We start from the raw sequence: 144,179 nt of genomic DNA, 5'->3' as shown, positions 1-144,179 counted from the left end.
ATCAGCCTGAAAGTCATATTGTTGTGAATCTTTGTGCCTCTCCCATTCTCATCCATGTTACAGAGGGCCTCCTATGACATGCATATCTCTTTTCTATTTTACATTTTCGGCGTGTTATGTGCATTACTTTCATACTCTGATTTTCATAATTGAGGAGACTTTCTCAAATTTCACTCTTTTACTCATAGAGTCTGTACATTTTGCAAGTAGGACTCCATCTATGGTCAGAGAATCTATCATGACTTAAAGTTTTTTGCTATTTCACCTTCTAAGGGGTGGAAGAAGGTGACTTCCCTGGAGAAGTTCGCTGACTTTGAGAAGTAGTATATGGAGAAGTACAGTATACACTGAGGCAGCTATTGATCCCACACACAAAGAAGTGGACCTTCGTTTCTTTCTAAGGACATTCATGGCAAACCTTATATCTACTGAAAAACATCCAACACTCTGACATCAGCTTGTTGATAAGCATGTATTGGGGAATTCAGTTGGCCGACTCATGGAGCCTTTCGTGCCTATCAGAAGAGACAGAGCACCATACAAATGTGCATATTTTCTCTCCATGTACCTAAACTCCTTTGACACTACACAGCACGTAATGAGGACAATAAAGAACTCGATTCCCAAACTTGCTGAGTATGATAAGTGGTTCTTGTTGAAAATCAACAGCAAAGATTAGAAGACCCAGTCTGCTTCTCTCTGGAGCTCACATTCACCCGGAAACACTCATTGATGGGACATTTTTGGATCCAGTGAACACACCAACTTCATGTCAGTTCTTGCTCCTCTTTGAAGTGTCAAGGTGATTCCTGGCAAGTCATTGGGGATGGGCCAAAGGTCCTCTGTACAATGAGAAAGAAAGCTCTACAGAGCACAGAGAAAAGTGAAGTCATATTCAGGGTGGAAAGCAGAAGGACTGTCCTGGATAGCTCTCTGGGACCAAATAGTCCTAGGCTTCTCTGTGGCTGGGGTCTCCTGGAGATGGGATTATAATGTCACAATTGTCTTTTTGTGACACAGGAGACTCTGACATATGATTGGGCAGGTGGCTGCTGGGCACAGATTACAGGTCCAGTGTTCTGCAGACAACAGAGTATGAGTCTGGGAGGAGAGTGAATTCTGTGGCTCTGCTCAGGCTCTTCCTTCCTCCTGACACCCTCAGTGTCAGAGTTTGCAGAGCAGTTCCCTGTTGACAGACCCTCCTGAGAAAACAACCTTCTGGCACCTTCATCTTGGTCTTTCAGGACGGTGAGAAATACTTTCTGTTAGTGAAGCCACACAGTTATAACATTTTGCTATGATAATTGTACTTTTCATCAGTCAGTGAGGGAAAATTGAAAGCACAATGATACAATATGCTACTCCTTCAAGAATGCTGTGATCAAACAAAGAGAAAAGATCACATGTGCATTGACATTTCCATGTGGAAGAACCAGAATGCTCACATGTCTCTCCTGGATACATAGAATGATATAGCTACCATGGAGAACAGTTTGATATTTGTCCAGGATGTTGAGAATGAAAATATCATGGGACCATTCATATATGCACAATCATGTTTACAACATTTGCCCAGAATCTCCTAAACAGAATTCACAACTGTACTGTATATAATGGCAAAAATGTAGAGACACAATATCATGTCAACTGATGAATGTATTAGTGAGGTGGTATACATAAAATGAAACAAGATACAGTCCTAAAGGAGACAGAAGTCCTGGTACTGGACACAATAAGAAAGTGGCTTCAGAAATGGGAAAGAGATAGAAGCTGCATCCCAATGCCACATTCACTGTCTCTTTATTAAGATAACAGTCTGACAATATCATAATCATAGGGAAAGAAGACAGGTCAGTGTTTGCCAGGCTGAAAGTTATTGGGCAGCATGGATGGCAAGTGAAATTTCCATGCCTTGGGATTCTATTGATTGCTTCTAATCAGAAACATAGCATTAGACAGAAAGGAGTGAGGAAAGCACAATACAGTTGGCAGAATACAAAACTGAATTGTATCTTTTAAAGGTTCTAATGGCAAACTGGACTTGTGAATTTTACCAGAACAATGTAAGGCATATTCCTAGTAGGGCACCGCTCATAAACCACAAGTCCTATAATGGTGCAATAGCCCTACCTCTTGGACCCTTTTGGCTACAGGAGAAAGCATCTTAGTTCCAAAAGAAACATTGCTACTGAACTTTATGTCCATATTGAGGAAGTGCCCTTTCCAGAAATAAGTGTGGTGGTGAATATTTGCCTGATGAAGTAGCTTGCCCTTTCACAGAATAGCACTGATTTTGGAAAGGAGTTTTCACAGATTTCATTCATTGTGAATTTCAAGGGAAAGAATCATTACACATTAAAAGAAGTCCTTGATACAAAATATGATGGGCATCCTCTCCTTTGAGCTTAGATATTTCTTTCGAGTGGAAATGAAGGATTGGTTAGAGAGCCGGGGCAATGGCTGTAGTCTCTTGTGGCATTGAAACCAAGGCTATCCTGAAAGACGAGATTCTAAACCAGGCTAAAACTCGTATTGCTGTTGATGGCTTTGCATCTCCCATTCTCTTCCATGTTACTCAGGTTCTCCTACAGCATGACTGTGTTTCCTCTTTTACATTTCATGCATGTTGTCTGTGTTACTTTAATACTCTGATCTTCATAATTGATGAAACATTCCCAATTTTTACTCTTTTACTCATAGAGTCTGTACGTATTGCATGTGGGAATCCCTGTGATGTCAGTGTGTCTATCGTGACTTCCAATTGTTTGTTATGTCACCTGTAAAGGGGTGGCAGAGAGTTCTTCCCTGGAGAAATTCTGTGTCTTTCACAAGTACAATATGGAGAACTACAGTATATACTGAGTCAGCTACTGAGCCCACACACAGAGAAAGTGGACCTTCCTTTATTTCTTAGGTAATTCCTGCTGAACCTGACCTCTACTGAATTTCATCCAACACTATGAAAGCAACCAGTTGATCGGCACACATCTGGTGATTCAGAAGGCAGACCCATGGATCCCATCCTGCCTGTCAGAACTGAGAGAGCACCATATAAATGTGTATCCTTCTCCTCCATGTACCAACACTTCTTTGACACTTCTAACAAATGAGGAGGACAATCAAGAACCTGATGCTCTGACTTGCTAGTTATGATAAGTGTTTTTTTGTTGCAAATCACCATCAGAGAATAGAAGACCAGATCTGCTTCTATTTGGAGCTCACTTTCATCTGGAAGCACATATGATGGGACACATTTTGGATCCAGTGCTCACAACAACTTCGTATGAGTTCTTGTTCCACTTTGAAGTGGCAAAGTGATTCCTGGCAAGACATTTTGGCTGGCCCCCAGAGCCTGTGCAGTATGAAAAAGAAGGCAGTATGGAGCACAGAAAATGGTAAAGTCACACTCAGGGCTCAAAGTTGAAGGACTTTGCTGGATAATTCTCTGGGCAGCAAATGTTCCAAATCACCTCTAAGGCCGAGGACTCCTGGAAAGGGGATGATGATGTCATTCTTGTCTTTTTACACATGAAAATACTGATATGTCATTAGTATTTTGGCTGCTGGGCATGGATTACAGCTCCTGTGCTGAGCAGAAAACAGAGTGTGAGTCTGTGAGGAAAGTGACTTCTGTGGCTTTGCTCAGATTGTTCCTCTTGACGTCCACAGAGTCAGACCCTGCTGAGCAGTTTCCTGTTAACAGACCCTTCTGGGAAAGCAATGTTCTAGCACCTTCATCTTGGGAGAGAATCGTTACACATTAAAATAAGTCTCTGAAAAAAAATGTTATGGTCACAGTCAGTTGGGAGTGTAGATATTTCCTTCGAGTCGAAAAGATGGATTGGTCAGAGAGCCGTGGCAACCGCTGTGGTCTCTTGTAAGGTGCAATCCTGGGCTATTCTGCAGGACCTGGAGTCTAAATCAGAATAAAACTTAGATCTCTGGGGACCTGCTCTGCCTCTCCAATTCTCTTCCATGTTACTGATGGGCTCCTATGGCCTGCCTATCAATTCATCTTTTATATTTTGTGCATGTTGTGTGCGTTAGTTAAATACTGTGATCTTAATTATTGAGGAAACATTCCCAATTTTCACACTTTTACTCACAGAGTCTGTACAGTTTGCATGTGGGACTCCATGAGTAATCAGAGAATCTATCGTGACTTCCAGTTCTTTGTTACATCACCTGCTAAGGGGTGGCAGAGAGTGTTTTCCCCTTAAGAAATTCACTGTCTTTGACAAGTAGGACATGGAGAACTACGGTATATAGTGAGCAGCTACTAAAGCAACACACAAATAAAGTTGACCATCCTTTCTTTCTTAGGTAATGCCTTGTGAACCTGACCTCTACTGAATGACATCCAACCATCTGAAATCAGATGGTTGATAGGCACACATTGGGGGATTCAGACTGCAGAACCATGGAACTCACCCTGCCTGTCTGAACTGAGAGTGCACCATACAAATGTATATCCTTCCTCTCCGTGTACTAAATTCCCTTGAAAATACTTAGCAAATGATGAAGACAATCAAGAACATGATGCCCTGACATCCTAATGTGTAATAAGTGGTTCTTCTTGTAAATCACCATCAGAGACTAGAAGACTCGATCTGCATCTATCTAGAGCACATATTCATCTGGTAACCCTCTTTGATGATGCACTTTTTGGAGTCAGTGCTCACACCAACTTCATGTCTGTTCTGGCTCCTCTTTGAAGAGGCAAGGTAATTCCAGGCAAGTCATTATGGCTGGGCCCAAGGGCCTCTGTAGTATGAGAAAAAAGGCTCTACGGAGCACATAGAATGGTGAAGTCATACTCAGGGTACAAAGTGGAAGGACTGTCCTTGATAAGTCTGTGTGTAGCAAATGGTCCAAAACATCTCTGTGGCTGCAGCCTCCTGGATCGAGGATGATGATGACACAGTTGTCTTTTTTGTGACACAAGTGTATACTGATATGTGATTGGCCAGGTGGCTGGTGGGCACAGATTACAGCTCCAGTGCTGGGCAAACACCAGATAGTGATTCTATGAGGAGAGTGTATTCTGTGACTCTGCTCAGTCTGTTCCTTCCTCCTGATGCCTTCAGCTTCAGAAACCATCTAGCAGTTTCCTGCTGACAGACCCTCCTGAGAAAGTAACATTCTGGCCCCTTCATCTTGGACTTTCAGAATGGTGAGAAATAAATGTCTGTTATTGAGGCCAAACAGGCTATAATGTTTTGCTATGAATACTAGACACTTTATGAGTCAGGGAGGTAAAATAAAAAACACAATGTGACAATATGCTACTCCTTTAAGAATGCTGTTATCAACCAAAAAAGAAAAGATCACATGTTCATTGACAGTGCAATATAGAAGAACTCACATGTCTGGATGCATAGAATGATACAGCTACGTTGGAAAACAGTTCGCTAATTTTCCCGGATGTTGAGAATGAAAATGTCACATGACCATTGATATATACACAATAATGTTTAAAACAGATGCCCAGAAACTCCTAAACAGAATTGAGAACTGCTGTGTATATAATATCTCAAATGCAAAAAAGTATTATCTGTTCAACTGGTGAATGCATTAGCGAAAGTGGTGTATTTATAAAATAAAACAAGATAAAGTCATAAAGGTGACAGTAGTCCTTATGTATGACAGTGCAACAGTCACAGAGAAATTGGCAAGAGAAGAAGCTACATTCCAAGATATCATATGCTGTTTCTTGATTAAGATAGCAGACCGACAACGTCAAATTCATAGGGAAAGAAGGAAGGTCCGTGTTTTCCAGAGCACAAGTTTTGGGGCAGCGTGGAAGGGAAGTGAAAGTTGCATGGCTTGGGTTTCTATTGATTGCTTGTCATCAGAAAAATGTTACTAGACAGCAAGGATTCAGGAAAGCACAATGCTGTTGGCATATTACAAAACGGAATTATATTTATTAAAGGTTCCAATGGCAAACTGGTCGTGTGATTTTTACCTAAACAATGTAAGGGATATTCCCAGTATTGCAGATCTCCTAAACTACAAATCCTCTTATGTTGTGATGGCCCTGCCTTCTAGTCACTTTGGGCTACATGAGAAAGCTCCTCAGTTCTAAAACCAACACAGCCAGTGAAATTTAGGTCACAATGGGTGAATAGCCCATGGTAGAAATCAGTATGTTGGTGTATATTTGCCTGAATATACTCAAGTGTCACAGAAAGACAACTGTGATGTCATCAACCCCTCTCCAGGAGGCCACAGCCACAGAGGTGCCTTGGATCGCTACCTGCCAAGAGAGTTATCCTGGACAGTACTTCCACTTTCAGCCCTGAGTGTGACTACATCATTCTCCGTGCTCTGTAGAGCCATCATTCTCATACAGTAGAGGCCCTTGGGCCCAGCAAAAATGACTTGGCAGGAATCACCTTGGTACTTTAAAGAGGAGCAAGGACTTATATGCAGTTGTTTTGAGCGCTGTCTCCAAAAAGTGCCCAATCAAAGAGTGTCCTGGATGAATGTGAGCTCCATACTGAAGCATATCAGGTCTTCTTGTCTCTGATGGTGATTTTCAACAAGAATCACTTATCATACTTAGCAAGTTTGCTCATCAGGTTCTTGACTGTCCTCATCATTTGCTGAATAGTTTCAAAGGAGTGTTCGTACATGGAGAGGAAGGATACCCATAGGTATGGTGCTCTGTCAGTTTTTGCAGGCAAAACAGGCTCCATGGGATTGCCATCTGTATTCCACGATACATGCCTAAAAACAGCTGATTTTAGAGGTTTGGATGTAATTCAGTACAGGTCAGGTTTGCCAGGAATTACCTGAGGAAGAAAGTAAGGTCAACTTTCCTTGACTGTGGGCTTTGAATTAGGCTCAGTATATACCATAGTTTTCCATATTTTACTTGTCAAAGACATTGAATTTTTCTGTGGAACTCACTATCTGCCACCCCTTAGCAGGTGACATAATACAGAATTGGAATTTGCGATAGATTCTCTAACCACACATGGAGTACCATATGCAAAATGTACAGACACTATGAGTAAAATTATGAAAATTGGGATTTCTTAAATTGTGAAGATCAGAGCATTAAGGAAATGCACACAGCATGCGCAAAATGTAATGATGAAACAGAAAGTCATGCCATAGGAGACCCTCAGTAACATGGAATAGAATAGGAGAGGCATAGCAGATACACTGCAATCCAAGTTTTAGCCTGATTTAGACTCCAGGTCCTTCAGGATAGCCTTGTGTTGAGTGTGCAAGAGAACACAGATATTACAATGGCTCTCTGACCAATCCTTCCTTTGCACTTAATTGGAATCTCCATGCTCACAGGTGAGGAGGCCCATCACCATTTGTTTCAGAGACTTCTTTCAATGGGTAATGATTCTCTCCATTTCAATTCACAGTGAATGAACTCTGTGAAAACTCCTTTCCAAAATCAGTGCTCTCTCTATAAAATGGTAATCTACTCCATCAGGCAAATATCCAGACCACACTTATTTCTAGCAGGGCACTTCCCCATTAGAACCTAGATTTCAATGGCAGTGTTTGTTTTTAGACCTGAGTTTCTGTCTCATGTAGCACAAATTGTCTAGGAGGCAGGGTGATCACAACATTAGAAGACTTGTGGTTTAGGAGAGGTGGCCAACTGTGGATATCCCTTAAATTATTTTGGTAAAATTCAAATCCCCAGTTTGCCATTGAATCCTTGAAAAAATACAATTCAAATTTGCAATATGGTAACACAACTGTGCTTTCCTCAATCCTTGCTGTGTAATACAATTTTTCTGATTACAAGCAATCAATACATCCCAAGTCATGCAACTTTCAATGCCTATCCACACTGCCCCACACCTTGCACCATGGCAAAGACTGCCCTTCCTTCTTTCCCTATGTATTTGACACTGTCATTGTGTTATCTTAATGGAGAGAAAGTATGTGTTGCCTTGAGATGCTAGCTTTTTTCTCTTGCCAATTTATCAAGATTCTTTCTTGCTGTCATCAGTATCAGGACTTTTGTCAGCTTTATGACTGTACCTGGTTTCATTTTATACATATATCACCTTTGCTAATGCATTCTTCAGAAGACCTGATATTGTGTTTCTACATTTTAGCCATTATCTACACTGCAGTTCTGAATTCTGTTTAGCAGTTGCTGGGCATCTGTTTTAAACACTGTTGTGTATATATCAATGGTCACATGATTTTTTCATTATCAGCAATCTGGACAAATAGCAAACTGTTTTCCACGGTAGCTGTATCATTCTATGTATAAAGCAGAGACATCTGAGTTTTCCACTTCTTCCTTTTTGCATTGTGAATGAACATGAAATCTTTCTCTTTGGTTGTTCACAGCATTCTTGAAGGAGTAGCATATTGCGTCATTGTGCTTTCAATTTACCCTCCCTGAATGATAAAATGTCTGGATTCAGTAGTAAAATGTTATTAACTGTGTGGTTTAAATAACTGTGTATTTCTCACCTTCCTGAAAGTCAAAGATGAATGTGCCAGAATATTGTTTTTTCATGAGGGTCTATCAACAGGAAACTGCTCAGCAATGTCTGACACTGAGGGTGTCAGAAGGATGGAATACCACTAGCAGAACCACAGATATCACTCTCCTCACAGACTCACACTCTGTTGTCTGCCCAGCACTGTAGCTGTAATCCATGTCCAGCAGCTGCCTGGGCAATCACATATCAGTATCCTCAGGTGTCACAAAAAGATAACTCTGACATCATCATCCACTCTCCAAAAGGCCTCAGCCACAGAGGTGCCTTGGAACATTTGCTACCCAGAGACTTATCCAGGACAGTCCTTCCACTTAGAGCCCTGAGTTTCTCTTCACCGTTCTCTGTGCTCTGTAGTGCCTTCTTTCTCGTACGACAGTGGTTCTTGGGCCCGGACATAATGACTTGCCAGGAATCACCTTGTCATTTCAAAGAGTAGCAAATCCTGACATACAGTTGGTGAGAGCGCTGGCTCCAAAATGTGCTTCATCAAAGACTTTTACTAGATGAATGTGAGCTCCAGATAGAAGCTGATCATGTCTTCTAGTGACTGATGGTGATTTTCAACAAGAACCACTTATCATACATAGCAAGTTTGGGAATCAGGTTCTAGATTGTCCTCATCATATGACGAGTAGTGTCAAGGAAGTGTTGGTGCATGGAGAGGAAGGATACACAATTGTACAGTGCTCTGTCAGTTCTCACAGGCAGGAAGGGCTCCGTGGGTCTCTATCTAATTTCCTGATACATGCTTATCATCTGGCTGTTCTGAGGGTTGGATGTAATTCAGTAGAGGCCAGGTTCACCAGGAATTATCTAACAAAGAAAGGAAGTTCCACTTTCCTTTGTCTGTGGTCTCAGTTTCTGGCTCAGTATGTACTGTAGTTCTCCATATTCTACTTGTCAAAGACATTGAGTTTCTCCAGGGAAGACACTCTCTGCCACCCCTTAGCAGGTGACGTACCAAAGAATTGGAAGTCATGATAGATGATCTGAACATGCATGGAGACCCACATGAAAAATATAAGGAAAACTGAGAAAAAGGGTGAAAAATTGGAAGGTTTCCAAAATTATGGAGATCAGTGTAATGAAGAAACAAACATGATATGAGCAAAATGTAAAAGATGAAATAGATCGGCATGCTGTAGTAGGCCCTCAGTAACATGGAAGAGAATGGGAGAGGCACACCATATCTACAGCAATCCGAGTTTTAGCCTGATTTAGACTCCTGGTCCTTCAGAGAGCCCAGGCTTGAACCCCGCAAGAAACCACAGCTGTTTTCCCGGCTCTCTGCCCAATCCTTCCTTTCCACTTGAAGGCAATAGCTATGATCTCAGGTGAGAAGTCCCATCATGTTTTGTTTCAGAGACTTCTTTCAATGTGTAATGATTCTCTCCCTTACAATTCACAGTGAATGAAATCATGAAAACTCCTTTCCAAAATCAGGGCTCTCTCTGTTAAATTGTAATCTACTCTTTTAGATAAATATACACAACCAAACTTATTTCTATCAAGGGCAATTTTTCCTTGGGGACATAAATTGCACTGGCAGTTTTGTTTTAGAACTGAGGATATGTCTAATATAGCCCAACGCGTCTAGGAGGCAGTTTGGTCAGAACATTAGAGTACCCATGACTTAGGAGAGGTGCCCTACTGAGAATATCCCTTACATTGTTTTGGGAAAATTCACAACACCAGTTTCCCATTGGAACCTTTAAAAAATACAGTTCAGGTTTGTAATATGCCAATAGCATTCTGCTTTCCTCTATCCTTGTAATCTAATAGCATTTTTCTGATTATAGGAAACCCAAGTCACGCAACTTTTGTTTGCCATCCAAGATGCCTCACACCTTGCGTCCTGGCAAACACTGACTTTCCTTCTTGCCCTATGAATTTAACACTGTCAGTCTGTTATCATAATGCAGAGACAATGTATTTGGCCTTCGGACGCTAGCTTCATTCCCTTGACAGTATCTCAAGATACTTTCTTGCAGTGGACAGCTTCAGGATCTGTCACTTTTATGACTGAATCTTGTTTCATTTTACACATATACCACCTTCCCTAATGCATTCATCAGTTGACCTGATATTTGTTTCTACATTTTGCCATTATCTGCAGTTCAGTTCTGAATTATGCTCAGGAGTTTCTGGGCATCCGTTTTAAACACTATTGTGTATATATCAATAGTGTGGTAACATTTGCATTCTCAACATCCTAGACAAATAGCGTACTATTTTCTTTGGAGGCTATATCCTTCTATGTATTATTCAGCAGATACATGTGAGCATTCCAGTTCTTCCACATCGTATTGTGAACACACATGTGATTTTTTCTCTTTAGTTGATCACAGCATTCGTGAAGGACAAACATATTGAGTCATTGTGATTTCAATTATCCCTCCCTGACTAATAAAGTGTTTGATTTTCATAGCAGAATGTTATAGACTGTGTAGCTTCAATAACAGAAGTGTATTTCTCACCATCCTGAAATTCCAAGATGAAGGTACCAGAATATTGTTTTCTCAGGAGTGTCTGTCAACAGAAAACTGGTCAGCAGGGTTTTGCACTGAGGGCATCAAGAGGAAGGAACAGCACGAGCAGAGCCACAGAGTTTGCTCTCCTCAAAGACTAACACTCTGTTCTCTGCCAGCACCGGAGCTGTAATCCGTGCCCAGAAACCACATAGCCAATCACATATCAGTGTCCCCATGTGTCACAAAATACAACTATGACTTTATCATCCCTCTCCAGGAGCCTGCAGCCACAGAGCTTCTTGGAACATTTGCTGTCCTGGGACTTATCCAGGAAAGTCTTTCCACTTTGAGCACTGAGTTTGACTTCATCATTCTCTGTGCCCATGGACCTAGCCATAACGACCTGCTAGGAATCACCTTGCCACTTCAAACAGGAGCAAGAACTGACATGCGTTTTTTGTGAGTGTTGGCTCCAACAATTGCCCCATCAAAGAGTGTTATTTGAAGAATGTGAGTTCCAGATAGAAGCTGATCAGGTCTTCTAGTTTCTTATGGTGATTTTCAAAAAGAACCACTTATCATAGCTAGCAAGTTTGGGCTTCAAGTTATCAATTGTCCCCATCATTTGATGAGTAGTGTCACAGGAATTTTGGTACATGGAGAGGAAGGATACATATCTGTATGATACTGTCTGTTGTGACTGGAGGATGAGCTCCATGGGACTGCCATCTGAATTCCCCGAAGTGTGCCTATCAACTGGCTGATTTCAACGAGTTGGATGTAATCCAGTAGAGGTCAGGTTTACCATGAATTATCTAAGAAATAAAGGAGGATCCACTTTCTTTGTTTTCAGCTCAGTTGCTGGATAAGTATATACAGTAGTTCTCCATATTCTACTTGTCAAAGACACTGAATTTCTCTGGGAAGACAATCTCTGCCACCCCTTATCAGGAGATGTAACTAAGAATTGGTAGTAACAATAGAATCTCTGACCATATCTGGAATGCCAAATGTAAAATATACAGACTCTATGAGTAAAGGGTGAAAATTGGAAATGTTTCCTCAATTATGAAGGTCAGAGTATTAAAGAAACACACATCACATGCACTAAACTAGAAGATGAGGCAGGTAGACTTGCCGTAGGAGGCCCACTGTAACATGGAAGAAATGGGAAAGGCACAGCACATCCAATGAAATCTGATGTTTAGCCTGATTTAGACTCCAGATCCTTCATTATATCCCAGGCTTGAACTAGCAAGAGACCATACCTGTTGCCCTGGCTCTGACAAATCTTTCCTTTCCACTTGAAGGAAATATCTACACTCAAAGGTGAGGAAGCCCATCACATTTTGTTTCAGAGACTTCCTTCCATGTGTAATGATTATCTCACTTTCAATTCACCGTGAATGAAAATGTGAAATCTCCTTTCCAAAATCAGTGTGCTCTATGTAAAACAGCAAGCTACTCCATCAGGCAAATATACACAACCACACTGATTTCTAGCAAGGGCACTTCACATATTGGGACCTAAATTTCACTGGCAGTGTTTGTTTTTAGAACGGGGGAGCTGTCTCTTGTAGCCCAAAAGTTCTAGGAAGCAGGGCCATCACAACATTAGAGGAATTGTGGTTTATGAGAGGTGCCCTATGGGAAATATTTCTTACATTGTGTTGGTAAAATTAACACACCAACAGTTTGTCTTTGGAACAGTTAAAAAAAGAATTCAGGTTTATAATATGCCAAGAGCATTGTGGTTACCTCAATACTTGCCATGTAATACCGTTTTTCTGATTACAAGCAATCAATAGAAACCGAAGCCATGCAACTTTCACTTCCCTTCAACAATGCCCAACACCTTGCCTTCCGACAAACTCTGATTTGCCTTCTTTCCCTGTGGATTATACATTGCCACTCTGTTATCGGAAAGGAGAGACAGCGTATGTGGCATTTGGATGCTAGATTCTTTCTCTTCCCAATTTCTCAAGATACTTTCTTTTTTTTTTTTCTTTCTGTGGCTAGAATCAGGACTTCCATCACCTTTACGACTTTATCTTGTTTCTTTTTATACATATACCACCTTCCATTATGCATTCATCTGTTGACCTGATATTGTGTATCTACATTTTTGCCATTATCTACAGTGCCATACTGAATTCGGTTTAGGAGTTTCTGGGAATCTATTTAAACATTATTGTATACATATCCATGGTCACATGATATTTTCATTCTCAACATACTGGACAAATAGTGAAGTGTTTCCACGGTAGCTATATTATTCTCTGTATCCACCAGAGACATGTGAGTGTTTCAGTTCTTCCTAATTGAATTGTCAAGGAACATGTGATCTTTTCACTTTGGATGATCACAGCATTCTTGCCCGAGTAGCATAATGTCTCATTGTACTTTCAATTTTCCCTCCCTGACTGATAAAGTGTCTGATTTGCATAGCAAAACATTATAGAATGTGTGGCTTCAAAACAGTAGCGTATTTCTCACCATCCTGAAAGTCCAATATGAAGGTGCCAGAACATGCATTCTCAGGAGGATCTGTTAACAGGAAACTGCTCAGCAGGGTCTGACACTGATGGCATCAGGAAGAAGGAAGAGCCCGCCCGAGCAGAGCCACCTAAGTCGTTCTCACAGACTCAAACACTGTTGTCTGCCCAGCACAGGAGATGTATTCCATGCCCAGCAGCCGCCTAGGAAATCATATATTGGTTTCCTCAATTGTTACAAAAAGACTTCTGTGACATCATCATCCCCTCTCCAGGAGGCGGCAGCCACAGATGTGCCTTGGACCATTGGCTGCTCAGAGACTTATCCAAGACTGTCCTTCCACTTTGAGCCCTGACTTCATCATTCTCGGTGCTTCACAGAGCCATCTTCTCATATTACAGAGGCCATGGGACCAGTCAATATGACTTGCCTGGAATCACCTGCTACTTCAAAGAGGAGCAAGAACTGACATGCAGTTGGTGTGAGCACTGCTTCCAACAGTTCCCCATCAAGGAGTGTTCCTGGATGAATGTGAGCTCCAGATAGAAACAGATCAGATCTTCTAGACTCTGATAGTGATTTTCAAATAGAACCACTTATCATACCTAGCAAGTTTGAGTATCAGGTTCTTGATTGTCCTCATCATTTCCTGAGTAGTGTCAAGGGAGTGTTGATACACGGAGAGGAAGGATACACATTTGTATGTTGCTCTGTCAGTTCAGACAGACAGGATGGGCTCCATGATTCTGCCAAATGAATTCCAAAAATGTACCTATCAACTGGCTGATTTCAGAGGGTTGGATGTAATTCAGTTGAAGTCAGGTTCACCAGAAATTTCCTAAGAAAGAAAGAAGGTCCAATTTATTTGTGTATGGGCTAAGGAGCTGGCTCAGTATATACTGTAGTTTTCCTTATTCTACTTGTCAAAGACAATGAATTTCTCCAGGGAAGACACTCTGTGCCACCCCTTAGCAGATGATGTAACAAAGAATTGGAAGTCACAATAGATTATCTGACCTCTCTTGGAGTGCTACTGAAAATGTACAGACTCTGTGAGTAATATGTGAAAATTGGGATAGTTTCCTCAATTATGAATGTCAGAGTATTAAGGTAACAAACAGAATATGTACAAAATCTAAAAGATGAATCACACAGGAATGCCATAGAAGGCACTCAGTAACATGGAAGAAAAAGGGAGAGGCACACAGATGCACAGCAATCTGAATGTTAGCCTGATTTAGACTGCACGTCCCTCAGGATAGTCCAGGCTTGAACTGGCAAGAGATGCCAGCTGTTGCCCTGGTTCTCTGACTAACCTGTCCTTTCCACTCATGAGGAAATATGTATGTTCACAGGTAAGGAAATATGTAAGTTCTCAGGATAGCCCAGGCTTGACTGGCAAGAGATCCCAGCTGTTGCCCTGGCTCTCTGACCAATTTGTCCTTTCCATTCGAAGGAAATATGTAAGTTTACAGGTAAGTAGGCCCGTCACATTTTGTTTCAGAGAATTGTTTCAATGTGTAATGATTCTCTCCCTTTCAATTCACTGTAAATGAAATTGTGAAACTCCTTTCCAAAGACTGTGCTCTTTCTGTAAAATGAGAATCTACTCCATCAGGCAAATATTGACAACCACACTTATTTCTAGCAAGTACACTTCTCCCATTGGGACCCAAATTTCACTGGCAATGCTGTTTTTAGAACTGAGGTGCTTTCTCATGTAGTCCAACGTGTCTGGCAGACAAGGCCATTACAACATTAGAGGAATTGTGGTTTAGGAGAGGTGCCCTACTAGGAATAGCTCATACAGTGTTTTGGTGAAATTCACACAACCAGTTTGCCTTTCGAACATTTAGAAAATGCAATTCGCTTTTATAATATGCCAACAGCATTGTGCTTTCCTCAATGCTTGCTGTCCAATACCATTTTTCTGATTACAAGAAACACACACCATGCAACTTTCACTTCCGATCCAAGCTGCCCCAGACCTTGTGCCCTGGCAAATACTGACCTGCCTTCTTTCCCTATGAATTTGACACTGTCTTTCTGTTTCTTAATGGAGAGACAGCGTACATGGCCTTAGAATGCTAGCTCCCTTCTCTTGCTAATTTGTCAAAATACTTTCTTGCGGTGGCCAGTATGAGGACTTCTGTCACCTTAATGACTGTATCTTTTTCATTTATACATGTACCACCTTAGCTAATGGATTCATCAGTTGACCTGATATTGTGTTTCTACATTTTTGCCTTTATCTCCAGTGCTTTGTGATTTCTGCTTTGGAGTTTCTGGGCATCCATTTTAAACACTATTGTGTGTACATAAATGGGCACATGACATTTTCATTCTCAACATCCTGGACAAAGAGAGCACTGTTTTCCACAGTAGCTATATCATTCTATGTATCCAGGAAAGATATGTGAGTGTTACATTTCTTCCACATCACATTGTCAATGCACGTGTGATCTTTTCTCTTTGGTTGATAACAGCATTCTTTTTTTTTTTAAATTTTTTTTAATTTATTGGAGTGACAATCGTTAGTAAATTTACATAGATTTCAGGTGTACAATTCTGTATTACATCATCTACAAATCCCTTATGTGTTCACCACCCAGAGTCAGTTCTCCTTCCATCACCATATATTTGATCCCCCTTACCCTCACTCCCACCCCTCACCCCCTTACTCTCTGGTAACCATTAAACTATTGTCGATCACTTCCGGAAAAATGGCAGTGAGAGGTGAGCCTCTGTAAAACTCCCCTGGAATTTACAACGAATCAAACAACAAAAACTCCACAAAGGACTCCCTGCACAGCAGACAGGCAAGACGAGGAGGCCCACTACCGACTGAAGTCACCTACAGGAGTAAACAGAACTGCTGAAACATACGGGCTCTGAATCAGGAGCTGGAAGAGCTTTGGAATATCAAAAGCTCTCCGCATACCCACCGGGACACTGCGCCCTGTGACCTAGACGAACTATTAACAGAAGAGAAGCACATCTCCCAGGGAATCCCCCAATTGTGTGAGAAGCTGGAATAGTGCAGAGTAAACATAGCACTACCGTGTGGGAGAAGAAAAATAAGCTGTAGTTGGAGAAAAAAATAAAACATTCTACCAACAAGTACTGGAAAACAAAAGAAAGGCCACTTCATATCAACCTGTTGCAGAAGTTACTCCTGTAGATGTCTAGGAAGAGAAATAGTAAACCAGTAATCGCCAAGAATAACCAAGGCAACAAGATAGCTCAGAAAGAAAGTGAAAAGTCTCCAGAGAAGGCACTTAAAGATACAGAAATATGTGACTTAAGTGACAGAGAATTCAAGATTGCAGTTCTGAAAAAACTCAACGAGATACAAGAAAACACATATAGGCAGTTAAATGAACTCAGAAACTCAATCAAAGAACAGCATGAGCATTTTACGAAAGAGATTGAAATTTTAAAAAAGAACCAAATAGAATTTCTGGAGATTAAGAACTCAATGGAAGAGAGACTTCCGGAAAAATGGCGGTGTGAGGTGAGCCTCTGTAAAACTCCCTTGGAATTTACAACGAATCAAACAACAAAAACTCCACAAAGGACTCCCTGCACAGCAGACAGGCAAGACGAAGAGGCCCACTACCGACTAAAATCACCTACAGGTGGGAGATTCGCGCAAGTGGAGGGAGGAGGAAAGGGAGAAGTGCGTGGAGACGGAGCCGGGGGGGCGCAGGATGCAGACCTAGCTCAGTGCGCTGAGCTTGCTGCTTCCCGGAACTACCGCAGCTGCGAATGAGGGAAGAACTCGGACTGCTAGGTCTCCACTTGTGGCCCACAGGGCTGAGGGGACAGCATATACCACGGCTGAACCCTACGCTCACGGCAGAGACCTCGGAGAAAAGACTGAGGGAAAAAGGCTGAAAACGGTGGTTTAAGCCCACACTGCCGAGCAGAGAATGGAACCTTAGGCACTGAGATTAGCCGCCCCCTCCCTCCCCTCCCAGAGCTCACCCCGTCCCCACCTGCCCGGTGCTAGAAGCGAAACAGTAGCAGTGTCAGATCAAAACAACAGAAAATCTGCTGTTTTGAGAACTGTGGGCCGCAGACACAAATTCACAGCCCAACTAGTTCCGGCAAATGGGAGGGAGCCGTGGAAGCAGGACCGGCTGTGGTGGTGGTTGCCGCCATTTCTCTGGGCCACCTCTCACAACTTACCCCGCTCCTGGCCCCACCTATCTGGGCGGATCCCTGCAGGAGTAAACAGAACTGCTGAAACATATGGGATCTGAATCAGGAGCTGGAAGAGCTTTGAAACATCAAAAGCTCTCCACATACCCACCGGGACACTGCGCCCTGTGACCTAGACGAACTATTAACAGAGAAGAAACCCGTCTCCCAGGGAATCCCCCCATTGTGTGAGAAGCAGGAATAGTTCAGAGAAAACAGCACTACCGTGTGGGAGAAGAAAAATAAATTGCAGTTGGAGAAATAATAAGACATTCTACCAACAAGTACTGGAAAACTAAAGAATGACCTCTTCCTATCAACCTGTTGCAGAATTCACTCCTGTAGATGTCTAGGAAGAGAAATAGTAAACCAGTAATCGCCATGAATAACCAAGGCAACGAGATAGCTCAGAAAGAGAGTGAAAAGTCTCCAGAGAGGGCACTTAAAGATACAGAAATATGTGATTTAATGACAGAGATTTCTAGATTGCAGTTCAGAAAAAATTCAACAAGATACAAGAAAACACATATAGGCAGTTAAATGAACTCAGAAACTCAATCAAAGAACAGCATGAGCATTTTACGAAAGAGATTGAAATTTTAAAAAAAGAACCAAAGAGAATTTCTGGATATTAAGAACTCAATAGAAGAAATTAAGAATGAAATAACCAGTTTAGGTAGTCGAGTTGACCAGATGGAGGAAAGAATCAGTGACATCGAAGATAGAAACCTGGAAATGACACAGATAGAAGAAGAAAGAGACTTGAGACTTAAAAGAAATGAAAGAACTCTACAAGAACTTTCTGACTCCATCAGAAAGAGCAACATAAGAATAATGGGCATACCAGAAGGAGAAGAAAGAGAGAAGGGAAAAGAGAATATATTCAAACAAATTGTCGATGAGAACTTCCCAAATTTGTGGACAGAACTGGACCCTCGAATCCAAGAAGCAAATAAAACACCTAGTTACCTCAATCCCAACAGGCCTTCTCCAAGGCACATTGTATTGAAGCTGTCTAAAATCAACGACAAAGAAAGAATCCTCAAGGCAGCCAGGGAAAAGAAGACGGTAACTTACAAAGGAAAGCCCATTAGATTATCATCAGGTTTTTCAGCAGAAACTCTACAAGCCAGAAGGGAGTGGAACCAAATATTCAAACTATTTAAAGAGAGAAATCATGAGCCAAGAATAATATATCCAGCAAAGATATGAAGGAGGAATAAAGACCTTTCCAGACATACAGAAGCTGAGGGAATTTTCTAATACACGACCTGCACTACAAGAAATACTAAAGTAGGCTATTCGACCACCATCAACAGGGACAATTTGTGGTAACCAAAACTCAAAAAGGGGGAGAGTAAAGGCCTGAACCGGAATATGGGAATGGAGAAAGTAAGCGTGCTGAAGAAAATGGAATACTCTAATTATCAAACTTTCTTTTACATAAAATTAAGGGTAACCACTCAAAATAAATCCAGAATTGAAATATATACTGAAATAAAAGAAGAAACAGAGGGAAACATCATAGAATACCACCACACACAAAAAACAGACAACAACAAAAAGGCAAAGAAACAATGGAGACACAGCCTTACCAGAAAACTAAAGATAGAATGACAGGAAATCCTCACATATCAATAATCACCCTAAATGTAAATGGACTGAAGTCACCAATAAAAAGGCACAGAGTAGCAGATTGGATAAAAAAACTAAACCCAACCATATGTTGTCTCCAAGAGATACATCTCAGGTACAAGGACAAGCATAAGCTCAAAGTGAAAGGGTGGAAATTGACACTCCAAGCAAATTGTACCCAGAGAAAATCAGGTGTAGCCATAATGATATAAGATGAAACAGACTTCAAGGTGAAAAAGATAACAAGAGATAAAGATGGACATTTCATAATGGTGAAGGGGACTGTAATACAAGAAGACATAACAGTCATCAATATTTATGCCCCCAATCAGGGAGCACCGAAATACACCAAGCAACTACTAACAGAACTAAAGGGAGAAATTGACCAAAACACAATTATACTAGGGGACATAAATACCTCATTGACAGCTATGGATAGATCATCCAAATAGAAAATAAATAACGAAATAGTAGCCCTAAAATACACATTAGATGAAATGGACATAATTGACATTTACAGAGCACTTCATCCTAAAACATCAGACTATACATTCTTTTCTAGTGTACACAGAACATTCTCAAGGATAGACCATATATTGGGACATAAAATCAGTCTCAACAAATTTAAGAAGATTGAAATCATACCATGCATATTTTCTGATCACAAGGTTTTGAAATTGGATATCAACTGTAAAAAGAAAGCTGGAAAAAACACAAATACATGCACATTAAACAACATACTTTTAAAGAAGGACTGGGTCAAAGAAGAAATTAGAGGAGAGATCAAAAGATACATAGAAACAAATGACAATGAAAATATATCCTACCAAAATTTTTGGGATGCAGAGAAAGCAGTTTTAAGAGGGAAATTTATCTCATTACAGGCCTATCTCAAGAAACAAGAAAACTCCCAAATAAATAACCTCATGTTACACCTTAAAGAACTAGAAAAAGAAGAACAAGTAAAACCCAAGGTCAGCAGAAGAAAGGAAATAATAAAAATTAGAGCAGAACTAAATGAAATAGAGAACAAAAAGACAATAGAAAAAATTAATGTGACAAAGAGCTGGTTCTTTGAGAAGATTATCGAAATTGACAAACCTTTGGCTAGACTTACTAAGATAAGAAGAGAGAAGACACTGATTAACAAAATCAGAAACGTAAAAGGGGAAGTTATCACGGACATCACAGAAATACAAAGGATCATCCAAGAATACTATGAAGGACTATATGCCACTAAATTCAACAACCTAGAAGAAATGGACAAGTTCTTAGAAACATATAGCCTACCAAGGCTGAACCATGAGAACTGGAAAATCTAAACAGTCCGATCACCAGTAACGAAATTGAATCAGTCATCCAAAACATTCCCAAAAGCAAAAGTCCGGGACCAGAAGGCTTCACTAGTGAATTCTACCAAACCTTTAAAGAGGAACTAATACCAATCCTGCACAAACTCTTCCAAAAAATTGAAGAAGAGACAGTACTCCCTAACTAATTTTATGAGGCCAACATTACCCTGATACCAAAACCTGGTAAGGACAGCACAAAATAAGAAAACTACAGACCAATATCTGTAATGAATACCAATGCAAAAATCCTAAATAAAATTCTAGCAAATCGAACACAACAATGCATTAAAAAGATTATTCATCACGACTAAGTGTGGTTCATCCCCGGGGCACAAGGATGGTTCAACATACGAAAATCCATCAATGTGATACATCACATAAACAAAATAAAGGACAAAAATCATATGATTATATCAATTGATGCAGAAAAAGCATTTGACAAGATACAACATCCATTTATGATTAAAACACTTAATAAAATGGGTATAGAAGGAAAATACCTTAAAATAATAAAGGCCATATATGAGAAGCCCTCTGCTAATCTCATAATTAATGGAGAAAAACTGAAGCCCTTTGTTCTATGTTCAGGAACACGACATGGATGTCCCCTATCACCTCTGCATTTCAACATAGTGTTGCAAGTCCTTGCCAGAGCAATCAGGCAAGAGAAAGAAATAAAAGGCATCAAATTGGGAATGAAGAAGTTAAATTATCACTCTTTGCAGATGACATGATGCTATATATAGAAAACCCTAAAGACTCCACCAAAAAGCTATTAGAAACAATCAACGAATACAGTAAAGTTGCCGGCTACAAAATCAACGCACAAAAGTCCATTGCCTTCCTATATACTAACAGTGAAATCTCAGAAAAAGAAATACAAAATACAATTCCTTCTGCAATTGCAGCAAAAAGAATAAAATACCTAAATAAACTTAACCAAGGATGTGAAAGACCTATATGCTGAAAACTATAAGACATTTTTTAAAGAAATTGAAGAAGACACAAAGAAATGGAAATACATTCCGTGCTCATGGATTGGAAGAATCAACATAGTTAAAATGGCCATATTACCCAAAGCAATATACAGATTCAATGCAATCCCCATCAAAATCCCAATGGCATATTTTAAAGAAATAGAACAAAAAATCATCAGATTTGTTTGGAACCACAAAAGACCCCGAATAGCCAAAGCAATCTTAAGAAAAAAGAACAATAATGGAGGTATTACACTTCCTGACTTTGGCTTGTACTACAGGGCTACAATAATCAAAACAGCATGGTATTGGCAGAAAAACAGACACATAGACCTGTGGAATAGAATTGAGAACCCAGAAATAAAACCACATAAATATGGACAGATAATTTTTGACAAAGAAGCTAAAAACATACAATGGAGCAAAGACAGCCTCTTCAATAAATGGTGCTGGGAGAATTGGATAGCCACGTTCAAAAGAATGAAACTGGAATGCTACTTGTCACCATGTACCAAAGTTAATTCAAAATGGATCAAAGACTTAAGCATAAGACCTGACACAATAAACTGCATAGAAGAAAACATAGGTACTAAACTTATGGACCTTGGGTTCAAAGAGCATTTTATGAACTTGACTCCAAAGGCAATGGAAGTAAAAGCTAAAATAAACGAATGGGACTATATGAAACTTAAAAGCTTCTGCACAGCAAAAGAAACCATTGACAAAATAAAGAGGCCACCACCTGAATGGGAGAAGATTTTTGCAAACAGTGCCTCCGATAAGGGGCTAGTATCCAGAATATACAAGGAACTCATGCAACTCAACAGCAAAAAAACAAACAACCCAATTGAAAAATGGGCAGAGGACTTGAAGAGACATTTCTGCAAAGAGGACATACAAATGGCAAATAGACATATGAAAAAATGCTCAACATCACTAATCATCAGAGAAATGCAAATCAAAACCACAATGAGATATCACCTCACCCCAGTCAGAATGGCTATCATCAACAAGACAAATAATAACAAATGTTGGAGAGGCTGCGGAGAAAAAGGAACCCTCATACACTGTTGGTGGGAATGCAGACTGGTGCAGCCGTTATGGAAGGCAGTGTGGAGGTTCCTCAAAGAATTACTAATAGAATTGCCATATGACCCAGCAATCCCTCTCCTGGGTATCTACCAAAAAAATCTGAAAACATTTAGAGATAAAGACACGTGTGCTCCAATGTTCATTGCAGCTTTGTTTATGGTGGCCAAGACATGGAAACAACCAAAATGTCTTCGATAGATGAATGGATAAAGAAGTTGTGGCATATATACACAATGGAATACTATTCGGCAGTAAGAAAAGATGATATAGGAACATTGTGACAACATGGATGGATCTTGAGAGAGTAATGCTGAGCGAAACAAGTCAGACAGAAAAAGCAGAGAACCATGTGATTTCCCTGATATGTGGTATATAAACCAAAAACAACAAAAGAACAAGACAAACAAATGAGAATCAGAAACTCATAGACACAGACAATAGTTTAGTGGTTGCCAGAGGGTAAGCGGGGCGGGTGGTGTGGGGTGGGAGATGAGGGTCAGGGGGATCGAATATATGGTGATGGTAGGAGAACTGACTCTGGTTGATGAACACACAATTGGATTTATAGATGATGTAATACAGAATTGTACACTTGAAATCTATGTAATTTTACTAACAATTGTTACCCCAATAAATTTAATAAAATAAAATTAAAAAACAAAACAAAAACAGAAACAAAACTATTGTCGATCACAGCATTCTTGTAGGAGTAGCATAGTGTCCCATTGTCGTTTTGATTTTCCCTCCCTGACTGTTAAAGTGTCCGGTTGTCATTGCAAAATGTTATACACTGTGGGTCTTCAATAACAGAAGTGTATTCCTCCCGCCCTCAAAGTCCAAGATGAAGGTGACAGAACATTGCTTTCTCAGGAGGATCTGTCAGCATGAAACTGCTCAGCAGCGTCTAACCGTGAGGGCGTCAGGAGAAAGGAACAGTCCGAGCACAGCCACACATGTCGCTCTTCACAGACTTACTCTCTGTTATCTGCCAGGGACTGGAACTATAATCCAATACCAGCAGCAGCCAGGCCAATCTCATATCAGTACCCACATGTGTCACAAAAAGGCAACAGTGACATTATGAAATCCTGTCCAGGAGCCCACAAGCACGGAGGTGCCTTGGAACAATTGCAACCCAGAAACTTATCCTATCAGTCCTTCCACTTTGAGCCTTGAGTGTGAATTCACCATTCTCTGTGCTCCATAGAGCCATCTTTCTCATACCATAGAGGACCTTGGGCCAACCCATAATGACTTCCCAGGAATCAGCTTGGACTTCAAGAGGAGCAAGAACTGACATGCCATTGGTGTGAGCATTGGCTCCAAAAGTCCCCCATCAAATAGTGTACTGGATGAATGTGAGCTCCACAAGAAGCACATCAGGTCTTCTAGTCTCTGATAGTGATTTTCAACAAGAACAACTTATCATACCTAGCAAGGTAGGGCATCAGTTTTTTTTGTCCTCATCATTTGTTGAGTAGTGTCAAGGCAGTTTTGGCACATGGAGAGGAAGGATACATATTTGTATGGTGCTCTTTCAGTTCTGACAGTCATGATGGTATCCATCATTTGACCATCTGAATCACCGATGCACCTAGGCATGAAATCATGCCACCGTCTGATTTCAGAGGGTTGGATGTAATTCAGAAGTCAGGTTCTCCAGGAATTACCTAAGAAAGAATGGAAGCTCCACTTTCTTTGTGTGTGGGTTCAGTACCCGGCTCAGTATATGCTGTAGTTCTCCATATTCTACTTGTCAAAGACACTGGATTTGTCCGGGGAAGACACTCCCGGCCACCCTTTAGAAGCTGACATAACAAAGAAGTGGCAATCACGATAGATTCATTGACCGCACATGGAGTCCCACATGCAAAGTGCACAAGGTGTAAATTGTGAATGTTTCCTCAATTATGAATATCAAAGTATTAAAGTAACGCACACATCATGACAAAATGAAACAGATAGGCATGCTGCAGGAAGCCGTCAGTTACATGGAGGAGAATGGGAGAAGCAGAGTTGATCATCAGGATGCTAGTTTTAGCCTAATTTAGACTATAGGCCCTTCACGATAGCCCCGGCTTGAAGCCTACAAGAGACCACAGCCATTGCCCCGGCTCTCTGACCAATCTTTCCAATCCACTAGACAGAAATATCTATGCTTACAGGTGAGGAGGCCCATCATTTATTGTTTCAGAGACTTCTTTCAATGTGTAATGATTCTCTTTCTTTCATTTCAGTGAATTAATTCTGTGAAAACTTCTTGCAAAAGCAGTGCTCTCTCTTTAAAATGGTAATCTACTCCATCAGGCAAATATTCATTGCCACACTTAATTCTAGCAAGGGCACTTTTCCTATTGGGAATTAATATTCACTGCCAGTGTTTGTTTTTAGAAAAGAGGAGTTTTCTCATGTAGCCCCAAAAGTTCTGGGAGGCAGGCCAACACAACGATAGAGGACCTGTGGTTTCTAAGAGGTGTCTGTCAGGGAATAGCCCTTACATTGTTTTGGTAAAATTCACTCCACAAGTTTGCCATTGGAACATTTAAAAAATACAAATAAGTTTTGTAATATAAAAACAGCACTGTGCTTTCCTCAAACCTGCTTGTAATGTCATTTGTCTGATTACAAGCAATGAACAGAAACCAAAGCCATGCAACTTTCACTTGCCATCCATGCTGCCCCACATTTGAGCCCTGGCGAACACTGACCTGCCATCTTTCCCTATGAATTTGACATTTTGATTCTGTTATGTAATGGAGAAACAGAGTATGTGCACTTTAGATCCTACCTGCTTTCTCTTCCCAATTTCTCAAGATACTTTCTTTTTTTTTTTTTTTTTTTTTTTTTTTTTTTTTTTTTTAATTAGTTTCAGGTGCACAAGACAAAGCAAAACTTAGACATTTATCATTTATATCCCTCACACTGTGTGAACCCCCCTCCCCCCATCCACTATCCCTCTGTACGTTCCCAAAACCTCTCACCTTCCCCTTATCCCCACCCCCCCGCCCCTCTAGCAACCCTCTGTTTTTCCTCCATGTTTCCAAAACTGTTTCTGATTAGTTCATTCACTTATTCTTTTCTTTAGATTCCGCATATAAGTGAGATCATATGGTATTTGTCTTTCTCTTTCTGACTTATTTCACTTAACATAATGTTTTCTAGGTCCATCCATGTTGTTGCAAATGGTAAGATTTCTTTCTTCTTTATGGCTGCGTAATACTCCATTGTATAAATGTACCACAGTTTCTTAATCCAGTCATCTACTGATGGGCATTTCGGTTGTTTCCAGGTCTTGGCTATTGTATATAGTGCTGCAATAAACATAGGAGTGCATAAAGATTTTTGAATTGGTGTTTTGGATTTCTCCGGATAGATACCTAGGAGTGGGATTGCTGGATCATAAGGTAGTTCCATTTTCAGATTTTTGAGATATCGCTGGTGCACTGTTGGTGGGAATGCAGATTGGTGCAGCCACTATGGAAAACAGTTTGAAGATACTTTCTTGTGTTTCCCTGTATCAGGACTTCTTTCACCTTTGTGATTGAAACTTGTTTCATTTTTTTACATATATCACCTTTGCTAATGCAATCAACAGGTGACCTCATATTGTGTTTGTCCATTTTTGGCATTACCTACAGTGCCATTCTGAGTTCTGTTTAGGAGTTTCTGGGCATCCGTTTTAAACACTTTTGTGTACATATCCATTGCCACGTCATATTTTCATTCTCAACATACTGGACAGATAGCAAAGTGTTTTCCACAGTAGCTATATAATTTTATGTGTCTGCCAGAGACATGTAGGGTTCCAGTTCTTCCACATCGCATTGTCAATGCACATGTGATCTTTTCTCTTTGGTTGATCACAGCATTCTTGGAGGAGTTTCAGGTTGTGTCTTTGTGCTCTCAAATTTCCCGCCATGACCAATAAAGTGTCCGATTTCGATAGCAAATGTTATAGAATGTGTGGCTTCAATAACAGAACTGTATTTCTCACCGTCCTAAAAGTCCAAGATGAAGGTGCCAGAATGTTGCTTTCTCAGGAGGGTCTGTCGACAGGACACTGCTCAGCAGGGACTGATGATGAGGGCATCAGGAGAAAAGATCAGTTAAGCAGAGACACAGAACTCGTTCTCCTCACAAACTCACACTCTATTGTCTGCCCAGCACTGGAGCTCTATTCTGTGCCCAGTAGCCACTTGGCCAAACACATATCAGTATTCTCATGTGTCACTAAAAGACAACTGTGACATCATCATGCCTTCTCCAGGACGCCACAGCCACAGAGGTGCCGTGGTCCATTTGCTTCCCTAACATTTATCCAGTACAGTCCTTCCACCTTGAACCCTTAATGCGACTTCAGCAGTCTCTGTGCTCCGTAGAGCCTTCTTTCTCATACTGCGCCCAGAGTCCCTTGGGCCCAGCCATAATGACTGGCTTGGAATCACCTTGCCACTTCAAAGAGGAGCAGGAACTGACATGGAGTTGGTGTGAGCTCTGACTCCAAAAAGTGCCATATTAACGAGTGTTGCAGTATGAATGTGAGCTCCAGATAGGAATAGATTGACTCTTCTAGTCTCTGGTGGTGATTTTCAAAAAGAACCACTAATCATACCTAGCAAGTTGGAGCATCAGGTTCTTGATTGTCCTTATCATGTGCTGAGTAATATCAAGGGCGTGTTCGTATATGGAGATGAAGGATACACATTTACATGGTGCTCTGTCAGTTCTGACAGGGAGGATGGTCTTCATGGTTCTGCCATCTGAATTCCCCAAAGCAGGCCTATCAACTGGCTTATTTCAGAGAGTTGGATGTAATACAGTGGAGGTCAGGTTAGCTAGGATTTACCTAAGAAAGAAAGGAAAGTCCACTTTATTTGTGTGCGAGCTCTCTAGCTGGATCAGTATATACTGTGGTTCTCCATATTCTACGTGTCAAAGACACTGAATTTCTACACGGAAGTCACTCTCTGCCACCCATCAGCAGGTGACATAACACAGACTTGGAAATCATGATAGATTCTCTGACGACACATGGAGTCCCACATGCAAAATGTACACACTATTTGAGTAAAAGTGTGAAAATTCAGAATTTTTACTCAATTATCAATATGAGAATATCAAAGAAAAGCACATAACATATGAATATGTAAAAGATGAAACAGATAGGCATATAGGAGGCCCTCAGTAAAACGGAAGAAAATAGGGGGTAGAGCAGATCCAGAGCAATCGAGGCTTAGCCTGATTTAGACTCCAGGTCCATCAGGATAGCCAAAACTTGAACACCGCAAGACATCACAGCCATTGTCCTGGCTTTCTAACCAATACTGCCTTTCCACTCAAAGAAAATATTTACGCTCACAGGTGAGGAGGCCCTTCAAGTTTTGTTTCAGAGTCTTCTTTCAATGTGAAAGGAATTTCTGCCTTTCCATTCACAGTGAATTAAATCTGTGGAAACTCCTTTCCAAAATCAATGCTTTCTCTCTATAACATCAAGCTAATCCATCAAGGAAATATCCACCAACAGACATCATTCTAGCAAGGGAACTTCTCTCATTGGGACCTACATTTCACTGGCAGTGTTTGATTTTAGAACTGAGAAGCTTTCTCATGAAGCCCAAAGTGTCTAGGAGGCAGCGCTATCACAAGATTAGAGGACTTCTGTGTTATGAGAGGTGACGTACTCCCTTACATTGTTTGGGTAAAATTCACACAACCTATTTTCCACTGGAACGTTTAAAATATATAATTCAGTTTTGTAATATACCAACACATTGTACTTTCTCAATCCTTGCTGTCGTATACTATTTTTCTGATTACTAGCAATTAATAGAAACCCAACCCATGCTGCTTTCATTTCCCATCAACTCTGCACCACACCTTGCACTCTGGAAAACAGTGACCTGCCTTTTTCCCTATCAATTTGATATTGTCAGTCTGTTATCTGAATGGATAGACAGCATATTGGGATTTGGGGTGGTAGTTTCTTTCTCTTGCCAATTTATCAAGATACTTTCTAGTGGAATTGGGGCTTCTGTCACCTTAATGACTGTACCTTGTTTCATTTTATACATATACCAACTTCCCTAATGCATTCATCAGTTGACTTGACATTGTGTTTCTACATTTTTCCCATTAACTACAGTGCATTCCTGGATTCTGTTTAGGAGTTTCTGGTCTTCCGTTTTAAACACTATTGGGTATATATCAATGTTCAAGTTTTATTTTCATTCTCAGCATCCTGAACAAATACCAAACTGTTCTCCATTGTCGCTATATCAGTCTATGTATCCAGAAGAGACATGTGAGTGTTCCAGTTCTTCTGCATCACATTGTCAACGCAAGTGTGATCTTCTTTCTTTATTTGGTCACTGCATTCTTCAAGAAGTAGCATATTGTCTCATTGAGCTTTTGATTTTCCCTCCCTGACCAATAAATTGTCCAATTTTTATAGCAAATTATTACATACAGCATGGCTTCAATAACAGAAGTGTATTTCTAACCATCCTGAAAGTCCAAAATGAAGGGGCCAGAATATGACATTCTTAGGAGGGTCTGTCAACAGGAAGCTGCTAAGCAGGGTCTGACACTGATTGCATAAGGAGGAAGGTATAGCCCAAGTAGAGCCACATAAATCGCTCTGCTCATTGACACACACTCTGATGTCTGTCCAGCACTGGAGCTGAAATCCATTATCATCAGACAATTGGCAAATCACATATCAGTATGCTTATGTGTCACAAAAAGACAACTGTGACATCACCATCCCCTTTCTAAGAGGCCAAAACCACAGAGGTCCCTTGGAACTTTTGCTGCCAAGAGACTTATCCAGGACAGTCCTTCCAATGTGAACTCTGTGTATGACTTCACAATTTTCTGTGCTCTGTAGGGCCATCGTTGTCATACTATATTGGCCGTTTGGCCCAGCCATAACCACTTGCCAGGAATCACCTTTCCAATTCAAAGAGGAGCAAGAACTGACATGCAGTTAATATGAATGCTGGCTCTAAAAAGAGCCCCATCAAAAGTGTTACCGGATGAATGTGAGCCCAGATAGAAGCAGATCGAGTTTACTAGTCTCTGCTGGTGATTTTCAACATGAATCACTTATCATACCTAGCAAGTTTGGGCATCAGGTTCTTGAAAGTCCTCATCATTTGCTGAGTATTGTAAAGGGCATATTGGTACAAGGAAAGGAAGGCTATACATTTGTATTGTGCTCCGTCAGTTCTGACATGCAGGATGGGCTCCATGGACCTGCCATCTTAATTGCCCAATCCATGCCTATCAACTGGCTGATTTCAGAGATTTGGATGTAATAAAATAGGGGTCAAGTTCACCAGGAATTACCTAAGAAAGAAAGGAAGTTCCATTTTCTTTTTGTGTGGGCTCAGTAGCTGGCTCAGTATATACTATAGTTCTCCATATTCTACTTGTCAAAGACACTGAATTTATCCGTGGAAAACAATCTCTGCCATCCTTTAGCAGGTGACGTAAAAAAAGATTTGGAATTAATGATAGATTCACTGACCACATAACGAGAACCTCATGCAAAATATACAGACTCTATCAGTAAATGGTGAAAATTGGGAATGTCTCCTCTATTATGAATATCAGAGTATTAAAGTAACACACACAGCATGGGCAAATGTAAAAGATGAAACAGATAGGCATGCCATAGGACACCCTCAGTAATATGGAAGAGAGTGGGAGATGCACAGCAGATCCACAGCAATTTGAGCTTTAGCCTGATTTATACTCCAGGTCCTTCAGGATAGCCAAAGCTTGAAACCAACAAGAGACCACAACCATTGCCCTGGCTCTCTGACCGATCCTTCCTTTCGACTCGAAGGAAACATCTATGCTCACAGGTGAGGAGGCCACCACATTTTGTTTCAGAGAGTTCTTTCAATGTAATGATTTTCTCTCTTTTAATTCACAGAGAATGAAATCTGTGAAAAGTACTCTTCACAACCAGCGCTCTCTCTGTAAATCAATAATGTTCTCCATCAGGCAAATATTCATCTCCACACATTTCTTCTAGCAAGGGCACTTCTTCCATTTGGACATAAATTTCACAGGCAGTGTTTGTTTTTTGAATTGAGGAGCTTTCTCATGTAGGCCAAAGGATCTAGGAGGCATGGCCATCAAAACATTAGAGGATTTGTGGTTTATGAGAGGTCCCCTACTGGGTATATCGCTTACATTGTTTTGGTGAAATTCACATCACCAGTTTGCCATTAGAACCTTTAAAAGATACAATTCAGTTTTGTAATATGACAATAGCATTTTGCTTTCCTCAATCCTTGCTGTCTAATACCATTTTTCTGATTACCAGCAATCAATAGAAACCAAGCCATGCAACTTTCACGTCCCCATTCAAGCTGCCCTAAAACTTGTGCCTTAACAAACACTGACATGCCTTTTTTCTGTATGAATTTGACATTGTCGGTCTTTTATCTTAATAGAGAGACAGCATATGTGGCCTTGGGATGCCAGCTTCCTTCTCTTGCCAATTTCTCAAGGTATTTTCTTGCTAAGGACTGCATCATGATTTCTGTCACATTCATGACAGTATCTTATTTCATTTTATACATATACCACTGTCATTTTATACATATACCACTGCTAATGTATTCATCAGTTGACATGATATTGTGTTTCTACATTTACCCACTGTCTACAGTGCAGTTTTGAATTCTGTTTAGGAGTTTCTGGTCATTTGTTTTATACACTATTGTGTATATATGAATGGTCATGTGGAATTTTCATTCTCAACATCCTGGACAAATACCAAACAGTTTTCCATGGTAGCTATATCATTTTATGTTTCTATCAGAGATATGTGAGCATTCCAGTTCTTCCACATCACATGTCAACACACACGTGATCCTTTCTGTTTGGTTTATCACAGCATTCTTGAAGTAGTAACAAGCAAACAGACATATGAAGAAATATTCAACCTCACTAACCATCAGAGAAATGCAAATAAAAACCACAATGAGATACCACCTCACCCCAGTCAGGATGGCTATCATCAATAAATCAACAAACAACAAGTGCTGGAGTACAAGGAAGGAAATAATAAAGATCAGAGTGGAAATAAATGAAATAGAAACCAGAAAAACAATACAAAAGATCAATGAATCCAAGAGTTGGTTCTTAGAGAAGATAAACAAAATTGACAAACCTTTAGCCAGACTCATTAAAAAAAAAAAAGAGAGGACCCAAATTAATAAAATCAGTAATGAAAGAGGAGAAGTGACAACAGACACCGCAGAGATACAAAAAATTTTAAGAAATTACTATGAGCAACTGTATGCCAACAAATTTGACAACCTGGAAGAAATGAACAATTTCATAGATGCATACAACCTTCCAAGGCTAACTCAAGAAGAGACAGAAAACCTGAATTGACTGATTACCACCAAGGAAATTAAATCAGTAGTCAACAATCTCCCAACAAACGAAAGCCCTGGACCAGATGGCTTTACAGGTGAATTTTACAGAACGTTCAAAAAAGAATTGTCACCTATTCTCCTCAAACTCTTCCAAAAAATCCAGAGGGAAGGAAGACTCCCAAACACTTCTTACGAAGCCCCTATCACCCTGACCCCAAAATCAGACAAAGACACCACAAAAAAGAAAACTACAGGCCGATATCGCTAATGAACATAGATGCAAAAATCCTCAACAAAATACTAGCGAACAGAATTCAGCAATACATTAAAAAGATCATACAACATGATCAAGTGGGATTCATTCCTGGTATGCAAGGGTGGTTCAACATCCGCAAATCAATTAATGTGATACAACACATTAACAAAATGAAAAATAAAAATCATATGATCATATCAATTGACGCAGAAAAAGCATTTAATAAAATTCATCAGCCATTCTTGATTTATTTTTATTTATATACCACCTTTGCTAGTGCGTTCAACAGTTTGCCTGTCATTGTGTTTCTACATTTTTTGCATTATCTGCAGTGCAGTTATGAATTCTGTTTAGGAGTTTTGGGGCATCCTTTTTAAATACTACTGTGTATATATCAATGGTCATGTGATATTTTCATTATCAACATACTGGACAAATAGTGAACTGTTTTCTATCGTAGATATATCATTCTATGTATCCAGCAGATTTACATGAGCGTTCCAATTTTTCCACATCACATTTCAACACACATGTGATCTTTTATCTTTGGTTGATAACAGCATTCTTGAAAGAGTACCCTAAAGTCACATTGTGCTTGTGATTTTCCCTCCTTGAATGATAAAGTGTCCCATTTTCACAGCAAAATGTTATAGGCTGTGTGGCTTCAATAACAGAAGTGAATTTCTCAATGTCCTGAAAGTCCGAAATAAAGGTGCCAGAACTTTACTTTCCCAATGAGAAACTGCTCATCAAGGTCTTAGGCTGAGGGTGTCAGGAGGAAGGAACAGCCCGAGCAGAGCCACGGAAAAAGCTCTCCTCTTAAACTCACAATCTGTTGTCTATCCAGCACTGGAGATGTAATCTGTGCCCAGCAGCCATATGGCCAATCACATATCAGTGTCATCATGTGTCACAAAAAGACAACTGTGAAATCATTATCCCCTCTCCAGGAGGCCACAGCCACAGAAGTGCCTTGGACCATTTGCTACCAACAGACTTATCCAGGACAGTCTTTCCACTTTGAGACCTGAATGTGACTTCACCATATTCTGTGCTCTATAGATACTTATTTCTCATACTACAGAGGACGTTGGGCCTAACCTTAATAACTTGCCAGGAATCACCTTGCCACTTCAAAGAGGAACAGGAACTGCCATATATTTGTTATGAGTGTTGGCTGCAACAATTGCCCCATCAAAGAGTGTTACCAGAAGAATGTGAGCTCCAGATAGAAGCAGATCAGGTTTTCTAGTCTCTGATGGTGATTTTCAACAAGAAACATTTATCATAGCTAGCAATTTTGGGGTTCAGTTTCTCGATCGACATCATCATTTGATGAGTAGTGTCAAGGGAGTGTTGGTACATGGAGATGAAGAATACACATTTGTATGGTGCTCTGTCTGTTCTGACAGGCATGTTTTGCACCATGGGTCTGCCATCTGAATTCCTGATGCATGCCTATCAACTGCCTGATTTCAGAGGGTTAAATGTAATTCAGGAGAGGTCAGGAATTACCTAAGAAAGAAAGGACGGTACACTTTATTTGTGTTTGAGCTCAGTTTTTAGATAAGTATATAAGGTAGTCTCCATATTCTACTAGTGAAAGACACTGAATTTCTCTGGGGAAGACACCCTCTGCCACGCCTTAGCAAGTGACGTAACAAATAACTTTAAGTCACCATAGATTCTCTGACCATACATGGAGTCCCACTTGCAAAATGTACAGACTCTATGAGTAAAATTGTGAAAATTGGGAATGTTTCCTCAAATATGAAGACAGGAGTATTAAAGTAACACACAAAATATTCGTGAAATGTAAAAGATGAAAGAGATATGCATGCTGTAGAAGGCCTTCAGTAACATGGAAGATAACGTGAGAGGCACAGCAGATATGCAGCAATGTGAATTTTAGTCTGATGTAGATTCCAGGTCCATCAGGATGCCTGGGCTTGAACCCCACAAGTGACCACAGTCATTGGCCTGGCTCTCTGAACAATCCATCCTTTCTTCTTGATGTCATTATCTATGCTCGCAAGTGAGGAGTCACATCAAGTTTTAATTCAGAGACTTGTTTCAATGAGTAATGATTCTCTCACTTTCAATTCATAGTGAAAGAAATCTGTGAAAACTCCTTTCAAAAATCAGTGTTCTCTCTGTAAAATGGTAAACTACTCCATCAGGCAAATATCCATCTCCACACTTACTTCTAAAAGGGGCACTACTACCATTGGGACCTAAATTTCACTGGCAGTGTTTGATTTCAGAACTGAGGAACTAGACCCAAAGGGTCCAGAAGGCAGGTCCACCACAACATTAGAGGACTTGTGGTTCAGAATAGGTGCCCTACTGGGAATATCCTGTACAATGGTTTCGTAAAATTCACAAAACCAGTTTGCCATTGGATCCTTTAAAAAATACATAAGTGGGGTGGGGGTGGAGGTGAGGGTAAGGGGGATCGAATATATGGTGATGGAAGAAGTGACTCTGGGTGATGAACACACAATGGGATTTATAGATGATGTAATACAGAATTGTACACCTGAAATCTATGTAATTTTACTAACAATTGTCACCCCAATAAATTTAATTTAAAAAAAAAAAAAAAAAGTAAACTACTGACCAATATCTCTGATGAATACCGATGCAAAAATCCTAAACAAATTTCTAGCACATCGATTACAAAAAAGCTTCAAAAAATTATTCATCACGACAAAGTGGAACTCATCCCCAGGGCACAAGTATGGTTCAACATTCCCAAATCCATCAATGTGATACATCACGTAAATAAAATAAAGACAAAAATCATATGATTATATCATTTGATGCAGAAAAAGTATTTGACAAGATACAACATCAATTTATGTTGAAAACACTTAATAAAATGGTTATAGAAGGAAAATAACAACATAGTAAAGCCCATATAAGACAAACCTTCAGCTAATCTCATAATTAATGGTGAAAACCTGAAGCCCTTTGCTCTATGTTCAGAAACATGACAGGTCTCTCCCTTATCACTTCTGATTTTTCAACATATTGCTGGAAGTCCTGGCCACAGCAACCAGGCAAGATATAGAAATAAAAGGCAACCAGATTGGGAATGAAGAAGTTAAATTGTCACTCTTTGCAGATGGCATGATGCTATATAGAAAACCTAAAATTCTCCACCAAAAAGCTATTAGAAACAATCAACAAATACAATGAATTTGCCGCTACAGAATCAATGTACAAAAGCTCATTGCATCCCTATATACTAACAGTGAAACCTCAGAAAAAGAAATAAAAAAAAATAATAATTCATTTTGCAATTGTATAAGAAAGAATAAAATACCTCGGAATAAACTTGACCAAGAGGGTGAAAGAACTATATGCTGAAAACTATAGACATTTTTATTTTTATTTATTTTATTTATTTAAATTTATTGAGGTGACAATTGTTAGTAAAATTACATAGATTTCAGGTGTACAATTCTGTATTACATCATCTATAAATCCCATTGTGTGTTCATTACCCAGAGTCAGTTCTCCTTCCATCACCATATATTCGATCCCCCTTACCCTCATCTCCCACACCCCACCCCCACCCCCCTTACCCTCTGGCAACCACCAAACCATTGTCTGTGTCTATGCATTCCTATACACTAACAATGAAACCTCAGAGAAAAAAAATACAAAAAATATTCATTTTGCAATTGTATAAGAAAGAATAAAATACCTCGGAATAAACTTGACCAAGGAGGTGAAAGACCTATATGCTGAAAACTATAGACATTTTTAAAAGAAACTTAAGATGGCACAAAGAAATGGAAAGACATTCCATGCTCATGGATTGGAAGAATCAACATAGTTAGCATGGCCATATTACCCAAAGCAATGTACAGATTTAATGCAATCCGCATCAAAATCCCAATGACATTTTTTAAAGAAATAGAACAAGTAATCATAAAATTTGTTTGGAACCACAAAAGACCCCAAACAGCCCAAGCAATCTTAAGAAAAAGAACAGTAATGGAGGTATCACATTTCCTGACTTTAGCTTTTACTACAGAGCTACAAATAATCAAAACAGCATGGTATTGGCAGAAAAACAGACCACTGGAATAGAATTGAGAACCCAGTTTTGTAATATGCCAACAGCATTGTGCTATCCTCAATCCTTGCTCTCTAATACCATTTTGGTGATTAGAAGCAATCAATAGAAACCCAAGTCATGCAACATTCAATTCTCATCCACGCTGCCCCACACCTCGCGACCTGGCAAACACTGACCTGCCTTCTTACCATATGAATTTGACATTGTCATTGTGTTGTATTAATGGAGAGACAGCCTATGTGGTCTGGGGATGGTGGCTTCTTTCCCTTGGCAATTTCTCAACATACTTTCTTGTAGTGGCCAGTATCAGGACTTCTGTCACCTTCATGACAGTATCTTGTTTCATTATATACATATACCACCTTCACTAATGCATTCACCAGTTGACCTGAAATTGCATTTCTACATGTTTGCCATTACCTACAGTGCAGTTCTGAATTTTTTAGGAGTTTCTGGTCATCTGTTTTAAACACTATTGTGTATAGATTAAAAGTTCACGTGATATTTTAATTCTCTACATATTGGACAAATAGAGAAGTGTTTTCCAAGGTAGCTATATCATTCTTTGTATCCAGAGAGACATGTGAGTATTCCAGTTCTTCCACATTGCATTATCAATGCACATGTGATCTTTTCTTGTTCGTTGATCACAGCATTCTTGCGGAGAAGCATTCTGTCTCATTGTGCTTTTGAGTTTCCCTCCATGACTGATTAATTGTCCAATTTTCACAACAAGATGTTATAGAAAGTGTGGCTTCAATAACAGAATTGTATTTTTCACCATCCTGAAATTCCAAGATGAAGGTGCCAGAATATTGCTTTCTAAGAAGAGTCTCTCAACAGGAAACTGCTCATCTGGGTCTGACTCTGAGGGTGTCATGAGGAAGGAACTGCCCAAACAGAGACAAAGAAGTCGCTCTCCTCACAGACTCACACCTGGTTTTCTGCCAAGCCCTGGAACTGTACTCCAAGCCCAGCAGACACAAGCCAATCACATATCAGTATTATCATGTGTCACAAAAAGATAATTGTGACATCATCATCCCATATCAACGAGGTGCAACCAGAGTTGTGCTTTGGACAATTTGCTGCACAGAGACGTATCCCGGACAGCCCTTCCACTTTGATGCCTGAGTATGACTTTATCTTTCTCTGTGCTCAGTACAGCCTTCTTTCTCATACTATAGAGGCCCATGAGCCCAGCCATAATGACATTCCAGGAGTCACCTTGCCTTTCAAAGAGGAGGAATAAATGACATGCAGTGGGTGTTAGCACCTGCTCCAAAAAGTGCCCCATCAAAGAGTGATACCAGATAAATGTAACTCCAGAAAGAAGCAGATCGGGTCTTCTAGTCCCTGATGGTGATTTTCAAAAAGAACCACTTATCAAACCTAGCAAGTTGGGGCATCAGATTCTTTATTGTCCTCATCATTTGCTGAGTAGTGTCAAGGGTGTGTTGGTACAATGAGAGGAAGGATTCACATTTGTATGGTGCTCTGTCACTTTTGACAGGCAGTATGGCCTACATGGTTCTGATCTGAATTCCCCGATATGTGCCTATCAACTGGCTGATTTCAGAGGGTTGGATGTAATTCAGTATAGGTCAGGTTCACCAGGAATTACCTAAGAAAGAATTGAAGGTCCACTTACATTGTGTTTTGGCTCAGTGCCTGGCTCAGTATATACTGTAGTTCTCCATAGTCTACTTGTCAAAGACACTGATTTCTCTGGGGGAAGACACTCTCTGACACCCCTTAGCAGGATACATAACAAACATAACTTAACAAAGAACAGGAAGTCACGATAGATTCTCTGACCACACATGGAGTGCCACATGCAAAATATACAGACTCTCTGAGTAAAAGGGTGAAAATTGGGAATGTTTCCACAATTATGAAGATCAGAGTATTAATGCAATGCACAAAACATGTTCAAAATGTAAAAGATGGAACAGAGAGGTATGCCATAGGAGTACCTCAGTAACATGGAAGAGAATGGGACAGGCACAGGAGATCTGCAGCAATCTGAGTTTTAGCCTGATTTAGATTCCACGATGTTCAGGATAGCCCAGGCTTGATTCCCGCAGGAGACCACAGCTGTTGCACCAGCTCTCTGACCAATTTATCCTTTCTACTTGATGGAAATATCTATGCTCATAAGTGAGGAGGCCCATCACGTGTTTATTAAGAAACTTTTTTTGATGTGTAATGCTTCTCTCCCTTTCAATTCACAGTGAATGAAATATGTGAAAACTCCTTTCCAAAATCATTGCTGTCTCTGTAAAACTTCAAGGTATTCCATCAGGCAAATATCCACAACCACACTTATTTCTAGCAAGGGAACATTTCCCTTTGGGATTCAAAAGTGTTTGTTTTTAGATCTGAGGACCTTTCTCATGTAGCCTAAATGTTTAGGAGGAAGGGACATCACAACATTAGAGGACTTGTGGTGAATGAGAGGTGCCCTACTGGGAATATCCCTTACATTGTTCTGGTAAATTTCACACCACCACATTGCCATTGGAACCTTTAAAAAATACAATTCAGTTTTTTGTAATAGGCCACCAGCATTGTGCTTTCCTATATCCTTGCAGTAATATCATTTTTCTGATTACAAGCAATCAATAGAAACCCAAGCCATGCAACTGTCACCTCCTATCCATGCTACCCCACACCTGGTGCCCTGGTAACCACCGACCTTCCTTCTTTCCCTATGAATTTGACAATGTCGTTCTGTTATCTTAATGGAGACACAACACATGTGTCCTAGGGATGCTAGCTTCTTTCTCTTGACAATTTATCTAGCTACTTTCTTGTGGCTTCGGGACTTCTGTAACCTTTATGAATGTATCTTGTTTTATTTTATACATATACCACCATTGATAAAGCACTCATTAGTTTACCTGATATTGTGTTTCTACATGTTTGCCATTATCTACAGTGAAGTTCTGAATTCGATTTAGGAGTTCGTGGCATGCTCTTAAAACACTGTTATATATATATATATATATATATATATATATATATATATATATATATATATATATATATATATATCAATATATATATATCTATATATCTATATATATATATATATATATATATATATATATATATATATATCAATGGTCACGAGTTATTTTCATTCTCAGTATACTGGACAAATAGCAAAGTGTTTTCCATGGTAGCTATATCATTCTATGTATCCAGCAGAGACATTTGAGCTTTCCATTTCTTCCACAGCGCATTGTCAATACACAAGTGATCTTTTCTATTTGGTTGATCACAGCATTCTTGAAGGAGTAGCATATTGTCTTATTGTGCTTTTGATTTGCCCTCCATGACTGATGAAATGTCCTTTTTTTTTATAGCAAAATGTTATAGACTGTGTGGCTTCAAACAAAAACTGTATCTCTCACCATCCTGAAAGTCCAAGATAAGGTGCCAGAACGTTACTTTCTCAGGAGAGTCTGTCAACAAGAGACTGCTGAACAGAGTCTGATGCTGAGAACATCAGAAGGAAGGCACTGCCTGAGCTGAGCCACAGAAGTCGCTCTCCTCACAGCCTCACACTCTATTGTTTGCCCAGCACTGGAGCTGTAATCCATGCCCAGGTGCCGCCTGGTCAATCACGTATCAGTATCCTCATGTGTCAAAAAAAGATAACTCTGACATCATCATCCCCTCTCCACGAGGCCACAGCTGCAGAGGTGCCTTGGAACATTTGCTACCCAGAGACTTATCCAGATCAATCCTTCAACTTTGAGCCCTGAGTGTTACATCACGTTTCTCTGTGTTCTGTAGAGCCTTCTTTCTTATACTACAGAATTCCTGGGGCACAGACATAATGACTTGCCAGGAATCACCTTGGACTTCAAAGAGGAGCAAGAACTGACATGAAATTGGTGTGAGTGCCGGCTCAAAAAGTCCCCCATCAAAGAGTGTCCAGGATGAATATGAATTCTACATAGAATCTGATTGGGTCTTCAAGTCTCTGATGGTGGTTTTCTACAAGAACCACTTATCATTCTTAGCAAGTCGAGGCATCAGGATTTTGATTGTCCTCATCATTTGCTCAGTAGTGTCAAGTAATTGTTGGTACATGGAGAGGAAGTATACACATTTTATGGTACTCTCTCAATTCTGACAGGTAGGATGGGCTCATGTGTCTGCCATCTGCATTCCCGATACGTGCCTATGAACCGGCTGATTTCAAAGGGTAGGATGTAATTCATTGGATGTCACGTTCGCCAGGATTAAATAAGAAAAAAAGAAGGTCCAATTTCTTTGAGTGCGGGCTCAGTAGCTGGCTCACTATATACTGTAGAGCTCGATATTCCACTTGCCAAAGACACTGAATTTCTCTGGGGAAGACACTCTCTGACACCCCTTAGCAGGGGATTTAACAAAGAATTGGAAGGCAAAATAGTTTCTCTCACCACACATGGAGTGCCACATGCAACATATACAGACTCTATGAGTGAAAGGGTGAAAATTGGGAATGTTTACTCAATTATGAAGGTTAGAGTATTAAAGTAATGCACACAACATGTGCAAAATGTAAAAGATGAAACAGAGAGGCATGCTGTATTAGGTCCTCAGTAACATGAAAGAGAATGGGAGAGGCACAGCAGATCCACAGCAATCCGATTTTTAGCCTGATTTAGACTCCATGTCCTTCAGGATTGCCCAGGCTTGAACCTCACGAGAGACCACAGCTTTAGCCCCGGCTCTCTGTGCCATCCTTCCTTTCCACTAGAAGGAAATATCTATGCTCCCAGGTGAGGAGGCCAATCATACTTTGTTTCAGAGACTTCTTTCAATGTGTAATGATCCTCTCCCTTTAAATTCACAGTGAATAAAATCTGTAAAAACTACTTTCCAAAATTAGTCCTGTCTCTGTAAACAAGAAATCTACTCCATCATGCAAATTTCCACCACCACACTTAATTCTAGCATGGGCATTTCTCTCATTGGGAACGAATTTCACTGGCAGTGTTTGTTTTTAGAAATGAGGGGTTTGTCATGTAGCACAAGGATTAGGATGCAGGGCCTACACAACATTACAGGACTTCTGGTTTAGGAGAGGGGCCATACTAGGAATATACCTTACATTGTTTTGGTAAAGTTCACTCCTCCGTTTTGCCTTAGGAACCTTTAAAAAATACAATTCAGTTTTGTTACATGCCAACAGCATTGTGCTTTCCTCAATCCTTCCTGTCTAATCTCATTTTTCTGTTTAAAAGCTTTCAATAGAATCCCAAGCCACGCAACTTTCAATTCCCATTCACACTGCCCCACACATTGCGCTATGGCAAACACTGACCTGCCTTATTTCCCTATGAATTTGGCATTGTCGATCTGTTATCATAATGGAGAAATAGTGTATGTGACCTCGAGATGCTAGCTTCATTCTCTTGCTAATTTCTCAAGATATTTTATTACTTTAGCCAGTATAAGGACTTCTGTCACCTTTATGACTGTATCTTTTTTCATTTTATACATATTCCACCTTCACGAATGCATTCATCAATTGACCTGATGTTGTGTTTCTACATTTTTGCCATTGTCTACATGCAGTTATGAATTCTGTTAGGAATTTCTGGGCATCTGATATTAACACTGTTGTGTGTATATCAATGGTCACGTGATATTTTCATTCGCACCATCTTGGTCAATTATCAAACTCATTTTCACGGTAGCTATATCATTCTATGTAACCACCAGAGACATGTGAGTGATCCAGTTCTTCCAAATCGCATTGTCAACTCACATGTGATCTTTTATCTTTGACTGACCACAGCATTCTTGAAGGATTAACATAATGTCTCATTGTGCTTTGAATTTTCCTTCCCTGAATGATAGTGTCCGATTCTCATAACAAAATGTTATATACTGTGTGGATAACAGAAGTGTATTTCTCACTGTCCAGGAGTCTAAGATTAAGGTGCCAGAATGTTGCTTTCACAGGAGAGTCTGCCCAAAGGACACAGCTCAGCATGGTCTGACGATGAGGCCGTCATGAAGAAGGAACAGCTCGAGCAGAGCAACGGAATTTGCTCTTCTCACAGATTCACACTGTGATGTCTAACCAGCACTGGAGTGGGAATTGTGCTGATCAGCTACCTGGCAAGTCACATATCAGTACCCTCATGTGCCACAGAAAGACCTCTGTGACATCATCATTCCCATTCCAGGAGGCGGCAACCACGGAGAAGTCTTAGACCATTTGCTGCCTAGAGACTTATCCAGGACATACCTACCAGTTTGAGCCCTGAGTATGATTTCAACATTCTCTGTGTTTCATAGAGCCATCTTTCAGATACTACAGAGGCCCTTGGGCCTAGCAAAAATGATTTGCCAGGAATAACCTTGGCACTTCAAAGAGGAACAAAATTTATATGCAGTTGATGTGAGAGCTGGTTCCAAAAATTGCCCACCAAAGAGTGTTACCAGATGAATGTGAGCTCCAGATAGAAGCATATCGGGTCTTCTAGTCCCTGCTGCTTATTTTCCACAAGAACCACTTATCATACCTCACAAGTCAGGTTGTGAGGTTCTTGATTGTTCTCATCATTTGCTGAGTTGTGTCAAGGGAGTGTTGTTACAAAGAGGAAGGATATACATTTGTATGGTGCTCTGTCACTTCTGACAGAAAGGATGGGTTACCTGGGTCTGCTATCTGAATTCCCCAATACGTGCCTATGAACTGGCTGATTTCAGAGTGTTGGATGTAATTCAGTAGAGTTCACATCTGCCAGGAATTACCTAATAAAGATAAGAATCTCCACTTTTTTGTTTGTGGGTTCAACAGTGGCTCAGTATATACTGTAGTTCTCCACATTCTACTTATCAAAAACACTGAATTTTTCCAGGGAAGACACTCTCTGCCACACTTAGCAGGTGACATAACAAAGATTTGGAAGTCATGACCAATTCTCTGACCACACATGAAGTCCAACATGTAAAATCTACACACTCTATGAGTAAAGGGTGAAAACTGGGAAAGTTTCTCAATTATGAAGATCAGAGTATTAAAGTAACACACACAACATGAGCAAAAAGTAAATGGTGAAACAGATTGGCATGCTACTGAGGAGCCCCTGAGTAACATGGAACAGAATAGGAGAGGCACAGCAGATCCACAGCAATCAGAGATTTAGCCTGCTTAAGACCCCAGGTCCTTCAGGATAGTAGAATTTTGAACTCCTCAAGAGACATTAGCCAGTGCCCTGATCTCTGACCACTCCTTCCTTTCCACTCCAAGGAAATATCTACGCTCACAGGTGAGGATTCCGATCACGTTTTATTTCAGAGTCTTCTTTCAATGTGTAATCGTTCTCTCCCTTTCAATTCTCAGTGAATGAAATCTGTGAAAACTCCTTTACAAAATCTATGCTTTCTCTGTAAAACAGTTATCTACTCCATGAGGCAAATATCCACCACTTCACTTATTTCTAGCAAGGGCTCTTCTCCAAGTTGGATATAAATTTCACTGGTAGTGTTTGATTTCAGAACTGAGGAGCTTTCTCATGAACCCAAAAGTGTCTAGGAGGCAGGTCCAACACAACATTAGAGGACTTGAGTTTTATGAGATGTGACCTACAGTGAATATCCCTAACATTTAATTGGTAAATTTCACAACACCAATTTGCCATTGTAAACTTTAAAAAATACAATTTAGTTTGGTAATATGCCAAAAGCATTGTGCTTTCCTCAATCCTTGCTGTCTAATACCATTTTTCTGATTACAAGCAACCAATAGAAAAACAAGCCGTGAAACTTTCACTTCCAATGCACTCTGCCCCACACCTTGTGCCCTGGCAAACACTGACCCGCCTTCTTTCCCTATGAATTTGACATTTTCTGTCTGTTGTCTCAATGGAGAGACAGCACATGTAACCTAGGGATGCTAGATTTGCTCTCTTGCCCATTACACAAGATGCTTTCTTGCTGTGGGCAGTATCAAAACTTCTGACACCTCTATGGCTGTGTCTAATTTCATTTTATACATATATCACCTTCACTAATGCATTCATCATTTGACCTGATATCTGTCTCTACATTTTTGCCATTATCTACAGTGCAGTTCTGACTTCTCTGTGGGAGTTTCTGGGCATCTGTTTTAAACACTATTGTGTATATATCAAGGGTCATGTGATGTTTTCATTTTCAATATCCTGGACAAATAGCAAACTTTCTCCAAGGGAACTATATCATTCTATATATCCAGCAGAGACAAGTGAGCATTCAGGTTCTTCTACATCACATTTTCAATGCACATATGATCTTTTCTCTTTGTTTGATCACAGCATTCTTGAAAGGTTAGCATATTGCATCATTGTGCTTTCAATTTTCCCTCCCTGACAGAAAATGTATCCTACTTTCTTAGCAAATTGTTTTAGACTGTGTGGCTTCAATAACAGAATTGCATTTCTCACTGTCTGATAGTCCAAGATGAAGGTGCCAGAAAGTTGCTTTCTCAGGATGGTCTGTCAATAGGAAACTGTTCAGCAGGTTGTGAAGATGAGGGCTTCAAGAGGAAGGAACGCCCCAATCAGAGCCACAGAAATTGCTCTCCTCACAGACTCACACTCTGTTGTCTGCTGAACAATGGAACTGTTATCCATGCCCAACAGCTGTATGGCCAATCACATGAATATATCTTCATGTGTCAGAAAAAGACAACTGTGACATCATCTTCCCTTCTACAGGAGGCCACAACGTCAGATGTGCCCTGGGCCTTTTGCTTTACAGAGACTTATCCAGGATTGTCCTCCTTCTTTGAGCTCAAGTGTGACTTCACCATTCTTTGTGCTCTGTAAAGCCATCTTTCTCATAATAGACAGGCCCTTTGGACCAGCAAAAATGACATGCCAGGAATCACGATGCCACTTCAAATAGGAGCAATAACTTATATGAAGTTGTTGTGAGCACAGGCTCCAAAAAGTGCCCCATCAAAGAGTGTTCCAAGATGAATGTGAACTCCAGATAGAAGCAGATCGGGTCTTCTAGTCTCTGATGGTAATTTTCAACCTGAACCACTTATCAACATAGCAAGTTTGGGCATCAGGTTCTTGATTATCCTTATCATGTGATGATAGGGGTTAATGATTGTAGGTACATGGAGAGGAACAATACACAATTGAGAGGTGCTCTGTCAGTTGTGACAGGCAAGATTGGCTTCATGGTTCTGCCTCTGAATACTCCGATATATGCCTATCAACCTCCTGGTTTCAGAAAGTTGGATGTAATTCAGTAGAGGTCTGGTTTGCCAGGAAATGCCTGAGAAAGAAAGGAAGGTCCAGTATTTTTGTGTGTGGGCTGAATTCCTGGGTCAGTATATACTGTAGTTCCCCATATTCTACTTGTCAAAGACCCTCAATTTTTCCATGGAAGTCACTCTCTGCCACCCCTTAGCAGGTGACAACATAGAATTGGAAGTTACGATAGATTCCCTGACAACACATAGAGGCCCACATGCATAATGTACACACTCTCAGAGTAAAAGGGTGAAAATTGGGAATGTTTACTCAATTATCAAAACCAGAGTGTTAAAGAAAAGCACATAACATACACAAAATGTAAAAGATGAAACAGAAAGTCATGCCACATGGAAGAGAATGGGAGAGGCACAGCAGATCCGCAGCAATCCGAGGCTTAGCCTGATTTAGACTCCAGGTCCTTCAGGATAGCCCAGGATTGAACAACTCAAGATATCACAGTGTTACCCTGGCTGTCAGACCAATCCTTCCTTTCCACTTGAAGGAAATATCTATGCTCACAGGTGAAAAGGCCCATCACATTTTTATTCAAAGACTTCTTTCAATGTGTAATGATTCTCCCATTTTGAATTCAAAGTGAATGAAATCTGTGAAAACTCCTTTCCAAAACCATTTATCTCTCTGTAAAATAGAATACTTCTGCTTGTGGCAAATATCCACCACATTTATTTCTAGCGAGGGCATTTCTCCCATTGGGACCTAAATTTCACTGCAGTGTTTTTGTGTAGAACTGAGGTGCTTTCTAATGTAGGCCAAATAGTCTAAGAGGCAGGGCTATCACAACATTAGAGGACTTCTTGTTTAGGATTGGTTCCGTAGTGGGACTATCCTTTACATTGTTTTGGTCAAATTCACACCACCAGTTTGCTTTTGGAAACTTTAAAAAATACAAATCAGTTTTGAAAGATTTGTACTTTCCTCAATCCTACCTGTCAAATACCATTTTTCTTATTACATGCAATCAATAGAAACAGGAGCCATGCAACTTTCACTTACCATCCATGCTGCTCCACACATTGAGTCCTGGCAAACACTGACTTGCCTGCTTGCCCTATAAATTTAACATTGGCAGTCTGCTATTTTAATTTAGAGGCAGTGTATGTGGCCTTGAGATGCTATCTTGTTTCATGCCAGCTTCTCAAGATAGTTTCTTGTGGTGGCCAGCATCAGGACTTCAGTCGCCTTTATGACTGTATCTTGTTTGATTTTATACATATACCACCATCGGTAATGCATTCATCAGTTGACGTGATATTGTGTTTCTACATAGTTTCCGTTATCTGCAGTGTAGTTGTGAATTCTGTTTAGGAGTTTCTGGGCATCCGATTTATTGGGTATGCATCAATGGCTACATGATATTTCATTCTCAACACATTGGACATATAGCAAACTATTTTCAATGGTAGCTATATCATTCTATGTATCCAGCATACACATGAGAGTATTTCATTTCTTGCACATCACATGGTCAATGCACATGTGATCTTTTCTCTTCCGTTGATCAAAGCATTCTTGAAGGAGTAGCATATTTTCTTATTGTGCTTTCGATATTCCCTCCCTGACTGATAAAGTGTCCGATTTTCTTACCAAATTATTATAATCTGTGTGGCTTCAATAACAAAAGTTCATTTCTCACTGTCTAAAAAGCCCAAGATGCAGGTGCCAGAATGTTGCATTCTCAGGAGGGTCTGTCATCAGGAAACTGCTCAACAGGGTCTGATGCTGCAGGCATCAAGAGTCACTCTCCGTACAGACTCACAGTCTGTTTTCTTCCCAGCACTGGAGCTTTAATCTGTGCGCATCAGCAGGCTGGCCAGTCACATACCAGTATCCTCTCATGCCACAAAATGTGAACTGTGACATCATCGTCGCCTTCCTGGACTCTGCGACCTCAGAGGTGCCTTGGACCATTTGCTGCCCAGAGACTTGTGCTTGACAGTCCTTCCAGTTTGAGCCCTGTGTGTGACTTCCCCATTCTCTGTGCTCCGTAGAGACATATTTCTCATGCTACATTGGTCCGTAGGCCCAGCCATAATGTCTTGCCTGGACTCACCTTGTAACTTCAAAGAGGAGCAAGAACTTCTATGCAGTAGGTGTGTGTGAAGTGTGGCTTCAAAAATTGCCCCATCAAAGTGTGTTCCCGGATGAATGTGAGCTCCAGATAGAAGAAGATCGGGACTTCTAGTCTCTAATGGTGATTTTCAACCAGAACCACTAATCATACCTAGAAAGTTTGGACATCACATTCTTGATTGAAAACACAAGGATCCAACTTTCACCTCTCATGTATGCTGCCCCAAACCTTGCACCCAGGGCAACACTGAACTGACTTCTTTCCATGTGAATTTGACATTGTCCATCTTTTAACTTAATGGAGAGACAGCCTATGTGGCCTTGGGATGCTTGGTACTTCCTTGACAATTTCTCAAGATACTTTCTTGCGGTGGCAAGCATCAGGACTTCAGTCACCTGTACGACTGTATCTTGTTTCGTTTTATATATATACCACCTTTGCTAATGCATTCATTTGTTGACTTGATATTGTGTTTCTACATTATTTCCGTTATCTGCAGTGCAGTTCTGAATTCTATGTAGGAGTATCTGGGTATCCGTTTTAAGCACTATTGTGTATATATCAATGGTCACGTGATATTTTCATTCTAACACCCTGAAAAAACAGTGGATGCTTTTCCTTGGTAGGTATATCATTCTAGGTATCCAGCACAGTCATGTGAGGGTTCCGTTTCTTCCATATTGCATTGTCAATGCAAATGTGATCTTTTATCTTTGGTTGATCATAGCGTTCTTGAAGGAGTAGCATATGGATACCTACTCCATCAGGCAAATATACTACACCATACTTAATCCTAGCAAGGGCATTTCTCCCATTGAGTCATAGATTTCACTGTCAGTGACTGTTTTAGAACTGAGAATTTTTGTCAAGTAGCCCTAAGGTTATAGGAGGCAGCACCATCACAACATTAGAAGAGTTGTGGTTTAGGAGAAGTATCCTACAGGGAATATCCCTGACATTGGTTTGGTTAAATTCACACCACAAGTTTGCCATTGGAACCTTTAAAAAATACAATTCAGTTTTGTAATATGCTAACAGCATTGCAGTTTCCTCAATCCTTGCTGTGTTATACAATTTTTCTGATTAGAAGCAATCAATTGAAACCCAAGCCATGCAACATTCACTTCCCATTCATACTGCCACACACCTTGGGCTCTGGCATACAATGACCTGCCTTTTTTCATATGAATTTGTCACGATTGTCCTGCTATCTTTTTTTTTTTTTAATTAAATTTATTGGGGTGATAATTTTAGTAAAATTACACAGATTTCAGGTGTACAATTCTGTATTACATCATCTATAATCCCATTGTGTGTTCATCACCCAGAGTCAGTTCTCCTTCCAACACCATATATTCGATACCCCACACCCCCCACCCCTCTTAACCTCTGGCACCACCAAACCATTGGCTGTGTCTATGAGTTTCTGTTTCTCATTTGTTTGTCTTGGTCTTTTGTTGCTTATGGTTTATATACCACATATCAGTGAAATCACATGGTTCTCTGCTTTTTCTGTCTGACTTGTTTCGCTCAGCATTACTCTCTCAAGATCCATCCATGTTGTCACAAATGTTCCTATATCATCTTTTCTTACTGCCGAATAGTATTCCATTGTGTATATATACCACAACTTCTTTATCCATTCATCTATCGAAGGACATTTTGGTTGTTTCCAAGTCTTGGCCAGAGTAAACAAAGCTGCAATGAACATTGGAGCACACGTGTCTTTATCTCTAAATGTTTTTAGATTTTACCGGTAGATACCCAGGAGAGGGATTGCTGGGTCATATGGCAATTCTATTCGTAATTTTTTGAGGAACCTCCACACTGCCTTCCATAACGACTGTACCAGTCTGCATTCCCACCAACAGTGTATGAGGGTTCCTTTTTCTACACAGCCTCTCCAACATTTGTTACTATTTGTCTTGTTGATGATCGCCATTCTGACTGGGGTGAGGTGATATCTCATTGTGGTTTTGATTTGCATTTCTCTGATGATTAGTGATGTTGAGCATTTTTTCATATGTCTATTTGCCATTTGTATGTCCTCTTTGGAGAAATGTCTCTTCAAGGCCTCTGTCCATTTTTCAATTGGTTTGTTTGTTTTTTTGTTGTTGAGTTGCATGAGTTCCTTTTATATTCTGGAAGCTAGCCCCTTATCGGAGGTACTGTTTGCAAAAATCTTCTCCCATTCAGTTGGTGGCCTCTTTATTTTGTCAATGGTTTTCTTTTGCTGTGCAGAAGCTTTTAAGTTTCATATAGTCCCATTCATTTATTTTAGCTTTTACTTCCATTGTCTTTGAGGTCAAGTTCATAAAATGCTCTTTGAACCCAAGGTCCATAAGTTTAGCACGCATGTTTCCCTCTATGCAGTTTATTGTGTCAGGTCTTATGCTTAAGTCTTTGATCCATTTTGAATTAACTTTGGTACATGGTGACAAATAGCAGTGCAGTTTCATTCTTTTGCACGTGGCTATCCAATTCTCCCAGTACCATTTATTGAAGAGGCTGTCTTTGCTCCATTGATGTTTTTAGCTTCTTTGTCAAAAATTATCTTTCCTTATTTATGTGGTTTTATTACTGGGTTCTCAATTCTATTCCATTGGTCTAGGTGTCTGTTTTTCTGCCAATACCATGCTGTTTGATTATTGCAGCCCTGTAGTGCAAGTCAAAGTCAGGAAGTGTGATACCTCCATTATTGTTCTTTTTTCTTAAGATTGCTTTGGCTATTCAGGGTCTTCTGTGGTTCGAAACAAATCTGATGATTTTTTGTTCTACTTCTTTAAAATATGCCATTTTGAAGGGGATTGCATTGAATCTGTATATTGCTTTGGTAATATGGTCATTTTAAGTATGTTGATTCTTCCAATCCATGAACACGGAGTGTCTTTCCATTTCTTTGTATCTTCTTCAATTTCTTTCAAAAATGTCTTATAGTTTTCAGCATATAGGTCTTTCACATCCTTGGTTAAGTTTATTCCTAGGTATTTTATTCTTTTTGTTGCAATTACAAAAGGAATTGTTTTTTGTAATTCTTTTTCTGAGATTTCATTGTTGGTATATAGGAAGGCAATGGACTTTTGTGCGTTGATTTGGTAGCCGGCAACTTTACTGTATTCATTGATTGTTTCTAACAGCTTTTTGGTGGAGTCTTTAGGGTTTTCTATATATAGCATCATGTCATCTGCAAAGAGTGATAATTTAACTTCTTCATTCCCAATTTGGATGCCTTTTATTTCTTTCTCTTGCCTGATTGCTTTGGCAAGGACTTCCAAAAATATGTTGAAAAGCAGAGGTGATAGGGGACATCCCTGTCGTGTTCCTGAACGTAGAGCAAAGGGCTTCAGGTTTTCTCCATTAATTATGAGATTAGCAGAGGGCTTGTCATATATGGCCTTTATTATGTTAAGGTATTTTCCTTCTATACCCGTTTTATTAAGTATTTTAATCATAAATGGATGTTGTATCTTGTCAAATGCTTTTTCTGCATTAATTGATATAATCATATGATTTTTGTACTTTATTTTGTTTATGTGATGTATCACATTGATGGATTTGCATATGTTGAACCATGCTTGTGAATCTGGGATGAACCCCACTTGGTCGTGATGAATTATCTTTTTAATGCATTGTTGTATTCGATTTGCTAGAATTTTATTTAGGATTTTTGCATCGGTATTCATCAGAGATATTGTTCTGTAGTTTTCTTTTTTTGTGCTTTCCATACCAGGTTTTGGTATCAGGGTGATGTTGGCCTCATAGAATGAGTTAGGGAGTACTGTCTCTTCTTCAATTTTTTGGAAGAGTTTGTGCAGGATTGGTATTAGATCCTCTTTGAAGGTTTGGTAGAATTCACTAGTGAAGCCATCTGGTCCCGGACTTTTGCTTTTGGGAAGGTTTTGGATGACTGATTCAATTTCGTTACTGGTGATAGGTCTGTTTAGACTTTCCAGTTCTTCATGGTTCAGCCTTGGAAGGCTATATGTTTCTAAGAACTTGTCCATTTCTTCTAGGTTGTTGAAATTGGTGGCTTATAGTCCTTCATAGTATTCTTGGATGATCCTTTGTGTTTCTGTGGTGTCCGTGATAACTTACCAATTTACATTTCTGATTTTGTTAATTAGTGTCTTCTCTCTTTTATCTTGGTAAGTCTAGCAAAGGGTTTGTCAATTTTGTTAATCTTTTAAAAGAACCGGCTCTTTGTCACATTAATTTTTTCTATTGTCTTTTTGTTCTCTGTTTCATTCAGTTCTGCTCTAATTTTTGTTATTTTCCTTTCTTCTGCTGACCTTGGGTTTTACTTGTTCTTCTTTTTCTAGTTCTTTGATGTGTAACATGAGGTTAATTATTTTGGAGTTTTCTTGTTTCTTGAGATAGGCCTGTAATGAGATAAATTTCCCTTTAAAGCTGCTTTTGCTGCATTCCAAAAATTTTGGTAGCATGTATTTTCATTGTCATTTGTTTCTATGTATCTTTTGATCTCTCCTCTAACTTCTTCTTTGACCAGTCCTTCTTCAAAAGTATGTTGTTTAGTCTCCATGTATTTGTGTTTTTTCCCGCTTTCTTTTTACAGTTGATATCCAATTTCAAAGCCTTGTGATCAGAGAATATGCATGGTATGATTTCAATCTTCTTAATTTTGTTGAGACTGATTTTATGTCCCAATATATGGTCTATCCTTGAGAATGTTCCCTGCACACTAGAAAAGAATGTGTAGTGTGATGTTTTAGGATGAAGTGCTCTATAAATGTCAATTATGTCCATTTCATCTAATGTGTCTTTTAGGGCTACTATTTCGTTATTTATTTTCTGTTTGGATGATCTATCCAAAGCTGTCAATGGTGTATTTAAGTCCCCTAGTATAATTGTGTTTTGGTCAATTTCTCCCTTTAGTTCTGTTAGTAGTTGCTTGGTGTATTTCGGTGCTCCCTGATTGGGGGCATAATTATTGATGACTGTTATGTCTTCTTGTTGTACAGTCCCCTTCACCATTATGAAATGTCCATCTTTGTCTCTTGTTATCTTTTTCACCTTGAAGTCTGCTTCATCTGATATCATTATTGCTACACCTGATTTTCCCTTGGTACCATTTGCTTGGAGTGTCAATTTCCACCCTTTCACTTTGAGTCTATGCTTGTCCTTGTAGCTGAGATGTGTCTCTTGGAGACAGCATATGGTTGAGTTTAGTTTTTGATCCAATCTGCTACTCTGTGCCTTTTTATTGGTGAGTTCAGTCCATTTACATTTAGGGAGATTATAGATATGTGAGGATTTCCTCTCATTCTATCTTTAGTTTTCTGGTAAGGCTGTGTCTCCATTGTTTCTTTGCCTTTTTGTTGTTGTCTATTATTTCTGTGTGGTGGTATTCTATGAAGTTTACCTCTGTTTCTTCTTTTATTTCAGTATATATTTCAGTTCTGGATTTATTTTGAGTGGTTACCCTTAAATTTATGTAAAAGAAAGTTTGATATTTAGAGTATTCCATTATTTTCAGCACGCTTTCTTTCTCCATTCCCATATTCCGGTTCAGGCTTTTACACTCCCCCTTTTTGAGTTTTGGTTACCACAAATTGTCCCTTTTAATGGTGGTCATATAGCCTCCTTTAGTATTTCTTGTAGTGCAGGTCGTGTATTAGAAAATTCCCTCAGCTTCTGTATGTCTGGAAAGGTCTTTATTCCTCCTTCATATCTAAAGGATATCTTTGCTGGATATATTATTCTTGGCTCATGATTTCTCTCTTTCAATAATTTGAATATTTGATTCCACTACCTCCTGGCTTGTAGAGTTTCTGCTGCAAAATCTGATGACATTCTAATGGGCTTTCCTTTGTAAGTTACCGTCTTCTTTCCCTGGCTGCCTTGAGGATTCTTTCTTTGTCGTTGATTTTAGACAGTTTCAATACAATATGCCTTGGAGAAGGCCTGTTGGGTTTGAGGTAACTAGGTGTTCTATTTGCTTCTTGAATTCGAGGGCCCAGTTCTGTTCACAAATTTGGGAAATTCTCATCGACAATTTGTTTGAATATATTCTCTGTTCCCTTCTCTCTTTCTTCGCCTTCTGGTATGCCCATTATTCTTATATTGCTCTTTCTGATGGAGTCAGAAAGTTCTTGTAGAGTTCTTTCATTTCTTTTAAGTCTCAAGTCTCTTTCTTCTTCTATCTGTGTCATTTCCAGGTTTTTATCTTCGATGTCACTGATTCTTTCCTCCATCTGGTCAACTCTACTACCTAAGCTGGTTGTTTCATTCTTAATTTCTTCTATTAAGTACTTAATCTCCAGAAATTCTATTTGGTTCTTTGTTAAAATTTCAATCTCTTTCGTAAAATGCTCATGCTGTTCTTTGATTGAGTTTCTGAGTTCATTTAACTGCCTATCCGTGTTTTCTTGTATCTCGTTGAGTTTTTTCAGAACTGCAATCTTGAATTCTCTGTCATTTAAGTCACATATTTTGTATCTTTAAGTGCCTTCTCTGGAGATTTTTCACTTTCTTTCTGAGCTATCTTGTTGCCTTGGTTATTCATGGCGATTACTGGTTTACTATTTCTCCTCCTAGACATCTATAGGAGTGACTTCTTCAACAGGTTGATAGAAAGCAGTCTTTCTTTTTTTTGTCAGTACTTGTTGGTAGAATGTTTTATTATTTCTCCAACTGCAACTTATTTTTCTTCTCCCACACGGTAGTGCTATGTTTTGTCTGCACTATTTCAACTTCTCACACAATGGGGGGATTCCCTGGGAGATGGGCTTCTCCTCTGTTAATAGTTCGTCTAGGTCACAGTGCTCAGTGTCCCAGTGGGTATGCGGAGAGCTTTTGCTGTTCCAAAGCTCTTCCAGCTCCTGATTCAGAGACCATATGCTTCAGCAGTTCTGTTTACTCCTGCGGGATCCGCCCAGATAGGTGGGGTCAGGGGTGGGGTGAGTTGTGAGAGGTGGCCCAGAGCAATGGTGGCGACCACCACCACAGCCGGTCCTGCTTCCACAGCTCTCTCCCCTTTGCCGAAACTAGTTGGGCTGTGAATTTGTGTCTGTGGTCCACAGTTCTCAAAATAGCAAATTTTCTGTTGTTTTCATCTGACACTGCTACTGTTTCGCTTCTAGCACCGGGCAGGTGGGGGCTGGGCGAGCTCTGGGAGGGGAGGCAGGGTCGGCTAGTCTCAGTACCTAAGGCTCCGTTCTCTGCTTGGCAGTGAGGGCTTAAACCACCATTTTCAACCTTTTTCCCTCAGTCTTTACTCCGAGGTCTCTGCCGTGATCGTTGGGTTCAGCTGTGTTATATGCTGTCTCCTCAGCCCTGTGGAGCCCAGGCGGAGCCCTAGCAGTCGAGTTCTTCCCTCACTTGCAACTGTGGTAGTTTCGGGAAGCAGCGAGCTTGGTGCACTGAGCGAGGTCTGTGTCCTGTGCCCACGCGTCTCCATCTCCGCGCACTTCTCCCTTTCCTCCTCCCTCCACTCGCGCGAATCTCCCACCTTTAGGTGATTTTAGTCGGTAGTGGGCCTCTTCGTCTTGCCTGTCTGCTGTGCAGGGAGTCCTTTGTGGAGTTTTGTTGTTCGATTCTTTGTAAATTCCAGGGGAGTTTTACAGAGGCTCACCTCACTCCGCCATTTTTCCGGAAGTCCTGTTCTGTTATCTTAATGGAGAGGCAGCGTATGTGGCCTTGGGATTCTACGTTTTTCTGTGCTAATTTCTCAAGTAACTTTATTGCTGTGGCAAGTATCAGCTCTTCTGTCACCTTTATGACTTTATCATGGTTTCATTTTATCCATATACCGCCTTAGCTATTCCATTCATCAGTTGACCAGAATTTGTGTCTACATATTTGCCATTATCTACAGTGCCTTGCAGATTTTGTTGAGTAGTTTCTGGGTATCCATTTTAAACACTATTGTGTATATATCCATTGTCATGTGACATTCTCATTCTCAATATATTGGACAAATAGCAAAGTGTTTTCCATGGTAGCTATATCATTCTATTTATCCACCAGAGACATGCGAGAATTCCAGTTCTTCGACATTGCATTGTCAACGCACATGTGATCTTTTCTCTTTGGTTGATCACAGCCTTCTCGCAGGAGTAGCATATTGAGTCATTGTGCTTTCAATTTAACCTCCGTGACTGATAAATTTTCCGATTGCATAACACAATTTTATAGACTATGTGGCATCAATACCAGACATGTATTTCTCACCATCCTGAAAGTCCAAGATGAAGGTGCCAGAACATTGCTTTTTCAGGAGGGTCTATCAACAGGAAACTGCTAAGCAGGCTCTGACGCTGAGGACATAAGGAAGAAGATACAGTCTGAGCAGAGCCACAAGTAACTCTCCTCACAGACTCACACACTGTTGTCTGCCGAGCACTGGAGCTGTAATCCGTGCCCTGCAGCTTCCTCACAAATCACATATCACTATCCTCATGTGTCACAAAGAGACAACTGTGACACCATCATCCCCTCTCCAGGAGTCCGCAGCCACAGAAGTGCCTTGGACCATTTGCTGCCCAGAGACTTATGCAGGACTGTCCATCCACTTTGAGCACTGAGTTTGACTTCATCATTCTCTGTGCTCCGTAGAGCCATCTTCTCATATTACAGAGGCCCTTGGAACCAGACAAAATGAATTGCCAGGTTACACTTCAAAGGAACTAGAACTGACATGCAGTTGTAGTGAGCACTGCTTCTGAGAAATGAGAAGTTTGAGCATCAGGTTCCTGATTGTCTTCATCATGTGCTGAGTAGTGTCAAGGGATTGTTGGTACACGGAGAGGAAGGATACACATTTGTATTGTTTTCTGTCAGTTCTGACAGGCTGGATGGTCTCCACAGTTCCGCCAACTGAATTCACCAATACATTCCTATCAAGAGACTGATTTCAGAGGATTGGATATTATTCAGTAGAAGTCAGGTTCACCAGAAATTACCTAAGAAAGAAAGGATGGTCCACTTTCTTTGTTGTGAGCTCAGTAGCTGTCTCAGTGTATTCTGTAGTTCTCCATATTCTACTCATCAAAGACACTGAATTTCTCTGGGGAAGTCACTATCTGACACCCCTTAGCAGGTGACATAACAAAGAACCGGAGGTCACAATAGATTCTCTAACCACACATGGAGTTACCATTTGCAAAATGTACATACACTATGAGGAAAAGGATAACAATTGGGAATATTTCCTCAATTATGTATCTCAGTATTATAATAAAATAATGCACAAAACATTCACAAAATGTAAAATATGAAACAGATAGACAAACTGTAGCAGGCCTCAGAAACATGGAAGAGAAAGGGACAGGCACAGCAGATCTGCAGCAATCCGAGTTTTAGCCTGATTTAGACCCCAAGTGCCTTAGGATAGCCCTAGCTGAAACCCACAAGAGACCATAGCCGTTGCTCTGCCTCTCTGACCATTCCTTCCTTTCTACTCGATGGAAATATCTATGCTCACAGTTGAGGAGGCACATCACATTTTGTTTCAGAGACTTCTTTAAATGGGTAATGATTCTCTCCTTTTCAATTCACAGTGAACGATATCTGTGAAAATTTCTTTTGAAAATCGGTGTTCTTGAGAGAGTAATGCTGAGCGAAACAAGTCAGACAGAAAAAGCAGAGAACCATGTGATTTCACTGATATGTGGTATATAAACCAAGAACAACAAAAGAACAAGACAAACAAATGAGAAACAGAAACTCATAGACACAGACAATAGTTTAGTGGTTGCCAGAGGGTAACGGGGGCGGGGGGTGGGGGGTGGGAGATGAGGGTAAGGGGGATCGAATATATGGTGATGGAAAGAGAACTGACACTGGGTGGTGAACACACAATGGGATTTATAGATGATGTAATACAGAATTGTACACCTGAAATCTATGTAATTTTACTAACAATTGTCACCCCAATAAATTTAATTAAAAAAAAAAAAAAAGAAAATCGGTGTTCTCTCTGTATAACTGTGATCTACTCCATCAGGCAATTATCCACCACCACATTTATTTCTAGCAAGGGAACTTCCCCAATTGGGACTTAGTTTTCACTGGCAGTGTTTGTCTTTAGAACTGAGGAGCTTTCTCAGGTAGCCCAAGGGCCTAGTACACAAGGCCATCACAACATTTGAAGACTTGTGGTTTAGGAGAAATGCCCTACATGGAATATCCATTACATTGTTTTGGTGAAATTCATAACACCAGGTTGCCATTGGAACCTTTAAAATATACAATTCAGTTTTGTAGTATGCCAAAAGCATTGTGCTTTCCTCAATGCTTGCTTTCTAATACCATTTTCTGATGACAAGCAATCTATAGAATCCAAGATATATAACTTTCATTTTGCATCCAAGCTACCCCACACCTCACGCCATGGCAAATATTGACCTTCCTTTTTTCCCTATGAATTTGAAATTGTTGGTCTGTTATCTTAATGGAGAGACAACATATGTGACCTTGGGATGCCATCTTCTATCTCTTGCCAATTTCACAAGATATTTTCTTGATGTGGCAAGTATCAGGACTTCTGTCACCTTTATGACTGTATCTTGTTTCCTTTTATACATCTATCACCTTCACTAATGCATTAATCAGTTGACCTGATATTGTGGCTCTACATTTTTGCCATTAACTACAGTGCTGTTCACAATTCTGTTTTGAATTTTCTGGGCATTCATTTTAAACACTACTTTGTATATATCAATGGTCACATGATATTTTCATTCTCAACATAGTGGGCAAATATCGAACTCTTTTCCACGGTATCTATATCATTATATATATCCTCCAGAGACATGTGAGTGTTCCAGTTCTTACACATCGTATTTTCAACAAATGTGTGTCTTTTCTCTTTGGTTGATCACAGCATTCTTGAAGGAGTAGCATACTGTCTCACTGTGCTTTTGATTTTTCCTCCCGGACCGATAGTGACCAATTTCATAGGAAAATGATATAGACTGTGTAGCTTCAACAACATAAATGTATTTCTGATCACTCTGGAAGTCCAGATGAAGGTGTCAGAATGTAGCTTTTGCAGGAGGACACTGCTCAGCAGGGTCTGATACTGAGGGCATCATGAGGAAGGAACTGTCTGAGTAGAGCGACAGTAATCATTCTCCTCAAAGACCCACACACTGTTGCCTGACCAGCACTAAAACTTTAATCAATGCCAAGCAGCCGCCTGGCCAATCACATATCAATACCCTCATGTGTCACAAAAATACATTTGTGACATCATCATCCACTCTTCAGGAGGCCGCAGCACTGTGGTGCCTTGGACTATTTGCTGCTCAGAGAGTTGTCCGGGAAAGTCCTTCCACTTTGAGCCCTGAGTGTTACTTCCCATTCTCTGTGCTCCTCAGAGCCTTCTTTCTCATAGTACAGAGGCCCTTGGGCCCAGCCATAATGACTTCGCAGGGATCACCTTGCCATTTCAAGAAGAGCAAGAACTTCCATGCAGTTGGTGTGATGCTGGCTCCAAAGGAGCCCAGGTCCTTCAGGATAGCCCAGTCTTGATCCATGCAAGAAACCTCATTCATTTACCTGGCACTCAAACCTATCCTTCCTTTCCACTCAAAGGAAATATCAACACTCACGTGTGTGGAGGCTCATGATGCTTTTTTTCAGAGACTTCTTTCAATGTGTAATGATTCTCTCCCTTTAAATTCACAGTGAATGAAATCTGTGAAAACTTCTTTCAAAAATCAGTGCTATTTCTGTAAAATGGCCAGCTACTCCATCAGGAAAATATCCACTGACACACTTATATTTAGCGAGGGCAATTCTCACTTTGGGACACAAATTTCACTTGCAGTGCTTGTTTTTAGAGCTGAGGAGTTTTCTCGTGTAGCCCAAAAAGTCTATGAGGCAGGGACATCACAAAATTAGAGGACTTGTGGTTTATGAAAGGTGCCCTACTGGGAATATCCCTTACATTGTTTTGGTAAAATTCACAATACTAGGTTGCCTTTCGAACTTTAAAAAATTCAATTCAGTTGGTAATATGCCAGCAGCATTGTGCTTTCCTCAATCCTTGCTGTCTAATACCATTTTTCTGATTACAAGCAATCAATAGAAACCCAAGCCATGCAACTTTCACTTTCATCCAGTCTGCCCCACACCTTGCAACCTGACAAACACTGACGTGCCTTCCTTCCCTATGAATTTGACTTTCTGAATCTGTTATCTTAATGGAGAAACAGCATGTGTGGCATTGGGATGCTAGCTTCTTTCTCTTGCCATTTTCCAAGGTATTTTCTTGTGGAATCAAGACTTCTGTCACCTCTATGACTGTATCTTGTTCTATTTTATACATATACCATTTTCACTAATACATTTATCAGTTAGCCATTATTGTGTTTCTACATTTTTGCCCTTAACTATATTGCGGTTCAGAATTGTGTTCAGGAGTTTCTGGGCATCCATTTTAAAACCCTATTGTGTATATATCAATCAGGTGATATTTTTGTTCTCAACATCCTGGAAAAATAGTGAACTCATTTCCATGGTATCTATACCATTCTATGTATCCAGCAGAGCCAATTGAGTGTTCCAGTTCTTCCACATTGCATTGTCAACACACATGTTATCTTTTCTCTTTAACTGATCACAGATTTCTTGAAGCAATAGCATATTGTCTCATTGCGCTTTTGATTTTCCCTCCCTGACTGATAAATTGTCCGATTTTCATTGCAGAATATCTTAGACTGTGTGGCTTCAATAACAGAAGTGTATTTTTCACCATTCTAAAAGTACAAACTGAAGGTTACAGAACATTGCTTTCTCAGGCAGTTCTGTCTACAATAAACTACAAACCAAGGTCTGATGCTGAGGGCTTCAGGAGGAAAGAACAGCCTGAGTAGAGCCCCAGAATTCGGTCTCCTCACAGACTCAATCTCTTCTCTGCCAAGCACTGGAGCTTTAATCTATGCCCAGCATCTGCCTGGCCAATCACATATCAGTATCCTCATATGACACAAAAAGACAACAGTTACATTATATCCCCTCTCCAGGATGCCACAGCCACAGAGGTGCCTTCAACTATTTGCAGCCAAAATACTTATCCAGGACAGTTTTTCCATTTGGAGCCCTGAGTGTGAGTTCATCATTAATTGTGCTCCATAGAGCCATCTTTCTCATACTAGAGAGGCCCTAGGCCCAGCAAAAATGACTTGCCAGGAAAACCTTGCCACTTCAAAGAGGAGCAATAATTTCTATTCATTTGGTGTGAACATTGGCTCAAAAAACTACCCATCAAAGAGTCTTCCCAGATGAATGTGAGCTCCAGATAGAAGAATTTTGCGTCTTCTAGTCTGTGATGGTGATTTTCAACTGGAACCACTTATCAACATAGCAAGTTGGGGCATCAGGTTCTGAATTGTCCTCATTATTTGCTGAGTAGTGTCAAATGGGTGTTGGTACTCGGAGAGAAAGAATACATATTTGTATGGTGCTCTGTCAGTTCTGACTGGCAGCATGAGCTCCATGGTCTGTCATCTGATTCCCCCATGCATGCCTATCAAGTGGCTGATTTCAGAGGGTTTTATGTAATTCAATAGAGTTCACGTTCGACAGGAATTAACTAAGAAAAAAAGGAATTTACACTTTAATTGTGTGTTGGCTCAGTAGCTGGCTCAGTATATACTGTAGTTCCCCATAATCTCCTTTTCAAAGAAATTGAATTTCTCTGGTGGAAGACACTCTCAGCCACCCCTTAGCAGGTGATGTAACAAAGAATTGGAAGTCACAATAGATTCATTACCGCACATGGAGTCCCGCATGCAAAATATACAGAATCTATGAGTAAAAGGGTGAAAACTGGGAATGTTTTCTCAATTAAGAGGTTCAGAGAATTAAAGTAACACACACAAAATGTGCAAAATATAAAAGATGAAACTGAAAGGCATGCCACACGAGGCCCTCAGCAACATAGAAAAGAATGGGAGAGGCACAGCAGATCCACTGCAATCTGAGTTTTAGCCTGACACAGATTCCAGATCCTTCAGGATAGTCGAGCTTGAATCCCACAAGAGACGACAGCCGTTACACCAGCTCTCTGACCAATTCTTCCTTTTGACTCGAAGGGAATATCTATGCTCACAGGTCAAGAATCCCATCACGTTTTGTTTCAGAGACTTCTTCCAATGGGTAATGATTCCCTCCCTTTCAATTCACAGTGAAAGAAATCTGTGAAAACTCCTTTCTAAAATCATTGCTTTCTCTGTAAAATGGTAATGTTCTCCATCAGGCAAATATCTGTCAACTTTCTTACTTCTAACATGAGAACTTCTACCATTGGGACTTAAATTTCACCTGCAGTGTTTATTTTTAGAAATGAGAAGCTTTGTCATTATGCCCAATGGGTCTAGGTTTCAGCGCCATCACAACAATAGAGGACTTTCGGTTTAGGAGAGAAGACCTACAGGGACTATCCCTTACATTGTTTTGGTAAAATTCACACCACCAGTTTGCCATTTTATCTTTAAATAATATAATTCAGTTCTGTAATATGCCAACAGCATTGTGTTTTCCTCAATCCTTTCTATCTAATACAATATTCAGATAACATGCAAATCAATAGAAACCCAGGCCGTGCAACTTTCACTTCCCATCAAAGCTGCGCCACACTTTGCACTCTGGGAAACACTGACCTACCTTATTTCTCTATGAATTTGAAACTGTTGTTCTGTTATCTTAATGCAGAGATAGCATATGTGGCTTTGGATTGCTAGCTTCTTTCTCTTGCAAATTTCTGAAGAAACTTTCTTGCTGTGTTCAGCATCAGGACTTTGTTCACCTTTAGACTATATCTTGTTTTATTTTATACATATACCACATCGCTAATGCAGTCAACAGTTTACCTGATATCGTGTCTCTACATTTTTACCAATACCCACAGTGCAGATCTGAATTCTGTTTAGTAGTTTCTGGGCCTCCATTTTAAACACTATTGAGTAGATATGAAAGGTCACGTGACATTTTCATTCTCCACATCCTGGATAAATAGTGAACTTTTCCCACAGGAACTATTTCATTCTATGTATCCACCAGAGACATGTAAATGTTCCAGTTCTTCCACACCTCATCGTCAACACACATGTGATATTATCTCTTTGGATGATCATAGCATTCTTGAAGGAGTAGCATATTGTCTCATTGTGCTTTTGATTTTCCTTCACTGACCAATAAAATGTCTGATATTCATTGCGAAATGTTATAGACTGTGTGACTTTGTAACAGAAATGTATTCCTCACCGTCTGGAAATTCCAAGGTGAAGGTGTCAGAACTTTGTTTCTCAGGAGGCTCTGTCAACAAGAAACTGCAAAACAAGGTCTGATGTTGAGGGCATCAGGAGGAAGGAGCAGCCTGAGAAGAGCCATAGAAGTCGCTCTCCTCACAGACCCACACTCTGTTGTCATCCCTGTATTGGAGCTGTAATCCATGTCCAGCACATGCCTGGCCAAACATATATCAGTATCCTCACATGTCACAAAAAAACAACTGTGACATCATTATCCCCTCTCCAGAAGGCTGCATCCACAGAGGTGCCTTAGACCATTTGCTGCCCAGAGACTACCCAAGACAGTCTTTCCATTTAATTCCTGTGTCTGACTTCACTATTCTCTGTGCTCCATACAGCATTCATTTTCATACTACATTGGCAGTTGGGGCCCACCTTAATGACTTCCCAGGAATCACCTTGCCATTTAAAAGAAGAGCAATAGCTGATATGCAGTTGGTGTGAGCTTTGTCTCCAAAAAGTACCACATCAAGGAGTGTCCTGAATGAATGTGAGCTCCACATAGAAGAAGATCGGGTCTTCTAGTCTCTGATGCTGATTTTGAACGAGAACCACTTATCTAGCAAGACGGGGCTCAGGTTTTTGAGTCTCCTCATCATTTGCTGAGTAGTGTCAAGGGAGTGTGGGTACTCAGAGAAGAAGGATGCACATCTCAATGGTGATCTGTCAGTTTTGACAGGCATTATGGGCTACATGGGTCTGCCATCTGAATTCCTTGATACATGGCTATGAAACAACTGATTTCAGAGGGTTCGTTGTAATTCAGTAGACGTCAGGTATGCCAGGAATTACCTAAGAAAGAAAAGAAGGCCCATTTTCTTTGTGTGTGGGTTCAGTAGCTTGATTAGTATACACTGTAGTTCTCCATATTCTACTTGTCAAAGACACTGAATTTCTCCTGGGAAAACACCCTCTGCCACACCTTGTCAGGAGACATAACAAAAAATTGAAAGTCCCACATGTGAAATGTACAGACTCTAAGAGTAAAAGTGTGAAAATTTGGATGTTTCCTCAATCATGAAGATCAGAGTATTAAAGTAATGCACAGAACATGTGCAAAATGTAAAAGATGAAACAGATAGCCGTGCCATAGGAGGCGCTCAGTAACATGGAAGAGTATGGAGAGGCACAGCAGATCCGTAGCAAATCGAGTTTTAGCATGATTTACACTTCATTTATAGCCCAGGCTTGAACACCTCAATATACCACAGCCTTCATGATAGCCCAGGCTTGAACACCGCAATATACTACAACCATTGCCCCTACTCTCTAACTAATCCTTCCTTTCCACTGAAAGGAAATATTTATGCTCAAAGATGAGGAGTTCCATCGCATTTTCATTCAGAGACTTATTTCAATGTGTAATGATTCTGTGCATTTCAGATTACAGTGAATGAAATCTGTGAAAACTCCTTTCCAAATCAGTGCCTTCTCTGTAGAACAGCAAGCGACTCACTCAGGCAAATATCCACCAACATACTTATTTTTGCAAGGGCACTTTTCCTATTGGACCTAAATTTCCATGACAGTGTTTGGTTTTAGAACTGAAACCTTTCTCATGTAGCCAAAAATGTCTAGGAGTCAGGGCGATCACAACATTAGAGGACTTGTGGTTTATGAGAGGTGCCCTACGGGGAATATCCCTTGCATTGTATTGGTAAAATTCACACACCAGTTTTCCATTGGAAATGTTAAAAAATACAATTCATTTTTAATATGCCAACAGCATTGTGCTTTCCTCAATCCTTGCTCTATTATAACATTTTTCTGATTACAAACATTCAATAAAAACCCAAGCAATACAATTTCCACTTCCCATTCACGCTGCCCCACACCTTGCACCCTGCAAACACTGACCTGCCTTATTTCTCTATTAATTTGACACTAACATTCTGTTATCGTAATGCAGAGAGAGCATATGTGGCCTTGGGATGCTAGCTTCTTTCACTTGCCAATTCCAGAAGACACTTTCTTGCTGTGTCCAGTATCAGGACATCATTCACAATTATATCTGTATCTTGTTTCATTTTATACATATACCACCTTTGTTAATGCATTCATCAGGTGACCTGATATTGTGTCTCTACATTTTGCCATTATCTACAGTGCAGTCCTGAATTTTGTTTAGGAGTTTCTGGGCATCCATTTTAAACATATTGTGTATATATCTAAGGTCACGTGAAATTTTCATTCAGTTTTATAATATTTTATAAGTGTCTCAATCCTTGCTGTCTAATACCATTTTTTTGATTTCAAGCAATCAAGAGAAACTCAAGCCATGTAACTTCCACTTCCATTCCATGCTGCTCTGTCCCTTGCATCCTGGCGAACACTGACCTGCCTTCTCTCCCTATGAATTTGACATTATCATTCTGTTATATAAAGAAGAAAGAGCATATATGACCTTAGGATGCTAGCTTCTTTCTCTTGCTAATTTCTCGAGATACTTTCTTGTGGTGTCCAGTATCAGGACTTCTGTCACCTTTATGACTGTATCTTGTTTAATTGTATACATATACCATCTTCGCTAATTCATTCATCAGTTGACCTGATATTGTGTTTCTACATATTTGTGATTATCTACAGTGCAGTTCTGAATCTGTTTAGGAGTTTCTGGACATGTGTTTAAACACTATTTTGTATATAACAATGGTCATGTGATATTCTCATTCTCAACATCCTGGACAAATAGTGAACTGTTTTCCTAGTAGCTATATCATTCTATGTATCCAGCAGAGACATGTGACCATTCCAGTTCTTCCAGATCACATTGTCAATACAGGTGTGATCTGTTGTCTTTGGTTGATGACACGATTCTTCAAGGAGTAGCATATTGTCCCATCATGCTTTCAATTTTCCCTACCTGACTGATAGATAGTCTGGTTTTCATATTGAATATTATAGACTGTGTGGGTTTAATAACCGAAGTGTATTTCTCACTGTCCTGAAAATCCAAGATGAAGGTGCCAGAACGTTGTTTCTTAGGAGGATCTGTCAACAAGAAACTGCTCAGCAGGGTCTTACATTGAGGGGGTCAGGAGGAAGAAATAGCCCAAGCAGAGCAACAGAATTCGCTCTCTTCAGAGACTCACACTTTGTTGTCTGCCAAGCACGGGAACTGTAATCTGTACCCAGCAGAGACGTGGAAAATCACATATCAGTATCCTCATGTGTCACAGAAAGACAACTGTGACATCACCATCCCCTCTCCAGGAGGCATCAGCCACAGAAGTGCTTTGGATCATTTGCTGCCCGGAGACTTAACCATGACAGTCCTTCGACTTTGAGCCCAGAGTGTGACTTCAATAATCTCTGTGCTCTGTCGAGCCTTCTTTCTCATACTACAGAGGCCTTTGGGCACAACCACAATTACTTGCCTGTAATCACCTTGCAGCTTTGAAGAGGAACAAGAATTGACATACAGTAGCTGCGAGCGCTGGCTCCAAAATGTGCCCATCAAAGAGTGTTCGTGGATGAATGTGAGCTCCAGATAGGAGCACATCCGGTCTTCTAGTCTCTGATCGTGATTTTCAACAAGAACCACTTATCATACCTAGCAAGTTGAGGCTTCAGTTTCATGATTGTGCTCATCATTTGCTGAGTAGTGTCAAGAGAGTGTAGGTTCAGGGAGTGGAATAATACACATTTGTCTGGTGCTCAACCAGTTCTGAAAGCAGGATGGGCTCCATGGGTCAGCCATCTGAATCCCCCAATATGTGCCTATCAACGGGCGGATTTCCGAGGGGTGGATGTAAATCAGTAGAGGTCAGATTCACTAGGAATTAATTAAGAAAGAAAAGAAGGTAAACTTTTTGTGTTTAGGTTCAGAGGTGGATATGTATTCACTGTGTTTCTCCATATTCTACCTTTCAAAGACACTGAATTTCTCTGGGGAGGACATTCTGACACACCTTTCAGATGATTTCACAAAGAATTGGAAATCACAATAGATTTACTGACTGCACAAGGTGTCCCACATGCAAAATGTAAAGACAGTATGAGTAAAAGTGTGAAATTGAGAATGTTTCCTCAATTATGAAGATCAAAGTATTAAAGTAATGCACACAACATGTGCAAAATATAATAGATGTAACATATAGGCATGTTGCTGGAGGCCCTCAGAAACCTGGAAGAGAATAGGAGAGGCACTTCAGATCCACAGCAATCTGAGTTTTAGCCTTGTTTAGACTGCAGGTAATTAAGGATCGCTCAGGCTTGAATCTGAAGAGATGAAAGCTGTTGTCCCGGCTCTCTGACCAATACTTCCTTTCCACTCGAAGGAGATATCTATGCTCAGAGATAAGGAGACCCAGCATGTTTAGTTTCAGAGACCTGTTTCAAAGTGTGATGATTCTCTCCCTTTCAAGGGGCCGTGAATGAAATCTGTGAAAACTCCTATCCAAAATCAGTGCTCTCTCTGTAAAACAGTAATGTACTCTATCAGGAAAATATCCACCACCACACTTATTTCTAGCCAGGACACTTCTCCTATTGAAACATAAATTTCAGCGGCTGTTTGTTTTTAGAACTGAGGAGCTTTCCCATGTAGCCCAAAGGGTCTAGGAGTTAGGGCCAACAATACATTATAGGACTTGTGGTCACGAGAGGTGCCCTACTGGGAAAATCCCTTATATTGTTTTGTAAAATTCACAACACCATTTGCCATTGGAACCTTTAAAAGATACAATTCAGTTTTGTGATAAACCACCAGTCTTGTGCTTTCCTCAATCCTTGCTGTCTAATACCATTTTTCTTATTCCCAGCAATCAATAGAAACCCAAGCCAAGAAACTTCCACTTCCCATCCACGCTGCCCCACACCTGCACCCTGGCAAACACTGACCTGCCTTCTTTCCCTATGAATTTGACTTTGTAGTTCTGTTATCTTAAGGGAGAGACAGCCTATGAGGCCTTGTGATGCTAACATCTTCTCTGGCCAATTTCTCAAGACACTTTCTTGAAGTGGCCAGTATCACGGCTTCTATCACTTTTATGACTGTGTCTTCCTTCATTTTATACATATACCACCTTCGCTAATGAATTCATCACTTAACCTGATGTTGTGTTCCCATATTTTTGCCATTATCTACAGTGTAGTTCTGAATTCTGTTGGAGTTTCTGGGCATTTGTTTTAAACACTATTGTGTATATACCAATGGTCACCTGATGTTTTCATTCTCATCATACTGGACAAATAGCGAACTGTTTTCCAAGGTAACTATAACATTCTATGTATCCAGCAGAGACACGTGAGCATTCCAGTTCTTCCACATCACATTGTCAACGTGCACATGATCATTTTTCTTTGATTGATCACATGAATCTTGAAAGAGCATATGGTTTCATTGCGCTTTAGATTTTCCCTCCCTGACTACTAAGGAGTCTGATTTTCATAGCAAAATGTTATAGACAGTGTGGCTTCAATAACAGAAGTGTAGCTGTCACCGTCCTAAAATTCCAAGAAGAAGGTGCCAGAAAATTGCTTTCTCAGGAGGGTCTTTCAACAGGAAACTTCTCAGCAGGGTCTGACACTGAGGGCATCAGGAGGAAGGAACAGCCTGAGCAGAGACACAGAAGTTGCTCTCCTCATAGATGCACTCTCTATTGTCTGTCCAGAGCAGGAGCTTTAATCTGTGCCTACCAGCCTCCTGGCCAATCACATATGAGTATCCTCATGTGTCACAAAAAGACAACTCTAATGTCATCATCCCCTCTCAAGGAGGCCATAGCCTCAGAGGTGTTTTGGACCATTTGTTGCACAGGGACTTATCAAGTACAGTCCTTCCACTTTGAGCCCTGAGTGTGACTTCACCATTCTATGTGCTGTGTAGAGCCTTCTTTCTCATACTACTGAGGCCACTGGCCCAGGCATAATGACTTGCCAGGAATTCACCTTGCCACGTCAAAGTGTAGCAAGAACTGACATGCAGTTGGCCTGAGTGCTGCCACCAAAGAGTGCCCCATCAAGGAATGTTCCCGGATGAATTTTAGCTCCAGATACAGGCAGATCAGGTCTTCTAGTCTCTGATGGTGATTTTCAACAAGAACCACTTTTCATACCTAGCAAGTTACAGCACCAGGTTTTTGACTGACTTCATCATTTGCTGAGTAGTATCAAGGGAATGTCGGTACATGGAGAGGAAGGATACACATTTGTATGTTGCTCTGTCAGTTCTGACAGACAGGATGGACTTCATGGGTCTGCCATCTGAGTTCCCCAATGTGTACTTATAAGCGTTTGATTTCAGAGAGTTGGATGTAATTCAGTAGAGGTCAGAGTCTCCAGGAATTAACTAACAAGAAAGGAATGTACACTTTCTTTGTGTGTGGGATCAGTAGCTGGCTCTGTATATACTGTAGTTCTCCATAATCTACTTCAAAGTCACAGAATTTCTCCAGGGTGACACTCTCTCTCACTGCTTAGAAGGTGAGGTAACAAAGAATTGAAAGTCACGATAGATTCAATTACCACACACGGAGTTCCACATTCAAAATATCCAGACTCTAAGAGTAAAAGTGTGAGACTTGGGAATGTTTCCCCAATTATGAGGATCAGAGTATTAAAGTAACAAAAACAACAAGCACAAAATGTAAAAGATGAAACAGATAGACATGCTGTAGGAGGCCCTCAGTAACATGGAAGAAATTGGGAGAGGTAGAGCAGATCGGCAGCAACCCTAGTTATAGCCTGATTTCGACTCCAGGTCCAACAGGATACCCCAGGCTTAAACCCCTAAAGAGACCACAGCCATGGTGCCAGCTCTCTGACCATATGGTCTTTTCCACTCAAAGAAAATATCTGTGCTCACAGGTGAGGAGGCCCATCACGTTTTGTTTCAGAGACTTCTTTCAATGGGTAATGATTTCCTCCCTTTCAATTCACAGTGAATGAAATCTGTAAAAACTCCTTTCCAATATAGTCCTTTCTCTGTAAAACGGTAATCTATTCCATCAGGCAAATATCCACCACCACATTTATTTCTAGCAAAAGCACTCTCCCGTTGGGTCCTAAATTTCATTGGCAGTGTTTGTTTTAGAACTGAAGAGGATTCTCATGAGGCTAAAGGATCTAGGAGGCAGGGCTATCACAACACTAGAGGACTTGTGGTTTAGGAGTGGTGCCTTACTTTTAATATGCCTTACAGTGTTTTGGTAAAATTTACACAACCTGTTTGCCATCGGAAACTTTAAAAAATGCAATTCAGTTTTGTAATATACCAACAGCATTGGGCTTTCCCCAATCTTTCCTGACTACTATCAATTTTCTGATTACAAGCAATCAATACAAACCCAAACCATGCAATTTTCGTTTCCCATCAACGATGCCCCAAACCTTGCATCCTAACAAACACTGACCTGCCTTCTTTCCCTATGAATTTGACATTGTTGGTCTGTTATCTTAATGGTGAAACAGTGTATGTGTGCTTGGGTTGCTAGCTACTTTCTCTTGCCAATTTCTCAAGACACTTTCTTGCTGTGGCTAGTTTCAGGCCTTCTGTCACATTTTTTACTGCATCTTGTTTCATTTTATACATACACCACCTTCGCCAATGCATTCATGAATTGACCTGATATTGTGTTTCTATGTTTTACCATAATTACAATGCAGCTCTGAATTATGTTTAGGAGTTTTTGGGAATCTATTTTAAACACTATTGTGTATATGTCAATGGTCACATCAATGGCTCACATTAATCTGTGAACACTCTTTGATTGGGGGGCAATTTTATAAACCAGCGCTCACACCAACTGCATGTCAGTTCTTGCTCCTCTTGAAGGGGCAAGGAGATTCCTGGCAAGTCATTTCTGCTGGGCCCAAGGGCCTCTCTAGTATGGGAAAGATGGGTCTGCAAAGCACAGAGAGTGGTGAAGTCACACTCACAGCTGAAATGGAAGGACTATCTAGGACAAGTCTCTGGGCAGCAAATGGTTCTAGGCACATCTGTAGCTGCAGCCTCCAGGAGAGGGGATGATGATGTGACAGTTGTCTTTTTGTGACACAGGAGGATACTGATTTATGATTGGCCAGGCTGCTGGTGGACACTAATTAGAGCTCCAGTTCTGGACAGATAACAGAATGTGAATCTGTGAGGAGAGCGACTTCTGTGGCTCTACTCAAGCTGTTCCTTCCTACTGACAATCTCAGCATCAGATCACGCTGAGCAGTTTCCTGTTGACAAACACTCCTGAGAAAGCAACCTTCTGGACCTTTCATCTTGGACTTTCAGGACAGTGAAAAATACACTTCTGTTATTGACGCCATAGTCTATAACATTTTGCTTTGAAAATGGACACTCTATCAACAAGGGAGGGAAAATTGAAAGCACAATGAGACAGTATGCTACTCCTTCAAGAATGCCATGATCAACCAAAGACAAAAGACCACACATGTGTTTAAAATGACATGTGGAAGAAATGGAATGCTCACATGTTCTGCAAGATACATAGAATGATATAGCTAATGTGGAGAACAGTTCTATATTTTCCAGGATCTTGAGAATGAAAATATCACATGCCATTAATATATACACAACTGTGTTCAAATGGATGCCCAGAAACTCCTAAACAGGATTCAGAAATGCAATGTAGATGATGGTAAAAATATAGAAACACAATATAAATTCTACTGATGAATGCATTAGCAATGGTGGTACATGTATAAAATGCAACAAAAATACAGTCATAAAGTTGACAGAAGTTCTGATGCTGGTCACCACAAGAAAGTATCTTAAGAAATTGACAAGAGAAAGAAACTAGCATCCCAAGGCCATATACGCTGTCTCTGCATTAAGATCACAGAACGACAATGTAAAATTCATAGGGAAATAAGGCATATCAGTGTTTTCCATGGTGCAAGATGTGGGGCAGCGATGATGGGAAGTGAAAGTTACATGGCTTGGCTTTCTATTGATTGCCTGTAATCAGAAAAATGCTACTAGACAGGAAGGTTTGAGGAAAGCACAATGCTGTTGGCATATTACAAAACTGAACTTATTTTTAAAGGTTTCAATGGCAAACTGGCGCTGTGAATTTTACCAAAAATTACAAGGGATATTCCCAGCAGGGCACCTCTCATAACCCACAGTTACTCTAATGTTGTGATGGCCCTGCCTCCTAAACCCTTTGGGTTACATGAGACAGCTCCTAGTTCTAAAAACAAACACTGCCAGTGAAATTTAGGTCCCAATGGGAGAAGTGCCCTTGCTAGAAATAAGTGTGGTGGTGGATATTTCCCTGATTGGACTAGATTGCCGTTTTACAGAGAGAGCACTGATTTTGGAATAAGTTTTCACAGATTTAATTCACTGCATTTTGAAAGGGAGAGAATCATTACACATTGAAATATGTCTCTGAAACAAAGCGTGATGGGCCTCCTCACCTGTGAGCATAGATATTTACTTTGAGCAGAAAGGAAGGGTTGGTCAGACAGGTGGAGTAATGGCTGTGGTCTCTTACAGGTTCAATGCTGGGCAATCCTGAAGGGACTGGAATCTAAATCAGGCTAAAACTCAGATTGCTGCGCATCTGCTGTGCCTCTCCCATTCTTTTCCATGTTACCGACGGTCTCCTATGGCAGGCGTTTCAATTTCATCCTTTACATTTTACTCACATTATCGTTTTTTTTATTTTAATACTCTAACTTCATAATTGAGGATATATTCCCAATTTTCACGCTTTCACTCATAGAGTCTGTACTTTTTGCATGCGGGACTACAAGTGTGGTCAGCGAATCTTTCATGACTTTCAATATTTGTTATGTCACCTGCTAAGGGTTGGCAGAAAGTGACTTCCCCAGAGAAATTCAGTGTCTTTGAACAGTAGAATATGGAGAACTACAGTATATATGAGGCAGTCACTGACGCCAAACACAAAGAGAGTGCACCTTGCTGTGTTTCTTAGGTAATTTCTGGCAAAGCTGACTTCTACTGATTTACATCCAATCCTCTGAAATCAGCCATTTAATAGGCATGCATCTTGGTATTCCGATGGCAGACCCAAGGATCCAGTCCTGCCTGTCAGCACTGACAGTGCACCATACAAATGTGTATCCTTCCTCTCCGTGTACTAACATTTCCTTGACACTACTCAGCACATAATGAGGACTGTCAAGAATCTGATGCCCAAATTGGCTAGATATGATAAGTCGTTATGGTTGAATATCACCATCAGAGACTAGAAGTCCTGATCTGCTTCTATTGGAGCTCTCTCTTCCCGGAACACACTTTGATTGGGTACTTTTTGGAACCAGCGCTCACACCAACTGCATGTCTGTTCTAGCTCATCTTTGAAGTGGCAAGGTGATTCCTGGGAAGTCATTTTGGCTGGGTCCAAGGGCCTTCATAGTATGACAAAGATGGTACTATGGAACACAGAGAATGGTGATGTCCTACTCAGAGCTCAAAGTGTAAGGACAGTCCTGGATAAGTCTCTGCAGCAAATTGTACAAAGCACCTCTGTGGCTGCAGCCTCCTGGTGTTAAGTCCAGGAATCTTTCACTCCTCAGAAAGACAGAGACACACACGATAATGCAAGTCACACAGCGAGGTTTATTTCCAGCTAGCTGGGGTCCCGTCTCTGCCTGATGCAGCGGGTTTCAACAAGGACCCCTAGCCTACAAAGCTAAGCATTTTTATAGCAGTTCTAAGGTGCTTAGTAATCACTAAAGTCTTAGGGAGTACAGGATGAACTTCAATTCTCACATAACTAAGACATTCTGTAATTTCTAAAGTCTTAGGGAGTGCAGATTGTGCTATGCTTCAAAGAGTTTACAACAGATACGTTTCAAAAGCTTCCATATCAGGAGATAAAACATCTGGTCTCTATGCCCACATCCTGGAACTAACAATTAGGCCATTAGGTTGTTTTAAGTTCAAGGCTGTTAGGCTGTTAATCTTACTCTGACTTTAAAGTAACAGTTCTTGAGCCCAGGGCTGCCAAGGCCGTTAACCCTATCTTAACCGTAAAGCGGCAGTCCTTATGCTAACGGTCCCTTATATTCCCCCCTGTTTGTTGTTCATAATGAGGAATCTTGCTCATTTATGGGCCAGCTGAGATCTCCAGGGGCGGGCACTCTTTCATATTGTTGTCTAAGGACTATGAGCTGGACAGTATTAACCCGATCTTTTACAAAATTAATACGCTTGTTTAATATGCAAGGGCCAAAGGTTAAAATAAGCACAAGTAAAATAATTGGGCCTACTAAGGTTGATACTAAAGTGGTGAACCAGGGGGATCTATTAAACCAAATTTCAAACCATTTTTCTTGAGCTTCTCTTTCACGTTTTCTCTTGGCTAGCCCTTCTCTAACTTTTGCCATAGATTCTTTTACTGCCCCAGTCTGGTCAGCATAAAAACAGCATTCTTCCCCCAGCGCAACACACAATCCACCTTGGAGGAACAACAAATCAAGTCTTCTTCTATTTTGGAGTACTACTTTGGATAGGGAGGTGAGCGACTTCTCTAAATGACTAATAGAGGTTTCTAGCCTTTCTATATCTTCATCTATGGCCGCTCTCAGGGAGGTCATTTCTGATTGTTGAGTAGCCAGGGAAGCTATGCCGGTCCCGGCTCCGGCTATTCCTAAACTGAACAGAGTGGCAATGGTTAGGGCAGTGATGGGCTCTCTTTTACTTGTCACACTTGTGTCAGTATCCCAATGTAAATATATACTCTCCTCAGAGTGATAGAGAACATGGGGCAATACAGCAACCAGGACACAGAATTCATTGGAGGCATTGAAGACCGAGGTAGATAGGCACGGGGTGAGGCCAGTCTTTGAACATATCCACCATCCATTAGTATTGGGGATGAACCATTTGATGTCACTTTTCCAACTAGGGGTGTGGTCTATGGAGTCACATAGACTTAGCTTAGCCCGGGGCACTCTCCCTAAACAGGTTCCATTGCCACTTACTAGTTGCAAGGTTAAGCCAATTTTACGATCCCCCCATGAACACTGAGAGGGGTTCTTACTGTTAGAGGCAGTGTAAGTGGCATTAAGCCTAATTGCCTCGTAGAACGGGGACTTAACGTCATAGCACAGCCAACAGGAAGTTGTGAGGTTAGGACTGGTGGCATTAAGGGCCTCATATACAGTGTGCATTAGTTTCCGTAATGAGTCTTCAGTAGCCTGTGTAACAGGGGTCGAAGGAGTTACAGGGGTCTTGGGCTGGGTTTCTTCGACTTTTCTTGTGGTGTCTTTATCCCTGGATATTCCCGGGGTCTTGGTAGGGATAAGAGGGGCCAGTACTTTATTTGGACCTACCTGAGTGATAATTGTTTCGACCGACAGTCGAATAGTCAGAAGACTGCCCGGGTGGGGGCCCATCCATGCCAACCGACCCATATCTAATTGGAACCCCCAAGTTAATCCTGACAACCAACCACGCTCTTTCTGTTCCGCGTCTTGGTTAAATTGGACACGTACCTGGGGTACCTGGTTGTGGGGGTCCCTAAAGGAGAATTTGACAAGATCTTTATTCCCAACGTCCCACTGTCGAGGCCCGTCATAGGAGGTGACACAACTCCAGTTACCACAATAATAGCGGTCTGGGCCGCCACAGGCTTTCCAATTATTCCTGAGGTTCCCTGGACAAGCCCAAAACCCTTGTGCACTATGTCCTTGAGAGGTGTCGATTAAGGCCCACTTGGACCTGACTGAGTAGTCATACTGCCGTCCACGTTTAAGGCTAAAAATGTCACGCAGGTCAAAAAACAAGTCTGGCCACCAAGTATTGACTGGGGCAGTATGGATAATGCTATTAAGGGTAGTTTGGGTCTGTCCGTCCGTTAGGGTCCAGGTTAGCTTATGGGGTTGGTGTGGGTTGATCCCCGTGTGGCTTTTCTCCCAGATGTTGAGTAGAAGCAGGACTAGCAGCCACTCCATCATTGGCAGATGCAGGGGGCTTGACGCTTCTTCGAGGCCTGAAGAGTTGCAGCTTCAGAGGGTTATCAGGGTGATGCCGTGCAGTCCATTCCTCAGCTTGTGTCTGCTGTAGCTGGTTGGCTCGGCGCACGTGAGAGTGATGGACCAAAGGCCCGATGCCATCAACCTTTAAAGCAGTGGGGGTAACCAGAATAACCACATAAAGACCTTTCCATCTTTCCTCCAGTGTTCGGGACCTGTGTCTCTTTACCCATACCCAATTTCCCGGAACGATGCCATGTTCCGGATTTGGTGCATCCTTAACTTCATACAGGGAACGCACTAGAGGCCATATCTCATGCTGGACCCCTTGCAGGGCTTTTAAACTGGCCAGATAACTTGGGGCCGCATTGGGGTCCAGATCCGAGAGTCTGGGAAATAATGGGGGGTGGTGCCCCATATAGAATTTCGAAAGGTGTCAGACCATGTACACATGGTGAGTTCCGGACCCGGAAAATGGCATAAGGTAAGAGGGTCACCCAGTCCCCGCCAGTCTCGATGGACAGTTTGGATAACGTCTCCTTTAAAGTCCGATTCATTCTCTCTACCTGCCCTGAGCTCTGGGGATTATATTCACAATGTAACTTCCAACTGGTCCCCATAGCTCGGGCTAGCCCTTGTAGGACTTTACTGATGAAAGCTGGGCCTTTATCGGAGCTTAAAACATCGGGGACCCCATATCTGGGAAAAATTTCTTCTAATAACACTTTAGCAACAACTTGGGAAGTTTCTCGTTTTGTGGGGAAGGCTTCCACCCAGCCTGAAAATGTGTCAACCATTACTGGTAAGTACTTATACCCAAACTTCTCCGGCTTTACCTCAGTGAAATCCACTTCCCAACTCTGTCCCGGTGCCCGTCCCAGTACCCTTGTACCTGTATGTTGGGGTCCTTTTCTACTGGGTTTCATAGCCTGGCACCCAATGCACCGGTCTACGATCTCTTGGATCTGAGCTGCTTGTCGGGGAAACCGGAGGCGGGCAGACTCGAGAATTGACAGCAACTTCTTTTTCCCCAAGTTGGTGGCTTGGTGCATGTTGGAAAGAAGAAGCAGTCCTAGGTGTGCCGGCAGTATCAATCTTCCTTCTGTATCCCGATGCCACCCTTGCTGATCAGACTCTGGACAGTGGTAGCTCTGGATCCAGTGTAGGTCTTGCGGAGTGTAGTCAGGTCGCGGTGGCAGGCGCGGGAGCACGGGTTTGGACAGGTTGAGGGCTAAAGTTGATGCTGGTGTAGCCATTGCCACTATCTTGGCAGCTTTATCTGCTCACCTGTTTCCTTCAGCTTCTGGAGTCCATGCAGTTTGGTGCCCGGGGACGTGGATGACTGCAACTGCCCGGGGCATTTGCACGGCCATCAGCAGTCTCTGTATCTCAGGAAGATTGTGCAAAACTTTTCCTTCTGCTGTAACAAAGCCCCTCTCCCTGTAGATGGCGCCATGCACATGAATATTGCTAACGCGTAGCGGCTATCGGTGTAGACAGTCACATGCTTCCCTTTGGCCCGTTCCAGCACTTCCGCCAGGGCAATCAGTTCGGCCTTCTGGGCTGAGGTGCCCGGGGAGAGCGAGGCACTCCAAATAATGTTTCCACCTTGCTCTACCACCGCTGCGCCCGCCCTCCGCACGCCATCTATAATGAAGCTGCTTCCATCAGTGTACCATTATCAACTCACTGTTAGGTAAAGCGGCATCCTGGAGGTCGGGGTGCACTTGGGTGATTTCTGCCATGATCTCTTGGCAGTCATGCAGCGGAGCCTCCAGATCCGGGGTCAGCAGCAGGGTGGCTGGATTCAAAGTGGTGGGTTCAGCGAAGATGATCCGGGGTGCGTCTAGCAAGAGTCCTTGGTAATGGGTTAGGTGGGCATTGGCCATCCACTTACCAGGGGGACATTTCAGGACCCCTTCTTTGGCATGGGGGGTCACCACCTTCAGATGCTGCCCAAAAGTGAGTTTATCTGCATCTTTCACCATTAGGGCTACCGCCGCGATAATCTTTAAGCATGGGGGCCATCCTGCTGCAACTGAATCTAGCTTTTTAGATAAATAGGCAACCGGACGTTTCCAAGGCCCCAGGCGCTGCATCAGTACCCCTTTCACTATTTCCTTTCTCTCATCAACGAAAAGAGTGAAGGGCTTCAGGGGGTCTGGCAATGCAAGGGCCGGGGCTCTTAAGAGGGCAACCTTTAGTTTCTCACATGCCTTCTGTTGGTCTGCCCCCCAGGCCCAAGGGACCTTGTCCTTGGTTGCATCATACAGAGGCTTCGCTATTTCAGCATACCCCAGAATCCACAGCCGGCAGTAGCCTGTCGTCCCTAAAAACTCACGGACCTCTCGGGCTGAGGTCAGGACTGGAATTCTAAGAATATTTTCTTTAATGGCCTCTGTCAGCCACCTAGTTCCTTCTTGCAGCTTATATCCCAGATAGATGACTGTTTGCTTGCATATTTGGGCCTTCTTTGCACTGGCCCGATAGCCTAGCTGCCCCAGCTTTTGGAGGAGGTCTCCAGTGGCCTGTCAGCATTCGGCTTCGGAGGGGGCCGCCAGGAGGAAGTCATCTACATACTGCAGGAGCGTAACTGAAGTATGGCTCTGGCGAAATGAGTCCAAATCCTGATTTAGGGCTTCATTAAACAGAGTTGGAGAGTTCTTGAAGCCTTGCGGTAGTCTAGTCCAGGTCAGCTTCCCGGGGGTTCCTGAATTGGCATCATGCCATTCGAAGGCAAAAATGTGTTGGCTGCTAGGTGCCAGGGCTATGCTAAAAAAATACATCTTTTAGGTCTAAGGTAGAATATCAGATATGTGAATGGGGTAAATGACTTAGTAAGGTATATGGGTTAGGGACCGTGGGGTGGATGTCTTCAACCCTCTTATTCACTTCCCTCAAGTCCTGGACTGGCCTATAATCGTTCCCCCCCGGCTTCTTAATGGGGAGGAGTGGGGTGTTCTAAGCAGAATGGCAGGGTTTTAGTATTCCAGCTTCCAGGAGACGGTTAATGTGTGGGGCAATCCCTTTTCGCGCTTCAGAGGACATGGGGTACTGGCGGATCCGGACAGGCTGAGCCGAGGCTTTAAGTTCAACGACTACCGGTGCTTGGCGGACCGCTCGACCTACACCCACTATTTCTGCCCATGCCTGAGGGTACGTTTTAACCCAATAGTCCCTCTCATGGGGCCATCCAGAAGGGGGAAGGTTGGAGGGTTTGTCTTGCAGGGCAAACAGGCGATGTTCATCCGCAAGAGACAGGGTCAAAATATGGAGGGACTGTCCTTGGCCATCTAATACCTTGATGCCATCCGGCTCAAAATGGATTTGGGCCTTGATCTTAGTCAGGAGATCGCACCCCAATAAGGGGGCCGGGCATTCAGGGATAACCGGGAAGGAGTGGGTAACTTGGTGTCGACCTAAGTCCACTTGGCGCTTACTGGTCCACCGATAAGCCTTAGACCCAGTTGCCCCCTGCACCAAACTGGTTTTCTGAGACAAGGGCTCTGTATGCTTGTTCAAAACTGAGTACTGAGCTCCTGTATCTACCATGAATCCTACTGGCTTCCCCTCCACATATGCAGTTACCCAAGACTCGGGGAGGGGATCCGAGTCCCGTCCCCTCTAATCACTGTCCATCCCTGCCAGCAGAACTCTTGCGTCTTGCCCGGTCTGGCCTTGGCGCTTGGGGCACTCCCTCTTCCAATGTCCATACTCTCTACAGTAGCCATGTTGTCTCCTATCCAGTTGGGGGCGCGGCCTCCACGGTCGGGCTGGTCCAGCCAGATTTGGTTTTTTCCTGACTGTACCTTGTACACCTGCCAACAAGATCTTGGCCATCTACCTCTGCTGCCTCCTATTCTCCCTACTCTGATATTCTCTGTCCTCCTTCCCGATTTGTTCCTGTATTTCCTGAGTTTCTTTCCTAATTCTATCTTCCCTTTCTTCGGGAGTCTCTCGAGTGTTGAAGACTCTTTCCGCTACTTTCATCAAATCCCGAATAGACATCTCTCCTAGTCCCTCCTGTTTATATAATTTCTTTCCTATATCTGGGGTGGCCTGGTTTATAAAGGACATAATAACATCCGACTGGTTCTCCTCTGCTAGGGGATCCAATGGGGTTTACTGCCTATAAGCATCATAGAGGCGCTCCAAAAACACAGCCGGGCTTTCTTTTTCCCCTAGCATTATAGCTTTTACCTTGGCCAGATTGGTGGGGTGGCGTGCCCCTGCTTGGAGACCTGCCATAAGAGTCTGGCGGTAAACTCGGAGACGCTCCCTACCTTCTGCATTAGCATAATCCCACTCCGGTCTGTTCAAGGGAAAGCGCTCATCAATCAGGTTCGGTAGAGTCGTTGGCCGTCCATTGTCACCGGGGACATTCTTTCTGGCCTCGGTGAGGATCCGCTCTCGCTCTTCGGTGGTGAATAAAGTCTTAAGAAGCTGCTGGCAATCATCCCAAGTGGGACTGTGCGTGTACATGACAGACTCAAACAGGTCAGTTAAACCTTTTGGGTCCTCAGAAAAAGAAGGGTTTTGGGCCTTCCAGTTGTACAGATCACTGCTTGAAAAAGGCCAATACTGGTATGCACGCTCCCCATCTGGGCCAGTCCCTCCTAGGGCTCGCATGGGGAGAATTGGCACCCCGCAGAGGTGGAGGAGGATGGCTCCTCCTCTGGAGTTTCTTCCCGGTGTCTACGAGACCTCAATCCCCCCGCCGGTCCTTGGATTGGGGCAGGGGGAGCCGGGGTAGAGGGAGCCATTGAATGAGGAAGCTCAGAATCGGCGGCGGCCTCAGGCTGGAGTGGCGCCGGTGCGTAAGGGGGGTTTCTCTTCAAAATCTAGATCTATCAAAGAGGGATATATGCTTGACCCTTCCTGTAGGATGGGTTTTTGGGCCGGCTTCTCCGGGGGTTTCGGGCTAGCCGTGGGCCCCGCCGGCTGGCAGGAGGGTTCTGAAAAGTCAGGACCTTGGGAGGATCTTCCGGCTTATCGGGGACAATGGGTTTAAGCCAGGAGGGAGGACTCTCCACTAAGACTTGCCATACCAGAATATAGGGATATTGGTCCGGGTGGTGTCGATTAACAATCTCTCGGACCTTCTTAATGATGTCTAGAGAAAAAGTCCCCTGGGGGTGGGCAGCCCACATTAAAAGTAGGCCACTCTGCAGAGCAGAAGGTATTAAACTTACCTTTTTTGACTTCCACGCCATAATCACGAGCTTTGGCACGGATGTCAGGAAAATGGTTCAGGAACAGAGTCTTAGGTGTTACTTGAGCCTGTCCCATAATGGTTGTAAAGAGAAACCAGGAAAAGACAAAAGAAAGGACCGAAAACACAATGCCGGAAAATACACAACTTTGCACAGGACTTTTCAACACCCACCGGCCAGTCAACCACACTACATCCACAGGTGCCGTTTCAATCACACCATACTCAGGATCCTTACCCCGGGCCCGTCCGAACGGCGTCCACTGCAGACGTCGTTGTGCCACCTTCTAGTCCGGGACGTCTCCCACGACTTCCAGAGTTGGAGCCTCCAGGGTCGTAACCAGCTCCTTCCTTCCCGTGAGAATTCTCAAAAAACCCAAACCAAGCAGAGACCAGACCAAGCAGAGACCTGTTTCAGACTCTGGCCAAGGGCCTGTTTCAGCCCTCCTTGACTAAGACCGGGGAGCCCTGTTTCAGACTTCCTCCGGTCAGAGGTGGCAAAACCTCTTACTGCGGTTCGCTCTATAAACCTCGGTATCGGGAGTTGTCTGTTTCTCTGAAGGGGGGGGATACAGGACGAGCGCCCAAAAGTTAAGTCCCGGAATCTTTCACCCCTCAGAAAGACAGAGACACACACGATAATACAAGTCACACAGCGAGGTTTATTTCCAGCTAGCTGGGGTCCCCGTCTCTGCCCGACGCAGCGGGTTTCAACAAGGACCCCTAGCCTACAAAGCTAAGGGTTTTTAATAGCAGTTCTAAGGTGCTTAGTAATCACTAAAGTCTTAGGGAGTACAGTATGAACTTCAATTCTCACATAACTAAGACATTCTGTAATTTCTAAAGTCTTAGGGAGTGCAGATTGTGCTATGCTTCAAAGAGTTTACAATGGATACGTTTCAAAAGCTTCCATATCAGGAGATAAAACATCTGGTCTCTATGCCCACATCCTGGAACTAACAATTAGGCCATTAGGTTGTTTTAAGCTCAAGGCTGTTAGGCTGTTAATCTTACTCTGACTTTAAAGTAACAGTTCTTGAGCCCAGGGCTGCAGGGCCGTTAACCCTATCTTAACCGTAAAGCAGCAGTCCTTATTCTAACAGTCCTTACACTGGAGAGGGGATGATGATGTCACCGTTGTTTTGTAGTGACGCATAAGTACACTGATATGTGATTGACCATGCCCCTGCTGGACATGGATTAATGTTCCAGTGCTATGCAGACAACAGGTTGTGAGTCTGTGAGGAGAGTGATGTCTGTGGATCTACTAGGGCTGTTTCTTCCTCCTATAGCCCTCAGGAACAGACCCTGCTGAGCAGTTTCCTGTTGACAGACCCTCCTGAAAAAACAATGTTCTGGACCCTTCATCTTGGGCTTTCAGGACAGTGAGAAATACACTTTAGATATTGAAGTCACACAGTCTATAACATTTGCTATGAAAATTGGACACTTTATCACCCAGGGAGGGAAAATCGAAAGCACAATGAGACAATATGCTACACCTTTAAGAATGCTCAACCAAAGAGAAAAGATCACATGAGGGTTGATAATGTGAAGCATAAGAACTAGAAGGATCCCTTGTCTCTGGTGGATATATGGAATATTATAGCTACCATGGTAAACATTTTGCTGTTTGTCCTGTATGTAGAGGATGAGAAATTCACATGACCATTGACATATACACAATAGTCTTTAAAACGGATGCCAATAAACTCCTAAACAGAATTCAGAACTGCCCAGGAGATAATTGAAAAATGTACAGACACAATATTATGTCAACTGATGAATGTATTAGCGAAGGTGGTATACGTATAAAATGAAAAGAAGTACAGTCAAAAGGTGACAGAGTCATGATGGTGGCCACCACAAGAAAGTATCTTGAGAAATCAGCAAGAGAAAGAAGCTATCGACCCAAGGGCCCATACGCTGTCTCTCCATTAATAAAACAGACAGACATTGTCAAATACATAGGGAGAAAAGGCAGGTCTGTGTTTAACAGGGTGCAAGTTATGGGGCAGCGAGGATGGAAGTGAAAGATGCATGGCTCGGGTTTCTATTGATTGCTTGTAGTCAGACAAATGGTATTAGACAGTAAGGATTGAGGAAAACACAATGTGTTGGCATATAACAAAACTGAATAGTATTTTTTAAAGGTTCCAATGGCAAACTGGTTGTGTGAAATTCACCAAAAAAATGTAAGGCACTATACCCAGTAGGGCATGTCTCATAAACCACAAGTCCTCTAGTGTTGTGATTGCCCTGCCTCCTAGACCCTTTGGGCTACATGAGAAAGTTCCTCATTTCTAAAAAAAAAAAACATTGCCAGTGAAATTTAGGTCCCACTGGGAGAAATGCCCTTGCTAGAATTAATTTTGGTGGTGGATGTTTGCCTGATGGAGGACATTAGTGTTTTAAAGAGACAGCACCGATTTTGGAAAGGAGTTTTAATAGATTACATTCACTGTGATTGAAAGTGAGAGAATCATTACCCATTGAAAGATGTCTCTGAAACAAACCTTTATGGGCCTCCTCACCTGTGATCATAATTATTACTTTTGATTGGAAAGGAGTGGCTCTGCTCAGGTAGTTCCTTACTCCTGACACCCTCAGTGACATGCCCTGCTGAGCATTTCCAGTTGACAGACCCTCCTGTGAAAGCAATGTTCTGGAACCTTCATCTTGAACTTTCACAATGGTGAGAAAAAACAGTTATGTTATTAAAGCCACACAGTCTATAACATTTTGCTATCAAAATCGCACAATTTATCAAGCAGGGAGGGAAAATCTAAAGCACAATTAGACAATATGCTGTTCTTTCAAAAATGCTGTGATCAACCAAAGAGAAAAAGATCACATGTATGTTGAGAATGCAATAAGGAACAACTGGAATGTTCACATATCTCTGCTAGAGATATAGAATGATATAGTTACCATTGAAAATGGTATGCTATTTGTCCAGTATGTTTAGAATGAAAATATTACGTGACCATTGATATATACACAAAAGTGTTTAAAACGGATGCCCAGAAAGACTAAACAGAATTCAGAGCTGTACTGTAGATAATGGCAAAAATGTGGAAACCAATATCTTATCAACTGATGAATGCATTAGTGGAGGTGGTGTATGTAGAAAATGAAAGAAGACACAGTAATAAAGGTGACTGAAGTCCTAATGCCGGCCCACCACAAGAAAGTAGATTGGATCTTCTAGTCTCTGATAGTGATTTTCAACATGAACCACTTATCTTACCTAGCAAGTTGGGACATGAGGTTCTTGATTGTCCTCATCATGTGCTGAGTAGAGTCAAGGGAGTGTTGGTACACGGAGAGGAAGGATAGACTTTCGTATGTTCACTGTCAGTTCTGACAGACAGGATGGGTTCCAGGGTTCTGTCATCTGAATTCACTGATATATGCCTATCAACCGGCTGATTTCAGAGGGTTGGATGTAATTCAGTAGAGGCCATGTTTCCAAGGAATTACCTAAGAAAGAAAGGAGGGTCCACTTTCTTGTGTGTGGGATCAGTAGTTGGGTCAGTATATAATGTAGTTCTCCATGTTCTACTTGTCAAAGACACTGTCTGCCACCCCTTAACAGGTGATGTAACATTAATTGGAAGTCAAGATAGATTCACTGACCACATATGGAGTCCCACATGCAAAATGTACAGATTCTATGAGTAAAAGGGTGAAAATTGGGAATGTTTCCTCAATTATGAAGATCAGAGTTCTACTGTAACACACAAAACATACACAAAATGTAAAAGATGAAACAGATAGGCATGCTGTAGGAGGCCCTCAGTAACACGGAAGAGAATGGGAGAGGTTCAGCAGATCTGCAGCAATTCGCGTTTTAGCCTGATTTAGATTCCAGGTACTTCAGGATATCTCAGGCTTGAATCCCAAAAGAGATCACATGCATTGCTCCGGATCTCTGAACAATCCTTCCTTTCCTCTCGAAGGAAATACCTATGCTCACACGTGAGGAGACCAATCACGTTTTGTTTCAGAGACTTCTTTCAATAGGAAATGATTCTTTTTCAATATATAGTGAATGAAATCAGTGAAAACTCCTTTCCAAAAATCAGTGCTGTCTCTGTAAAGTGTAATCTAACCCATAGGCAAATATCCACCAGCACACTTATTTCCAACAAGGCACTTCTCCCATTGGGACATGAATTTCATTGGCAGTGTTTGTATTTAGAACTGAGGAGATTTCTCAGGTAGTCCAAGGGCCTAGGGGGCCGGGCCATCACAACTTTAGAGGACTTGTGGTTTAGGCGAGTTGCCCTACTGGGAATATCCCTTACATTGTTTTGGTAAAGTTCAAACCTCTGGTTTGTCATTGGAACCTTTAAAAAATGCAATTCTGTTTTGCAATATGCCTACAGCATTGTGCTTTCCTCAAACCTTGCTTTCTAATACCACTTTTCTGATTACAAGCTATCCGGAGAAACCCAAGCCATGCAACTTTCATCTCCCATCCACGCTGCACCACACTTTGTGCCCTGGCAAACACTGACCTGTCTTCTGTCCCTATGAATTTGAAATTGTTATTCTGTTATCTTAATCAAGAGACAGCGTATGTGGCCTTGGGATGTTAGTTTCTTTCTCTTGCCAATTTTTCAAGACACTTTCTTGCTGTTGCCAGAATCAGGACTTCTGTCACCTTCATGATGGTGTTTTATTTCATCTTATACCTATAAGACCATCATTAATTTATTAATCAGTAGATCTGATATTGTGTTTCTACATTTTTGCCTTTCTCTAAAGCGTAGTTCTGAATTCTATTTAGGAGTTTCTTGGCATACGTTTTAATCACTATTCTGTATATACTGATGGTCGGTGATATCTTCATTCTTAACATCCCGGATAAATAGCAAACTGTTTCTCACGCTGGCTTTATCATTCTATATATCCAGCAGAGACATGTGAGCATTCCAGTTTTCCACATCGCATTGTTAAAGCACATGTTATCTTTTCTCCCTGGTTGATCACACCATTCTTGAAGGAGTAGCATATTGTCTCAGTGTGCTTTTTATTTTTCCTCCCTGACCAACAATGTGTCCAATTTCCATAGCAAAATGTTGTAGATTGTGTGTCTTCAATAACAAAAGTGTATTCCTCACAGTCCTGAAAGTCCAAGATGAAGGTTCCAGAACATCACTTTCTCAGGAGGGTTTGTCAAGGGAAACTTCTCTGCAGGGTCTGACACTGAAGGCATCAGTAAGAAGGAAAAACCCAGCAGAGCCACAGATGTTGCTCTGCTTACATACTCACACGCTTTTTTCTGCCCAGCAATGGAGCTGTAATCCCTGCCCAGTGGCGCCTGGCCAATCATATATCAGTATCCTCATGTGTCACAAAGAGACAACTGTGAAATCATTATCCCCTCTCCAGGAGGCCACAGCCAGAGAGGTGCTTTGGACCATTTGCTGCCCATAGACTTATGCAGGAGAGTTGTTCCACTTTGAGCCATGAGTGTGACTTCACCATTCTCTGTGCTCCATAGAGCTATCTTTCTCATAAAACAGAGACATTTTGCCCCACCAAAATGACTTGCCAGGAATAACCTTGCCACTTCAAAGGGGAGAAAAAAATGACATGCAGGTGGTGTGAATGCCAGTTCCACAAAGTGCCCCATCAAAGAGTGTTACCAGATGAATGTGAGCTCCAGACCGAAGCAGATCTGGTCTTCTAGTCTCTGATGGTGATTTTCAATGAGAACCACGTATTATAACTAGCAAGTTGGGGCATCAGGATCTTGATTGTCCTCATCATTTGCTGAGTAATGTCAAGGGAGTGCTGGTACACGAACAGGAAGGATACACATTTGTGCAGTGCTCTGTCAGTTCTTAATGCAGGATGTTCTGCCATGTGAATTCCCTGATATGTACCTATCAACCAGCTGATTACAGAGGGTTGGATGTAATTCAGTAGAGATGAGGTTCGCAGGAATACATTAAGAATGAAAGGAAGGTCCACTGTCTTTGTCTGTGGGTTTAGTAGATGGTTCAGTATATAATGCAGTCCTCCACACTCTACTTGTGAAAGACCCTGATTTTCTCCAGGGAAGACCCTCTCTGCCACCCATTAGCAGGTGATATAACAAAGAATTGGAAGTCAAGATATATTCACTGACAACACATGGAGTACCACATGCAAAATGTACAGACTCTATGAGTAAAAGTGTGAAAATTGGGAATGCTTCCTCAAATTTGAAGGTTAGATTATGAAAGAAACACACATAACATGCAAGAAAATGTAATAGATGAAATAGATACGCATTCCATAGGAGGCACTCAGTAAAATGGAAGAGAATGGGAAGGCACAGCAGATCCGCAGGCTTCTTAGGTTAAGCCTGATTTAGACTCCAGGTACTTCATGATAGCCAGGCTGAACCCCGCAAGAGATGACAGCTGTTGCCCCGGCTCTCTGATCAAGCCTTCTTTTCTACTCGAGGGAAATATCTATGCTCACAGGTCCAGAGGCCCTTCACATTTTGTTTCAGGGACTTCTTTTAATGGATAATGATTCTCTCCCTTTCAATTCATAGTGAACGAAATCTGTGAAATCTCCTTTCCAAAATCAGTGCTCTGTCTATAAAATGGTAATCTACTCCATCAGGCAAAATCCACCACCACACTTATTTCTAGCAAGGTCACTTCTCACATTGGACTTAAATTTCACTAACAGTGTTTGCTTTTAGAACTGAGGAACTTTCTCATGTAGCCCAAAGGGTCTACAAGGCAGGGCTATCACATCAATAGAGGACTTGTGGTTTAGGAGATGTGCTCTACTGGGGACATCCCTTACATTGTTTTAGTAAAGGTATCACCTCAAGTTTGCCATTACAACCTTTAAAATACACAATTAAGTTTTCTAATATGACAACAGCATTGTGCTTTCCTCAATTCTTGCTGTTGAATACCATTTTTCTGATTACAAGAAATCAATAGAAACCCAAGACATGCAACTTTCAATTCCCATGCAAGCTGTCCCACACCTTGTGCCGTGGCAAACACTGACCTGCCTTCGAACACTATGAATTTGTCATTGTCATTCTGTTATCTTATTAAAGAGACAGCATATGGGCCATGGGATGATAGCTTCTTTTTCTTGCAAATTTCTCAAGATACTTTCTTGAGGTGGTCAGCATCAGGACTTCTGCCACCTTTATGTCTGTATCTTGTTTCATTTCATACATATAATATCTTTGCTAATGCATTCATTCAGTTGACCTGATATTGTGTTTCTACATTTTTGCCATTATCTACTGTGCACTTCTGAATTTGTTTAGGAGTTTCTGTGCATCTGTTTTAAACACTATTGTGCATATATCACTGGTCATGTGATATTTTCTTTCTCAACATCCTGGACAAATAGTGAACTGTTTTCCAATGTAGCTATATTATTATGTGTATCCAGAGAGACGTATCAAGGTTCCATTTCTTGCCATCGCATTATCAATGCACGTGTGACCTTTTCTCTTTGGTTGATCTCATAATTCTTGAAGGAGTAGCATATTGTGTCATTGTGGTTTTGATGCTCCCTCTCTGATCAAGTCTCCAATTTTCATAGCTAAATGTTATAGACTGTGTGGTTTCAGTAACAGAAGTATATTTCTCACCGTCCAGATGTCCAACATGAAGGTGCCAGAACCTAGCTTTTGCAGATGTGTCTGTCAACAGGAAACTGTTCAACAGGGTCTGACGTTGAGGGCATCATGATTAAGGAAGAGCCTGAGCAGATACACAGAAGTCACTCTCCTCACAGACCCACACACTGATGTCTGCCCAGCACAGGAGATTTAATCCGTGCCCAGCAGCTGCCTGGCCAATCACATATCAGTACCTTCATGTGTCTCAGAAAGACAACTGTGACATCATCATCCCCTCACCAGGAGGCCACAGCCACAGAGTTCTATTGGACCATTTGCTGCCCAGAGACTTATCCAGGACAGTCCTTCCACTTTGAGCCTGAGTGTGACTTCATCATTCTCTGTGCTCCGTAGAGCCTAATCTCATACTAGAGAGGCCCTTGGGAATAACAGTAATGACTTACCAGGTTACCAAGCCACTTCAAAGAAAAGTAAGAAGTTATATGCTGTTGGTGTGAGAGCTGGCTCCAAAAAGTGCCCCATCAAAGAGTGTTCCCAGATGAATGTGAGCTCCAGATAGAAGCAGATCGGGTTTTTTAGTCTCTGATGGTGATTTTCAACCAGACCATTTATCATACCTAGCAAGTCAGGGCATCAGATTCTTGATTGTCCTCATCATTTGCTGAGTAGTGTCAAGGAGTGTTGATACATGGAGAGGAAGGATATACATTTGTATGGTACAAGTCAGTTCTGACAGGCAGGATAGGCACCATGGGTCTGCCATCTGGATTCCCCGATAAATGCTATCAACCTGCTGATTTCAGCGTTTTGCATGTAATTATGCAGTGGTCAATTTTATCAGGAAATACATAAAAAGAAAGAAGGTTCCACTTTCTTTGTGAGTTTTCTCAGTAGCTGGCTCATATATATGGTAGTTCTCTACATTCTATTTGTCAAAGACACTGGATGTCTCCGGGGAAGACACTCTCTGCCACCCCTTAGCAGGTGACATAACAAAGAATTGGAAGTCACGATAGATGCTCTCACCACACATGGATTGCAACATGCAAAATGTACAGTCTATTTGTTAAACGGTGAAAATTGGGAATGTTTCATCAATTGTAAATATCACAGTATTAAAGTAACGCACACAACATGCACAAAATGTAAAACATGAAACAGATAGAAGTGCCATAGGAGGTCCTCAGTAACATGGAGGAGAAAGGGAGAGGCACAGCAGATCCACAGCAATCCGAGTTTTGGCCTGATTTAGACTCCAGGTTCTTCAGGATAGCCTAGGCTAAAACCCGCAAGAGACAATAGCCATTGCCCCAGCTCTCTGACCAATCCATCCTTTCCACTCAAAGGCAATATCTATGCTCACATTTGAAGAGTCCCATCACATTTTGTTTCAGAGACTTCTGTCAATGTGTAATGGTTCTGTACCTTTCAATTCACAGTGAATGAAATCTGTGAAAACTTATTTCCAAAATCAGTGCTCTCTCAGTAAAATGGTTATCTACCTTATCATGGAAACATCCACCTACACACTTATTTTAAGGAAATGATCTTGTCCCACTGGGACCTAAATTTGACTTACAGTGTTTGCATTCAGAACTGAGGAGCTTTCTCATGTAGCCCAAATGGACTAGGAGGCAGGGCCACCACAACATTAGAGGACTTGTGGTGTATGAGTGGTGCCCTACTGGGGATATCCCTTACATTGTTTTGGTAAAATTCACACACAAATTTGTCATTGAAATCTTTAAAAAATACAATTCAGTTTTGCAATATTCACAGTAATTGTGCTTTCCTCAATCCTTGCTGTGTAGTAACACTTATTGTGATTACAAGCAATCAATAGAAACACTAGCCTTGCAACTTTCAATTCCCATCCAAGCTGCCCCACACCTTGTGCCCTGGCAAACACTGACCTTGTTAATTTCCCTATGAATTTGACATTGTCCTTCTGTTATCTTAATGGAGAGACAGCATATGTCGCCTTGGGATGCTAGGAGCTTCTTTCTCTAGCCAGTTTCTCAAAATACCTTTTTGCAGTGGCCAACATCAGGACTTCTGTCACCTTTATGACTGTGCCTGGTTTCATTTTATACATATACTATCTTCACTAATGCATTCATCAGTTGACCTGATATGTGTTTCTACATTTTTGCCATTAGCTACAGTGCAGATCTCATTCTGTTTAGGAGTTTCCGGGCATCCATTTTAAACACTATTGTGTATATATCAATTGTCAGGTGATTTTTTTATTCTCAGCATCCTTGCCAAGTAACTAACAGTTTCCTCGGTGGCTATATCATTTTATTTATCCAGCAGAGATTTGTGAACATTCCAGATCGTACACATTGCACTGTCAACGCACATGTGATCTTTTATCTTTGGTTGAATATGGCATTCTTAATATAGCAGAATATTGTCTCATTGGCTTTCAATTTTCCCTCCCTGACCAATAGTGTCCGATTTTCATAGCAAAATATTATAGATTGTGTAGGTTCAATAACAGAAGTTTATTTCTCACCATCCTGAAAATTCAAGATGAAGATGCCAGAACATTGCTTTCTCAGGAGGGTCTGTCAATAGGAAACTGTTCAGCAGTGTCTGACACTGAGGGAGTCAGTAGGAAGGAGCAGCCCAAGAAGAGCCACAGAATTTGCTCTCCTCACAGACTTACATTTGGTTGTCTGCCCAGCACTGTAGCTGGTAAACCATGCCCAGTAACCATCTAGAAAATCACATATCAGTATCCTATGTGTCACAAAAGTAGAACTGTGATATCATCATCCCTTCTCCCGGAGGCCGCAGTCATAGTGCTGCCTTGGACCAATTGGCCCAGAGACTCATCATGGAAAGTCCTTCCACTTTGAGCCCTAAGTGTGACTTCACCATTCCCTGAGCTCAGTAGAGCATTGTTTTTAATATTACAGAGACCCTTGGGCCCAGCACTAATGACTTGCCAGAAATCACCTTGTTACTTCAAAGTAGAGCAAAATCTAACGGCAGTAGGTATGACCACCTGCTCCAAAATGTTCCCCATCAAAGTGTGTTATTGGATGAATGTGAGCTCCAGATAAAAGCAGATCAGGTCTTCTAGTCTCTGATGATGATATTTCAAAAAGAACCACTTATCAACTGAGCAAGTTGTGGTATCAGGTTCTCGATTGTCCTCATCATTTGTTCAGTTGTGTCAAGGGAGTGTTGGTACATGGAGAGAAAGGATACACATTTGTATGGTGCTCAGTCTGTTCTGATAGGCAGAATTGGCTCTATGGGTCTGCCATCTGAATTCATCAATAGTGGCCTATTAACCTGCTGATTTCAGAAGGTTGGATGTAAATCAAGAGGTCACGTTCACCAGGTATTACTTAAGAAATAAAGGAAGGTCCACATTATTTGTGTGTGGGTTCAGTAGCTGGCTCAGTATATAATGTAGTTCTGCATATTCTACTTGTCAAACACACTGAATTTCTCTGGGGAAGACACTCTCTGCCCCCCCTTAGCAGGTGAAGTAACAAAGACTGGAAGTCACGATAGATTCACTGACCACACATGGAGTTCTTACGTAAAATGTACAGACTATGTGAGTAAAAGGGTGAAAATTGGGAACGTTTCCTCAATTTCAAAGATCATAGTATTAAAGTAATGCACACAACATGCACAAAATGTAAAAGATGAAACAGATACCAATGCCGCAGGAGGCCCTCAGTAACAAGGAAGAGAATGGGAGGGGCACATCAGATTTGCAGGAATCCAATTTTTAGCCTGATTTAGATTCCAGGTCTTCAGGATAGTCCAGGCTTGAACCCCGCAAGAGACCATAGCCGTTGACCCTGCTCTCTGACCAATCATTCCTTTCCACTCAAAGGATAGGTCTATACTCACAGGTGTGGAGGCCCATCACAATCTGTTTCAGAGACTTATTTCAAGGTGTTATGATTCTCTCCCTTTCAATTCACAGCGAATGAAACCTGTGAAAATTCATTTCCAAAATCAGTGCTCTTTCTGTAATACGGTAATATACTCCATCAGGCAAATATCCACAACCACAATTATTTCTAGCAAGGGCACATTTCCCACTGGGACTTTAATTTCACTTGCAGTGTTTGTTGTACAACTGAGGATCTTTTTCATTTAGCCCAAAGGGTCTAGGGCACAGTGCCATCAGAACATTAGAGAACTTGTGGTTTAGGAGAGGTACCCTACTGGAATATCCCTTACAATGTTTTGGTAAAATTCACACCACAAGTTTGCCATTGGAACCTTTAAAAATACAATTCAGTTTTGTAATATGCCAACAGCATTGTGCTTTCCTCAATCCTTGCTGTCTAATACCATTTTTCTGATTACAATCAATCAATAGAACCCTAAGCCATGCAACTTTCACTTCCCTTCCATGCTGCTCCACACCTTGTGCTCTGTCAAACACTGATCTTCCTTCTTTCCCTATGAATTTGATTTTGTCCTTCTGTTATTGGAATGGCAAGACAGGGTATGTGGCTAGGGTGATAGCTTCTTTCTTTTGCCTATTCTCTAGATACTTTCTTGCTGTGGCCACTATCAGGACTTCTGACACTTAAATGACTGTATCTTGTTTCATTTTATACATATACCACCTTTGCTAATGCATTCATCAGTTGATCTGACATTGTGTCTCTACATTTTTTCCATTATCTACTGTGCAGTTCTGAATTCTGTTTAGAAGTTTCTGGGCATCCGTTTTAAATACTATTGCATATATATCGATGGTCATGTGATATTTTCATTCTCAATATACTGTACAAATAACAAACTCTTTTTCACGGTAGTTATATCATACTATGTATCTAGCAGAGACATGTGAGCATTCTGGTTCTTCCACATTGCATTGTCAACGCACATGTGATATTTTCTCTTTTGTTGATCACAGCATTCTTGAAGGAGTAGCAAATTCTCTCATTTTGCTTTCGATTTTTCCTCCCTGAATAATAAAGTGTCCAGTTTCAAAGCAAAATGTTATAGACTTTTTGGATTCAATAACAGTAGTGTATTTCTCACCATCCTGAAAGGCCAAGATAAAGGTTCTGGAACATTGCTTTCTTAGGTGGGTCTATCAACAGTAAACTGCTCAGCAGTGTTGGACGCTGAGGGTTTCAGCAGGAAGGAACAGCTTGAGCAGAGCAACAGAACTTGCTCTCATCTTAAACTCACATTATGTTGTATGTCCAGCACTGGAATTTAAATCCGAGCGCAGCAGCCATGTGGCCAATCACATATCAGTATCCACATGTGTCACAAAAAGACATCTGTGACATTGTCATCATTTATCCAGGAGTACGCAGCCACAGAGGTTCCTTGGGCCATTGGCTGCACAGACACTTATCCAAGACATTCCTTCCACTTTGAGCCCTGAGTGAGACTTCACCACTCTGTGCTCCATAAAGCCATCTTCTCATACAACAGAGGCCTTAGGGACCAGCCAAAATGACTTGCCAGGAATCACTTTGCGACTTCAAAGAAGAGCAACAACTAACATGCAGCTGGTGTGAGTGCTGGCTACAAGAAGTGCCCTATCAAACAATGTTACCGGATAAATGTGAGTTTCAGATACAAGCAGATTGGGTCTTCTAGTCTCTGGTGGTGATTTTCAACAAGAGCCACTTACCATGCCTAGCAAGTTTGGGCATCAGGTTCTTGATTGTCCTCATCATTTTCTGAGTAGTTTCAAGGGACTGTTGGTACATGGAGAGGAAGTAGACACATTTGTATGGTGCTCTCTCAGTTCTGACAGGTAGAATAGGCTCCATCGGTCTACCATCTGAATTTCCCAATATGTCTCTATCAATTGACTGACTTCAGAGGGTTGGATGTAATTCAGTATAGGTCAGGTTCACCAGGCATTAACTGAGAAAGAAAGGCAAGTCCACTTTCTTTGTGTGTGGGTTTAGAATTAAGCTCACAATATATACTGTAGTTATCCATATTCTACTTATCAAAGACACTGAAATTCTCCGTGGAAGTCACTCTCTGCCACCCCTTAGCAGATGATGTAACACAGAATTGGAAGTCATGAGAGATTCTCTGACCACACATGGAGTCACACATGCAAAATATACAGACTCTATGAGTAAATGTGTGAAAATTAGGACTGTTCCTCAATTATCAAGATCAGACTATTAGATCAGTGGCAGTGGAAATGCGGCCCGCATCTGCAGCTGTGGAAACATGTCCCACATCTGGGGAGGTATAAGGGTCACCAGCATCCACAGATGCAGAGACACTGGCGATCCCAGGATGGAAAAGAGAACACAAAAGCCAGGACATTAACTCTTTCCCTGAGTCCCACAGCTGATCTCTCCCGCCGAGGGGTTAGCCAGTTGGGCCCTAGGTTGGACAAGAGACACAAATTCCATATCTGGGACCCTCCCCCTGCTATTCCAATCCTAGTCCCACCCTTCCAGAGACTTAAACTGGCCCTTGAGCTGAGGAGTAGTGTCAGATTACAGTGGAGCCTAAGTGCACAGGTTCTGGGAGGAGCAGCGTGCAGCTCTGACCCAGGGAATAGGCTGGGAAGAGTGTAATTTTTGCTGGGCTAGGAGAGAAGAGACTCCTCCACCACCAGCCACCACCTTATTTGGCTTGTGGGAAAAGTGTGACAAGGCTGGGCTGGCAGAGAGTAGATCCCTCCATCCCCAACACCCACCCTTTCTGGCCTGCATAGGGCAGGGAAATTACAACTGAGGAGTCACTCCCAGGGAAGAGCAGTAGGCCGCACATGCAGCTCTGGGCTTTCAGTAGCTCAGAAATTGCCCGCCTGCCACATACACACATACACACACACACACACACACACACACACACACACGTAGAAGAAGTACCCTAAGACTCAGGAGAACGGAACACAGGGCTGGTGGTGCTACTCACAGTGCACATATGTGCAGGCAAGGGCAGAAACTGCACTGACTTTGTAGAAACTACCATCCTGATTCCTCAGCCCCACACATCTAAATCTGCAGTCCCAACGTTATTCTGGGCACCAGGTGACCTGCTCTGCATTCACAATACAGAAAGGACTCTGTGATACAGCAGAGGACAACCTGTAGATTACTTGGTGGACTTAAGCCAAGACTGGTGCTGCTTTTTTTGTTTGTTTGTTTTTGTTTTTGTTTGTTTGTTTTTCTTTACAACTTTGAAATCTTTGCCTGTGTTGAGTGTGGGTTGTCGGTTGTTTTTACATGTGAATGTCTGATTTTTTCTTTGTTGTTGTTGTTGTTGTTGTTCTGCTGGGTGATTTGCTTTGTTCTGAAATTGCCCTATCAGGGCCCAGCTTAAGAAGCACAAGATTCAACACCCCCAGAGGCCAACTCCAGACCTAACCAGAGTACTACTAGGTTTGACCTACAAGTGACACACTCAGAGGGAATCCTCTACAGGCACAAGAGCCCATACAGATCAAAAAATATTTAAGTGGTCAACCCTCATGCAGCAGAACAACCTGCGGTGGGCAGGGCCAAGTTTCACAACTAGTCAGCCTAGGAGTTAAACACACCTACTCACAAGCGAAAAGTAATTAAAGATATTCTTTAACAGGACAATATACACAACACAAGAGTCACCTTTGGAGCACACGCAGAGGAGAAGAACAAAGTAGTGCAAGTCAAATATAAAGGACACATACTACATAAGATAACTCAGCAAGAACTAAGTACTCTAGGATATCTACCTAATACATCAAAGCAAATACAGACAGTCAGCCAGTATGGGGAAGCAAAGAAACATGTACCAAAGAAAAGAACAGAAGAAACCTCCAGAAATGGAACCAAATGAAACAGAGGTAACCAAACTATCAGAGACAGAGTAGAGAACACTGATGATAAGAATGTTTAAGGAGATTAGAGATGACATAAAGAAAGATAGAGAAATCATAATGAACAAACATCTAGAAATAAAGAACACAATTACTGAGATAAACAACTCACTTGAAGGAATTAACACAGGTTACTTGAAGCAGAGCATCGAATCAGGGACTTAGAAGACAAGTTAGCAGAGATCACCCAAACAGAACAACAGAAAGAAAAAAAGAATAAAAAACAATGAATATGGTTTAAGAGACCTATGGGATAGCATGAAGCGCAACAACATGTGCATCATAGGAATACCAGAAGGTGAGGAGAGGAAGCAAGGGATTGAGAACATATTTGAAGTAATAATGTCTGAAAACTTCCCTAACTTGATGAAGGAAACCAACATACAAGCGCAGGAAGTGCAGAGAGTTCCAACCAGTATAAACCCAAACTTGTCCACACCAAGACACATTATAGCTAAAATAGCAAAGGTTAAAGAAAAAGAGAGAATCCTGAAAGCAGCAAGAAAATGACAGAGGGTTACATACAAGGGAACTCCCACAAGATATCAAATGACTTTTCTACGGAAACATTGAAGTCCAGGAAGGAGTGGCAGGAAATACTCAAAGTGATAGAAAACAAAGGACTACAACCTAGATTGCATTATCCAGCAAGGCTATCATTTAAAGTTGATGGAGAGATAAAGAGCTTCCCAGAAAAGAATAACCTAAAGGAATTTATTACCACGAAGCCAGCATTGCAAGAAATACTAAAAAGACTTCTGTAAGTAGAAGAAAAATGTAAACAATCTAACTACAAATTTAAAAATGGCAATAACTATGTACCTATCAATAATCACTTTAAATGTAAACGGATTAAGTGCTCCAATCAAGAGACATAGGGTGGCTGAGTGGATAAGAAACCAAGACCCTTCTATATGCTGTATACAAGAGACTCACCTCAGATCAAAAGACACACACAGGCTAAAAGTAAAGTGTTCGAGTAAGATATTTCATGCAAATTGAAATGAGACAAAAGCTGGAATTGCAATACCAATATCTGACAAAATAGACTTTAAACTGAAGAACGTATTAAAAGACAAAGATGGGTACTATATAATAAAAAAAAGGATTGATCTGACAAGAGGACATAACCCTAGTAAACATATATGCACCCAACATAGGAGCACCTAAATATATAAAGCAGATATTGACTGACATAAAGACAGAGATCAAAAGTAACACTATCATAGTAGGGGACTTCAACACACTTCTGACAACAAGGGACAGGTCTTCCAGACAGAAAATCAATATGGAAACAACAGCATTAAATGACACATTGGACCACTTGCATTTAATCGATATTTTCAGAGCATTTCTCCCCAAAGCTGCACAATACATGTTCTTCTTAAGCGCACATGGATTATTCTCCAAGACAGACCATATGTTAGGATGCAGAACAAGTCTTCATAAATTTAAGAAAATTAAATTCATACCAATTGTCTTCTCTGACCACAGTGCTATGAAATTTGAAATGAACTACAGGAAAAAAATAAAAAACTGGAAGACACCCAATTCATGGAGGCTGAATAACATGTTACTAAATAATGAATGGGTCAACCAGGAGATCAAGGAAGGAATCAAAGATATCTCGAGACAAACGAAAATGAAAACACAATTACCCCAAATTTATGGGATGACGTGAAAGCATTCCTAAGAGAGCAATTCATTGAATTACAGGCCTACCTAAAGAAACAAGAAAAATCACTAATCAACAGTTTATCTTCACACTTGAGGGATCTGGACAAAGAACAGCAAAATAAGCCCAAAGGGATTACAAGGAAGGAGATAATAAAGATCAGAGCGGAAATAAATGAAATAGAAACCAGAAAAACAATATAAAAGACCAATAAATCCAAGAGTTGGTTCTTAGAGAAGATAAACAAAATCGACGAACCTTTAGCCAGACTCATTTTAAAAAAGAGGGAGAACACCCAAATTAATAAAATGAGAAATGAAAGAGGAGAAGTGACAACAGACACCACAGAAACACAAAAAAATTAAGAAATTACTCTGAGCAACTATATGCCAACAAATTTGACAATCTGGAAGAAATGGACAATTTTCTAGAGGCGTACAGCCTTCCAAGGCTAACTCAAGAAGAAACACAAAGCCTGAATAGACTGCTTACAACCAGGGAAATTGAATCAACAATCTCCAAACAAACAAAAGCCCTAGACCACAAGGCTTTACAGTTGAATTATACAAAACGTTCAAAAAAGAATTATCACCTATTCTCCTCAAGCTCTTCCAAAAAATCCAGAAGGAGGGAAGGCTCCAAACATTTTTTTTCTGAAGCCACTATCACCGTGATCCCCAAATCAGAAAAGACACCACAAAAAAAGAAAACTACAGGCCGATATCTCTAATGATCATAGATGCAGAAATCCTCAACAAAATATTAACGAACAAAACTCAGCAATACATTAAAAAGATAATACACCATAATAAAGTGGGATTCCTCCCTGGTATGCAAGGATGGTACAACATCCGTAAATCAATTAATGTAATACACCAAATTAACAAAATGAAAAATTAAAATCACATGATGATATCAATAGCTACAGAAAAAGCATTGGATAAAATCCAAGTCATTTATGATAAAAACCCTTAAGTAAGTGGGAATAGAGAGATCATATCTCAACGTAATAAAGGTCACATATGATAAACCTACAGCTAAAATCATACTCAATGGGGAAGAACAAAAAACATTCTCTGTAAGATCAGGAACAAGGCAAGGTTGCCCACTTTCTCCACTTCTATTCAACGTAGTGCTGAAAGTTCTAGCCACAGCAATCAGACAAGAAAATAAATGAAAGGCATCAAAATCGGTAAGGAGAAAGTAAAATTGCCATTATATGCAGAGGACATGATACTATATATAGAGTATCTTAAAGACTCCACCAAGAAACTGTTAGAGCTGATAGATGAATTTAATAAAGTAGCAGGATACAAAATTAGGATTCAGAAATCAGTTGCATATTTATATACCAATAATATAACATCAGAAGGAGAAATTAAAAACAACAATACCATTCACAGTTGCTTCAAAGACTATAAAATACCTGGGAATAAATTTAACAAAAGAAGTAAAATATCTGTACTCAGAAAATTATAAGACACTGAGGAAAGAAATGAAAGAAGATACAAATAGATGGAAACACACACCATGTTCATGGATAGGAAGAATTAATATAGTTAAAATGTCCATACTGCCTAAGGCAATGTATATATTCAACACAATTCCTATCAAACTACCAATGACATTTTTACAGAAATAGAACATATAATTCTAAAATTTATATGGAACCATAAAAGTCCCCGGATAGCCTCAACAATCTTGAGAAATAAGAACAAAGTGGGAGGTATAACAATACCTGACATCAAATTATACTACAAGGCCTACTGTAATCAAAACGGCATGGTATTGGCATAAAAACAGATACATAGATCAATTGAACAGAATAGAGAGTCCCGAATTAAATCCATGCCTATATGGCCATTTAAAATATGACAATGGAAGCAATAGTGTATGGTAGGGTAAAGACAGTCTATTCAATAAATGGTGCTGGGAAACCTGGACAGACACATGCAAAAAAATGAAGATGGACCACCTCCTGACATCATATAGAAAAATAAATTCAAAATGGCTTAAAGACTTCTGTAAGATCTGAAACCATAAAATTCTTAGATGAAAACATAGGAAGCAACTTCACAGACATTACCCGGGGTAAGATTTTTACTGATATATCTCCTCACGTAAGGGAAGTAAGAGAAAAAAATAAACATGTGGGATCACATCAAAGTAAAAAGATTTTTTCACAGCAAAGGAAACCATCAATAAAACAAAAAGGGACCCTACTGAATGAGAAAAGATATTTGCCAATGACATACCTGATAAGGGGTTAATATCCCAAATTTATAAAAAACTCACTCAACTCAACTCCAAAAAAACAAACAACCCAATTAAAAAATGGGCAGAGGGCATGAAGAGACATTTTTCTAAAAAGGACATACAGATGTCAGACATGAAAAAATGCTCAAAGTCACTAATCATTAGAGAAATGCAAATAAAAACCACAATGAGATACCACCTCACCCCAGTAAAAATGGCTATCATCAATAAATCAACAAACAACCAGTGTTGGCATGGATGTGGAGAAAAGGAAACCCTTGTGCACTGTTGGTGGGATTGCAGATTGTTGCAGCGACTATGGAAAACAGTATGGAGTTATTTCAAAAATCTGAAAATGGAACTACCTTATGATCCAGCAATTACACTCCTAGGTATCTATCCGGAGAAATCCAAAACTCTAATTCCAAACACTTTATGCACTCCTATGTTTATTGCAGCACTATACACAATAGCCAATACAGGGAAACAACCAAAATGCCCATGGGTAGATGACCAGATTAACAAACTGTGGTACATTATACAATGGAGTATTACCCAGCCATAAAGAAGAAATAAATCTTACCATTTGCAACAACATGGATGGACCTAGAGAACATTATGTTAAGTGAAATAGGTCAGACAGGGAAAGACAAATACCGTATAATCTCACTTACATGCAGAATCTAAAGAAACAGTAAGTGAATAAACTAATCAGAAACAGTTTTGGAGACAGAGAAAAAACTGAGGTTGCTGGATGGGAAGGGGGTTGGGATAAGGGGGAAAGTGAGGGGATTGGAAAACAGTCAGTAACCAAAAGATGTCCACAGGGTTTTGAAAATTAATTTGGGGAATGTAATAAATATGTTGTGAAGATTTTGTAGGGTATCCAATGGACACTTGTCTCTTTAGGGAGACCACCTCAGGGATGATATAGATGCCTGATCACTGCATTGCACACATGAAGCTGAAGCTGAACAATAATGAATGTCAACCTCAAATTTGTATGTATATGTATGTATATATACATATATGTATATATGTATGTATGTGTATATGTACGTACTTACAAGAAGCGGAGTACAGCATTAGGAATAGAGACAGTGGAAATATAATGGCTCTGTGTGATGTCAAAAGGATAATGGATAAGGGGAGGAGTGTTCACATACTGTGAGGGATATAAAAGATAAACGTCTAAGTATTACTTTGTCTTTTGCACCTGAAACTAATAAAAAATACATCAAAATCTGAACTGAGACCATAAAGATGATATTTAAATGTTAAGTTTAAGAGAACAGATACAAAATTTGAAAGTAAGAGAAGGCAACTGTGGTGGTAGACGGAGTAAGTGCAAAATGCTTATACATTTAGAAATCAATCATATGTTTAAAAGTTCGTTTAATTTTTTTTAATGGAATGAAAAAAAAAGATCTGGATATTAAAGTAACACACACGACATGCACAAATTGTAAAGATGAAACAGAGAGACATGCCATAGGAGGCCTTCAGTAACATGGAAGAGAAAGGGAGAGGCAGAGCAGATCCACAGAATTCTGACTTTTAGCGTGATTTAGACTCCAGGTCTCTCAGGAGAGCGCAGGCTTGAACCCCGCAAGAGACCACAGCCATTGCCCCGGCTCTCTGCCCAATCCTTCCTTCCCACTCGAAGGAAATATCTATTCTTACAGGTGAGGATGTCTATCACATTGTTTTTCATAGACTTCTTTCAATTTATAATGATTCTCTCCCTTTCAATTCACAGTGAATGAAATCTGTGAAAATTCCTTTTCATATTCAGTTCTCTCTCTGTCCAATGGTAATGTACTCCATCAGGCAAGTATCCACCAACACACTTATTTATAGAAATGGAACTTCTCCCATTGACATCTAAATTTCACTGGCAGTGTTTGTATTTTGAACTGAGGTGTTTTCTTATGTAGCACAAAGGGTCTAGCAGGCAGGGACATCACAACATTAGAGGATTTGTGGTGCATGATAGGTGCCCTACTGGGATTATCCCTTACATTGTTTTGGTAAAATTCACACAACCAGTTTACCATTGGAACCTTTGAAAAATACAATTCAGCTTTGTAACATGCCAATAGCATTGTGTTTTCCTCAATCCTATGGTCTAATACCATTTTCCTGATTACAAGCAATCAATACAAACACAAGCGATGAAACTACCACTTCCCATCCATGATGCCCCACACCTTGTGCCCTGGCAAACACTGACCTGCCTTCTTTCCCTATGAATTTGACACTGTTGTTCTATTATCTTAATGGACAGACAGTGTACGTGACCTTGGGATGCTAACTTCTTTCTCTTACATATTTATCAAGATACTTTCTTGAGGTGGCCACTATCAGGACTTCTGTCACCTTTCTGACAATGTCTTCTTTCATTTTATACATATACAACCTTTGCTAATGCATTCATCAGTTGCCCTGATATTGTGTTTCTAAATTTTTGTCATTATCTACAGAGTAGTCCAAATTCTGATTAGAAGAGTCTGGACATCCATTTTAAACACTATTTTTTACATATCAATGGTTATGTTGTATTTTCATTTTCAACATACTGGACAAATAGTCAACTGTTTTACATGGTAACTATATCATTTTATGTATCCAGCAGAGACATGTGAGTGTTCCAGTTCTGCCTCAGCACATTGTCAACGCACTTGTGATCTTTTCTCTTTGGTTGATGACAACATTCTTGAAGGAGTAACATGTCTCATTTTGCTTTGATTTTCCCTCTAAGACTGATAAAGTGTCCAATTTTCATATCAAAATGTTATAGACTTTGTGGCTCCAAAACAGAATTGTGTTTCTCACCATCCTGAAAGTCCAAGATGAAGGAGCTAGACCGTTGCTTTCTCAGGAGGGTCTTGTAACAGGAAACTGTTCAGCAGTGTCTGACGCTGATGGTTCATCAGGAAGCCCCAGCCACAGTAGAACCACAGAGGTTGCTCTCCTCACAGATTCACACTCTGTTGTCTGCCTAGCACTGGAGGCCAACACCCACCTGGCTACTCACATATCATTATCTACATTAGTCAAAATAATACAACTGTGACATCATCATCAAATCTCCAGGAGGCCAAAGCCACAGAGGTGCCTTGGACCATTTTCTGCCCAGAGACTTATCCACCAGAGTGCTTCCCATTTGAGCCCTGACTCCACCTGCACCATTATCTGTGCTCTGTAGAGCCATCTTTCTCATACTACAGAGGCCCTTGTGGCCATGCATAATGACTGGCCAGGAAACATCTTGCCACTTCGAAGAGGATCAACAACTGACGTTCGTTGCTGTGAGCACTGGCTCCAAAAAGTGCTGCATCAAATAGTGGTACCGTATCAATATGAGCTCCAGATAAGAAGTAGATCGGGTCTTTTAGTCCCTGTTGTTGATTTTTAACAGTAACCACTTTTTATACCCAGCAAGTTTGGGCCTCAATTTCTTGATAGTCATCCACATTTAATTAGTACTGTCAAAGGAGTGTTGGTACACAGAGAGGCAGGATACACATTTGCATGTTGCTCTGTCAGTTCTGAGAGGAAATATATGCCACTTGTGTCTGCCAACTGATTACCCCGATACTTGCCTAACAACCGGTAGATTTCTCAAGGTTGGATGTAATTCAGTAGAGGTCAGGTTTGCCAGGAATTACCTAAGAAAGAAAGGAAGGTCCACTTTCTTTGTGTGTTGCCTCTGTAGCTGGTCCTTATATACTGTAGTTCTCCTTATTCTGCTTGTCTAAGGACACTGATTTCTCTGCGGAAGACACTCTCTGAAACAAAATTAGCAGGTGATGTAAAAAGAATTGGAAGTCATGATACATTATCTGACCAAAAATAGATTCCCTCTTGTAAAATGTATAGACTCTCTGAGTAAAAGAGTGAAAATTGGCAATGTTTCCTCAATTACGAAGATCAGAGTATTAAAGAAACACACCTAACATGTGCAAAACGTAAAAGATGAAACATATAGGCATGACTTAGGAGACCCTAAGTTACATCGAAGAGAATGGGAGAGGCACAGCAGACCCACAGCAATCGGAGTTTTAGCCTGAACTATACTGCAAGTCCTTCAGTGTAGCCCAGGCTTGAACCTAGCCAGATACCACATCCATTGACCTGACTCTCTGAAAATACCTTCCTTTCCACTCCAAGGAATATCTATGCTCACAGGTGAGTAGGCCGATCACATTTTCCTTTAGAAACTTATTTCAATGTGTGATGATTCTGTCCCTTTCAATTCACAGTGAATGAAATTTGTGTAACCTCCTTTCCAAAATCAGTGCTCTCTGTATAAAATTATAATCTACTTGATCGGGCAAATATCCACCACCACACTTATGTATAACAAGGGCACTTCTTCCATTTGGACCAAAATTTCACTGACAGTGTTTGTTTATATAACTGAGGAACTTTCTCATGTAGCCAAAATTGTCCAGGAGGCAGGGCCATGACGATATTACAAGACTTATGGTTGATGAGAGGTGCCATACTGGGTATATCCCTTACATGTTTTGGTAAAATTCACACAACCAGTTTGCCATTACACCTATTAAAAGTACAATTCAGTTGTGTAATATGCCAAAACATTGTGATTTCCTCAAACATTGCTCTCTAATGCCATTTATCTGATTCCAAACACTCAATAGAAACCTCATGCTGTGGAACTTTCACTTCCCATTCTCTCCTAAACTTGGGACCTGGCAAACACTGACCTGCCTTCTTTCCCTATGAATTTGACTATTGTTCTGTTATGTTAGTGGAGTAACACCATATGTGGCCATCTGCAGCTAGCTTCTTTTTCTTGCCTAGGTCTCAAGACACTTTCTTGTTGCAGCCTATTTCTGGATTTCTGTCATCTTTATTAGTGCATGATATCTCATTTTATAGATATACCACCTTTGCTAACGAATTCATCAGTTGAAGTGATATTGTGTTTCTACATTTTCGCTATTATCTGCAGTGCAGCTCTGAATTCTGTTCAGGAGTTTCTGGGCATCTGTTTGAAACACATTTGTCTTTATATCAACGGTCACATGATATTTTCATTCTCAACATAGTGGACAAATTGTGTACTATATTCCACCGTAGCTATATCATTCTATATTTCCACCAGAAACATGTGAGTGTTCCAGTTGTTCCACATCACATTGTCAACGCACATGTGATCTTTTCTCTTTTGGTTGATCACAGCATTCTTGATGGTGAAGCATCCTGTCACATCGTGCCTTCGATTTCCCCGTCCCTGACTGTTAAAGTTTCAGATTTTCATAGCAACATGTTATAGACTCTGTGGCTTCAATAACAGTAGTGTATCTGTCACCTTCCTGATAGTCCAAGATGAAGGTGCCATGAGTGATGCTTTCTCAGGAGGTTCTTATAATAAGAAACTGCTTGGCAGGGTCTGACGCTGAGAGTGTCAGGAGGAAGAAACAGCCTGTGCAAAACCACAGAGGTCTCTCTACTCAAAAACTCACACTCGGTTTTCTGACCAGCACTGGAGCATTATTTCTTGGCCAGCACCAGCCTGGCCAATCATGTATCATATCCGCACATGTCACAATAATACAACTGTGACATCTTCATCCCCTCTCCAGGAGGCCACAGCCACAGAGGTGCCTTAGCTCATTTCCTGCTCAGCGTCTTATCCATGATAGTCTTTCCACTTTGAGCCCTGACTCCACCTGGACCATTCTCTGTGCTCCATAGAGCCATCTTTCTCATACTTCAGAGGCCCTTAGGCCCAGCCATAATGACTTGCTAGGATTCACCTTGCCACTTCAAAGAAGCACAGTCACTGATATGCAGTTGGTGTGAGTGCTGGCTCCAAATTGCTGAATCAAAGAGAGGTACCTGATGCATGTGAGCTTTAGATAATAAGCAGATCGGGTCTTCTAATCTCTGTTGGTAATTTTCAATAATAATCACTTTTCATACCTAGCAAATTTGGGCATCAGGTTCTTGATAGTCTTACACATTGCTGAGTAGTGTCAAGGGAGTGTTGGTACACAGAGAGGCAGGATGCATATTTGTATGTTCCTATGTCAGTTCTGACATGCAGGAAGGGCTTCTGGGACTAACATCTGAATACTCCAATTCATGCCTATAAAACAGCCTATTTGAATTGGTTGGATTTAATTCAATAGAGATCAGGTTTTCCTGAAAATACCTAAGAAGAATGGAAGGTCCACCTTCTTGGCGTGTTGGCTCAGTAGGTGGCTCAGTGTATACTGTAGTTCTCCTTATTCTACTTGTCAAAGGACATTGAGTTTCTCTAGGTATGATGCTCTCTGCCACTACTTAGCAGGCGATTTAACAAAGAATTGGAAGTCACGATAGGTTATCTGACCACACATAGTTTCTCACATACAAAATGTACAGACTCTGTCAGGGAAAGAGTGAATGTTGGCAATGTTTCCTCAATTAGGAAGATTGGAGTATTACAGAAACACACTAAACATGTACCAAATGTAAAAGATGAAACAGGTAGGCATGTCATAGGAGGCCCTAAGTTATATGGAAGAGAATGGGAGAGGCACAGCAGACCCGTAGCAATCTGAGTTTTATTCTGGTCTAGACTGCATGTCCTTCAGTATAACCTCTAGGACCTGAATGAGAGACCACTGTCTTTGACCCTTCCTTCTGACCAATGCTTCTTTTCCACTCCAATGAAGAGTCTATACTCATAGGGGGTAGTCTCTAAACTTTTTGTGGTAGAGACTTATTTCCATGTGTTATGTATCTGTCCCTTTCATTTCAGAGTGTTTGAAATCTGTGAATACTCCTTTCGGAAAATAGTTTTTTCTATATAATACTGTGATAAATCCCATGAGCCAAGTGTCCTCCAACACACTTTTTTCTAAGAAGGGTCCTTCTCCCATTTGTATCAAAATTTCAGTGGCAGTGTTTAATGATTTTTAAACTCAGAACCTTTGTCATGTATCAAAAAGAATTTGGTAGGCAAGACCTTAAGAATGTTAGAGGACTTATGGTTTATGAGCGGTGTCCTGCTAGGAATAACCCTTACATTCTTTTGTTAAAATGCACACAATCCTGTTTGCCATTGGGAAAAATTGAAAACTACAAATCAGTCATTCTGAAAGGCCAAGAACCTTGTGGTGTCATCAATCAAGGCTATATTGTACCAATATTCTGATTCCAAACAATCAACATAAATACCATGACATGGAGCTTTCACTTCCCATTCTCCCCTCATCTTGGGCAGTGGCAAACACTGACCTGCCTTCTTTCCCTATTAATTTGACAATTGTAATTGTGTTATGCAAATCGATTAACACCCTATGAGGCCTTCTGAAGCCAGCTTCCTTCACTTGTCAAGGTCTCAAGATTCATCCCTTTCATAGCCACTTCATCATCATTGCTATAGAGATATTTCCTTTTATATGTATACTACCTTTGCTATTTATACATCAGTTGATGTGATATTGTGTTTCCACATTTTTTTGTTGTTGTTGTTGAAAATCAGCAACTGAGATGAGAAGCTCTCTTCTGCTTCATTTCCGGAGCTGACATTCATTCCTGAACACCCTTGGATGGAGCAGTTTTTGGAGCCAGGGCTCACACCGACTGCATGTGGTAATACTGCTCCTCTTTGAACTGGCACAGTGATTCTAGGAAAGTCATTATCTCTGTGTCCAAGTGCCTCTGTAGTATGAGTAAGCTGGCTTTGCAGAGCACAGCGGATGGTGCCGGTGTAGCACAAGGCTCAATGGGGAGGACTGTCATGAATGTGTCTGGTAAGAAATAGGCCAGGGCTCTTCTGTGGCTGCAACCTCCTGGTGATGGGACAATGTATTCGCACTTGTATCATTGTGATACATGCGGATCCTGTGATGGGATAGGCCTAGAGGGTGCTGAATGGGGATAAAACTCCAGTGCCAGGAAGACAACAGAGAGGTAGTCTGTGAGAATAGCAAGCTCTTTGGTTCTGATCATGCTGGGCCTTCCTATTGACACCCTCAGGGTCAGACCCTGCTGAGCAGGTACCTGTTAAAAGCCCCTCCTGAGAAAGCAACTCTCTTGGCACCTTCATCTTGGACTTTTAGGATGGTGAGATATATACTTTTGTTATTGAAGCCACACAGACTATAATATTTTGCCATGAAAATATGAATACACTAGCATTTTACCAGTCAAACAAGGAGAAGTTACTAGCACAATAAGAAAATATGTTACACCCTCATCAATGGTGTTATCAATGTTATCAACCAGAAGAGAAAACATCACATATGGTTGACAATATCATGTGCAAGAACTGGAATACTCACATGACTCCGGTGAAGACATAGAATGAGATGGCTGTTCTGGAACAAAGTTTGCTATTGTCCAGTATGTTAAAAATGAAAATATCATATCACCATTGATATATAGAAAAAAAGAGTTTAAATCAGGTGCACAGAAATTCCTAAACTGAATTCAGAGATGCACTATAGATAATAGCAAAAATGTAGAAACTCAATATCACACCAACTGATGACAAAATTAGGAAAGGTGCTTTTCATATAAAATGAAATATCTGGACAGCCATAATGATGAAGGAAGTCTGACAGTGGCTATGACAAGGATGAATCTTGAGACCTTGACAAGGGAAAGAATCTAGTTTCAGAAGGCCATCTATGGTGTTACTCCATTTACATAACAGAACCACAATAGTCAAATGCATAGGGAAAGAAGGCAGGTCAGTGTTTGGCATGGTCTAAGATGAGAGATTGGGAAATGAAAACTCCACGGTATGGTGTTTCTATTGATTGTTTGAATTCAGATAAATGGTATAGATCTCCTTGATTGACAATAGCACAATGTTCTTGGCACTTGGCATGATTGCATTGTAATTTTCAATTTTCCCAATGGCAAACTTGTGTGCATTTTACCAATACAATCTAAGAATTATTCCTAGTCGGACACCTCTGATAACTCATAAGACCTGCAATACTCTGATGGTCCTGCCTAATAGACCCTATTTTCTACATGAGAAAGGTTCTCAGTTATAAATATCATTAAACACAGCCACTGAACTTTTGGTACAAATGGGAGAAGGGCCCTTCTTAGAAATAAGTGCGGTGGTGGATATTTGCCTCATGGAGTTGATTTCATTTTTACAGAAAGAGCTCTGGTTTTCGAAAGGAGTTTTCACATATTTAATTCAATGTGAATTGAAAGGGACAGAATAATTACACATGGAAAGAAGTCGCTACAACAAAACATGATGGGCCTACTCACCTGTAAGCCAAGACATTTCCTTGGAGTGGAAAGGAAGGATTAGTCAGAGAGCCAGGTCAAGGGCTGTGGTCTCTCCTAGGGTTGTAACTGGGTTATACTGAAGGACCTGCAATCTGGACCAGGCTAAAACTCAGATTGCTGTGTGTCTGCTGTGCCTCTTCCATTCTATTCCCTATAATTTGCGGCCTCCTACATCAAGTTTATCTGTTTCATCTTTTACATTTTGTGCATGTTGGGTGTGTTTCTTTAATACTCCAATCTTCATAATTAAGGCAACATTTCCAATTTTCACACTTTTACTCAGAGAGCCTGTATGTTTTGCATATGGGAATCTATTTGTGGCCAGAGAATTGATCGTGGCTTCCAATTCTTTGTTACATCACCCAATAGGTGATGGGAGACAATGTCCTCCCAGGAAAATTTAGAGTGTGATTTGATAAGTAGAATAAGGGGAACCATAGTGTATACTGTGCCTATTACTGAGCCAAAACTCAGAGAAAATGGACCCTCCCTTCTTTCTTAGATATTTTCTTCAAACATGACCTTTATTGAATTAAATCCAACACTCTGAAATCAGCCAGCTGAGAGGCTTGTATCAGCATATTCACGTGGCCGACCCATGAAGCCCATCATGAGTATCTGAACTGATATGGGACCACGCAGATCTCTACTATGCCTTTCTCGAAAATAGTCAGGAAATGTGCATCAATTGTCATGAACTTGATTCTTAAATCAGTTAGGTATGATATGTGTTCATTGTTGAAAATACCAACAGGGAGGGAAAGTCCCCTTCTACTTCATTTCTGGAGCTCACATTCATTCCTGAACACTATGGGATGGAGCAATTTTTGAAGCCAGGTCTCACAGAGATTCCATGTCAGAACATCGCTTCTCTTTGAAATGGCACGGATATTTCTAGGCATTCATTACGCTGGGTCAAAAGACCATTGTATTATGAGTAAGCTGGATCTATGGAGCACAGAAGATGTTGCACAGGAAGCCCAGGGCTTGAAAGGGAAGACTGTCTGGCTATGTCTCTGATAAGGAAATTGTCCAGGGCACTTCTGTGGCTGTGACCACCTGATGATATGACAATGATGTCACAGTTGGATCACAGTGAAACACACGGAACTTGAGATGGGATTGTTTCCACCTCCTCACGAAAGGCCAAAAGCCTGGAAACTGCTCTCTGGGACTCCGACTCCACACTGAGGTTGACCCTGGTCCAGATGGCATGTCCTTCATTATAGCTCAGGCCTGCACCCTGGAAGACCCCACAACACTTGTCCCAAATCTCTGACCAATTCTTCATTTCCACTCCAAGGAAAAGTCTATGCTCACAGGTGAGTAGGTCCATCAAGTTTTGAATTCATGCTGAATGGGGATTAATCTCCAGTGCCAGGCAGACAACAGAGAGTGAGGTTTTCAAAAGATGGAAGTCTGTGGTTTTGCTCAAGTTGGGCATTCCTACTGACACACTCAACATCAGACACTGCTGAGTAGTTTCCTGTTACAAGACCCTCCTGAGAAAGCAACGTTCATGGCACCTTCTTCTTGGACTTTCAGGACTGTGAGATGTACACTTCTGTTATTGAAGCCACACAGTCTATAATATTTTGCTATGAATATCTAACACACTAATACTTTACCAGTCAGGGAAGCGGAAATCGATAGCACAATAAGATAATATGTTAGCCTCAAGAATGGTGTGATCAACCAGAAGAGACCACATCACATGTGGTGGACAATGATATGGAAGAACTGGAACACTCACATGTCTCCGGTGGAGATATAGAATGATATGGCTATTGTGTAAAATAGTTCGCTGTTTGTCCAGTGTGTTGAAAATGAAAATATCATATCACCATTGATATATGGAAAAAAGAGTTCAAAACAGGTGCATAGAAACTTCTAAACTGAATCCAGAGGTGCACTATAGATAATAGTAAAAATGTAGAAACTCAATATCCCATCAACTGATGAATAAATTAGCAAAGGCAGTATATGTGTAAAATGACATATCTCTACTGGCATAATGATGAAGGAATTACTGATAGTGGCTTAGACAAGGATGAATCTTGAGACCTTAGAAAGTGAAAGAAGCTCGCTTCAGAAGCCCACCTGTGGTGTTACTCCATTTACATAACAGAACTACTATAGTCAAATGCATAGTAAATGAAGGCAGGTCAGTGTTTGCCAGGAGCCAAGATGAGTGGAGAATGGGAAGTGAAAGCTCAATGGCATTGGTGGCAATGGCATGAATTGTTTGGAATCAGATAAATGGTATAATATTACCTCGAAGGATGATTGCACAATATTTTTGTCATTGTACCATGACTGAATTGTAATTTTCCATTTTTCTAATGACAAACTGGTTGTGTGCATTTTACCAAAACAATGGAAGGGTTCTTTTAGTAGGACAGGTCTGAGAAATCATAAGTCCTCTAATATTCTGATGCTCCTGCCTCTTAGACCCTTTCGGCTTCATGAGAAAATTCCTCAGCAATAAAAACATTACACACTGTCACAGAAATTTTGTTCCAAATGGGAGAATGGTCCTTGTTTGAAAAAAGTGTGGTGGTGGATTTTTGCCTGATTGCCTAGATTATACTTTTACAGGAAGAGTACTGATATTGGAAAGGATTTTTCACAGATTTCATTCAACATGATTTGAAGGGGACAGTATAATTACACATGGAGATAAGTCTCTTCAACAAAACTTGATGGGCCTACTCACTTGTGAGCATAGACATTTCCTTCAAGTGGAAATGAAGGAATGGTCAGAGAGCCGGGTTGAGGGTAGTGGTTTCTTCCAGAGTTCAGACTGAGGCTATAATAAAGTACCTACCATCTGGACCCGGGTCAACCTCAATGTGGAGTCAGAGTCCTACAAAGAAGTTTCCAGGCTCTCAGCCTTTCATGAGCGGGTACTGGCTTGGCTCGTGAATGGCTATGAACTGTGATTGCTTGGTCACTATCTGTAACTGGTTAGCCAATTGACTAGTTATGTAACTGCCATGATTGCATTGATTGGTGCATTGGTTGGCAGGAGAGAACCGAATGGCCAACTGCAGATATTGTGAATTCTACTGTGTGTGTCTCCCACGGCCAAAGCAAGAATATAGTGGAATTACTCCCTTATTAATGGCTATGTTGGTGTTCCTTTTTGGCCTCACCATATCCTGCCTTCTTCTTTGGGGAGCAGGACCCCCGGTGACACCCTGTAAGACAATTGGCACATTGAGCAGGGTATGGTGCCAGGGAAAGCTTTCCAAAGGATGGCGGAACATTTGTGCATGTGAAGGGTCAGATACAAGAGACCTGTGAGGAGCTCTTCGGGGAACAGGAGACGTGGTCTGCCTGGGAGAATAGAGCCTCCAGATGGTACACTACCCTCTTGGTCATAGAAAGTGTTCCCTATCTTTTGTAATCTGTTCCTGCCTTCTGCACCAAGGATTGCAGACATCTTGCACTGAGGCCTCCACTCAATCGGATGCCAGGCATGACGAGCAGGATTCCAGTTAGGTAGAAATGGCATCTGACTCTGGGCAGGAGGACGTGTGGCCCCCACACAGTGTGTGGTACATGGGAGCCACTGTTCTCAGAAGTTGGACAACCGAGAATGGTTGGGGGGACTTGAATGGCTCTCTGGCCTATGGGGAGAGGGCCCTGCAGGTTCTGGTTGAGTGGTTGCTGGAGGAGGCGAAGGGTACAGCCGGCCATGTGGGCTAGATGTTACTCACCGCCTTTGTGGTAACATGGAGGACACACTTAATGAAATAGGTCAGGTGCTGAATCAGCAGCCCTGGGTGGATGTGCCAGAAGCTCAGGACCACTGGTTGGAGGAGGTTCTCACCACTGTGCATCATAACTCAGAGGAAGCCCTTGCTGGAATAGCCCAGGTGCAGGACCAGGCAACCCTGTGGAATGTGCTGGAAGCTCAGGTCCACTTGTTAGAGGAGGAACCCCACAGTGGAGACTCTGAGGCAGAGGCGGGCGATGTGAGTGGTGACAATGTAGCTCCAAACCCTCACGCTTGGCCCTTCTTGAAACAAAAGGTAAAGCATGAGCATCCTTTGGGCCCCAGGGTCATGCACACGGTAACCCAGCTGTGACTGAGTACATAACCTACAAAACGTACACTCTCACTGGGCTGCAGAGGCTGGGGAGGTGGTGCTGACTGCACCCTGGAGAGCCATCTCAGCTTGGCTACTACATTTATGGGATGATGGAGCAGACAGCATTTTCTGCTTCCCAGGCAAAATGAAAAAGCTAGCTTCCATGAAGAGGCATCCATTCCTGCAACAAAGGTTACAGATTTGCCATAGATTGGCCCTCCAATCTTGAAATAGATTAGATTGTCAAGAGCAGGGCAACCATATTCTAATGAAGTGGCTCACTGCTGCAGTACGCACAGTTTGGGGAGAACCTGGCGAGCTGCCAGACACTGTGAATAACTAGGAATTATATAGTGAACTTACTCAAATCATCCAGGAAACGGGTATGAGACATGTTATGTTCAACCCTAATATGCAGGACTGGATGATAAGTGTTTTACAACTAGCATGAGAGATCTGGTTTTGGTTATTGCCCCTGCTAGTCCTTTTGGATCCTTGGTTGCCATTCTTATGTCCTATGTGGGGCGATGGTTCATTGAAGTTACAATTGCCATGGCCACCCTAGGTGATGTTGAAAGCCAGTGGCAAAGGAAGTTAAGACAGGAGGTCTGAGAAGCTAAGACCTGGAAGCCCAAATCAGAAGTAAAGGGATGAGGCCACAGGCCTCAGAGAGTAATAAGCACACAGATGTGTCGTGATCTCATGGCAGCAGGGTTTGATTGGGAAAAAATAGACCGACAACCAATGTAGTCTTGTTGGAATGATTGAAATAGTTGCATCCAGAACAGCAATTCCAGCAAAGTCTAAAGGAGCAGTCTGGTAAAGCACAGCCCATGTCCCTCCAGGACTTCATGCTGCCACTTGAGGCCAACACTTTCAGCTTGATTTGAGGTGAGGCCAAGGTACCCCATCAGAAGACACAAGTGGAGACCAGAGGCCACACATGGAACTGTCCATACATTGGTCCCCTTCTGATGTGCAGAGAGTTTCAGCCCTAGTTGACACTGGCAAATACTGCAATCTTGTTTATGGGAACCGAGAACTGTTTCCAAGACCAGCAATCTGCCTTAATGTCTACGGGGGAAAGATTTTGATGGAAATGCTCTTTCCTTACCTTTGGGTATAGGAAGGCTCCCCACCCCCACTGGAGTGTATGTCTCCTCCGTTTCAGAATATATTCTAGGGGTGGACATACTATGTGGCTTCAGTTTATAGATGTTGGTTGAGGAGTTCTGTCTCGAGATCCAGGAGGTAAATGCAGTGACACCTAGAAATTCTGACCACCCTCCTCAAGTGTTGCCACAGCCCTGGCCTGTGACTACAGTGCGACTGAACCATCTTCCAGGAGGACAGGAGGGAATTGGTCATATACTTTTGGAATTGGAGAAGGTGCACATTGTGAGACAGAAGCATATTCCCTTTAACTCCCCAGTAATGCTTGTCAAGAAGCCAAATGGAACATGATGAATGACTGTGGACTATAGGGAGTTAAATAAGGTAACACCAGCTTTGCATGCTGCAGTGCCATCAATTCACGATATGATGGATCATCTGACTGTCAGCCTGGGAACGTATTGCTATGTAGTGGACTTGGCCAATGCTTTTTTCTCCATTGACATTGCACCTGAGTGTCAAGAGCAGTTTGCTTTTACTTGGGACAGGCGGCAGTGGACTTTTCACGTCCTTCCATAAGGATACGTGCACAGCCCCACTATCTGCCAAGGGCTCGTAGCCCAAGATTTGGCACAGTGGGATCACCTGTCCTCTGAGGCCTTGTTTCATTATGACATTTTACTAACATCTGATTCTCTTTCTCCTTCTCTGCCACCTGGCTCCTTCTCTGCCACCTGGCTGGGCAATGAATGAGGAAAATGTCCAAGGCCATGGCTTATCTGTCAAGTTGTTGGGTATTGTTTTGTCGGATAAGGCAATGGCTTATAATACCTGAGGCTGTTATTGACAAAATACAAGCCTTTCCCCAGCTAAATGAGGTCTCATTTGGGCATGCTGGAGAATTGGTGGGTGATTTTACCTCATTTAGTACAAATGACAATGTCCTTGTATAACATGATAAAATGGGGCCTCATGGGGTTGCACAGAGGCTATAGAGCAGGACTTCATTGTCACAAAAAGGGCAGTGCAGCAGGCACAGGCTCTGCAAGTAGTGGACCCTGATCACACGTTTGAATTTGATGTTCATGTAACCCAAGAGGGGTGCAGTTAGGGCCTCTCGCAATGGCAGGTGCATCTCCGGTCACCAATGGGACTTCGGTCCCAATTGTGGAAAGGAGCAGAAGTCCGATACTCTCCAATAGAAAAACAGCTGGCTGCTGTGTAGGTAACCATTGTGTCCTCAGAAACCATCACAGGAACGGAACAGGTGATGTTTCGAACAACCTATCCCATAAAGGGGTGGGTCCACATGTGGACCTAGGGACCCAATGTGGGCGTGGCACAGACCGCCAGCTTCACCAAGAGGGGTGCCTACTTAGAACAACATGGCACCCTTACTTCAAGCCCTTTGAGCTAGAGCTACAACAGTTCCTGGGGCCTGTGGATCTTATAGCCCAGGTGAGCCAAGTGCTCTGCCTAGAGAGTTAGACTTGGAGCCCTCGCCCTACAGAGAAGGACAGCACCCAGTACCTGAAGATGCATGGTTTACTGATGGTTCTAGCAGGAAGCTGCAGCCATTTAGATGGCTATTGCTGTGCAGCTCAAAATAGACACCATTTGGTTTGATAGAGGGACAGGCCAGAGTAGCCAGTGGGCTGAGCTACGAGCTGTGTGGATGATAATCAGCCATAAGCCTGGACCCTTAGTTATTTATACTGACAGCTGCACGGTGTTCCAGACCCTAACTTTGTGGCTCCCTCTGAGGAAATACCAAAACTCTTTGGTAGGACAACGTCCACTGTGCAGTCAGGCCATAAGGCAGGACGTCTGGAACCTAGTGCAGAGAAAGAGATGACCCTAACACATGTCATAGGTCACTCCCCCTTAGTGTCACCAGTTAAAGATGAAGCAGATGCCCTAACATGGGTCCAAAGGTTAGAATAGGACCCTGCCACTTATGTGGCCCATTGGTGCATAGGAAATTGTAGGACACTGTAAGCTGAACCATGTGGCAGGTGTGCAGAGGCTGGGGTCTGCCTTTGAAATGGCAGGAGATAGAAGATGCCTGCTATAACTGTGCCATATGTGCCCAGGATAGCCCCCAAAGGCAGAGGCTGCCCTGGTTGACACAGCAGATAACACAAGGGAAGTTGTCCCTCACTAGCTGGCAAGTGGATTATATTGGACCCCTACCTAAGGCCTGCAATGCAATGTATGCATTCACAGCAGTGGACACTTCTACGGGGTTGAACTTTGCTTCACCGCATCCACCTGTGGATCAGAGGCATACAGTGTTAGCTTCTAAATGACTGTGTGCCCTCTATGGGTGCCCCCAAGTCATTGAAAGTGACAGGGGTACCCATTTTACGGGGCAAGAAGTGCGGCACTGGGCTGCCAGGATGGACGCACAATGGTAGTTTCATACCCAATAAAATCCACAAGCAGCTAGCATGATTGAAAGCTACAATGGCCTTTCGAAGCAAGGATTCTTGGTGTCAAAACACCTTCCCCTGAAGCATGAGAGGGCGTTGCGTCTATAGGTTGTCTTGAGAATCCTAAATGATAGACCACAGAAGGGACGACCTGCACCAGTAGAAGCTTTGCTACATCCAATGGCCACTCCCATTCAGTTACAGGTTATCACAAGGGAGACTCTGTTACAGCAGGGTATGGCAGAAAGGGAAACATTTTGCTGCCAGCATCTACATGCTGGAAAGCAGGGGAACAGCAGCAATAGAATTGGCCCTGGTGGGTTAAAAGCCCCCAAGGTCGATTGTTGGGACTGATAGCCCCGTGGGGGGGTTGGTTTGACACATGATTTAAGTGACACCAGAGGTGGTGGCCGAGTGGCCACCGCAAGTGATTATGGTACATGGCGGTCCCTTTGCGGAGATGATTTTGTTGGAAACCTATGTGCTCTCTCTATGGACTAGTATGGGGTCTCTTGTTCTGTTACATGTTGATACTACCCATGGGACCTCAAGCACTGCAATAAAGGTCTGGTACCACAAACCAGGATTTTTGCCAGTGGCAGCAACCCTCCTTTCCCAGGACAAAACGCTAGCATGTATCCTCCCAGATGGAAGGGATTTGCCATTGTTGGTTCCTAAGACTATTTCTTTCTGCCCATAGTTATACAGCACAGGGTCCCTCAAAGAAGATGCTTGTCGCCTAGATTGTGATGTGAGACCCTGGAGGGACCAGAGTCCCAGAGGTAGTTTCCAGGCTCTCGGTATTGAATGGGGAGATGCTGGTTCGGTTACTGAATGAACATCAACTCTGATTAGTTGGCCGTCATCTTTAACCGGTTAGCCAATCAGCTACTGATGTAAATGCTGGGACTGCATTGATTGGTTGGTTGGTAGGCATAAAACTGAATGAAAGACTGCAGATATTGTGGATCCTACTGTGTGTGTCTCACACGGCCACCAGAGAGAATATAGTGGTATGACTCCCCTATGTATGACTCAGTTGGTGTTCCTTTTTTGGCCTCACAATATCCTGCGTTCTTATGTGGGGAGCAGGACCAGAGACCCCACATGACACCCTGCATGGTACTCAGATTGCTGTGGATGTGCTGAGCCTCTCCCTTTCTCTTCATATAACTTTGGACCTACAATGGCAATTCTTTCTCTTTCAATTTTTTTATATTTTGCACATGTGGGGTGTGTTTCTTTACTACTCTTATCTTCATAATTAAAGAAACATTTCCAATTTTCACTCTTTTCTCAGACATTTTGCACATTTGCATGTGGGAATCTATTTGTGGCCAGAGAATCTATCATGGTTCCCAATTCTTTGTTACATCTTTGTTACACCCAATATGTGATGGCAGGAAAATTCAGAGTGTGATTTGACAAGTAGTATAAGGAGAACCACAGTATACACTGTACCACCTATTGAGACACACACAAAGAAAGTGCACCTTCCTTTCTTTCTCATGGATTTTCTCAAAAACCTGAGCTCTACTTAATTAAATCTAACTTCAGAAATCAGCTTGCTCAGAGTCATGAATCAGAGTATTAAGGTGGCAAACCCATGGAGTTTGTCCTGCCTGTCAGAACTGACAGAGGAACATACAAATGTGTATCCTGCCTCTCTGTGCACCAGCACCCCTTTGACACTACTCAGCAAATGCAGATCAATTGTCAAGAACCTGACCCAAACTTGTTTTGTATGATAAGTGGCTTTGTTGAAAATCACCAACAGTGATGAGGAGCCCCCTTCTTCTTCATATCGAGAGCTCATATTCATTCATGTACACTTTTGGACAGAGCACTTTTTGGAGCCAGGGCTCACACAGACTGCATGTCAGGACATTACTCCTCTTTGAACTGGCGTGTTGATTCTAGGAAATTCATTATCGCTGGCACAAGGGTCTGTGTAGTATGAGTAACCTGGCTCTACTGAGGACAGATGATGGTGCAGGTGGAGAACAGAACCTGAAGGGGAAGGACTGTCATGGGTAAGTCTCTGGGCATGAAATGGGTCAAGGCAATTCAATGATTACAGCCAGCTGGAAAGGGGATGATGATGTCACAGTTGTATTATTGAGACACACACAATTCCTCCCCTGGGATTGGCCAGGAGGGCGCTGGATGAAATAAAGGATCCAGTGCTGGGCAGACAACATCGAGTGAGTCTGTGAAGAGAGCGCACTCTGTGGTTCGGCCCAAGCTGGGCCTTCCTACTGACACCCTCAGTGTCACAGTAAGCTGTGCAGCTTCCTGTAACAAGAACCTAATGAGAAAGCAACGCCCATGGCACGTTCATCATGGACTTTCAGGACAGTGAGAAATACACTTCTGTTATTCACAACACGTTGTATAACATATTGCTATGAAAATCTGAATACATTAACACTTTAACTGTCATGGAATGGGAAATCGATAGCAAAATAAGATACTGTGTTAAACCCTAAAAACACTGTGATCAATGAAAAGAGAAAACATCAAATGTGGGTGACAATGTGATGTGGAAGAACTGAAACACAAACATGTCTCTGATGGAAACATAAAATGGTACAGCTACTGTGGAAAATTGTTCACTGTTCGTCCAGAATGGTGAAAATAGAAATACCATGTGATTATTGATATACAGGCAAAAGAGCTTAAAAAAGGTGTTCAGAAACTCCGAAAAACCTGCAGAGCAATACTAGACAGTTATCAGAAATACCAAAAGGCCATGAAAAACCCCAGGTCATAGACATTTATGTGAACATGTGCAAAGACTGCTGAGATCTTCTTTTTCCACCACAGTCCTGGAGCAAAAGGGGAACCAAGGAATACTAGGCAATACTAAATTTGCACCAGAAATGAGTACCAATGCCTGAGATACACAGGAGATGAATATGTGCCCAAAACCAACATTACTCAGCACGGAAGTGCAGAAGAAATGCAGATTGAGCGGGGGAGCACCAGCACAAGTAGGAAGCATCATATCTGGGAAAGAGCAATCAGTAAACAGCACTATTTGCCCATTGGACACATTGTGAATTTAGATACAACAGCAGGTGCTCAGAAGTACCACAGTCTTTCACATTTTTCAGAGAACTATCAGGACAAGTCTACAGTGCTACAAAAATACCACGGAACACTTCAACTCCAAATACCTTGTCAGGAAGACCAAAAGTGGACTGAGAATAAACACATCTTAAGGATGAACAGGGGTCTATAGTGAGGATCATCAGGATTATGATCCTCAGGAGGACAGATCCTGAGGAGGACTCACAATGATAATGATCAGGAACACCTGGAGTAATTCAAAAGAAACAGTGGCACCTGAAACATCCAAAAAGAGCACTCCAGTTGACCAGAGGGCTATCAGGGAAAACAGAAGGCACTCGTGGCATTCACTAGGCTCCCAGTACAGCCTGTGGACACTACTGACAAGCTGCTCACATCCACGATCACTTTCAGTCACTGAGGACTACAGAGAAATATCAGGTCCATCAGACTACCTGATGACATTCCGGTTTCTGATGGTTCACTGATCACATCCAGAGGTGTATTCAGAATACTGGGTGAACTTTATGACCATGAGAAGACCCTGAGACACACCAGGCCTTAATCACAATTACATGACATGTCAACACTGCACTGAGGTGCAGAGGTCAACTTCTGGTCTCTCAGCCGAAGCATGCTGTTATTAGGGCAAGCAAGGCTCTCTCAGGATAATACGCATACTGAGACCCATCAAGAGACAGTGTAGATCTGCCATGACAGTTGTGCCAGAATCAACCAGGACTGAACACATAACATGACGGCATAATTACGAATATTAGGAATGTTCAGCATGACATTAGTGCCCTCAAAAACACCTGTCCTTTAATAAGAAAAAGCACGAAGGGTACAAGACCACTTGAGAGCTTTTAGGATATCCAGGTGGTGTCTGAACAATTAGTGCTACAGCAGGATGATTAGCACCATCCTAGAGAACATGGACACCAGGCAGTACTCTGTGTTATGCAGAACACTTCAACAGACACTCTGGAGTGCATGAAACTGTCCGAAAGCTATCAGAAGTATCAGTGAATCCTAAAATCCACCAGGTGGCAACCCTTCAAAATATCAATGAATGTCAACAGTGGGTTCTTAGCAACAAAAACAACAACAACAATGCAAAAAAGTAAACTATGAGCCCAATCAGTGGGCATTAGGAACCACAAGGCAGTGAAGGGATCCAGTGCTCTATCATTATTGTTTTAAGAGTAGGTACAACCATGACCCTAAGAAGATCACAGGGGTATTTTCAGGAAACCCATGTAACTATCCCAATACATTAAAGTGTTCAGGGACACTGAAAAACCCAGAAATTGCTGACGTGAAAGAGAGCACTATCCGGACCTCAGGGATCACTCAAAACAAAGCAGGAATGCCCAAGACCACCAAGGAACTCTGTGGATCACCAGGGGAGTGTCTCGGCGATCAAGAGATACTCAGAACCACAAAACAAAGTTTTCCCTGGAGAATCTGGGGTCACCAGCAGGAAACAGGAATGTGTGGGAACACCAGAATACCTTCAAAAACTCCATTGGGTGAAAAGCCTATCAACCTCTGTAAAAACTACCAAGATACCCTCAAAATAAACAGGGGACACTCATCATTACCAGAGTCATTCAGGACATCACAGTGCTCTCAGTACTACTGGGAGGTTCACAAACGATGGGAGGGATTCTACAAATATTAGGAGTATACTGTGAGCATGGGGGAAAATCAATACCATGTCTGCTACCCAGGACAACCCGCTGATGCTCAGAACAAATAAGGAATACACAGGATTTGCATCAGGTACTCAGTTACAAAAGGTTTTCATCAGAAACCCCAGAACCTATAACAGGATTACAAGTAAGTGCCAACAGTAAGTAGTAGTCTCTTTGAACTTGTTTGGTGTCACTGAAAACAAGCAGGATTTGCTCTCAACCGCCATTGCACTCTGAGAAACACCAGGCTATGCTCGGCATCAAGAGTTGTCTCTTAGGACACACAAGAAGATAACAGGAACTTCAGGCATACAGTAGAGCAGCAGAGGTACTGGCCTATTCTTTAAGGTACAGTGAACATCTGTGTTTTTATAACTTCATTTTTGGTGTTGGGTATTTTACCTTCAGACACACCTTGGCTAATTAATTAGAGCCATATTTACCATGAGTTGGGAAATTGTCTTAAAATTTTCTCTCTTACACTGAAATAATGTAAATGACCATGAAGATTTATTTTGCAAATGTACATCACTGTCGGGTCAAAATTCTTTAGTATCTCTAGTCTAAAATCCCTAGATATGAAAATGTGCTACTACATATTCAGAAGTAGTCTCATAATTGTTAACATAATCATTAGGATTCAGTTATTTTATGGCTCATGACCCAGTTTTTATTTAGAGTCTATGATCATTACAAAACCACTGATAACTTTTTGAAGATTGAGCTTTACAGAATTGAATGCAGCTAACAAATCACGTCTCCCTTTAAATGGTATACTCATGATTACCATTGTGCACAGGAGTAACTTTGGGATGTAGGACACTCTTAGGTTGACTAGGTAATTGGAGGACATTCTAGATACACAGGGAGGGCATAGGCACACCAGGGTGTGATGACGACAATCCTACATTCCCTCCAGAAATGCAAACAGAAATAAGAATTACCATGCTGATATCAAGACTATCAAGAGAAGGTCATGATGACCTGATGTCCCTCAGGACCAGCGTGAGGGACTCGGGAAATACAGGAGACCCAAAGAATCCTACGACTCTCAGTAATTCTGAGGTCACACACCAAAACAGGGCTGGTTGAAAATTGCAAGCGAAAGATCAACACAACCAGGATTTGATCAACAACACAGAGAAGACTCAGACCACCAGGAAACATTCTTGACCACAAAGGTGCTATTAGGATCATTAAAAGTCACTCATAAATACAAAGGTTTCTCAAAAGCTCAAGGGACGTCAGGATCACCAGGGTGTACTCAAGAAACCATGGCCAGCTCTGGGATACTAGGAGGCACCGAGGAACTATAGGAGGTATTCAATGTCACCAGGGCACAATCACATGACCAAAAATGGCTTAGGATTAGCAGGATCCTTTAGAAACCACCAAGGAATGACAACTTGCACATTATATATTCCTTTTTTGAGTACTACCACAAAAAGTATTAAAATATATTGATTATATTTTATATAATGAAGGATATATACTGTCTTACCCTTGTCTGTTTGTTTAACACTGATAGGATCTCCTGAAAGAGGTTTCCACCTTTAAAAAATAATTATATGTATATGTAATTATTTACACAGACAACACAAAGAGATTATCATGAGAATTGTCTGTGTAAAAATGCAATAAATATTTGGTGATTACAAAGCCATGCATGTGAAAACAGATATAGTGTACCATTTTTATTTTCCAATCAGCTATGCTGTTGCTTTTTACAATCAATAATTATACTTACAAATCCATGACCTTAATACACACAACATTTATACAGGATAAAGTACAACATACCACAATTTTTATAAAGTGCCTGTCTCACTTTGTGCATTATCCATTCATTAGAACTGTTATTACAGTGACCAATCTCACAATATGTGTGTATAAAAGGCAAGAAATGGCATTAACTCAGTGAACTACCCAAATGTACGGAGTAAAATACTTGAGGCAATCAGAATTTGCACAAAAGAACATATGCATAAGCAGTGTAGATTTATTTGAACTGAATAAAATGCATGTGGGGAAAAATGCCCTGGTGTTACACAAAACGTCATTGATAGGAGCCCAGTAGGTCTCGTGATATCATGGCTGCTTAGGAAGAAATCCATTTTGAAGATGTTTAGAATTTACACGGGTAGGCCTGACATATCAACATTTGACGCTTCAGTACTCAAGTCCATGCAGATGAGAATAGGAGGTGAAAAAAGTTGTTTTGAAATGGCACGTTTTCTTTAGGCAATCAAAGTTTTTCTTCTAAAGTAGAATCCACAGGTTCAGAAAACTCCATCACATTTTTACCACGAGAACATTCATACACTGAGAACATGGACTCGAGGTCTGTGATTGAAGAAAATGCATTTTTTGTCTCTCTCTGAAGGATCTTTGATAAGAGCACTGAATTACAAATATTGTGATTCTGAACCAGAGGATGATAATGATTTTTGCTTTATGAACTTTCCCAGAAAACTTTGGAAAATAGTTGAAAGCACACAATTCAAATCTATCTGGTGGGATAAGAATGGAACTTCCACAGTGATTGATGAAGAGCTTTTGAAGAAAGAAGTTTTGGAAAGAAAAGCCCCTTTCAAAATATTTGAAATGGGAAGCATGATGAGTTTAATTCGACAGCTAAACCTCTATGGATTTAGGAAACAGTAGACGACTTTTCAAAGATCTGCTTCCCTACATTGACTTTCTGGCATAAGAAAAGGCAGTCTCTATGTTCAGCAAGGTAGTGCAAAATTCAGTTTTTTACCTCTAATAGGATAAAGTCTATAAATACAGTTGTAAGCATTATATAAAGTTAATAATTCATTTCATTTCAAAACATGTAAAAGTTGTGGGTATTCTGGATTATGAGAAAAGTTGAAAACACATTAAAAAATGTGTTCACTGTTCCTTTAAATAGACAACTCATTTTTCAATTGAGTAAAAATTATTTAATTTTCTATTTTCAATAAGTATTTTTTTAAGTTATATTGTATCGGGGGAGTGGGGCAATTGTTAGTAAATTTACATCCTGAAGTCAGTAAGTAATTTTTGAAATTAGTGAACACTGTAAATTTATAGATGACAATGTCTGTGCATAAGGTCTTGATATATAAGATTTTACAACTTAGGTTCTCTATTGATTTTTTTAGGTCTCATATCTTTCTTTATATGTCAGTAAATAACTTTCTTTCATCATTTTAGTTATACTGCTATCAAAATCCAAACGTTCAACAGGACTGTCCCCATCTTTTACGGAAAATGAAGAGTTGGGAAGAGAAATGCTTCCCAATCATTTGCATCAGTTCAAGATTTCAACAATAAGCACTTTAGAGCAAAGTATCATTTAACTAATAATAACATGTATACTTCCAAACTCCACACGTTTAAAGATGCCACAAAAGATGAAGCCTCCTTCGAATCACAGAATGACTAACAAGGCTATTAAGCAAAACAAAAATTAAAATGTATGCTGACAAATATGAGTAGAATGCATCTTATATCTTATTTCAACAATCAACCTACATGTTTAATTTTGTGTGTTTTTTCCTTATTGTGAGATAAACTTAGGTTTGGATATATTGGTCATTCAAATGGCATATTCAATCCCATTTATTCTAAGGAAATTATATCTTACTTTAAAAAAACAACAACTAATTGTTAGAACAAGAAAGAAGTGGACTGAAGGAGTCTGTGGAACACCACAGGAGAAATCAAATGAGTTTCTAACTTAGGAATGCTTAAAAAGTTCTCTCACATATCAAATGGATGTAAGTGTAACACACAGTAATTATTTTCTGTTTATCCATTTCACTTATTTTCATTCCAGTGTTTCTTACTTCTACATTCTGGATTGAATTGGTAGAAGTCATCTTCTTTACCATATATATCATAATTAAAAGTATAACATAGTCTAACAAGCTAAGTAGCCTTGATTGCCATTATACCACAATCATTCTAATGAAATAATATACATCAAAGAATATCCTCATTGATTTCATGACTAACAGCCTTGGTGGTATTTTACAAATGATAGCAAAAAGGTGTTCTTTTATTGTAACCCACTGAACACATCCTATGTATTTATGTCTCCAATTCCCGCTGTCATGATTGAACTCCATAGTATTGAATGTACAGAGGCATGTGGTTTTTTGTTGTTGTTGTTGTTAACATCCAAAGACATGCTGAGTTCAATAAGCTTGCATTCAATGCCTTTTTCATTTTGAACCCATAGCCCACACTTGGCTAATGTGTTCCTTGAAAATGTGGCACCTATTGATCTTCAGGAGTCCATAATTTCGAGTTCTACTGCCCATTCAGAGATAGATTCAGGAAACAATTTTCAACCATTTAAATTCCTGTCTTACACCTTTGATCAGATTTCCCTGAAATAAGAAGTTTTTCTTGCATCCTATTTACAACACTAGTTAATCCATCTTGGCACAGATATAATCTTTTTGAGAACTGTTTTTCCTCACTTTTCATTCTCCAACTAGTGCATCAACAAAGATTTAGCATCACACATGTCAGGCAATATATGGTTAGTGGTTTTTGCATGAGCAATAGATTGGATGTCGATGAAACCAATTAAAACCTATTTTCTTGCCAAATACAGCATCCCTTCAATGGTTTTCAAGAGATTACTTTTTGGTTTTAAATCCTCAACACAAAGCCTTGGTTTTCATTAGCAACGAAATAGATGAACAGCTATGGAAGCGTCTGTGTTTGTCACTGATCCTAGGTTATACAGATAAAGAGCATATTCATTATTTGTCCTGACTTTATAATGCCAAATATTTAAATGCTCCTCTATTCCCACTTTGGATATTTTACTGTATTTTTCATACAGAGTATTTTTTTTTTCAATCCATGTACACATAACTGTCTTTGTTTGTATTAGCCCACGTCTCAGACTGAAGATTCATCCAGAAATTTTAGTTTGGATTATAAATTTTCAACATAGCTCTACATCTGTCATAGAATCTGTATTACTATAAAAGTATAGGCAGTAAGAGCCAGGGTGATACAGCTTCTCATTTCAAATCATGGTAGTGTGCAATGAATTTACCTGTTCAAATTGTATGTTTAAAAATGTCAGCAATGCCAAAGCAGCTTTCATTGCCCTGGGGAGATGAAAATCAGTCAGTTCACATTGTGGTTACATTGCATGTAATGTGCTGTTTACATAGAGATAAACTGGACAAGTGATCCATACTAACAAGAGTGGTTTTAAAGAAGGCTTTACCGGGGTCATACAGAGTGTCCAAATTATTAACTTGAACCCTGATGGCAGAAGTACTGTCATGTGCATTGAAAACAGAAAATTCAGGTAGATTGTATTAGCAGGTCATCTTCAGAGTCTTCATCAGACAACTAGTCTATTCATATGCATCTTCAATATCATAAATGGAGGTCAATCCCCAGCTTCAGGTTTTCGCCAGTACAATTGAAAAGATAAATGTCTTTGAATTGTCAATATGTAGTTTTCCATCAGGAAGCAGGTAATCTATTGAAAACAGCTTCAGATTGGGCTGGAGGTAGAAGACAAACTTAATGAGTTAAGTTCTGTCAAAGAGTCTGTCCACTGAGTGGACACAAATATTTGCATTATTGTAGCAGGTTTTGAAGTTGAATAGCTGGACAGTTCAATAGACACCATCAAGTTTTCACTCAGCTAAGCCTGCAGTGATATGCACTCTTTCAGCGAGGTACATCTTTAAGTATTGAATGTCACATTGATCCACCAGCTCTGATTTGCATCATTGGGTAAGAGGAAATTTCCTTAGGATACAGAAGATATCACCTGTTTGTGGAAAACTGGATTGAAGCTGGAGCCAATCAATTTCAGTCTGATTTGCACTAAAAAAAACATTGTACATGTTCTTCTCCAGAGTGAAAGAAGGTTTTAGATTTATTTGTTAGGTTTTAATGAACTTGTCTGCTATTATATGTCACGGTTGACACCATGTACTTCATCTTTGTGTACTCTCGGATTTAACACAATACACATATTCCCTGTCAGTTGGAAATTATGAAATTTTCTCTTCCAACACCTTGGAAAGATTCAGTAACCAGAAATAATTTACTGTAGAAAAGGTCTGAGTCTTCAGAGCGGAGTACACTTATATCACATCATCCACTATTCTTCTAAATAAATTTGCTATCAAGGCAAGGAATGTTTTTTAAATTATTAATCTATTTATTTTGTACAACCACATGTCAGTAAAATCATGTGTTTCACAACTTTTTCTCTCTGATTTATTTCACTCAGTATATAATCTCCAGATGCATCCATGTTGTGACTTATGGTACTATTTCATCTCTTCTTATGGCAGAATAGAACTGCATTGTGTATATATACCACAACTTCTTTATCCAATGGTCTAACGAAGAAGACTTTGGTTGTTTCCGTGTCTTCTCCAATGTAAATAAAGCTGCAATGGACATTGAAGCACATATGTCTTTATATATAAATGGTTTCAGATATTTTGGTTAGATACCCAGGAAAGGGATTGCTGGGATATATGGTAATTCTCATCTTAATATTTTGAGGAAGCTCCGCACTGCCTTCCATAGTGGCTGCACCAATCTGCCTTCCCATCAAGACTATATGAGAGTTCCTTTTTCTCCATAGCCTCTCTAATACTTGTTATTATTTGTCTTGTTGATGATATCCATTCTAACTGATGTAAGGTGATATTTCAATGTGTTTTTTTTTTATTGGCATTTCTTTGATGATTAGTGATGTTAAACATTTTTTTTAAATTTTATTTTATTAAATTTATTGGGGTGACAATTGTTAGTAAAATTATATTTTATCATATGTCTATTGGCTATTTGTACATCTTGTTTGGAGAAATGTCTATTCAGGTCATCTGCCCATTTTTCATTGGACTGTTTTTTTTGTTGTTTTTGTTGCTGTTTCTGTTGTTATTGATTTGTGTGAATTCCTTATATATATTAGGTATGAGCTCTTTATCAGAGTTGTTGTTTCCAAAATCCGTCTCTCATTTGGTTGGTTTCTTCTTTATTTTGTCGATAGTGTCTTTTGCTGTGCAAAAGATTTTTAGTTTGATATAGCCCCATTCATTTATTTTAGCTTTTACTTCCCTTGCCTTTGGAGTCAAATCCGTAAAATGCTCTTTGAACCCAAGGTCCATAACTTTAGTAACTTTTTTTTCTCTTTGACGCATTGTATTGTTTCGGGTCTGATGTTTAGTCTATGATCCATTTTGTGGTAATTTAAGTGCATGATGACAGGTGTCAGTCTAGCTGCATTGTTTGCACATGGCTTTCTGATTCATCCAGCACCAATTACTGAAGAAGCTCTGTTTCCTCCATTGTATGCTTTTGGCTTTTAATGTTGAAATAAGACAAATTTGTCCATATTTATGTGTGTTTATTTCTCAATTCTATACCATTGATTGGTGTGTCTGTTACTATGCCAATACCATACTATTTTAAATATTGTTTCCATGTATTACAAGCTGAAGTTAGGTTTTTGATACCTCCACCATCGTTCATTTTTCTTAGGATTGTTTTGGCTATCCTGGGTCTTTTGTGGTTCCATAGAAATCTGATGTTTTTCTGTTCTATTTCTTTGAAAAATGCCATTGGGATTTTTATGGGGTTGCATTAAGTCTGTATATTGCTTTGGGTAATATGGCCATAATAACAATGTTGATTCTTCCAATCCATGAACATGGAACATCTTTCAATTTCTTTGTGTCTTCTTCAATATCTTTTAAAAATGTCTTATAATTTTCAGTATGTAAGTCTTTCACAACCTTGGTTAAGTTTATTCCTGGGTGTTTTATTCATTTTGTTGCAATTGCAAATTTATTTTTTATTTATTTATTTATTTATTTATTTATTTATTTATTTATTTTAACTTTCTTTTTCTTAGATTTCATTGTTAGTGTATTGGAATGCAGTGGATTTTTGTATACATTATTTTTTTAACCAGCAACTTTACTATATTCACAAATATATATATATATATATATATATATATATATATATATATATATATATATATATATATCATCGTGTCATCTGTGAAAAGTGATAATTTAACTTTTTCCTTCTCTGTTTGGATACCTTTTATTTCTTTCTCTTGTCTCATTGCTCTGGCTAGGATTTCCAATAGTATGTTGAGAAGCAGAGGTGATAAGAGACAGTCCTGTCATGTTCCTGAATGTAGAGCAAAGGGCTTCACAGTTTTACCATTAATTATCGTAGTAGCTGAGGGTTTGTCATATACGGCCTTGCAATGTGAAGGCATTTTCCTTCTATACCCATTTTATTAAGTGCATTAACCCTAAATGGACATTATATATTTTCCAATGCTTTTTCTACATTTATTGATATAATCACATGATTTTTGATCTTTATTTCACTTACATGGTGTATTACAATAATCAATTTGCATATGTTGAACCATCCCTGTGCCCCTGAGATGTACCCCAATTGTTCCTGATGTATAATCTTTTAAATGCATTGTTGCATTTGATTTGCTAGAATTGTGTTTGTGATTTTTGCATCTGTATTCATCAGAGATATTGGTGTGTAATTTTATTAGTGTTATCCTTACCAGATTTTGGTATCGGGGTAAGTTTGGCTTCATAAAATGAGTTTGGGAATATTGTCTCTTCTTCAGTTTTTTGGAAGAGTTTGAGTAGGACAGGTATTAGATCGGATTTCAATGTGTGGTAGAATTCATTAGTGAAGCTATCTGGTCCTGACTTTTGCTTTTGGGAAGGTTACAGATGATGATTCAATTTTCTTACTGGTGTCCAGTCTGTATAGATTTAACAATTCTTTATGATCCAAGAAAGGCTATATATTTCTAAGAACATATCCATTCCATCTAAGGGTTATTGAATTTGGTGGCATATAATCCCTCAGAGTATTGTTGGATGATCCTTTGTATTTTTGTGGCTACTGTGGTAACTTCTCATCTTTCATTTCTGATTTTGCATATTTGTGGCTTTTCTCTTTTTATCTTAGTGAGTCTAGCCAAATGTTTGTCAAGTTTATTAATCTTTTCAAAGAAGCAGCTCTTTGTCATATTACCTTTTTCCATTGCCTTTTTGTTCTCTTTCATTGAGCTCTGCTCTGATTTTTATTATTTCCTATTTCTTGCTGACTTGGGGTTTCATTTGTTCTTTGTTTTCTTGTTCTTTAGGGTGTAACATGAGGTTATTTATCTGGGATTTTTCTACCTTAACGAGGTAGGCCTCTAATGATATGAATTTCCCTCTTAACTCTGCTTTTACTGCATCCCAAAAATAGTAGTAGGATGTATTTTCATTGTCATTTGTTTCTGTGTATCTTTTGATCTGCCTTCTTATATCTTCTTTGACCCAGTTGTTCTTTGAAAATATGTTGTATAATCTCCACATATTTTGGGTTTCTCTGCTTTCTTTTTGCAACTGATGTACAATTCCATAGCCCATAGCCTTGTGATCAGGAAATATATTTGGGATGATTTCAGCATTCTGAAATTTACTGAGGCTGGTTTTATATCCCAATATATGATCTATCATTGAGAATGTTCCATGTACACTTGAAAAGAATGCATAGTCTGATGTTTTAGGATGAAGTGCTCTATAAATATCAGTTATGTCCATTTCATCTAATGTATCATTTAGGGCTGCTCTTTCGTTATTTATTTTCTGTTTGGATGAGCTGTCCACAGCTGTCAATGATGTATTTAGTTCTACTACTATAATAGCATTTTGTTAATTTATCCCTTTAGTTCTGTTAGTAGTTGCCTGGTATATTTCGGTGCTCCTTGAATGGGGGCGTAAATATTGATAACTGTTATGCTTCTCGTGTAGCCCCCTTTATCATTATGAAATGTCCATCTTTGTCTCTTGTCATGTTTTTTGTTTTGTTTTGTTTTGTTTTTGTTTGTTTGTCTGTTTGTTTGTTTTTAATCTTGCAGTCTGTTTCACATGCTATCAGTATGTCTACACCTTCTTTACTCTGAATACAATTTGCTTCGAGTGTCAGTTTCTATTATATCACTTTGAGTTTATATTTCTCCTTGCATCTGAGACGTGTCTCTTGGCAGCAGCATGAGGTCGGGTTTAGTTTTTGGTTGAATGTGCTACACTGTGACATTTTATTGGTGAGTTCAATCTACGTACTTTTAGGCTGATATTGATTTATGAGAATTTCCTATCATTCTATCTCAGGTTTTCTGGTAGAATGGTGTTGCCATTGTTTCTTTGCCTTTCTATTGCTGTTTATTATTTCAGTATGGTGGTATTCTCCTATTTACCCCTTTCTTTCTTCATTTGGTATGTTATACATTTCAATTCTGTTTTTTTTTTTTGTTTTTTTTTTGGGGGGGGTTGGTTACCATTAAATTTATGTAAATAAAGTTCGATATTTAGAGTATTCCATTTTCTTCTATTTACTTATTTTCTCCAATTCCTTGTGCCAATCCAGACCTTTATTGTCACCTTTTTTATGTTTGTGTGGTAACAAATTATCCCTATTTATTCCCTGAGTTGATTTCTGCAATGTAGTGGAAAGTTGTCTTTGTCCTCTTTTATTAAGTGTTCTTTTTATCATTATTTTTTCATCTTTACCATGTATGTTATTAGCATCCTATTTGGTGTAGAGTTTGTCATTTCCTACTTCTATCTGTTGTTATCCTCCTCATGATTTTGTATTCCTGTCTTTTGTTTGTTTGTTTTGTAAGTTTCTGTTTGAATCGCCTCTCAGAATTTCTCATAATGCAGGTCAAGGATAAGAAAATTCCCTCAGCTTCTGTATGCCTAGAAAGTTTTTTTTATTCTTCCTTCATATCTAAAGGATATCTTTGCTCTATATATTATTTTTGGCTCCTAAGTTCTTTCTTTTAACAGTTTGAATGTCTGGTTCCACTCTATCACGGCTTATAGTGTTTCTGCCGACAAATCTCATGATAATGTAACGGGATTTCCTTTGTAGGTACCGTCTTCTTTTACTTGCCTGCCTTGGGTATTCTTTTTCTGTCGATAATTTTTGACAGCAGCTTCAATTGAATGTGCCTTCGAGAAGGCCTTTTGGGATGGAGATAAGTTAAATATGTGTTTTATTTTTCCTTAAATTTCAGGATCCATTTATTTCCACAAGTTTAGGAAGTGCTAATCAAGTATTTGTTTTAATATACTCTCTGTTCCCTTCTCCTTCTGGAATGCCCATTCCTCTTAAGTTGCTTTTCCAGATGGAATTAGTAAGTTATTGTAGGGTTTTTCCTGTTCTTTTCACTCTCAAATCTCTCTCTTCTTCCATCAGTGTCCTTCCGACATTTCTTTATTCGATGTCAGTGATTATTTCCTCTATCAGGTCAACACTAATCCCTAAGCAGGTTATTTCACTCTTCATTTCTTTTATTGACTTCTTCATCTCCAGAAATACTGTTTGGTTCTTTTCCAAAATTTCAATCTCTTTTATAGAATGTGTGTTTTGTTCTTTGATTGATTCTGAATTCATTACACTGCCTCCCTGTCTGTGTTTTCTTGCATCTCCTTGATGTTTTTCAGAACTGCAATCTTGAATACTCTGTCATTTAAGCCACATATTTCAATATCTTTTAGTTCATTTTCTGAAAACTTTTATTCACTTTTGGAGCTTATTGTTACCTTGGTTATTCACAGCAATAAATAAATTGTTATTTCTCTTCTTAGGCATCTATAGCAGTTGGTTCTGCAACATGTTGATAGGAAGAAGTCTTTCTTTGGTTTTCCAGTAGGTGCTGGCAAAATGTTTTGCTTTCTCTTGTACTGCAGCCCTTTATTCTCTCTCATGTTGTAGTCTTATATTTTCTCTTCACTATTTCAGCTTTTCACACAATGGAGGAATTACTTAGTAGGTGATCTTCTCCTCTGTAGACAGACTGACTGGGTCACGGGGCACCATGTATGTGGGGGTATGTGTAGAGCTTCTGAGTTTACAAACTCTTCCTGCTCCAGTTTCACAAACTGTGTATTTCAGCAGATGTTTACTCCTGTAGGGTTCCGCCCCAATAGGTGGTGTCTGGGTCAGGGTGTGTTTTGAGAAGTGACACAGTTCAATGCGGCGGACCAAAGCACAGCCAATCCTGCACGCAAGCCTCCTTCCTTTACGCCGGAACTAATTTGGCTGTGAATCAGTGGCCATGGTCTGTAGCTCTGTAAGAACTGCAAATATTGTGTTCTTTTGATCTGAAACACTGTGGTATTTCCACTTCTAGCACTTGCAGTGTGGGTGTGAGATGAACCTTGGGAGGGTGGGCTGTGTTGGCTAGGCTTCACACCTAACCATTCTGTCCTGTGTTTGGCAATGAGGATTGAACTACAGTTTTCACCCGTCTTCCCTCAGTCTTTTCTCTGATGCCTCTGCCATGAACATTGGATACAGCCGTATTATATGCTGATTTCTCAAGGGGGATTGTGGACCATAAGCAGAGCAGTCCAAATCTTCCATCTCCTGTGCCTGTGGTAGATGTGGATTGCAAGGAGCTTGGACTTCTGAGCTCTGATTTGCTCTAGGGCCTGCGCGGCCCATGTTCTGCACTTCCCAATTCCCTGCCCGTCTGTTCAACATATTTGCCCACATTTTGATGATTTCAATTGTGCATCTCTTAATCTTGCCTGTCTTTTGCACAGAGATTCCTTTCTGGAATTACGGTTCTTTAATTTGTTGTGAAATTCCAGCAGAGATTTCAAGAGGGTCACATCACGCAGCCATTTTTTTAAATGGATTATTCTTTTCATAATGGAGAAAATCAGATCAAAAAAATAAAAATGGCATTGGTTTTCTAATTTTATATTGCTAATGCAGATTCACTCTTTGATTTTTTCCAGTGAAGTTGTTGGTGTACAAGACAAAATTGATATGGTAAAGAATAAGATTGGTGTATTAATAAATAAACTCATGTTAGTCTGTATGTAAGAGGAAAGCTAACAAGATATTGTCACCATTTTAAGGTAAATTTTCAGAAAATCTGATAGGAGAAATGTCCTAGGGTAAAGAATACAAAAAAGTTAGTCCTCTTAGTCATAGAAGTGGAAAGTTGACATGGAAAATCTTATAGCATGTCCCCATTAAAACATGGGGCTGCTGATACTGAAACTCAAGGAATAAACACACTCCTCAAGACATGCAGCCTTAAGGGTCTGACTCAGGAACTGAAAAATGCGCTTGTAACTTTTTTGAGGAAACCGATACCTTTTTGTATCTTTTAATTTATCTCATACCCAGCGCTGAATCAATCCAATTGTAATAATGAGCCAACATGGAAACCCACAATTTCTAGATTAACCAAAATCCTGGTGTCCAAAATATCCTCACTATTTATAAAGTCTGTGAAGGAAAACATTAGTTTGAATCACTAAATTTTTATTCTGTCTCCTAATTGCCTAAAATGAAATTCATTTATGACAAGTGTATAGTAGGTCTTTAGTATATAGTTTTGCATGACAACAAACTGGAGAACATTGAGAAAATATAAAAATAGCATAAAGAAATAGAAAGAAATGCACATAGAAGAACAAACTTATAAAGATTATTATTAATGCCCTCTCTTGTCGACTGGCCATAAATACCAAGTCATTGAGAATTTCACTGAAATCTGATGACTTCTGCAGCAGTCAAATTCATATGTCCTTCAAAAGACAATGATTTCCACAACAAATGCTGAACCACACATGAGAAAACCCCTAATGTGATATTTGTCTAAAATTAACATAATCAATTGCAGGCACAAACGTGGAAGTCTGAGTTATTCGTAAGAGATGGCTTCAGCTGAGAGCTCACAAGTTTACCATGGGGTTTTAGGGAAATTTACAGGTCAGTCAGACAACCAAGGGCACACAGGAACACCAAATTATTATAGAATTAAGGAAGAGGTTATCAGGGCACTATGACTGTATCAAAATAAACTCAGGGCCACAGGACTGTTAGATGTTATTGATAGCTCCCAAAGGTTATTCAGGATCATTATAAAGCACTGAGCATTAGCAGGTCACTCAGGGTCAGTAGGAGATACTCAGGACTCCCACAAAACTCCTGGTAATTCATGGGAGATATTAGGTCCAACACAGGTATATTTAGGAAAATATAAGAGCACTCAAAAGAAGCAGACACCAACATCTTCTACTGGACATTCAGGACAATCAACACATGCTTATCCTTTAGCATGATATCAAAAAATTGTGGAAAACCTCACCAGCATCCTGACACCCTCAGTGTCACTATGTACTCCTCAAGAAGAACATGCCAGTATCACAATGACTATGCTAATTAGTGACATTTGTGGTAACGTGGATGAAAAGGCCCTAGAGCTGGGCTTCTCAATTTAACTGCCGTTAACCAATAGGCAGGGCACATGCACAAGGTGCACACAAGACTGGAGCAAAATCTGCTGGAAGGATGCAGGAGCCATACTCAGTCAGCTGGCACACATCTGCACCAATCAGAAAGAAGACATGGGGACATGGGACGCCAGGCCTTCCTGCCTAAGGACCATCTATTGAGCTTCCCCTATTTCTCCTGCTTCTTGGCCAAGCTTCTGCCCTAGGCCCACCACAAGAACCTCTCACATTGTGCAGTCCTGCTATCTCCAAGGACCATACTACAGAAAGTTCACTGAAGCTGGCATCATGGTGTTTTCCTGGACATGCCTGACAGCTGCTGGGACACTAGGTGCTAGTCGAGACTTCCCACTACCAAATCACAATTTTGGAGTACTTGTCACATTGATCCACAGGGAGCTCTAAGGAAATAGCCCAATGAGTTCCCTGATATAGGCATATCTGAGGACCAAGCTGCATACACTGGTAGGACTTTACCTGCAGGGGGCTGTAGACTTAACATTTGCAGAGTTGACCTTCTGTATTCAAGTGGAAATAAGTCCCTCATTCTGTTTGCATGTTTCTCTCTCTGTCTCTCTGTCTCTCTGTCTCTCTCTGTCTCTCTCTCTCTCTCTCTGTCTCTCTCTCTCTCTCTCTCTCTCCCTTTCCTCTCCCAGCTCCTAGTTCCTCTGTCTCTCCCTCTTTCCAGCTCCCTGTGCTTATTTCCTTCTCTTTCTTCCTCCCTGTCTTTGTGTTGCTCACTCACCCATGTTCTCAAACTCAGGTTTTCTGTGAGGTCCAGCAAGGCCGAGGTGTTGAAAATAAAGCACATACTAGAGTGTCTTGTGCACCCACCACTCAATTGCCCTAAAGAAAATGAGTCAGTGTTGTTACACCTTTGTTAGATCTTTTTTTCACATCAGTCATGCCAGGATACCTGCCTTCCTTTCAACAACAGATTCTATGAGTGCTGAAAAATGTCCCTCCAGCTGGGCCATGTGACTTCACAAAGCTTAGAGACTCGGGCTAGCATTACACTGACACAATTGCCTCCTTGTCTTCGTGAACACTGAGACCATTGCTTTGAAGAGCGGAAGGGATGAGCTGTGCTGCTTACTGGTCAGCAGCTCAGAAAGATACACACCTTCCCTGTTACAGTCAGAGTCGATGGAATTGTTCCACAACACAAACTCTAAGGGCAAGTGGTTCCTGCTGTTGTGCAGCGTGCACAGCAGAATGCTCCGCAGCCAACCCCATCTTTCCAGCCCTGTTGACCATGACAGAGAATAAACTGAGGAGTATGTTTCCATAACGCTCACCTGACAATGTTGTGACTGAAGAAATGAGTATTGTCCTCTGGATTAAACATCTCCAACATCTCCCCAAGGCGTTTTTGTCTTACACATGTAACCACATGGGAAAGGTTTCTCATTTGCCTGACAATAACGTAAACAAATGTGTATGATATGGGGTTTCTTTCACTCTTGCATATTCTGATTGGGACCATTTGGTCTACAGTGTGTACAGCACTTGTCTGCCAACACAGGTGTTTTATTCTCTCTGTTCAATCCTAAGAGTGATGCAAAGACATTGCCCATATATTGCATTGCATCAGTGACACTGTTGGACAGAACTCTGCCTTCTGGTAGTTCACAATAGCAGAAAGTTCAGATGCTTTTTTATGAGAGGTACCACATTTCAGTGTACACATACACATACATACATGAATATGCACACCATAGATTTCCATATTCATATGACCTATCATACACACACACACACACACACACACACACAAACACATAGAGCAACACATATACATATATACTGTTCTTATATCCATACATATATGCTACTTACCTGCTTACATGCAAGGCTACATTTGGACATATTAGGTATTATTTTCTACTACAGGGTCAATGTTATGTGCAAACATGTTTCGTAACTCTGTATCTAACAGGTCAAGCCACAGTGAAGGATGACAAATTCCATTTCTCCCCCCATTACATTATCAAGACATGATGGGAAAACCAGGATTGCTCTGGTGTGGGAGGAACAGTGGATTGGACCCAGGACGGAGATGTAGGGACTGGAAAGAGGTAACAATGGGAGCCTGGCATGTGTACAGCAGTGTTCTCCTACCGACATGTTCCCCTTGACAAATTCAGCCTCAGACATTCACAGAGTGATCTTTTACATTTGTTCTCTCAGCGAATCCATTTGGAAACGTAAAATAGATTTGTGCAGAGATTTCTTTGTGTCCATCTCTCTCTTTATTCAGACTCATAGTCCTTGCACTGACCCTGCAGTTCTTTTTAGCCAGGTCTTTACACCCTATTTTTTAAATAAATTTATTGGGGTGACAATTGTTAGTAAATTACATTGATCTCAGGTGTACAATACTGTATTACATCATCTATAAATTCCATTGTATGTTCAGAACCCAGATTCAGTTCTCCTTCCATCACAATATATTTGATCCCCCTTACCCTCATCTCTAACCCCCAACCCCCCTTACACTCTGGTAACCACTAAACTATTGTCTGTGTCTATGAGTTTCTGTTTCTCATTTGTTTGTCATGTTCTTTTGTTGTTTTTGGTTTATATACCACATATCAGTGAAATCACATGGTTCTCTGCTTTTTCTGTCTGACTTCTTTCGCTCAGCATTACACTCTCAAGATCCATCCATGTTGTCTCAAAAAACCCTATATCATATTTTCTTACCGCCAAATAGAATTCCATTGTGTATATATACCAGAACTGTTTTATCCATTCATCTACCGAAAGACATTTTGGTTGTTTCCAAGTCTTGGCCACCGTAAACAAAGATGCAATGAATATTCGAGCACATGTGTCTTTATATATATATATATTTCCGGATTTCTGGGGTAGATACCCAGGAGAGGGATTGCTGGGTCATATGGTAATTCTATTCGTAATCTTTTGAGGAACCTCCACACTGCCTTCCATAGCGGCTGCACCAGTCTGCATTCCCACCAACAGTGGATGAGGGTTCCTTTTTCTCCACAGCCTCTCCAACACTTGTTACTATTTGTCTTGTTGATGAGAGCCATTCTGCCTGGGTGAGGTGATATCTCATTGTGGTTTTATTTGCATTTCTCTGGTGATTAGTGATGTTGAGCGTTTTTTCATATGTCTATTTGCCATTTGTATGTCCTCTTAGGAGAAATGTCTCTACAGATCCTCTACCCGTTTTTCAGTTAGGTTGTTTGTTTTTTCTTGTTGAGTTTCATGAGTTCCTTGTATATTTTGGATATTAGCCCCTTATCGGAGGCACTGTTTGCAATAAATTTTCTCCCATTCAGTTGGTGGGTTCTTTAATTTGTCGATGGTTTATTTTGCTGTGCAGAAGCTTTTAAGTTTCATATCGTCCCATTCGTTTATTTTTACTTTTATTTCCATTGCCTTTGGAATCAAATTCAAAAATGCTCTTTGAAACCAAGGTCCAAAACATCAGTACCTACGTTTTCTTCTATGCAGTTTATTGTGTCAGGTCTTATGCTTAAGTCTTTGATCAATTTTGAATTAATTTTGGTACATGGTGACAAATAGCAGTCCAGTTTCATTCTTTTGCACGTGGCTATCCAATTCTCCCAGGACCATTTATTGAAGAGGCTATCTTTCCTCCATTGTATGTTTTTAGGTTCTTTGTCAAAAATTATCTGTCCTTATTTATGCGGTTTTATTTCTGGGTTCTCAATTGTATTCCATTGGTTTATGTGTCTGTTTTTTCTGCCATTACCATGCTGTTTTGATGATTGTAGCCCTGTAGTACAAACTAAAGTCAGGAAGTGTGATACCTCCATTATCGTTCTTTTTTCTTAATTGCTTTGGCTATTCGGGGTCTTTTGTGGATCCAAACAAAGCTGATGATTTTTTGTTCTATTTCTTTAAAAAATGCCATTGGGATTTTGATGGGGATTGCATTGAATCTGTATGTTGCTTTGGGTAATATGGCCATGTTATCTATGTTGATTCTTCCAATTCATGAGCACAGAATGTCTTTCCATTTCTTTGTGTCTCCTTCAATTTCTTTCAAAAATGTCTTATATTTTTCAGCATATAGGTCTTTCACATCCTTGGTTAAGTTTATTCCTTGCTATTTTATTCTTTTTGCTGCAATTGCAAAAGGAATTGCTTTTTGTATTTCTTTTTCTGAGATTTCATTGTTAGTATATAGGAAGGCAATGGACTTTTGTGCGTTGATTTTGTAGCCACCAAATTTACTGTATTCGTTGATTGTTTCTAATAGCTTTTGGGTGGAGTCTTTAGGGTTTTCTATATATAGCACCATATCATCTGCAAAGAGTGATAATTTAACTTCTTCATTCCCAATTTGGATGCCATTTATTTCTTTCTCTTGTTGATTGCTCTGGCAAGGACTTCCAACACTATGTTGAAAACCAGAGGTGATAGGGGACAGCCCTGTCATATTCCTGAACATAGAGCAAAGGGCTTAAGTTTTTCACCATTAATTATGAGGTTAGCAGAGGGATTGTCATATATGGCCATTATTATGTTAAGGTATTTTCCTTCTATACCTATTTTATTAATTGTTTAATCATAAATGGATGTTGTATTTCGTCAAACGGTTTTTCTGCATCAATTGATATAATCATATGATTTTTGTCCTTTATTGTGTTTATGTGATGTATCACATTGATGGTTTTGTGGATGTTCTACCATCCTTGTGCCCCGTGGATGAACCCCACTTGGTCGTGATGAATAATCTTTTTAATGCATTGTTGTATTCGATTTGATAGCATTTTATTTAGGATTTTTGCATCAGTATTCATCAGAGATATTGATCTGTAGCTTTCCTTTTTTGTGGTGTCCTTACCAGGTTTTGGTATCAGGGTAATGTTGGCCTCATAAAATGAGTTAGGGAATACTGTCTCATCTTCAATTTTTTGGAAGAGTTTGAGCAGGATTGGTATTAGATCCTCTTTGAAGGTTTGGTAGAATTCACAAGTGAAGCACTCCGGTCCCAGACTTTTGCTTTTGGGAAGGTTTTGGATAACTGATTCCAGTTTAGCTTTTCCAGTTCTTCATGGATCAGACTTGGAGGGATATATGTTTTTAAGAACTTGTCCTTTTCTTCTAGGTTATTGAATTTGGTGGCATATAGTCCTTCATAGTATTCTTGGATGATCGTTTGTATTTCTAGGCGTCCATGAAAACTTCCCTTTTTAAGTTTCTGATTTTGTTAATTAGTGTCTTCTCTCTTTTTATCTTAGTGAGTCTAGCCAAGGGTTTGTCAATTTTGTTAATCTTTGAAATGAAGCAGCTCTTTGTCACATTAATTTTTTCTATTGTCTTTTTCTTCTCTATTTCATTTAGTTCTGCTCTGATTTTTGCTATTTCCTTTCTTCTGGTTGCCTTTGGCTTCACTTGTATTGTTTGTTTGTTTGTTTGTTTGTTTGTTTGTTTTGTTTTGTTTATGTTGTAACATGAGGTTATTTATTGGGGGTTTTTCTTGTTTCTTGAGATAAGCTGCAATGATATAAATTTCCATCTTAAAACTGCTTTCACTGCATCCCAAAAATTTTGGTAGGATGTTTTTTCATTGTCATTTGTTTCTATGTATCTTTTGATCTCTCCTCTAATTTCTTCTTTGACCCAATCATTCCTTAAAAGTATGTTGTTTAATCTCCATGTATTTGTGTTCTTTCCTGCTTTCTTTTTGCAGTTGATATCCAATTTCAAAGCATTGTGATCAGAGAATATGCTTGGTATGATTTCAATCTTCTTAAATTTGCTGAGGCTGATTTTATGTCACCATATATGGTCTATCCTTGAGAATGTTCCGTGTACTCTAGAAAAGCATGTATAGTCTGATATTTTAGGATGAAGTGCTCTATAAATGTCAACTATGTCCATTTCATCTAATATGTCATTTAGGGCTGCTATTTCTTTATTTATTTTCTGTTTGGATGATCTATCCATAGCTGTCAAAGATGTACTTAAGTCCCCTAGTATAATTGTGTTTTGGTCCATTTCTCCCTTTAGTTCTTTTAGTAGTTGCTGGTATATTTCGGTGTTCCCTGATTGGGTTCATAAATATTGATGACTGTTATGTCTTCTTGTTGTACAGTCCCCTTCACCATTATGAAATGTCCATCTTTGTCTTTGTTATCTTTTTCAACTTGAAGTGTGTTTCATCTGATATCATTATGACTACACCTGATTTTCCCTGGGTACCATTTGCTTGCAATGTCAATTTCCACCCTTCCATTTTGAGTCTATACTTGTCCTTGTAGCTGAGATATGTCTTATTACAGTATATATTTCAGTTTTGGGATTTTTTATTTTTTGAGTAGGTACCCTTATGTTTATGTAAAAAATATTTGATATTTAGAGTATTTCATTTTGTTCAGCATGCTTACTTTCTCCATTCCCATATTCCAATTCAGGCCTTTACTCTCCACTTTTTTATATTTTGGTTGCCACAAATTGTCCCTGTTGATGGTGGTCGAATAGCCTCCTTTAGTATTTCTTGTAATGCAGGCGGTGTATAAGAAAGTTCCCTGAGCTTCTGTATGTCTGGAAAGGTATGTATTCCTCCTTCATATCTAAAGGATATCTTTGCTGGATATATTATTCTTGGCTCATAATTTCTCTCTTTCAATAGTTTGAATATTTGGTTCCACTCCCTCCTGGCTAGTAGAGTTTCTGCTGAAAAATCTGATGATAATCTAATGGGCTTTCCTTTGTAAGTTACCATCTTCTTTTCTCCGGCTGCCTTGAGGATTCTTTCTTTGTCATTGATTTTAGATAGCTTCAATACAATGTGCCTTGGAGAAGGCCTGTTGGGATTGAGGTAATTAGGAGTTCTATTTTCTTCCTGTATTTGAGGGTCCAGTTCTGTCCACAAGTTTAGGAAGTTCTCATCGACAATTTGTTTGAATATATTCTCTGTTCCCTTCTCTCTTTCTTCTCCTTCTGGTATGCCCATTATTCTTAGATTGCTCTTCCTGATGGATTCAGAAAGTTCTTGTAGACTTCTTTCATTCCTTTTAAGTCTCAAGTCTCTTTATTCTTCCATCTGTGTAAATTCCATGTTTCTATCTTCGACGTCACTGATTCTTCCCTCCAGCTGGTCAACTCTACTATCTAAGCTGGTTATTATGTTCTTAATTTCTACTATTGAGTTCTTTATCTCCAAAATTCTATTTGGTTCTTTTTTAAAATTTCAATCTCTTTCGTAAAATGCTCATGCTGTTCTTTGATTGTGTTTCTGAGGTCATTTAACGGCCCATCTGTGTTTTCTTGCATCTCGTTGAGTTTTTTCAGAACTGCAATCTTGAATTCTCTGTCATTTTTGTCACATATTTATGTATCTTTAAGTGCCTTTTATGAAGACTTTTCACTTTCTTTCTGAGCAATCTTTTTGCCTTCCATATTCATGGCAATTACTGATTTACTATTTCTCTTGCTAGACATCTACAGGAGTGGCTTCTGCACAGGATGTTAGGAAGAGGTCTTTCTTTTGTTTTCCAGTACTTGTTGGTAGAATGTTTTATTTTTCCC

General features: G+C 40.6%; 1 protein-coding gene across 1 annotated transcript; it reads right to left on the bottom strand.

Annotated features, from left to right (window-relative positions):
• Positions 1-77,290: 77,290 nt before the first annotated feature.
• On the bottom strand, positions 77,291-80,636 carry LOC148754340 (uncharacterized). The gene is given in 4 exon segments (XM_088795336.1): positions 77,291-77,475; positions 77,478-77,685; positions 77,687-78,787; positions 78,789-80,636. Coding segments are annotated over 4 exon segments (3,342 nt in total).
• Between the last annotated feature and the right edge of the window lie 63,543 nt (positions 80,637-144,179).

This window comes from Rhinolophus sinicus, unplaced genomic scaffold, assembly GCF_057876585.1.
Source record: "Rhinolophus sinicus isolate RSI-liver-muscle unplaced genomic scaffold, RSI-T2T HiC_scaffold_23, whole genome shotgun sequence".
Classification (NCBI taxonomy): Eukaryota; Metazoa; Chordata; class Mammalia; order Chiroptera; family Rhinolophidae; genus Rhinolophus; species Rhinolophus sinicus.
Note: the sequence above shows the minus strand (reverse complement) of the source record. Positions and strands in the feature narration are given on the sequence as shown.